The sequence below is a fragment of the Nomascus leucogenys genome, chromosome 1a (assembly GCF_006542625.1).
Source record: "Nomascus leucogenys isolate Asia chromosome 1a, Asia_NLE_v1, whole genome shotgun sequence".
Lineage (NCBI taxonomy): Eukaryota > Metazoa > Chordata > Mammalia > Primates > Hylobatidae > Nomascus > Nomascus leucogenys.
Genome location: NC_044381.1, coordinates 57,258,880 through 57,400,262, shown reverse-complemented (window position 1 = coordinate 57,400,262; position 141,383 = coordinate 57,258,880). Strand labels below are relative to the sequence as shown.

Genomic DNA, 141,383 nt, shown 5'->3' with positions numbered 1-141,383 from the left:
CTCTGTCACCCAGGCTGGAGTGCAGTGGCACCATCTCAGCCAGGTTCAATTCCCCTGCTTTAGCCTCTTGAGTTGCTGGGATTACAGACGCCTGCCACCACACTGGGCTAATTTTTATTTTATTTATTTATTTATTTAATTTATTTATTTTTGAGAGGGAGTCTTGCTCTGTCACCCAGGCTGGAGTGCAGTGGAGCGATCTTGGCTCACTGCAAACTCCTCCTCCTGGGTTCACGCCATTCTCCCTCCTCAGCCTCCTGAGTAGTTGGGACTACAGGTGCCCGCCACCACGCCCAGCTAATTTTTTTTTTAATTTTTTAATTTTTTTTAATTTTTAGTAGAGACTGGGTTTCACCATGTTAGCCAGGATGGTCTCGATCTCTTGACCTCATGATCCACCCACCTCGGCCTCCCAAAATGCTGGGATTACAGGCGTGAGCCACTGCGCCTGGCTAATTTTTGTATTTTTAGTAGAGACAGAGTTTCACCATGTTGGCCAGGCTGGTGTTGAACTCCTGACCTCAAGTGATCCATCCACCTCAGCCTCCCAAAGTGCTAGAATTACAGATGTAAGCCACAGCGCCCAGCCTATACAGAATATTGTTATTTGTACACAAGGATAAAGTTTGATGAATTTTCAAAGTGAGCACACTAGGCAACCATTGCCCCAATCTAGAAATAGGAGAGTAAAACAGAAGCTCCCAGCACCCTTATGATCCTCCTGTCAACCCTGTCCTAAAGAATCAACCTGACCTTTATTGCTGTAGATCAGTGGTCCCCAACCTTTTTGGCAACAGGGACCAGTTTCCCAGAAGACAATTTTTTCATGGATGGGTCATGAGGATGGTTTCCAGATGAAACTCTTCCACTTCATGGGATTATTATAAGGAGTGAGCAACCTAGATCCCTCACATGCATGGTTCACGATACGCTTCGCGCTCTTGGGAATCTAATGCCCTGCTGTTGTGACAGGAGGCGGAGCTCAGGTGGTATATTAATCCGTTCTCACATTGCTATGAAGAACTGCCCGAGACTGGGAAATTTATAAAGGAAAGAGGTTTAATTGACTCAGTTCCACATGGCTGGTGGCTTCCCCCATGATTCAATCACCTCCACCTGGTCTCTTCCTTGACACGTGGGGATTACGGGGATTATAATTCAAGATGAGATTTGGGTGGGGACACAAAGCCTAACCAGATCAGGTAGTAATGCTCACTTGCCAGCGGCTTACCTCCTGCTATATGGCCCAGTTCCTAATGCACTAATCCGTGGCCATGGTACCAATCCACGGTCTGGGGTTGGGAACCCCAACTGTAGATGACTTTTGCCTGTTCTTGAAATTTATACACATGCGTGTTTTTGCGAGGCATCTGGTTTCTTTTACTGTTCTTTTTCTAGCTTTTTGAGATGGAAGCTTAGATCATGACTCATCTTCAATCTTCTTTGTCTAATAGTATTTAAAACTATAAATATTTTAAGTGTTAGCTGCATTCTGCAAATGTTTGTCACATATTATCATTCATTACAAAATAGCTTTACATTGTGACATTTTTATATTTTTATGCCTAATTTCTTTCTCCATTGCGTTGTGTTCAGTATGTTCTTTATAGCAGTCCTTAGACATTTGCTGATACTTTTATACATCATAGACAATAGCTGCAGTTGAAATCATCACTTGATTAGCTGATAAGTCATTCTCCAAGATTTAGCAAATTTCTCTGCAGGTTAAACAGATATAATAGCAGCCTCTATCCTCAAACTTTCAGCTTTTTTTTTTTTTTTTTTTTTTGAGACAGGGTCTCCCTTTGTGTTCCAAACTGGAGTGCAGTGGCTATTCATGGGCATGATTAGAGCATACTGCAGTCTTGAACTCCAGAGCTCAAGCTATTCTCCTACCTCAGTTTACCGAATAGCTGGAACCATAGGCCCACAACACCACACCCAGCTAATCTTTCAGGATTTTTGATGATGACCTCTCCAATTTTCCTGGAGATGTAGCATTGTTGTGGTTTACTATCTTGACTTCTGCTTGGCACTTGTAACGGTCAGGGAAGCTAAGTGGAAATTCTGTCAATAGTCAAGTATGTCTATCTCAAACATACACGTTGGAACAAAAAATAAGCACAGGGTAGGTCCAGGGACTTACTGAGCTGCCTGAGAAATGACAAGCTGGGGTTCAGATTCCATTTATGACCTGACCTAAAAGAAGCCAATTGCCAAAGAAATGTAGAGTCACAGCGACATCAGAGTATCAATGGTGAATTTGGAGCTGACAGCAGGTCACAGACTTAAGTCTCATAGTTCACCAATTCTCTTGTTGTTTAATATGTATTTAACCCATCCATGGAATTCTTAATTTCAATTTTTCTTTATAACTATATATTTTGGACAATTCTCAATTATCTGCCCAATTTTTACTTTACTTTAAATGTTAAGAGACAGGATCTTACTATGGTGCCCAGGCTGGGGTGCAGTGGCTAGTCACAAGTGCCCATAACAGCACACTATACCCTTGAATTTCTGGCCTCAAGTAATCCTCCTGCTTCAGCCTCCCAAATAACTAGGATTACAGGCACATGCCACAGCACCCAGCTGCCCCATTTTTATACAACACCTTGCCATTTTACCATTTTTGTTACTCTTTTACTTCATTACACATATTAAACAGTCATTTCAAATTCTGTATCTGATAACCCTGGATCTGCCATCTCTGTAGAGCTTATTTTACAACTTGTTTCTGCTAACTTTTGTTTATGATGGCATCTTTTTTGGCAGAATAGGTTTGTTTCTTGGCTCCATCTCTGAAGACCAGACTTCCACTTCCATCTCCCAGTCAGAATCATGTTTCATGGTAAGCTCTAACTGCAGGCTTGTAAGCCTCCATAGTTGAGGAAGATGAGAGTTCTGGAGATGAGTGTTCAAAGAGTACCAGCATGCAACAGAGAAAGGCAAACGAGTTCTAAGTTGCTGCTTATGGGGTTGGTGGCAAAAGACAAGAAGGTTACAGAACTCTGTTTTGGGGCAGGAGTTATGCAAGGGAACCCAGACCTATCTATACTCTTCTGGCTCTTCTAACTCCAAAATGTAACAGGAACCCTTACTCTCAGGAAGTGGACTTTAGTAGTGATCCCCTGTGAATGCTCTCCAAATAAACCTCAGTCACTGTGTTGCAGGCATAAAACACAGGGGATCCTGAAGGCAAGTCCCTTTGTTGTAGAACTACAGCTGCCACCTATATCTTGCTCTTCAGGCAACTTAACACACTTAGAGTAGCAATCAGCCAACAAATTCGAAATACATAAAGTAAGATTCAAGCTGACACAGGGAAAGAAAAAATATCACTTAGTCAAAATTTATTTCAAGGCCTGAAAACATTCAGACTAATCAAAATGGTACTACTGTAACTTCTTATAATACATAATATAAAAGTTTTTGAAAAATATAGACACAACCCCTAAACAACACACTATCTGATTCTCAAAAGCAATGGCTATTTAACAAGATGTAAAGGGACAATAACATATCAAAGAACTTTCACACACCTAAAGAGAGCATTTAGCAGCAAGCTAGTCAGACAAAACAAACACAAATATTTTCACATTTCCTATGATTGTTTTTAACTTTACTTCATAAAGCCACTGATAGAGGCTTCTTTCAAGTATAAGAGTTCTAAAAGTAAAAACTGTTTTTGACATATTTTTATAAAGAAATAAAAAGCAAAACACAATCTAACTGTATTTATGAGTACCTCTTCTCCAACAGCTTTAGATGTTTTTCTGAGTACTTTTTATACAAAATATTTTTACTAAGATCAGTTCTAATTCACTTATGCAGATTAGGGGAAAATGATTCATAATAAATTAACTTTAAAATTACCTTCTATCTGCTTCTACCTCTATCCCCCCATCACCACCAAATCTGTTGCTACAGTGAACAATGATGCAATGTACTGTTTGAGGGGGCCCAAAGCAATCTGTAATCTTAATTTCCCACATATTAGTTAGTAGGAGGAAAAATCCACAGTATGAAGGCTATTTAACTAAAACTTCATGCTTTTCCCTCAAGCTGTAAGTACTCTTTAGCATTAAATTACATCGTGCATATACAACTAAACCCGTTTAGATTTGCCTTGGAATATAATTTCAAGGCCTTAAATATTAAAAATGATTTTATAACTATTTCATAGTTTAATTGGCTCTTAAATAGTTTTGCTAGGGGGGAAACATTTTGTGTTCTTTAAGAAATTGATACGTGTAAATGTGTTCACTTAAATCTTGAGAAAACCTAAGGATGAAGTCTGTTGTTTTGTTTTTCCTAAAAAAGGAAAAAAGAACCAAAGAAAAATGTTGAAGAACAAGAATATTTACTGTTAAAATGAAGAAACATTATCCAACAAAAAGGAGACATACAGATTTGAAAACACTTATTTTACTGTCTTCAACAACAACAAAAAACAGGCAGGGGAAGTCCAGAGGACTCAGAATTGAAGCAGCTCTGTACAATAATGAAGGTAGTACAATGATGTGACTGCAAAGAAGATGACTAAAACAAAATTTTACAAACATCTTCATGTTTGTAATGTATTAATGCACAAAGTATCAAAAATAGAAAGTCTGAGTTTCTTCCCCGCAGGTTTATGATAAACTATCAACCTTCTATTTAATGCATTTCCTTTTTTTTTTATTGAGATGGGGTCTCGCTATGTTGCCCAGACTGGTCTTGAACTCATGAGCTCAAGCAATCCTCCCACCTCGGCCTCCCAAAGTGCTGGGATTAGCGGTGTGAGCCACTGCACTTGGCCTTAATGCATTTACTTTTATAAGCCTTCTCTGTTTAGAAGTACACATTACACAAGTACATACATGCTGGCATTTTACCATGAAAATTTTAGTTTTCATCACAAACCAGTGACTTGTCTTTTTACCCACACTTACACACATGTAATACCTTTCTAGTGGTACATTTTAATCAATATATATTTTTTAAATCTTGATTTTTAACTCAATCTTTTTAGTGCTATGACATGATGGGCTTAATTTAACAGTTGAAGCATGATATGATAACAACATTCTATTGTTTAAACTAATTCACAACTGTAGTAAAGTGTTTGATTTTTAGTGTATAACCAAGATGATCTGGACAGTAATAAACACAGAAACACTAGAAAACAGGGAATGAATAAATAATACAATTTTTCATCAGTGGCCATTCATTATTTTGCTTTTGGAAACCTGGAAGAAATTGTCTTCTTTGATTTTCAAATGTTCTGGTAACTCTAGTTGTTTCTTAGCTTCTTCAATATCACCTTGAATTGCTGAAATAAGTGACTCTGCAGAGAGAATATACCAGGTAAAAATGATGAAAAACCATTAACATACTTTTTACTACTCCTCTGTTTAGCCAATCCTAAGAACTCACAGGATGGCAGTATCTCTGCACAGGGTAGATACCCAATAAATGTTTGTTCCATCACTCCTTCCAGGCCTAAGTCAATGGTACACAAAAGATATGTCCCTAGGCCGGGCGTAGTGGCTCGCGCCTGTAATCCCAGCACTTTGGGAGGCTGAGGCGGGCAGATCACCTGAAGGCCGGAGTTCGAGACCAGCCTAGCCAGCACGGTGAAACCTGACTCTACTAAAACTACAAAAATTAGTGGGGTGTGATGGTGGGTGCCTGTAATCCCAGCTACTCGGGAGGCTGAGGCAGGAGAATCGCTTGAACCTGGGAGGGGGAGGTTGCAGTAAGAGGGGGCGTCACTGCACTCCAGCCTGGGTAACAAAGAGCAAAACTCCGTCTCAAACAAACAAACAAAAAAAGGTATGTCCCTAATCTTATAATTTAAGAGAAAGGCATAGGCATAAACGTACACTGCAAATATCAAAGGGAGGAAAAAAGCATTCACTATTCTTTTTGGTTGGTATTTACACTTGTAAAAGAAACTTTATAACAGAGTTAAAACTATCACACTACACTAATACATACCTGATAACATTTGTTTCAAACGTTCTCTGATTTACTATATCTCAAACTTTCACGCATTTTAAAAGATTTCATCAACTTCATACTGCTGGAGAGAAGCAGCCAGCCTGCTAGGTTCAAAGCTAGACTCTGTTATTTACTATGTGACTTTGAGAATGTTACTTAATCTCTCTGTGCCATTTTCTCATCTGAGAAATAGGCAAAATAATCCCTCACAGGTGAAAGAAGATAAATTCACGTAAAGCAATTAAAACGGTGCCTGGCATATATTAAATGCTCAAATATTATCTGTCCTGCCATCATTATTACTGGTAGTAGTGGTAGAGGTACCTGTGGTAGCAGCAGTAATATTTAAGAAGATCAAAATAAGAACTTACCTAAAGAATCAAAGTTCTTTTCTGGTCTCAGGTAGCCAACAATGGCCACATTGAGGATTTCCCCATAGAAGTCCTCTTTGAAGGTATGCATGATATGTGTTTCCTATAGTCAAGAAATGTTACAAAGAGTGCTATCAGACTACAGTGTACTGAAATCTGAAATATATCTTCATGTTTATGGTGAGTTAATTTAAATGAAACAACACTCCTTAAACTTTTAAAGATTTAGGTTAAAATCTAAGTGCAGTTTTTCCTAAATTTTCCCAGCACTCCTGTTTGTGCGCCGATCTTATAAACATAACTGAGTGAGGTGGCAGTGTCTGGCATGATTTGCTGTTACTTAAAAACAAACAAACAATAACAAAAAAACCAACACATATCCAAGGAAGTAAGTATCTTATCAAAGTGAGAAAACAGGACACCAAAGAGAGAATGAGCAAAGTATTAAAAGATGTTACTACTAAACAACTGCTTGTAAGATCAGTCAGCATTTGCACACCTCTGACACACAACGTATATGGAAACTTCAGAGTTTGGCAGAGCTGAGGACTGAAGGGGCAGGAGAGCCATGCAGCTTCCTGATCAGGGAGTGAAGTGGCAAAAGGGTACACGGCACGTTAAAGCAAAATGCTGCATGAGGTAGAAAGTGCCCCAGAATCTAGTTCAGCTAAATCATCTGGGCAGTACTGTGGTTAAGAGCACTGACTTAGAGTCAAAAGTCTGGGTTCCCACACTTGGTTAACTGTATAACTAGCTTCCGCGGGGCTCAGTTTTTTCGTCTGTAATGGGCGGGGGGCGGCTTAAGTTAGAAGATACATTAAGTGCCCCATGGCTTTGGGGCTATGAACCAATATATTCTTTCTTTTCAGTAAACATTTGAATAATAAAAAAGAAACTAAGATATGTAAGACCAGTTGGGTGCAGTAGCTCATGCCTGTAATCCCAGCACTTTGGGAGGCGGAGCCGGGAGGATCACTTGAGGTCAAGAGTTCAATACCAGCTTGGCCAACATGGTGAAACCCCGTTCTTTACTAAAAACACAAAAATTAGCTGGGCATGGTGGCGCATGCCTATAGTCCCAGCTACTCAGGAGGCTGAGGCAGGAGAATTGCTCCAACCCAGGTGGCGGAGGTTGCAGTAAGCCAAGATCACACCACTGCACTCCAGCACTCTAGCCTTGGCGACAGAGCGAGACTCCATCTCAAAAACAAAATTAAAAAATAATTTAAAAAAAATGTAAGACCCTGACACTGACAATTATAAGACATTATTGAGAGAAATGGCAAACTTCCAAAGTAATCTACGAATTCAATGCTGCCCCAATCAAAATCCTAGCGGGTTTTTTAAAATAGGAGAAACTGACAAGTGACTCTAAAATTTATACGGAAAAGCCAAAATTATCCAAGAAAATCTTGAGAACAAAACTAGAAGGCTTCTACAACTAGGTATCAAGACCTATATAAGACAAGCTAACCAAGCATGTATTTGAATTTTTGGACTCACACACATATAAGGTCACTTGATTTATGTCCTTAGGTGACACTGCAGCACTGTTGTGAAAGGATGGTATTTTCAATGAATAGGCTGGGTCAATTCTACATCCATATGGGAAAAAATATTAATTTAAATCCCTACCAGATACCATACTAAAAAAGTCAATTTGAAGATATGTCAGTCAATTACACTTCCAGAAAAAAACCACAGACAAGTATCTTCATGACTTTTGAGTAATCAAAGATTTCTGAAACAGATTATATAAAGCACTAACCATAAAAAAAAATTGAACTAGATTGTATTAAAATTAAGAACCTCTGGGCTGGGTGCCATGCTCATGCCTGTAATCCTGGCACTTTGGGAGGCTGAGGCAGGAAGATTGCTTGAGCCCAAAAGTTTGAGACCAGTCTGGGTAACATGCTGAAACTTCACCTCTATAAAAAAATTTGAAAATAGCCAAGCATGGTGGCACATGCCTGTGGTCCTAGCTACTCGGGAGGCTGTGATGGGAGGATCACTTCAGCCCAGAAAATTGAGGCTGCAGTGAGCTGAGATTGCACCACTTCACTGCAGCCTGGGTGACAGAGGAAGACCCTATCTGAAAAAACAAAACAAAACAAAACTCTTCTTCAACACACCATTGAGTTAAAACACACACACACACACACACACACACACAAATGAAAGAAATTTGTAAGACAATACACAGTTCCAACAAAGGAAGTGGATCTAGATGTGTTACTAAGAACTTACTTAAGGTCAGTAAGATAACACTTTTTTTTTTTTTTTTTTTAAAGGGCAAAGGTCTGGCACAGGCACTTCACAGATGTGTGTTACTGGCAAAGGCAAGCAAAAGTTCAATTTTCCACTGGTAAGATACGCCTATGTTTCAAATTCAATTTTTCCTAACACTCAAAAGGCATTCCTTAACTGGCTATATAATAACATTTTTGTTATCTGAGTAGCTAAAGACAAATTAGTTATGGGCTATTGTCCCCTCCCCTTCTTTTCCTTCCTCATTCAACAGAATGGTATTTTGCGATCTTTCGATTGTTTTCCTTGTCTCCAAAAAATAATTTTCAAATCATTAATACTCAAAAATAACTGAAATACTGAGCAAAATGTTAAGTACTTCTGGGTCATTACTATTGCTTATGCCAGCATTTAGCTCTGTAGTTTTCCAGCAGTGACACACTTAACTTCTATTAACTCCACATAGAACAAAATTTAGCTTAACTGTAATTTGTTTTTGCCACACATTTGAGCTGACAAAAGATTCAGCCAAATCTAACAGATAAACACTGAAGTTGTGGGGTCCTGTAAAAAGAGTAGGGCAGAGAAGTATACCCTCAGGTGGTTTAAAAAGGAAAGAGAAAAGTACCAATGTGGGACTGCGTCAATAAGCACCATCCTCCATCCACCATCCATGTAGTAATCTGTTTTATCTTAAGAGGGTGACCAAGTAATTGATGCATGAAGTAAATGGTGAATGAAGTGCATTAATTGTGGCAAGCTCAATTTTATGAAACAGGCTTTTAAATCATTATCATCTTTGGTCAAGTGAGTCTTTCATAGACAGCAATTATCAAAGTCAGTATTATAATTTTGGTTTGTAACTCCACTCTATTTTCTACATAATTTAAAAAATAAATGCATAAAAAAACAATTATTAATCTTTGTTACTGGGTACCACAATGTATAAGGATGTAATCCGAGCGAGATGCAGGCAGTGGCATGCACCTATAGTCCCAGCTCTCTGGAGGCTGAAGGAGGAGGATTACTTGAGCCTATGAGTTTGAAGCTACAGTGTGCTACAACCTGGCCTGTGAAGAGCCACAGCACTTCAGTCTGGGCAACATAGTGAGTCCCCATCTTTAAAAAAAAAAAAAAAAAAAGATGCAATTTGTGAGTTCTGTATGCTATTGAAATTAAGTTGGTATAAACTCAAATTAAACTTTTAGAATTTCAGGATGTTAAATATAAACCCCATGGTAACCACAAAGACAGTATCTATAGAAATACACAGAAAGCAATGAGAAAGGAATTAAAATGTCACTACAAAACAAAACGCACACTACCACAAAACGCAGTAATAGAGGAAATGAGGGACATAAAAGTTATAAGGCATATAAAAAACAAATAGCAAAACAGTAGATGTCCCTCCTTATCAGAAATTACTTCAAATGTAAATGAATTAAACTCTCCAATTAAAAGGCAGAGATTGCCCAAAATTCCAGTATTTGAACTATATTGTGATTACCATTGATAAGCTATTTCTGCAACGAATACTGTAATTATTATTCTAAGTCATCATACCGTTTTCAGTTACAGAGCAAAATATAATGCTTACCATAGACTTCTTCGTATTCTTGTAATATGGGTTCCATCCTATGCTCACCACCATCTTATGGACATCTCCACTTCCAACACTGGCCCAACCATAGTAAATGCCAGTGGATATATCAGCTGGAAGATTGTCTACCACTTGCTCAGGAAAATTAGCTAAACAACAGAAGAAAATATTTTGAGTCTTACAAATTTCGTATTAAATGTCTGTAGCCGAGTGCAGTGGCTCATGCCTGTAATTCTAGGACTTTGAGAGGCCAAGGCAAGAGGCTCACGTTGAGCTCTGGGGTTTGAGACTGGCCTGGGTAACATAGCGAGATCTTATCTCTATTAAAAAATTAAAAAATTAGCTGAGGATGGTGGCCTGCACCTATAGTCTAAGCTACCAGAGAGGCTGAGGCAGGAGGGTCAGTTGAGCCCAGCAGATGGAGGCTGCAGTAAGCTATGATCGCACTACCACTGCACTCCAGCCTGAGTGGCAGAGCCAGATTCTGTCTCAAAATAATAATAATAAACAAACATTTGTAAAAATCACATGCAAGGCTAATGTAAATCATTACATTCACAAGACTTCTACAACTTTGCCTGTAAGTATCAATCTCATCCTTCCATTTTCCAGCTCAGATATCCCTCTCCTATTCATGTGAATAGGTTATGAATAAAGTACCAGGTAAGTATATAAAGCTCTCCAAAAAAATCTATACTCTTTGAGTAGGAGGCAAAAAACAAGTACCAGAGTAGATGGATTTTTTCCGATCTGTTCTTTCCTAACCAGGTACTGAATCACTTGAAAAGTTTCTTTTTTCTTTTTTTTATTTTTTGAGACGGTGTCTCACTCTGTCGCCCAGGCTGGAGGGCAGTGGCACGATCTCACCTCACTGCAGCCTCCGTCTCCTGGGTTCAAGCGATTCTCCTGCCTCAGGCTCCCGAGTAGCTGGGATGACAGGCACGCGCCACCATGCCCGGCTAATTTTTGTATTTTTAGTAGAGACGGGGTTTTACCATGTTGGCCAGGCTGATCTCGAACTCCTGACCTCAGATGATCCGCCCGCCTCGGCCTCCCAAAGTGCTGGGATTACAGGCGTGAGCCACCACGCCTGGCCAAAGTTTCTTATTTTTGAAATACACAAGTTCAAGGATTACTTAATAAGTCAAGACGCAGCCCTGGCATGTATTTCTAAGGAAGAATTACAGTCAGGTCTCGATTATGGAAATTAATGTAGACAGACTAATAAGGTTAGCTGACTCTCATTCAACTACCTATGTTATCATTTGGACACTACGTAACTACAAATTAAAAACAAAACCACCTTAGAGCCGGTTTACGAGTTCAGCCGACCTGGCCCACGTTACGTCTCTAATGGGCAAGACAAGCGCCATGCCTGACCAACTGTACCTTGGCTGGCCAGGGAGGCGTGAACGGGGGATCCTGCGATTCATCTCGGGCTTCCGGCCCTCACCACCCCTCAACCCCGTTCCCGCGGAGCTCGGAGCCAGAAGCAGGGACCAGCTCCCTCAACCTAGCCAACGGTCCTCCGCCACAGACAAGGGGATGCGGGAGGAAGGGTGTCCCCTCTGCCTGCGGTCCGGAGGCCCCACGGCCCGGTCCCGAGTCCCCGGCTGCCGTTTCTCCCCGCTCCCCACGTGACCCGGCCCGGGGGACTCTGGCCGCCCTGCTCTCACCTGTGGGGATGCCCAGCTGCTTGGAGCCGCGGCCGAAGCCCCGCACCACTTGGCCCCGGCAGAAGTAAGGCAGGTGCCTCATAATACAGTCCGCTCGGGGCATGGGCTGCGGCCCGGTCTGCGCGTCCTCCGGAGCAGCCGTCGACGCGGTGCACCAGACCCCGGACCAACCGGGGGGGAGGAGCGTGAGCTCTGCCTGCCGCGGGGGCGCACCAGGGGCCGCACGACGCCGGCCGCACGACGCCGACCGCACGCCACCGCTGAACGCTGACGCCGCCGACCCAACAAATGCCGCCTAGCGCCTCAGGAGCTGCGTCTCCGCTGAAGGGCAGCGGAGACAGCCGAAGTAAGTGCCGGGTGTGGGCGGGGTGGGGGGGAAGGGGCGGCCCGAAGCCCAAAGCCGGCCTCCGCCCCGCCGGCGTGCGCTCGCTTCTTCAGCCCAATGCCTCGAGCCCGCTCGGATTCCGTAGCCCCGCCCCCATCATAGCCCCGCCCCGCCGCTGCCTCGCCCAGCTTCCGGCGCAAGCTCCCGTCGCAGGCTCCCGCCGCAGGCACCTAATGTCTGGATTGCGGGCTTCGTTTCAGCCCCTGGCGATGGGAACTAATGTGGAAACCCCGTTTTCAACCTGAGAGCCGAGAAAGCACAATTCTCGAACAATTCTGGTTTTTTTTTTTCCTTCCTCCTGTTCGTAATAATCCGGAAGCCAAAGCGAGACGCTCTTTAGCTCATTGGCAACCGCTGGATTGAACGTCAGGCATCGCTCGTTCACGTTCGTTCTTTAAATATTTATTAAAGCTCCTAAATTCAGCCCAAAGATCGCCTCTTCACAGAGGCTTTTCCTGGCCGCCCTACCGGAAGCGGTCGTCCTCCTGCCGGACCACTGACCACGTTCTGGAGTCGAATGTAAGCTCCAGGGAAGCAGTCCCTGTCTGTGACGCTGTTAACCTCAGTGACTAGTGGAAGGTTACCGAGATGGGCGGTGACTGTCCCCTCTAGGCTGTCTTCTTGACAACTTCACAAGCCCGATAACAGGCAGTCCCTCTACTGCAACGCAAATAGAGGCCTTCGTACCCTCGGAACTGTAAACACGCACGCTCCTAGGGAAGTAGCTCTCGGCTCACAGGATATGCAGGGTGCAAGTTTATAAGAAGGTGCATCCTCTTACGTCTGAAAGACAAACAAGTTTTTTTTATTTTTTTATTTTTAATCAATGGAATCCAGAAAAGAAGTTTAATTTTTTCTTTTTTGCTCTATATATTTGTATAAAATTCTGTGCAGACCGTGTAGTCTCTTTCTACCTTACATGTATGCATCTCTGATAATATTTACCTGATACTAAATTTACGTTCTAGGCCAGGCTCAGTAGCTCACGCCTGTATTCCCAGTAGTTTGAGAGGCCGACGCGGGAGGATTGATTGAGCCCAGGAGGTCGAGCCTGCAGTGAGCTATGATCACGCCACTCCACTCCAGACTGGGCGACACAGTGAGACACCCCCACCCCTTAAAAGAACTAGAGAAGAGGAAGGAAGGGAGGAAAGGGGAAGGGAAAGTGAAAGGGAAGGGAAGGGAGAGAAGGACCCAAAGAAGCAATTACGGTCAGTAACTTATCTATACGGAATTAAACAAAGAATAATGAGAATAACCATAATAGTAATACAGGTAGTAAGAGTAGTAATAGCAAATTGTGAAAAGCAATTAAATTATCTGGAGAGGCTTAAGAGTTATTTTAGCAAGGTGTGTACAGGATTCTCTCACTCTTGACTCCCGTCCTTAATAAGAATGCTGCATTCCTTCTAATATAGGGAGGATGTCTCTCATATGGTAATTTCATCTGCTTCTAAGAAACAGAAAAGAGGTCAGAATGATTTTTTGTATCTATTGTTTTTCAAGTGCTTTTAATTCAAAATAGTCAATATGCAAGAATGGTATATTTTTAACTTCATCAGCAGTGATACACCTAATAAGAAAAGCCTGGAGGTGAGAACTTGATAAATCATCCCTGGGTCTTACTCCACTAAGCCCTAGGTTGCAAGAAGGTATGATAATTAAATGAGATAAAATAATTAAATGAATCATAGGAGGTAAAGGAGGAGGGGTGGTTTTAAGAATAGAGAAAATGCTAAGTATTTTTCACACTGTCTCATGTAATGCTGTCATCAGCTTTGTTGGAAAGCATTAACTTAAACGTATAAAAATGGGCGGGGCATGGTGGCTCACGCCTGTAATCCCAGCACTTTGGGAGACAGAGGCAAGCGGATCCCTTGAGCCGAGGAGTTCAAGACCAACCTGGGCAAAATAGGGAGACTTCCGTCTATACAAAAAATTTTAAAATAAACATGAGAAAAAAGAAAGAAAAGAAAAGAAACAAGAAAAAGAAAAGAAAGGGGAAAGAAAAGAGGAGAAAGTAAGAAAAAAAATTTTTTAAATCAGCCAGGGCCTGGCACAGTGGCTCATGCCTGTAATCCCAGCACTTTGGGAGGCTGAGGCCGGTGGATCACTTGAGCTCAGGAGTTGGAGACCAGCCTGGGCAACATGGTGAATCCCCGTCTCTACAAAAAATACAAAAATTAGCTGGGCGTGGTGGCGCTCGCCTGTGGTCCTAGAAACCCCGGAGGGTGAGGCACGAGAGTCGCTTGAACCTGGCGGCAGTTGCAGTGAGCTGGAGATCACGCCACTGCACTCCATCCTGGGCAACAGAGGGAGACTCTGTCTCAGCCAGGTGGTGGTGGCTTGTGCCTTTAGCCCCAGCCACTTGGGAAACTGAGGAGTGAGGATCGCCTGAGCCCCAGAATTTGAGGCAGCAGTGAGCTGTAATTGAACCACTGCACTCCAGCCTAATGACAAAGCGAGACACGGTCACTAAAAAATAAATAGGCCCGGCGCAGTGGCTCTTGCCTGTAATCCCAGCACTTTGGGAGACCGAGGCAGGTGGATCACCTGAGGCCAGGAGTTCAATACCAGCCTGGACAACATGGCAAAACCCCGTCTCTACTAAAAATACAAAAATTAGCCGGGCATGGCAGTGAACGCCTGTAATCCCAGCTGCTCAGGAGGCTGGGGCGGAAGAATCACTTGAACCCAGGAGGCGGAGTTTGCTGTGAGCCAAGATTGCTGTATTGTACTCCAGCCTGAGTGATAGAGCAAGATTCCTTCTCAATAAATAATACATAAATAAATAGATAGATTTTTAAAAAAAAGAGATGTAGGGAAAAGAAAGAGAGATCAGACTGTCACTGTGTCTATGTAGAAAGGGAAGACATAAGAGACTCCATTTTGAAAAAGACCTGTACTTTAAATAATTGCTTTGCTGAGATGTTAATTTGTAGCTTTGCCCTAGCCACTTTGCCCCAGCCACTTTGACCCAACCTGGAGCTCACAAAAGCACGTGTTCTATAAAATCAAGGTTTAAGGGATCTAGGGCAGTGCAGGACATGCCTTGTTAACAAAATGTTTACAAGCAGTATACTTGGTAAAAGTCATTGCCATCCTCTAGTCTCAGTAAACCAGGGGCACAATGCACTGTGGAAAGCCGCAGGGACCTCTGCCCTTGGAAGCGGGGTATTGTCCAAGGTTTCTCCCCATGTGACGGTCTGAAATATGGCCTCGTGGGATGAGAAAGACCTGACGCCCCCCAGCCCGACACCCGTAAAGGGTCTGTGCTGAGGTGGATTAGTGAAAGAGGAAAGCCTCTTGCAGTCGAGATGGAGGAAGGCCACTGTCTCCTGCTTGCCCCTGGGAACTGAATGTCTCGGTGTAAAACCCGATTGTACATTTGTTTAACTCTGAAATAGGAGAAAAGCTGCCCTGTGGAGGAAGGTGAGACATGTTTGCAGTAATGCTGCATTGTTATTCTTTACTCCGCTGAGATGTTTGGGTGGAGAGAAACGTAAATCTGCCTACGTGCACGTCCAGGCATAGTACATTCCCTTGAACTTAATTATGATATAGATTCTTTTGTTCACATGTTTTTTGTTGATCTTCTTATTATCACCCTGCTCTCCTACTACATTCTTTTTTGCTGAAATAGTGAAAATAATAATCAGTAAAAACGGAGGGAACTCAGAGGCCAGTGCCGGTGCAGGTCCTTAGTGTGCTGAGTGCCGGTCCGCTGGGCCCACTGTTGTTTCTCTATACTTTGTCTCTGTGTCTTATTTCTTTTCTCAGTCTCTCGTCCCACCCGACTAGAAATACCCACAGGTGTGGAGGGGCAGGCCACCCCTTCAGGAGAGTCTTGTAGAATGTTTAAGATGGAGCAGTCAGGCCCCAATCTTTAAAACTACCATTTACATGTCAAGTCATATGGGTAATTACTGTGTAATCAGCATAGGATATAGAAGAAAGAATTTTTTTTTTTTGGAACCAGAGTCTCACTCTGTCACCCAGGCTGGAGTGCGGTGGCGCGATCTCGGCTCACTGCAACCTCCACCTCCCGGGCTCAAGTGATTCTCCTGCCTCAGCCTCCCGAGTAGCTGGGACTACAGGTGTATGCCACAACGCCCGGCTAATTTTTGCATTTTTAGTAGAGACAGGGTTTCATCATGTTGGCTAGGCTGTTCTAGAACTCCTGGCTTCAAGTGATCCGCCTTCCTCGGCTTCCCAAGAAGGAAGAATTCTGATCATTGTCCACCACTGCTCAATAGTGTTCAATGGCTCCTCCCCTCTGACTGAAGAATAAACCTTCCAAGAGTTGTACTTCTAAGAACTCCCATCAAGTACTCAATCTGTTGATCAAAGCAGACCCCTCCACCTTGCTTCAGAGGCCAAAGAATATGCTTCAAATAATTCAAATAATTAGTCTGTAGGCTATAGGATTTATCATTTTTCTTACTAATTTGACTCCAAAAATATGCTACCTAGCATTCTCAGTAAATCTAGAGTTGAGAGTCTATGTGTCTTTGCCAAACTTACTGCTTTTAACCAAGGAAGTATTCTAAAACATGCTTTTTATTTCCCCCTCTGAACTGCACTTGCACATCCTTTCATCCGCCTGTAGGGAAAGAGTCCACTTCTGTGGTTTAAGTTGTCTCTGTAGAAAGAAGGATCACAAATAAGACTAAAGAGAAAGTAGAACTGGCAACTTGTGAAGGAAAAGAAGGCCTACTCTAAGTAAGCAATAAAAAATGAATCTGAAGAATTCTTAAAATTCAGCAATAAGAAAATAAGCAACTGAATTAAAAAATGAGCAAAAGATCTGAATAAGCATATGAAAAGATGTTCAACATCATATATCATGAGGGAAATACAAATTAAAACAACAATGAGATACTACTATATATCAACTAGAATGGCCAAAATTCAGAACACTGACAACAACAAATGCTGGCAACAATGTAGAGCAACAGGAACTTTCATTCATTGTTGGTGGGAATACAAAATGGTACAGCCCCTTGGAAGACAATATGGCAGTTTCTTATAAAACTAAACATACTTTTACTATATTGTCCAGAAATTGTGCTCACTTATATTTAATCAAATGAGGTGAAAACTTTTGTCCACACAAAAACCTATCTGTTTTTACCCCAATCCATTTTTACCCCTACTCCCACTGAATGCAAATTGAATGGATGAATGGATGTTTTATTTCTATTTTATTTTACTTTTATTTTGTTTCACATGGATGTTTATAGCAGCTTTATTCAGAATTGCCAAAACGTGGAAGCAACTGTGATGTCCTTCAATAGGTGAATGGATAAACAAGCTGTTGTATATCCATATAATGCCATACTATTCTGTGCTAAAAAGAAATGAGCTATCAAGCCACAAAAAGACCTAGAGGAAACTTAACTGCATATTACTAAATGAAAGAAGCCAGTCCGAAAAGGCTACAGAACGCATGAGTCCAATTATATTACGTTCTGGATAAAACTATGGAGACAGTAAACAGATCAGTGGTTACCAGGGTTTGGGGAAGTTGGAGGTCGGAGGGAGGGATGAATGTGAAGCATGGGATTTTTAGGGCAGTGAAACTATTCTGTATGATACTGTCCTCATGAATATATGACATTATGCATGTATCAAAACCCATAGAACTATACAGCAACAGCAGCTGCCAACCTAAAACTGCTCTAAAAGGTAGAGTCTATTAGTTTTTGAATAATTAATCTAAAAATTTCTGACTTGGAGTCTGACATCAAGGTTCACACCTTCCACACCTAAATAGTTACCAAGTCTCTCCCAATCCATTTTTACCCCTCCTCCCACTGAATGCAAGCCATGACCCCTTACCTGCACAGCTGTAGCCAACTCTCTATTCTCCCAGCCTTAGATTTGACACTAGTCTCTCTCTACCGCTTTTTCGTGCTGCAATAACCTTTCAAATGCCAATCTGATCAAATCACACTAAAAGTCATGTTGTGCTTCCCCCGTCTTAGGATCAGTCTAAACTAAACCATTGTTCACAGATTCTCCCTATCACACTCCTCAGCTCCTGCCTCTACATTCTCTACTCAGAAGCCCTAGGGAACTTTACCAATTCCTCTAACTCACTCTTTGGACTTCGTATAAACAGGCTTCCCAGCATGGACTTCGTATAAACAGGCTTCCCAGCATGAGACAATGCTACCAGTAAGCCAGAGAGCAAGGGAACCCTGTGGGTCAGGTATGCTTGACAATGCCTTCCAGAGAGGTGGGACTTGAGTTAGAGCCTTGGGGCATGTGTGAATTGACTAAACAGAGAAGAGGAAAGAAAAATGTCTAGTTAGGGAGAGTTCCTGTGATCACATTTCCAAGAAAGGGATGTGCAATAAATAAGCCAGAATTACTAAGCTCTACTGAGAGGTGATAGAGCTTAGTAGTAGGTAAGAGGGACTCTGGCTCTTACACCAGTTTCCTGTCTGTGAGAAAGGAATAATCACCATAGCACCTCATAAAGCATTTGAAAGATTTAAGACTTAATGCATGTGAAGTAACTAAATTACTGTATAATATGTAGTAAGCCTTCTGTATTGGCTGTTATGATGATGATTACCTGTTGATCTGTTATAGAAAATTCATTATAATCGGACTACAGTCCAAATAAGCTGGCTGAGCGTAAGTGTCTTCAGAATTCTACCTTGGAAAACAGACATGTAAAATTCTACATAAAAGCCCAATATAGAAAATAAATAATGTTTTATTTATTTATGTATTTACATATTTATTTTAGAGATGGGATCTCACTATGTTGCCCAGGCTACAGTGCAGTGGCTATTCACAGGCAAGCTCATAGCACACTACAGCCTCGAAATCCTGAAATTAAGCCATCTGCCTGCCTCAGCCTCCTGCATAACTGGAACTACAGGTGTACACCACCATACCATAAAAACAAGTGTTATTTTATAACCACAAATGTATTTGTGGTTCAAACTCACAAAATTTACTTCATGTAGTACAAATTTACTCAATAAGAACACATTAACGAAGTTTACAGTGTAAAGAAAGAAAACTAATTTTTTTCCCTCACCCCAATGCGTTCTTAGAAGGGACCCCCTATAACAAAAAAACAGATTATCAAAGCAAGAGCAAACACATGTTTATTATCATGTATATTTTATACGTATATGGGAGATGCCCAGGGAATGAATAATTCTCAAAGAGGTGACTCAGACCTCTAGCTTATATAAACTTCAATAAAGAACATTAAGGACCAGCACAGTGACTCACTGCTATAATCCCAGCACTTTGGGAGGCTGAGGCCAGAGGATCTCTTGAGCCCAGGAGGTCGAGGCTGCAGTGAGCCATGACCATGCCACTGCACTCCAGCCTGGGTGACAGAGCAAGACGCTGTCTCAAACAAACAAACAAAAAACACACTACATTTCTAAGGAAAGGACAAGACAGAGGAAAAGAACTTTAAATCTCTAGAGGTGGCAAATTATGGGAAGGCAAAATAATGGTAGATGAAGTCCACTTAGCAAAGCTTATTAATGTAGATTCCTCTTGTGCCATCTCCAGCCAGATGAGGGCTAAAGTTGTCTTCAGTGGTTAACTTTTGTCCTTCCAGGTAGAGAGAGAAGAAGGGCACCTTTGTCTTTGTAAATCTGTGTCCTGCCACTAGGTAAACAGAGGAAGGGCAGAGAGCTTTCCTGTATCTGCTTCCTCCCACTTGCTCTTAGCTTAAAATTTTTTTTGTCAAAGAGGCATATTTTTTGGTTAACACATCTGGTTTTCCTTCAACACTCTCAACTACGTCCAAATTTGCTTCCTATCACTGTTTGTACGGTTGTATCATATTAAATTCAGAAAACATATTTTAAAATAACATTTTGAAAACTAAATTCATAAAAGACATTTTTAAATGAAATGTGCTTTGAATATTTAGAACCTGTTGAAGCACACAGATTGTAAATTACTCATCTGGTCTAACATTGTTATTTTGCACCAAAAAAAAGCAGACCGAGAGCCTACGACCTACTAAACCCAAAAGAAAACAGAGTCTACAAAATGCTGAGAATTTTCCTGTCCATCTCTTTGATAATGGACCTAAGATCACATTTTCTGGAAGAGTTAAGTGGTCTCCAGGTCTGTCTGCTATATGCAGCTTCCTCATAATAACCCATAATGAAATGTTTATTTGGCTGATTTTTTGTTTGTTTGTTTTTTGAGACAGAGTCTCACTCTGTTGCCCAGGCTGGAGTACAATGGCATGATCTCAGCTCACTACAACCTCCACCTCCTGGGTTCATGTGATTCTCCTGCCTCAGCCTCCTGAGTAGCTGGCATTACAGGCATGCACCACCACGCCCGGCTGATTTTTGTATTTTTAGTAGAGACGGGGTTTCACCCTGTTGGCCAGGTTGGTCTCAAACTCCTGACCTTGTGATCTGCCCGCCTCGGACTCCCAGAGTGCTGGGATTACAGGTATGAGCCACCGTGCCCAGCCCTGATTGTTTAATAAATACACCGCACATATGGAAATGGAAGGTTTTCAATAGTACTAATAAATAATTCTTATACCTGTATGGAATGTAAATAAACTTTTGTCAACTTCTACCCACGTGAGACATTAAAAATATCTCTAGAAAATTAGATTCTAATGTCAGGTCAGGCCTGAAAACCAAGAGCTTACCTACAATATCAAATGTTTTAGAAAAAGTTATTCCTTCCTTCATCCATGCATTCACTGGCTGCTTTAATAGGGTCTACTCCAAATCAAGGGTGTGATGATTACTAATTTTTAAAAATCTGTACTCCACAAATATTTGAGTATCTACTGTTCCTTGTGTATTTCCCGTATGGCTTTTTGATTTTTGTTTTTTGTTTTTGCATTGAGCAAAAATTGCTTGCATTACAGGGGAAAAACTATGCAAATACAATGTTAAATTTTCACCACCAAAACCAAAAGCACTACAAGAATTTCATTCCTCATGCATCCACAAGGTGGCATATTACAATTTTGCTTTTTACTGACATGAACCTAGAACTGCGGTGACACATGAAATAAGAACTGCAAATGGCAAATGAAAGTTAGGGAATGAGGTTCATCAGGCCCTGTGCTAGACACGGGAGGATTCTGTACTCAGAAATGTTTGGCCTGCTCATTGCTTCATGTGCTTGGGTTTGGTTCTTTGGTGAAGCATGGCTACTGCATTCTATCTTCTTCCTCAATCACAAAAGATAAAAAGACTGTCTTAATTTGGAAAGTTAATGCTTTTTGGTGCTTCCTTTGAATATATATTTCACTATAGAAGAAGAAAATGGAAAAAGAGAAAAAGGAGGAGAAGAGCACCTAGAATTATAGGCAGAAGAATTCAGACTTCTTTTCCATTAAAAAATTGTTTTTAATTATACATTTGGTGCTATGATGGTATAGGAGATAAAGATGCTAAAAATTTCTGGAATGAGAAAGAAGAAAAACTTTCTAGGACACTGGACTCTTTTCAGAATAATGAGTAAATACATCTGAGATTCTGGAGATGAACTTTCCCTCTGTTCAGAATAATTCCCCTTCTAAGGCAGGATTTACTGATTATGAAATTAACCATTCTTTAGTGTCCATGACAGCTGTGTTCTCTCAAATTCATGATACCTTTGGCATGTGACCGCGATGGCAAAAATATAGGTGTTACCAACAGTAATTACATATAAAATTATTTCAGTTTGTCTTCAGAATTACTGGTGTTTCCCTCCTTTTTTCTTACAATGATGATATAACATTTTAGGAATTTTTTTTAATTTTAGAATTTTTTTTTCTGTCCAATATATAAAATAATACAGCTACTTAGAAAATTGGTATAATCTGCTGATGTGTCAGTGTGGACTATATATTTAGAAGATGAAAAATAAAAGTGTGTCGTGGGGTGGTGGTATAGATTGGAAAATTATTACCAGCTGAATAAAAAATAGTAGGCCAAATTAAAAATGCTCCCAAATATTTTTCACTCCTTTTATTGAGAGGGGAGGCCCATTTCCTCTCCCCACTAAAACTGACCTGGTTGTGAAATTTGACCAATAAAATTTGGCAGAAGTGGTATGGTGTAACTTCAAAGGTGTGCTTATAGAGAACTGTAGCAACTCTGTGACAGGCTTTGAATGCTCTCTGTTAGAAGCTGGGCATGATATAAGTCCAGCTACCCTTCTAGAGAAAGAGATATATGAAGAGAGGCCTGAAGTATCCTGGACATTTCAGTCTCAAATGAGCTCCCGGAAGAAATACCGCTCAGGTGAGCCCCAAGCAACCCGGAAAATAATTTGAAATAATAGATTATTTTAAGCCATCATTTTTTGTTTGTTTGTTTGTTTTTAAACAGAGTCTTGCTCTGTGGCCCAGGCTGAAGAGCAGTGGCGTGACCTCAGCTCACTGCAATCTGCACCTTCCAGGTTCAAGATTCTCCTGCCTCAGCCTCCCGAGTAGCTGGGATCACAGGCGCACACCACCACGCCTGGCTAATTTTTGTATCTTTTTCTAGAGATGGGGTTTTGCCATGTTGACCAGGCTGGTCTCGAACTCCTGGCCTCAGATGATCTGCCCGCCTCAGCCTCCCAAAGTGCTGGGATTACAGGCATGAGCCACCAGACCCAACCCAAGTCATCAAATTTTGAGGTGGTTTGTTCTACAAAAATAGCCAAACCAGCTAGTGAGCTCTGTTTTGCCAATACTTTTTTCCTTTAAGTAGACTTTTTTTAAAAAGCAGTTTTAGGTTCACAGAAAAATTGAGAAGTACAGAAAGTTCCCATATACTCCCTGACCTTCAACACACATACACACACACACAGCCTCCCTCACTATAGACATCCTGCACTAGGCACTAGAATGTACATGTTACAACTGATAGACATACATTGACGCATTATCACCCCAAGTCTGTAATTTACATGAGAGTTCACTCTTGGAGTTATACATTCTATGGGCTTAGACAAAGGAATACTGACTTGTATCCACCATTATCATATCATACAGAGTATTTTCACTGCCATAAAAATCCTCTGTGCTTTGCTTATTCATCCCTCCCTCACCCCCCCAATCCTTGACAACCACTGATCTTTTAACTGTCTTCATAGTTTTGCCTCTTCCACAGTGACACATAGTTGGAATTATAAAGGATGTAGCATTTTCAGACTGGCTTCTTTCACTTAAAAATATGCAGTTAAGGTTCCTCCACATCTTCATGGCTTGATGGCTCATTTATTTTTAGCATAGAATAATATTCCATTGTCTGTATGTATCATAGTTTATTTTCCTATTCACCTATTGAAGGACTTCTTGATTGCTTCCAAGTTTTGGCAATTCTGAATAAAGCTGCTCTAAACATCAATCTGCAGGTTTCTGTGTGAATATAGGTTTTCAATTAATTTGGATAAATACCAAATAATACAGTTGTTGGATCATATGGTAAGAGTATGTTTAGTTTTATAGGAAACTGCCAAAGTGTGTAACAAAATGACGATACCATTTTGCATTCCCACCAGCAATGAAGGAGAGCTCCTGTTGCTGCACATCCTTGCCAGCATTTGGTGTGGTCAGTGTTCTGGATTTGGGCCCTTCCAATAGGCCTAGAGTGGTAATTTGCATTTCTCTGGTGACATATGATGTGAAACATCTTTTCATATGCTTATTTGCCATCCGTATATTATCTTTGGTGAAGTGTCTGTTCAGGTCTTTTGCTCGTTTAAAAACATCAGACCAGGTGCAGTGGCTCATCTCAGCACTTTGGGAGGCCAAGGTGGGAGGATTGCTTGAGCCCAGGAGTTCAAGACAGCCTGGGCAACATAGTGAGACCCTATATCTACAAAAAATATTTTAAAAATTAGCTGGGCATGGGTGATACGTGCCTGTAGTTCCAGCTACTTGGGAGGCTGAGGTAGAAAGATCACTTGAGCCTAGGAGATCAAGGCTACAGTGAGCCATGATTGTGCCACTGCACTCCAACCTAAGCAACAGAGCAAGACCCTGTCTCAAAAAAAAAAAAAAAAAAGAAAGAAAAGAGAAAAATCGGCCAGGCGTGGTGGCTCACAGCTGTAATCCCAGCACTTTGGAAGGCCAAGGCGGGAGGATCACAAGGTCAGGAGTTCAAGACCAGCCTGGCCAATATGGTGAAACCCCGTCTCTACTAAAAATACAAAAATTAGCCAGGTGTGGTGGTGTGCACCTGTAGTCCCAGATACTCAGGAGGCTGAGGCAGGAGAATTGCTTGAACCCAGGAGGCGAAGGTTGCAGTGAGTCGAGATTGTGCCACTGCACTCCAGCCTGGGCAACAGAGCGAGACTCCATCTCAAAAAAGGAAAAAATTATCAGGTTGTTCACTTTCTTCTTGTTGAGTTTTATGAGTTCTGGCCAGGCACAGTGGCTCATGACTGTAACCCCAGCACTCTGGGAGGATGAGCCAGGTGAATCACTTGAAGCCAGGAGTTAGAGACCAGCCTGACCAACATGGCAAAATCTAGTTTCTATTAAAAATACAATAATTAGCCGGGCATGGTGGCTCATGCCTGTAATTCCAGCTACTCAGAAGGCTGAGGTACCAGAATCATTTGAACCCCAGAGGCAGAGGTTGCAGCGAGCTGAGATTGTGCCATTGCACTTCAGCCTGGGCGGCAGAGCAAGATACCATCTCAAAAAATAAAATAAAAAGTCATCCCCATACACAAGGTCATCTAGATTTTCTCCTATGTTATCTTCTAGGAATTTTATAGTTTTGCATTTTACAAAATGATCCATTTTGAGTTAATTTTTTTTTTTAGCTTCTGGGTCAGTGTTCTCTATTGCCACACTACTGCACTGCATTTACATTTCAAATTTCTAAAATAGGATTTATATATTATAATAGAGTTATTTTTCTCATTTCGAACTAATTTTGGGCATGAGTATAAGGTCTATGTCTAGATTCTTTTTTTTTTTTTCCTGCATGTAGATGTCCGGTTTTTCCAGCAGCATTTCTTGAACACTCTTGTCCGTTTTCTCCTTTGCTCCTTTGTGAAAGATAAATTCACTATATTTATTTGGCTCTACATCTGCCTTTCTGTTCTGTTCTGTGGATCTATTTGTCCTCTTTTTCATCAACACTACTATGTCTTGATTACTTTTAGTAAATCCTGTAGCTTTATAGTAAATCGTGAAGTCAGGTAGTGTCAGTCCTCTGACTAACACTCATGCATGATTATTTTGGCTATTCTGGGTCTTTTGTGTCTCCATATAAACTTTAGAATCAGTTTGTCAATATCACAAAATAACTTGCTGGGAATTTGGTTGGTATTCTGTTGAATCTATAGATCACATTGAGAAGAACGGACATCTTAACAATATTGAATCTGCCAATCCTTGAACATAGAATACTTCTTCATTTATTTAGTTCTTCTTTGGTTTATTTCATCAGAGTTTTGTAGTTTTTCTCATATAGATCTTGTACATATTTTGTTAGATTCATACCTAAGTATTCCATATTTTGGGGTGTTAATATAAATGGTATTAATATTATGTTTCAAGTTTCTAATTCCACTGGTTAATTGCTGATATACCAGAAAGGAATCAAATTTTGTGTATTAATCTTGTATCCTGCAACCTTGCTATACTTATTTATTAGTTCCAGGAATCGTTTGTTGTGGTGGTTTATTCTTATGGATTTTCTATATAAATGTTCAGATCATCTGCAAACAAAGACAGCTTTATTTCTTCCTTCTCAATCTGCATACCTTTTATTTCCATTTCTTTCCTTACTGCATTAGTTACAACTTCAAAGTATGATTTTGAAAGGGAGTGGTAAGAGGGGAATTCTTTGACCTGCTCCTGCTCTGGGAAAGCTTCTAATTTTTCATCATTAGCTGTGGGGTGTTTTTGTAAATGTTCTTTATTCTACTGAAGAAGTTCCCTTTTATTCCTAATTTGCTGAGTTTTTCTCATGAATGGGTATTGGTTTTGTCAAATAATTGTTCTGCATCTATTAATATGATCATGTTTTTTTCTTTTTTAGTCTGTTGAAATGATGAATTATTAATCATTAATTTTCAAACATTGAACCAGGCTTACATACCTGGAATAAATTTCCTTGGTCATGTATATAATTTTTTTTCTTGCAGCCTCAGTTCAAAGGATCTTTTTGCACATTGTTGGATTTAACTTGCTAATATTTTGTTAAGAATTTTTGCATCTATATTCATGAGATACTGGTCTGTAGTTTTCTTGAAATATCTTTAGTTTTGGTATTAGGATAATGCTGGCCTCATAGAATGAGTTAGAAACAATTTCCTCTGCTTCTATTTTCTTTTCTTCTTCTTTTTTTTTTTTTTTTAGATGGAATCTCGCTCTGTCACCCAGGCTATAGTGTAGAGTGGCACAATCTCGGCTCACTACAGCCTCTGCCTCCCAGGTTCAAGCAATTCTCCTGCCTCAGCCTCCCAAGTAGCTGGGATTACAGGAGTGTGCCATGACACCCAGCTAATTTTTGTAATTTTTAGTAGAGATGGGGTTTCACCATGTTGGCCAGGCTGGTCTTAAACTCCTGACCTGAAGTGATCCACGCACCTCAGCCTCCAAAAGTGCTGAGATTACAGGTGTGGGCCACCACGCCTGGCCTCTTTACTTCTATTTTCTTTAAGAGATTGTAGAAAATTAGTACAATTTCTTTCTTAAATATTTAGAAGAATTCACTGGTGAATTTATCTGGGCCTGGTGTTTTTTGTTTTCGAAGGTTATAATTGATTCAATTTCTTTAATAAATACAGACTTATTCAGAATGTATATTTCTTCTGCGTGAGTTTTGGCAAATGTGTCTTTAAGGAATTAGTCTATTTACTTAAATTATAAGATTTGTAGACAGAGAGAGTTTCATATTTCTTTATGATCTTTGTAGTGCTCACAGGATTTGTAGTGATGTCCCCTCTCTCATCTCTGATGTTATTAACTTGTGTGTCTCTCTTTTTTTCTTGGTTAGCCTGTCTAGAGGCTTATTGATTTTATCAAAGAAACTGCATCTGGTTTCATTTATTTTCTCTATTGGTTTTCTGTTTTTATTTTTATTGATTTCTTTTTTGGGACTGTGGGGAGGTGAACAGAGTGTTGCTGTATCACCCAGGCCAGAGTGCGGTGGTGCAATCTCGGCTCACTGCAAACTCTGTCTCCTGGGTTCAGGTGATTCTCGTGCCTCAGCCTCCTGAGTAGCTGGGATTACAGGCAGGCGCCACCATGCCCTGCTAATTTTTGTGTTTTTAGTAGAGACGGAGTTTCACCACGTTGCCCAGGCTGGTCTCAAACTGCTGACCTCAGGTGATCCACCTGCCTTGACCTCCCAAAGTGCTGGGATTGCAGGCATGAGCCACCGCACCTGGCTGATTTTTATTGATTTCCAGTCTAATTTTTATTATTTCTTTTCTTTTGCTTGCTTAGGATTTAATTTGCCCTTTTTTTTTTCTAGTTTCTTTTTTTCTTTTTTTTTTTTTTTTTGAGACGGAGTCTCACTCTGTCACCCAGGCTGGAGTGCAGTGGCGCGATCTCGGCTCACTGCAAGCTTCGCCTCCCGGGTTCACGCCATTCTCCTGCCTCAGCCTCTCCGAGTAGCTGGGACTACAGGCGCCTGCCACCACGCCCGGCTAATTTTTTGTATTTTTAGTAGAGACAGGGTTTCACCGTGGTCTCGATCTCCTGACCTCGTGATCCGCCCACCTCGGCCTCCCAAAGTGCTGGGATTACAAGCGTGAGCCACTGCGCCCAGCCTCTAGTTTCTTAAAGTGGAAGCTTAGATGACTGATTTTAGATATTTTTTCCTATCCAATATATGCATTCAATGCCCTAAATTTCCCTCTAAGTACTATTTTCACTGATCCACAAATTGTGATAAGTTGTGGTTTTATTTTAATTTACTTCAAAATATTTTAAATTTTTTCTTGAGATTTCTTCTTTGACCAATGTGTATGGTTTAATTTCCAAGTATTTTGGGATTTTCTAGCTATCTTTCTGTTACTGGTTTCTAGTTTAATTCCATTGTGACCTGAAATAATATATTGGATGATTTATAATATTTAAAATTTGGGCTGGGTGCAGTGGCTCATGCCTGTAATCTCAGCACTTTGGAAGGCCGAGGTGGGTGGATCATCAGAGGTCAGGAGTTGGAGACCAGCCTGGCTGACATGATGAAACCCTGTCTCTACTAAAAATACTAAAATTAGCTTGTCGTGGTGGCAGGCACCTGTAATCCCAGGTACTCTGGAGGCTGAGGCAGGAGAATCGCTTGAACCCAGGAGGCGGAGGTTGCAGTCAGCTGAGATTGTGCCATTACATTCCAGTCTGGGTGACAAGAACAAAACTCCCTTCAAAAACATTAATTAATTAATTAAAATAAAATTTGTTAAGGCTGGGTGCGATGGCTCATGCCTGTCATCCCAGCACTGTGGGAGGCTGAGGCAGGCAGATTATTTGAGCCCAGGAGTTCAAGACTAGCCTGGGCAACATAGCAAGACCTCGTCTCTGTTTTTAAATAATAAAGTTTTAAAAAATAAACAACTAATAACGTTTTTTAAGGTGTGTTTTAGGACCCAGAATGTTATCTGTCTTGTTCCATTTGAGTCTGAGAAGAATGTGTATTCTGCTGTTGTTGGGTAAAGCAGTCTAGAAATGTCAATTATACCCCATCGGTGGTGCTGTTGAGTTCTGTTAGAGAGATACTGTAGTCTGCAAGTATGACAGTGGATTCATCTGTTTCTCATTGTATTCCTATCAGTTTTTGCCTCACATATTTTAGAACTTTGTTGTTAGGCACATATACACTATGGATTGTTATGTCTTCTTGAAAATCGAGCCCTTTATCCATTATATAATGCCATGCTTTATCCCTGATAATTTTCCTTACTCTGATGTCTGCTCTGTTTGAAATTAATATAGCTGCTCCGACTCCCTTTTGATTAGTGTTAGCATGGAATATCTTTCTCCATCCCTTTACTTTTAATCTATATATGTCTTTACATTTAATGTGGGTTTCTACATAGACAACATATAGTTGAGTCTTGTTTTTTAATCCACTCTGACAATCTCTGTATTTTAATTGGTGTATTTAGACCGTTGATATTAAAGTGATTATTGATATAAATGGATGAATATTTATAATATTTGTTACTCTTTTCTATTCATTGTCTTTATTCCTTGTTCCTGTTTTTGACTTCCACTTTTTCCCTGCCATTTTGGGTTTTTTGTTTGTTTGTTTTTAAAATTTTTTATTATTATTTTTTGAGACAGGGTCACACTCTGTTGGCCAGGCTGGAGTGCAGTGGCATGATCATGGCTCACTGCAGCCTTCTCCTCCTGAGCTCAAGTGATCCTCCTGTCTCAGCCTTCCACATAGCTGAAACTACACATGTATGCCACCATGCCTGACTAATTTTTGTATTTTTTGTAGAGATAGTATCTTGCTATGTTGCCCAGGCTGGTCTTGAAATCCTGGGCTCAAGCCATCCACCTGCCTCAGCCTCCCAAAGTGCTGGGATTATAAGTGTGAGCCAATGCACTCAGCCCATTTGTGATTTTAATTGAGCATTTTATATTATTTCATTTTCTCTCCTTTTTTAACACATCAATTCTACTTTTTTTTTTTTTTTAACAGAGTCTTGCTCTGTGGCCCAGGCTGGAGTGCAGTGGCATGATCTTGGCTCACTGCAACCTCCACCTCCTTGGTTCAAGCGATTCTCCTACCTCAGCTTCCTGAGTAGCTGGGACTACAGGCATATGTCTCCACACCCAGCTAATTTTTGTATTTTTAGTAGAGACAAGGTTTCACCATGTTGGCCAGGCTGTTCTCAAACTCCTGGCCTCCAGTGATCTGCCCGCTTTGACCTCCCGAAGTGCTGGGATTACAGGCATGAGCCACCATGCCTGGCCAATTATGCTGCTTTTAAAAAATAACTTTTTGGTTGCTATACAGTTTGCAATACACATTTACAACTAACCGAAGTCCACTTTCAGTTAACATTGTACTGCTTTATAGGTAATGCAAGTACTTTATAATAACAAAATATTTTTAGTCTTCCTTCCTGTCCCTGGTATTATTGTGTAGTTCATTTCACTTAATGAATGCTTATATTTTCTTAGTGAACAGAAGCATACATAAGCATAAGTGTATGCATATACACCCAATCAAATACATTTTGTCATTATTATTTGAAACAAAATGTTATGTTAGACCAATTAAAATTTTTTAAGTTTTTATTTACCTTAACTTATTCTTCTCTGATACTGTATCTTTCTCTATGTAGATCCACACTTCTGACCTATATTATTTTTCTTCTATGTGAAGAATTTCCTTAATATTTCTTACAAGGCAGATCTACTAGCAACAAATTTCCTTAGTGTTTGTAGGTCTCAGAAAGTCTTTATTTCTATTTCACTTTTGAAGAATAATTTCACAGGATCACAATTCTATTTGGTAGTTTTTTTCTCTCACCACTTTAAATATTTCACTTCACTCTCTTTGTAGTGATTTCTTACAATTTTACGTTGCCTCAGCATCCATTTTGAACATAGGTTTAATTTTCTCATATTGGAAGCAGGGCTTTGTCACCCTTGACACAGGTTCTGGTTCTCTACTTCATCCCAGTTTCTCAGTGGGGTTGATCCAGGTATCTGCTTTATACGACTGCCTCCTGGTGACCACCTCCCTATCAGACAGCTAGATACAACCTACTTGACTCACGTTGCTGAACCCCATACTGCACTGACTGTGCAGATATGCCACAGTGACCACTTCTCAGTCACAGCATGATTTCATGAACTCGTATCTACTTCCTCTAAACCCACTAATTAGAACTTCCCAAGGGAAACCTGCCTGGATAATGCCCTAGACCCCAATAAAGGCTTCAGCCCATGGGTTCCTCATTCTCCCTCTTGCTCCTTGCCTGCTGATTGAGTGTACATGTCCCAGATAGCTCCCTACTTCCTGTTGGCCCCATGGGGCATGCTGCTGTCTTCTCTCTGGGATCTGAAAGTAATATACTGCTTGTGTTATTTCATGTTTTGTTTGAATTACTTTCTTTGTGTCTCAGCTGAATGACACATCTTAACCTAACTTCTTTCCTGGCCAGGGCCCTTCTAAAGAATGGCTATCTTGGTAGAAATAAACTGGACACAGGTCAGACAAGAGCCATAAGGACATCTGCCACTATAAACAAGTTTCCTGTGAGTGGGACACCTGGTCACAGGTCAGACACTTAGACATCCAGCTGTTTGTCAGGCTAAAGAAGTATCTCATGAAAGACATATTGTAAACATTCACAACTAAATCTCCTGGAGCCATGTGAGAGAGGACAGGAGTTTACTGCCATTCTCCAGAAAGAGACCTTAAGATGAAATTACAGAAAAATAGAACACTCTTCTTGCTTGTGTGGTTTCTGAGGAGAAGTTGGTTGTAAATTTTATGTTTCTCCTCTATAGGTGAAGTGTTTTTTCCTGTGGCTTCTTTCAAGATATTTCTTTGTCTTTGATTTTTGGCAATTTGCATATGATATGCCTAGGTGGGTTTTTTTTTTTTTTTGGCATTTATCCTGCCGGATGTTTTCTGAGCTTCCAGCATATGTAGTTTGATGTCTGACATTAATTTGTGGAAAGTCTCAGTCTTTATTGCTTAAAATATTTCTTCTATACTTTTCTGTCTTTCTTCTCCTTCTGGAATTCCCATAACATGTATGCTACACCTTTTGTACTTGTCTCACAGTTCTTGGATATTCTGTTCTTTCTTTGTCCAGTCTTTTTTGTTTCTCTTTGCTTTTCAGTTTTGGAAGGTTCTATTGACACATTCTCAAGATCAGTAATTTTTTTCCTCAGCCATTTGCAATCTACTAATAAGCCCATTAAAGGCATTCTTCAGTCCTGTTACAATGTTTTTGATTTCTAGCATTTGTCTTTGATTCTTACTTAGAATTTCCATCTTTCTACTTATATTGACCATCTGTTCTTGAATTCTGCCTACTTTCTCAGTTAGAGACTTTACTATGTTAATCATAGTTGTTTTAAATTCACAGTGTGGTAATATCAACATCCCTGCCATATCTAGTCTGATTCTGATGCATCCTCAGTCTCTTTAAATTGTGTTTTGGCTTTTAGTGTGCCTTGTCATTTTTTGTTGAATGACACCTTTCAACAAAACAACAAAAAGTACACCTTTAGTGATGTGCTGGTAAGGTTTGCTGGGAGGGGAAGCATTCTATGGTCCTATTGTTACCAGAAAGCAGTCCCAGTCCAGACCCCAAGAGAGGGTTCTTAGATGTCATGCAAGAAAGAATTCAGGGTGAGTCCACAGAGTAAAGTAAAAAGCAAGTTTATAGAGAAGTAATGAAACAAAAGAATGGCTATTCCATAGGCAGAGCAACCAGAGGGCTGCTGGTTGACTATTTTTATGGTTATTTCTTGATTATATGATAAACAAGGGGTAGATTATTCATGAGTTTTCCAGAAAAAGGATGAAGAGTTCCAAAAACTGAGGGTCCCTCCCCTTTTTAGAATATGTAGGGTGATTTCTAGAAGTTGCCATGGCATTTGTAAACTGTCATGGTGCTAGTGGGAGTGTCTTTTAGCGTGCTAATGCATTATAACTAGTGTATAATGAGACGTGAGGACAACCAGAGGTCACTTTCATCTCCATCTTGGTTTCGGTGAGTTTTGGCTGGCTTCTTTACCACATCCTGTTTCATCAGTAGGGTCTTTACAACCTCTGACTTGTGATACCAGTCCTGTTGACCTCCAGTCTTATCCTGTGAATAAGAATGCCTAACCTCCTGGGATGGCAGCCAAGCAGGTCTAAGCTTTATTTTACGTAGCCCCTATTCAAGGTGGAGTTGCTCTCTTTTAAATGCCTCTGGCACTATAATTAGGTCTTAGTCATTTAGTAAGCCCTTTATGGGCCCTTTAGCTGTGAACTTCTTTTTCCCCTGAGACAGAGTCTCATTCTGTTGCCCAGGCTGGAGTGCAGTGGCACGATCATGACTTACTGCAGCCTTGATTTCCTAGGCTCAGGTGATACTTCCACCTCAGCCTCCTGTGTAGCTGGGGCTACAGGCACACACCACATACCTGGCTAATTTTTGTATTTCTTGTGGAGACAGAGTTTCACCATGTCGCTCAGGCTGGTCTTGAATTCCTGGGCTCAAGCAATCCACTTATCTCAGTCTTGCTAAGTATTGGGATTACAGGCATGAGTCACCACACCTGACCTTGAAGGTGAACTTCACAAACTGTCTCTGCCTCTTGGATGTTTTTCCCCCACCTTAGGTGGGACAGGATGGCTAGTGGGAGCTGGAATTAAGTCTCACATATTTGTCAGAGTCCTATGCATACATATGTAATTAAGATGATTTTTCTCTTGTTAATTTATCATCTGCCAATTTAATTCGTGATCTAGCCAAAGAACCTAGAAGGGTAGAGGGAAGCCATTTTCCCTCCCATGAAAAGCAAGAGTAGGGCAGTGTGTACAGTTTTCCATTTACATAACCAGATATAAAATGGGATTCTATCTTTGTTTTAACAAAGCATCAATAAAATAACTATTCAATGCAAAAGCACATGTGAAACAGATCTTCCACATGTAGAATTCACAAAGGAAGTTATTGACAACTAATTACACAACGCTTGAGCCCCCTCTACCCCCAGAAAACACAAGAAAAACCCAAAACTCTGAGACTTCCTGTTTGTCTTTCCATTTCGATTTTGTATAGTGTGCCCACAAATCATTATTCAATGTTTTTTTGTTCCACTGCCAAGATTGAGCTCATGCTTCCTGGTAATCACAGGGGCTGAAGCAGCAGCCAACTATTATTGATATGGACAGGAGGCAGGGAAATACTGAATAGAAGAGGGCAGTTCCCTGGCAAAGGCCCTACCCACAAGCCTGGGCCCACAGCCCTAAATGAGAACTTCACATCCCTGTTTTCCCACTCCAATGTTGCTTTTTCCATAACTGCCCTGGCCCATCATACCGCCCATCCCGTACCCATAAAAACCTCAAATTCCACTTACAGACAAGCAGAGTGGCATGGCAGGGAAGGAAAGAAGAGAAGAAGCATCTGAATGTCGAGATGAGTTTAGCCAGGGACGGCCGAACTCCAGGGGAAGATTATCTTCCCACTCCATCCCCTTTCCAGCTCCCCATCCCACTAAAAGCCACCTCCTTCACTCAATAAAACCTCTGCATTCACCATCCTTCAAGTCCATGTGACCTGATTCTTCCTGGATGCCAGACAAGGACCTGGATACCAAGAGGGCAGGGAGTAAAATGCTGTTATGCTGACTCTCCTCTGAGCCAGTTAACACTTAGCCATCCATGAATGGCAACTGCTAAAAGAGCATTAATTGTAACACACCCCTAGATGCTGCCATAGGGCCAGAGCCCAAAAGCGCTTGCCCCAGCCTTGGCACCTGCTTGCCTGCATGCTCCCCCTCCTGCAAGGGGTTTGAGTGGGGGGGCTGTGTAAGCAAGCCACACCCCTGTTACAAGTCCCATGAAGGGATCCAGGGAACTCTCCAGTCTCACTGTGTATTTAACTAACACTATGGCATAAATTCTTCTTTTAATTTTAAGTTTTGAATAAGATGAAAAAGCTTTTTTGTGATACTTAGGAATTAAGAAGATATGATCTGGCTGGGTGCAGTGGCTCACGCCTGTCATCCCAGCACTTTGAGAGGCTGAGGCGGGTGGATCACTTGAAGTCAGGAGTTCAAGCGCCTGTCATCCCAGCACTTTGAGAGGCTGAGGCGGGTGGATCACTTGAAGTCAGGAGTTCAAGACCAGCCTGGCCAACATGGTGAAACCCTGTCTCTACTAAAAATACAAAAAATTAGCTGGGTGTGGTGGTAGGCACCTGTAATCTCAGCTACTTGGGAGGCTGAGGCAGGAGAATCACTTGAACCTGGGAGATGGAGGTTGCAGTGAGCCAAGATTGTGCCACGCTCCAGCCTGGGTGACAGAGCCAGGCTCTGTCTCAGAAAAAAAGAAGATACAATAAAAAATGTGTCACTTATCTGCCTTAAATCTAAACAATGAGTTAAGAAATGTTTTCTTTGAAATAATTCATAGTTATTTAAGATGCTCATGAAATTATTTGCTTTAATAACTATGGGTGAAATAAATGTAATCCTACCTCAGTGCCTTCTTCAAAATTATAATTCAGAGGTTATGGACATAAAAATGCCATCTCTGCAGTAGATGAAGTATGACAAATATTCAACAAAATGTGCCCTAGTCCTTTTTTACCCACCTGGATATGTATCACAGTGTAATGTTGGAAGGAAAATTTTCCTCTACCCACTAGTTTCAATTGCTTGGGGGCCTGAAGATTAACTGACAATAGATAGATGAACAGAACAAGAATTATTTATACATGCACTCATTACTCAGTAAGGAGTAACCAGATAAGTAGCCAGAGGTAAATGTTTTTATGTCAACTGAACAAAACAGGGAGGGGTTAAAACTTCAAAGGGGAAGAATGAAAGGTACTGTTGGCTTTTCTGATGTTAATAGTTGGCTGAATTCACACTTCAGTATTCTCCCAAACAGGAAACTCCTTTGGGGGGCGGGGGAGCCAAAGGCATCTGTATTTTCAGGAGGCCCTGCTTAAGTTTGGATAATGTTTATTTCTGTAGCTGCTGGTTGTACAGGCATTTTCAGTTTAAAATAATTTTCATATCACTTTTGTAGGCTATTAATTTCTTCAGTAATTTCTCAGCAACTCACAGCACCCCAGTAAGATCATGGCAAAGCTCACACATCACCCACCTATATGATTGTAGACGGGCCAAGGGAAAGCGTCCGTCATCCTGTTAAGGGTTTGTTGAAAATTGTTGATGAAAAGAGTGAAACTTTGTAAAATATTTAAGAGATTTATTCTGAGCCAAATAGAAGTGACCACAGTCCGTAACACAGCCTTCAGGAGCCCCTGAGAACATGTGCCCAAAGTGGTCGGGGTACAGCCTAGTTTTATACATTTTAGGGAGACATGAGACATCAATCAAATACACGTAAGGTATACATTGGTTCAGTCCAGAAAGGTGGGACAACTCCAAGTGGGCAGAGAGGGGAGGAGGGGGTTCTAGGTTATAGGTACATTTAAAATATTTTAGATTGGCAATTGGTTGAAAGAACTACTATCAATAGAAAGGAATATTTGGGTTACAATAAGAGGTTGTGGAAACCAAAGTTTTATCATGCTGAGAAAGCCTCCAGGTAGCAGACTTTGGAGAGAATAGATTGTAAGTGTTTCTTATTGACTTAAAGTCTGTGTTGATTGTACATGCTGGTCAACTTTTGCTGAATTCCAAAAGGGAGGGGGGTATAATGAGGCATGTCCCGATGTCCCACCCTCTCTTCCTGTGACGGTTTTTTGTTTTTTTTTTTTTTTTTGAGACGGAGTCTCGCTCTGTCACCCAGGCTGGAGTGCAGTGGCGCCATCTCGGCTCACTGCAAGCTCTGCCTCCCAGGTTCACGCCATTCTCCTGCCTCAGCCTCCCCTAGTAGCTGGGACTACAGGCACCCGCCATCATGCCCGGCTAATTTTTTGTATTTTTAGTAGAGACGGGGTTTCACCGTGGTCTTGATCTGCTGACCTTGTGATCCGCCCACCTCGGCCTCCCAAAGTGCTGGGATTACAAGCGTGAGCCACCGCGCCTGGCGCTGTCATGGTTTGAACCAGGTTTTCAGGTTAACGTTGGAGTGCCCTGACTGAGAGGAGGAGGTCTATTCAGATGGTTGGTTGGGGGGCCTTAGAATTTTATTTGTGGTTTACAAAATGAACTGACAAAAGGCAGATCAAAAAGCAGAAAAAGGCATACAAAATTTATTTAACATGGATAAACATGAGGGAATTGCAGGGGGTGGATTGCCCCATAACCCAAATGAGGTCCAGTTGCTTACATACTCTTGTTCACAGGGGAAGGGGAGCTGAGGGTGTAACAATTTTGAGGGGCAGTAAATGATTTTTAGGGGAAATGAATGAACCTGGGAGACAGGAATTAATCTGTAAATTATTCTCTTTAGAATTTGAATGAGCCTGAAAGGCAGACGTTGTTTTGCAAAAAAATTCATCCAGGTGTGGTTACATTACTTAGTCTTCTTTTCTGTGATATGTAATGAGATTTCAGAGAGGGGATGGAAGGCAATTGTGTCTTCTTTGTGGGTCCAGTCTTAAAGGTGATAAAGGAATATCAGAGAAGAGCCTCCTCCTGTGCCTTGGGAGAGACAATGTTGGTGGAGGCTGGAGGGGGGTATCAGAGAGACCTTGAAGCTGCTTCTTTTAGTTCAGCATACCAAAACACCATATTTTGGGGTATCATTTTTCTGAGCCCCAACATTGCCTTCTCTACTCCTGCATAATCTGTATAACATCAACAGTCATTCTCTCTTTTGATTCTCCATGCTTAATCCCTTATAGCCCCCATCCCAATGGTCACCATCTTATTTACATGATTATTGGCTGTCACAATCCCCCTTCCAGAATATACACTCCATGACAGCAGACTTTGCCCATCTTCATTACTGTGTCACCACAGCTAATACCATGTCTGGCACAGGGTTGTTACTAAATACATATTGGTTGATAAAATAAATGGAAAATAACTAGTTTAAAGTGTAAGCTGGGCATAGTGGGTCATGTTTGTAATTCCAGCACTTTGGGAGGCCAAGGCGGGAAGATCGCTTGACCCCAGTGGTACGAGACCGCCTGAGCACCATGGCGAGAACCCCGTCTCTACGAAAATTAGCCAGGCATGGGGTGTGGCTGTAGTCCCAGCTACTCAGGAGGTTGAGGTGGGAGGATCCCTTGAGCCCAAGATGTCTAGGCTGTAGTGAGCCAATATCATGCCACTACGCTCCAGCCTGGGGGACAAATTGAGACCCTGTCTCAAAAAAATAAGAAAGAGAAAGGGAAAGGGGAAGATGTTTCCATCTGGAGCAGTGGTACAGATCATTCTGCTACATTGTGACATAACAGAATTGAATCCTGACATAAAATGTACTGTCTAAAAATAACATTTACTAAATAAGTTGAGCAGCCACCACACGGTTGCTACTCTCTAACACCAGCACCTCTATCTTGCTGAGCTCCAGCCAAAGAAGGAAGGTAAGTAAGGAGGTGTCTCCTACTTACCATGGCTCCTACAAAGCTGGCACCCAGAAAACATCTGGCTACAAATGCCTTTCCCAAGAGTGCGCCCTCTACTGGAGAAATGAAGAAACCTTAGCAGTACAGGCTTGATACTGTGGCACTCCATGAAATTAGATGTTATCAAAAGTCCACCAAATTTCTGATTTGCAAACTTTCATTCCAGTACCTGATATTAGAAATTGCTTACGACTTCAAAACAGATTTGTGTTGCCAGAGCACAGCTATTGGAAGCAAGTGAGGTCTATTGTAGGAAGCAAGTATGGTCTATCATGAGGGACTTCCACCCTGGGTGCTCTCTGTATCAAATGTGTAACAGTGTTTTTTTGTTTGTTTTTATATTTCATTTCTATTTATATTTTTAGAGACAAGGTTTTGCTCTGTCACCTAAGCTGGAGTGCAGTGGCATGATCATAGGTCACTGCAGCCTTGAACTCCTGGGCCAAGTAATCCTCCTCCCTTAGCCTCCCGAGAAGCCGGGATTACAGACACACACTACCAGGCCTGGCTAATTAAAATAAATTATTTAGAAAGAGAGGTCTTGCTATGTTGCCCATTCCGGTCTTGAACTCCTGGGCTCAAGCAATTCTCCAGGCTCAGCCTCCCATTTAGCTGGGATTGCAGGCACAAGCCACCACACCCAGCCCAAAGTATAACAGTTATGACTAAAGACATCCAGCTAGCATGCTACATAGATTGAGAATGTGTTTAAGAATCCACTATGGCTGGGTGTGGTGGCTCACACCTGTAATCCCAGCACTTTGGGAGGCTGAGCCAGGAGAATCAATTGAGCTCAGGAGTTTAAGACCAGCCTGAGCAACATAGCAAGACCTCTTCTCTACTAAAAATAATTAAAAAAAAAAAAATAGCCAGGCTTGGTGGCATGGAGCTGTGGTCCCAGGTACTCGGGAGGCTGAGGCAGGAGGATGGCTTGAGGCCAGAAGATCAAGATTGCAGTGAGCTTAAAATCACACCACTGCAGTCCAGCCTGGGTGACAGGGCAAGACCCTATCTCAAAAGGAAGAAAAAAAAAAAAAGAATCCACTATGAAAGGAAACATTTCATTCTCAAAATGAACAAATGAAAAATCCTCTCATCTTCCTGTTAGTAGTGGTTCTAAATGTTTGATATTTTTTCCTCATGGGGTCAAAAAGTACCTAAGTATATAATTGCAAGTGGAAAAATTGGGGATAGAAATCAGATATTGACAGTTTTACCATTTTAACTTGTGTGCGAATTGTTAATATGAATGTGGAAATATAAAGCACTGAGGCAAATCAGAATGTTTTATTAAACAAGTGTCAGCAATTCACCTTTATAACGATTATAAATAAACTTGTGGCCGGGCGTGGTGGCTCACGCCTGTAATCCCAGCACTTTGGGAGGCCGAGGCGGGCGGATCATGAGGTCAGGAGATCGAGACCATCCTGGTTAACACAGTGAAACCCCGTCTCTACTAAAAACACAAAAAATTAGCCGGGCGTGGTGGTGGGCGCCTGTAGTCCCAGCTACTCGGGAGGCTGAGGCAGGAGAATGGCGTGAACCCGGGAGGTGGACCTTGCAGTGAGCCAAGATTGTGCCACTGCACTCCAGCCTAGGCGACAGAGCGAGACTCCATCTCAAAAAAATAAAAATAAATAAATAAATAAACGTGTTAGATTTTCCTGGACAATGCCAGCATTTGGATTTTTACAAATAAGTAAATGTTGGCTGGGCACAGTGGCTCACGCCTGTAATCCTAGCATTTTCGGAGGCCAAGTTGGGCAGATCACATGAGGTCAGGAGTTTAAGACCAGCCTGGCCAACATTGTAAAACCCCATCTCTACTTAAAAAAAATACAAAAATTAGCTGACCATGGTGGTGTGTGCCTGTAGTCCCAGCTACTAGGGAGGCTGAGGCACAATAATTGCTTGAACCCAGGAGGGAGGCTGAGTGAGCCGAGATGGAGCCATTGCACTCCAGCCTGGATGAGAGCAAGAACCTGTCTCAAAAAAAAAAAAAAAAAATACAACAAAAGACAACCCACACAATTTAATATCTTATTGATGGCAACTCAATTTGTTTGTAGTTTTTTTTCTTTTTTTTTGGAAATGGTCTCACTCTGTCATCCAGGGTGGAGTGCAATGGCTCCTGCCTCAGCCTCCCAAGTAGCTGGGACTACACATGCAAGCCACCACACCCGACTAATTTTTGTGTTTTTTGTAGAGCCAGGGTTTTGCCATTATGTTAGTTCGTTCTTACGCTGCTATGAAGAAATACCCAGGACTGGGTAATTTATAAAGAAAAGAGGTTTAATTGACTCACAGTTCTGTATGGCTAGGGAGGCCTCAGGAAACTTACAATCATGGCGGATGACACCTCTTCACAGGGCAGCAGGAAAGCGAATGAGTGCAAGAAGCGGAAACACCAGATGCTTATAAAACCATCAGATTTCATGAGAACTCACTCACTATCATGAGAACAGCATGGGAGAAACTGCCCCCATGATTCAATTATTAATACCTCCCACCGAGTCCCTCTCACGACACATGGAGGTTATGGGAATTAAAATTCAAGATGAAATTTGAGTGGGAACACAGCCAAACCATATCAGCCATGTTGCCCAAGATGGTCTCGAACTCCTGAGCTCAAGAGATCCACCTGCCTCGCCCTCCCAAAGTGCCAGGATTACAGGTGTGAACCACGGCACTCAGCAGTAGCATCTTAATCTACAGTAGCTTTCATCCATTCACTATGCAGATAGATAGTTCTTGATTTATGTTAATTTTATTTATAATTTTTTGGCTTTATTATGGTGGAACAATGATACGCATTCAGTAGAAACCATACTTTGAGTACCCATACAACTATTCTGGTGTTTTTTGTTTTCATTTTGTTTTGGTTTTTTTGAGACAGGGTTTTGCTCTATCACCCAAGTTTGAGTGCAGTGGTGTGATTATGGCTCACTGCACTCACTGCAGCCTTGACCTCCTAGGCTGAAGTGATCCTCCCACCTCAGCCTCCAGAGTAGCTGGAACTACAGGTGCATGCCACCATGCCCAGCTAATTTTTGTATTTTTTGTAGAGACTAGGTTTCTCCGTGTTGCCCAGGCTGGTCTCAAACTCCTGGGCTCAAGCAGTCTGCCTGCCTCAGCCTCCCAGATTGCTGGGATCATAGGCATGAGTCGCTGCCTGGCCCAACCATTTTTTTTTCACTTTCGGTACAATATTCAATAAATTACGTGAGCTATTCAACACTATTATAAAATAACCTTTGTCTTCAATGATTTTGCCCAATTGTAGACTAATGTAATAAGTGTTCTGAGCACATTTAAGTTAGGCTAGGCTAAACTATGATCCTCAGCAGGTTAGGCATATTAAATGTATTTTTGACTTAAGCTATTTTCAATTTATGATGGGTTTAGCAGGACATAACCCCATTGTAAATTGAGAAACATCTATACTTTTCTAACTTAGTTGTCCACGATCACCACCACCATTGCCATCACCCTTGCCATTAGGCATCATGTTTTCCTCCTTGGAGGTTGCTGTGGTTTAAATGTGTCCCCCAAAGTTCATGTGTTGGAAACTTAATCCCTAATGATGCAATGCTGTTGGGAAGTGGGGCCTAATTGGAGGTATTTTGGTCATGAGAGTTCCAACCTCAATGAATGAACTAATGACAATTATAAAAAGGCTGACACTGTGAGCTCATTTTCCTGCTCTCTTGCACCCTCCCTTTGCCCTTCCCCCATGGGATGATGCAGCAAGAAGGCCCTTGCAAGATGCTGGCCCCATGACCTTGAACTTCCTAGTCTTCAAAACTGTAAGCCAATAAATTTCTGTTTATTATAAATTATCTAGTCTCATGGATTCTGTTATAACAGCACAAAACAGACTAAAACAGAGGTCAGTCATCACAGTTACCAGTTTTGGCAAGATTTTAATGAACAAAAGAATCACTTAATTTTTACTGCAAAATGGCATGTTTCCGGCAGATCTGCAATGAGAAAGGACAGATGATGTTACACATTTTTTCTCAAGCTTCCATGAGATGGGAATTCAACAACTCTTCTAGGAATAATATAAGCTATGACATAGTTTGATGAAATCCATAGAAGTGAATTGATTTGATGTCATCATTAAAATTTCCACTGTAGAATGGCAAGGAACTTATTGAGATAGTATCCTTTTTGTTGTTGGTGTTTCTAAATACAATCTGAAATAATTTGTTAAATCAAAGGCTTGCTTTTCCTTGAAACTGACAGAGTTGGTTCACAGTAAAATTTACCACATCAGAACTATTTGTTGACATATTACTTTCTACCTTGCATTCAGCACTAGATGCTAGAGATTACAAAGAATGGTTTGCCTTGGAATCAAAGGTGTAGCAATTGGCTGTGTAAACATTTTCTGAACTGTGATGTTGCTAAGAAGCCAGCAGGAGTGGCAGAAGAATTGAAGAGTGAAATGAATATCCATCCTCACAGACAGGCAAAAATCAGACTGTAATATTTTGTTTAATCTTACAAAAAGTATCTAGTATTTCAACACTTTAAAAGTCCTTGCATTTTTCAAAAGCTAAGCAGAACCTGGAATCAAGGCCTGGGTCCTGGGGAAGCAGTCTGTGCAGCAGGAGCCTGCCTCGGGTACACATTTGAACTAGGGGGAAAAAAGTTGCTTCTACCTGTAGTGCCTTTCCAGCTTCCACGACTGACACAGCTTAACATTATGCCAACAGGCAAAGGAACAATATTTAAAAGACCTAGGTCCATTTTCACAGAGTAGGTAATGAATGAATTTGGAACTGAAAGGCAATACATGGATAATAGCACAACAATTAATGTGGACTGGTGTCGGACTTCAGGTAAGGCTGGATCTTGGAGTAGCCCAAAAAGTTTATAATAAATAAACTCTTTTTTCATCTCAAAAAAAGAAAAAACTAGATAAACAAGACCTGGGCCTTAAAGTCTTTTTGTTTCACAGAGTACTCTGAGTAATATAAAACGGGATGATAGATAACTAAATCTCTTTTTGTGCACTATTCAAAATGGAAAGGTCAAAAGTTGCATATTGGTGTTAAGACAAAGGTGATTCATTCACTGCACCTCAGAAAAGAGTAAAAATGAAATTAGCCATCTTGTAACTAAAATCAACACAAATGTACTTGGTCTAGAACTTTCAATAAAAAAGGACATCGAGGCCGGGAGTGGTGGCTCACACCTGCCTGTAATCCCAGCACTTTGGGAGGCCAAGGTGGGTGGATCACGAGGTCAGGAGAGTGAGAACCCTCTCTTGGGGTGTGGATCAGGACCCCTTTCTGGTAACAAGATCATTTTCATAACAAGGGTCTTACTGGCTTCTTGGAAGGGTGAGGGCAAAGCAGAATATTTATTAGGTTTTGGAATCTGGAGTAAGGTGGCTGTTTTGATACAGAGGTTGATTAGGATTAGACAAGTATGTGACACAATGGTTTAGCATTGGTGGACACAGCAAGGTGAGAGTTCCCAAGCATGTCTTAAAGAGTAAATGATCTTTTGATTATATCTATTTTCCTTGGAAAGTAGTACTTACTTTAATGAGGATAAATTGAGTAGTCTAGTGTTAGGACTAATGGATTTTCAGAAAGTTCCTAGAACAAATAAAATTTTTGTCCATTTGAACCCAAAAGTATCTGAGACAGGTCTCAAGCAACTTAGAGACTTTATTTTGCCAAGTTTGGCAAAACAAGTTTGCCAAGTTTTAAAGTCAAAATAAAGTTTGACTTTATTTTGACAGGTTAAGGACATGCCTGTCACACAGCCTCAGGAGGTCCTGATGACATGTGTCCAAGGTGGCTGGGGTACATCTTGCTTTTATACATTTTAGGGAGACATAATGCATCAATCAATACATGTAATATTTACGTGGGTTTGATCTGGAAAGGCAGGACAACTCAAAGGGAGGTGTTGTGTGTGGCTTCCAGGTCATAGGTAGATTTAAAATTTTTCTGATTGGTAACTGATTGAAAGAGTTATCAGTAGAAAGGAGACACGAATGTCTGGGTTATAATAAGGTGTTGTGGAGACTAAGGCCTTATCAGGCAGTTGAAGCTTCTCAGTAGCAGGCTTTGGAGAGACCAGACTGTAAATGTTTCTTATCAGACTTAAGGTCTGTGTTGATGTTAATGCTGAAGGGGTATAATGAGGCATATGTGAGCCTCTCTTCCGTCATGACTTGAATTAGTTTTTCAGGTTAACTCTGGAATGCCCCTGACTGAGAGGAGGGGTTCATTCAGATGATTAGGGGAGCTTAGAATTTAATTTTTTGTTTACAGCCATTTCATCCTTCTGGGTAAACATTTCCTGAAATAAGAAAGTCAGGTAAATGTACCAGGGGTTTCCAATCTTTTGGCTTCCCTGGGCCACACTGGAAGAAGAATTGTCTTGGGCCACACATAAAATACACTAACATTAATGATAGCCAATGAGAAAAAAAATTTTTTTTTAAATCTCATAATGTTTTAAGAAAGTTTATGAATTTGTGTTGGGCCTCATTGAAAGCCCTCCTGGGCTGCATGCAGACTGCGGGCCTTGGGTTGGACAAGCTTGATAGACAGTAAGCCGTGTATGTGTGGGCAGTAAGTTTTGATTTCTCTAAAGAATCTTAACTTCCCTTACACATTTGACCACAACACTCTTCTTTTCTCGTCAGACTTATTAACATTTCAAAGAACAGACCATGATAAAACATGAAAGTAGGAAATAATTTCTATGAGAGTGTTGTAAGCCAGTGGTTCTGAAAGGGTGGTTCCCAGACCAGTAGCTTCAGTATCACCTAGGAACTTGTTAGAATCCCTCACCTACTAAATCAGAAACTCTGATGTGCAGTCAGCAATCTGTGTTTTCTTTTCTTTTCTTTTTCTTTTTTTTTTTTTTTTTTGAGACAGAGTCTCACTCTGTCTCCCAGGCTGGAGTGCAGTGGTGTGATCCCAGCTCACTGCAACCTCTGCCTCCCAGGTTCAAGTGATCCCCCTACCTCAGCCTCCCTTGTAGCTGGGATTACAGGTGCATGGCACCACGCCAGGCTTATTTTGCTATTTCTAGTAGAGATGGGGCTTTGCCATGTTGGCCAGGCTGCTCTCAAACTCCTGACCTCAGGTGATCCGCCCACCTTGGCCTCCCAAAGTGCTGGGATTACAGGCGTGAGCCACCGTGCCTGGCCTCATTTGTGTTTTTAAAAACGAAAAGAAAAAATGAAAAAAAAATTTTGTCTGCATTTCCTTAGTAAAGATGGAGGTAAATCAGTTGTTGGTAAAAGCTGTGTGCCTCTTTCTTCAGATTGTGACTCATATTCTTATGACTCTCTCCTCTTTGAATTCTTTGAAAACAGTACTCTCCTTGCACTAATATGAATGCATTAGTGAGGAATATAAAATTTATTCAAGATTTTAGAAGGAAGCTAGAAGAGAGAAGTTGTACAGCATGATATCAAGATTGCACTTAAAAATAAACCAAGGCTGGGCACATTGGCTCATGCTTGTAATCCCAGTACTTTGGGAGGCTGAGGTGGGCAGATCACCTGAGGTCAGGAGATCGAGACCATCCTGGCCAACCTGGTGAAACCCTGTCTCTACTAAAAATACAAAAAATTAGCCAGGCTTGGTGGCAGGCACCTGTTATCCCAGCTACTTGGGAGGCTGAGGCAGGAGAATCACTTGAACCCAGGAGGCGGAGGTTGCAGTGAGCCGAGATCCCACCGTTGTACTCCAGCCTGGGCAAGAAGAGTGAAACTCCATCTCAAAAATAAAAAATAAATAAATAAATAAATAAATAACCTTTTGAGGTATCTCATCTCCCAAATCTCTCTTCTTGGCTCAGCCCCTCTTCCTGCTCCTGACCCACATCACCTTCTCTCTGAATTTTCTTCTAAGAGCAGTTCCGTTCAATACCCACACAACTTTCAAAAGTCTTAACCTCACCTACTAGTTAATATAATCTTCAAGGAAATTAAAGGAATTAAATTGAAGACTTTGTTTGCCTTGTGAACAAAAAATTCCCCAGTTCCCAGGTTTCACTAAAGCTGTGATGAATGAAGGTGACATCAATTTACATTTCCCTGATTCATGTTTGCTCTACAGGCGAGGAGGAAACCTGGGTTACAGTGGTACCATGTTTCCAGTGTGTCCACATCAGCTTCCAGTCCTTTTCATTATGATGTTGCAACCTGCATGTCCCCCTGCCCTGCGTGGGGCTGAGGTCCTGCACCCACCTGTCTTGTCTCCTTCCTGGTGGTTGCTAGGATCAAAACCCAGAGGGGAGAATGAGCTGTACTCCCAGGGGATGACTTGGGGACTGCGTCCAGAAAGTGGCACATCCATAAGAGCTTGTTTAGAGCTACCTAAGAGGAGTCTTCCCTGGTCCCAGACTTGGTTGCACATTAGAATCAGCTGGGGAGCTTTTAAAAATGCCTATGCCGGCCAGGTGCAGTGACTCATGCCTGTAATCCCAGCACTTTGGGAGGTCGAGGCGGGTGGATCACAAGGTCAGGCGATCAAGACCAGCCTGACCAGCATGGTGAAACCCCATCTCTACTAAAAATACAAAAATTAGCTGGGCATGGTGGTGCGTGCCTGTAATCCCAGCTACTGAAGAGGCTGAAGCAGGAAAAATTGCTTGAACCCAGGAGGCGGAGGTTGCAGTGAGCCAAGATCACACCACTGCACTCCAGCCTGGGCAACAAAGAGAGACTCCATCTCAAAAAAAAAAAAAAAAAAATGCCTATGCCTAGGCCACATTCCAGAGCAATCACATCAGAATCGTTGGTGCAGGACCTAGGCATCAGGATTTTTGTTGTTGTTTGAGACGAAGTCTTGCTCTGTCACCCAGGCGGGAGTGCAGTGGCGCGATCTCAGCTCACTGCAACCTCCACCTCCTGGGCTCAAGCAATTCTCCTGCCTCAGCCTCCAGAGTAACTGAGACTACAGGTGCCCACGACCATGCCCGGCTAATTTTTTTATTTTTAGTAGAGACAGGGTTTTACCATGTTGGCCAGGCTGGTCTCGAACTCCTGACTTCAGGTGATCTGCCCGCCTCGGCCTCTCAAAGTGCTGGGATTATAGGCATGAGCCACCACTGCGCTCAGCCAGCATCAGGATTTGTTAAGTTTCCATAAGTAATTCCAACGGGCAGCAATGGTGAGAACCATCAGACTAGATGATGTACAAAAAGTCCACATTATGCTAAGACGTTATAATAATTTTGTTCAAAACACTTCACATAATTAAATGGGCTATATTTTCATCATACTATCTGTTTCACATGTGGGAAATTTGAGACACAAAGAAAGTGTGAGTCATACCAGACAGACCACAGGTGAACTGTTAAGGAGGGAGAAGCCCCAGTGTCACCTTCCACAGTCCTGCTCCCATTAAGGCCTATGAAATGGAAAATGCAGTGTTATTCTTTGAGGTTTCCTGGGACCAGAAAAAGGTCAGAGACTCTTAATGGGTAATGCAGACAACTGGAATGCAATCATCAGGTATTCATTTCTCTTTTAAGGTTTTACATCTGAAAAAACTGAAACCTGAAGAAGTAAAGCAATCATGATTTTTTAAAAACTTAATAATATGGTTTTGGATTTAAAAAGAAAGACTGACTCAGAGCTGGGGAAAACACTCACTTGTGATATGGATCAACGTGAAAACAGCTTAACTCTCTTCCATGGCAATTCGCACAGTGTGACTCAGAGACACCTCTCTTCACCAGCTCTGGCTCAGGGGATGTGAAGGTGGAAGCAGAGGTCACAGTGACTTCATCTTAGAAGGACTTAACTGACCATTGCTGGTTTTGAAGATGGAAGAAGGCCCACAGTCAATGAATGAGAGTGGCTTCGAGAAGCTAGAAATGTCAAGGAAATAGATTCTCCTCTAAAGCTCCCAGAAAGACACACGGTTCTGCTGACACCTTGATTTTAGGCCAGTGAGACCTGCTTCAGACTTCTGACCTACAGAACAGTAAGAAAATAAATTTGTGTTGCTTATAGCTATTCTGTGTGTGGTAGTTTGTTACAGCAGCAGTAAGAAACTAACACAGTTGTGACCAGGCACCATGGCTCATGCCTGTAATCCCAGCACTTTGGGAGGCTGAGGTGGGCAGATCACTTGAGGTCAAGAGTTCAAGACCAGCCTGGCCAACATGGCAAAACCCTGTCTCTACTAAAAATACAAAAATTAGCTGGGCTTGGTGGTAGGCGCCCGTAACCCCAGCTACTTGGGAGGCTGAGGCAGGAGAACCGCTTGAACCTGGGAGGCGGGGATTGCAGTGAGCCAAGATCATGCCACTGCACTCCAGCCTGGGCGACAGAGTGAGACTCCATCTCAAAAAAAAAAGAAAGAAACTAACACAGTGGTTTTATCTGATTATCTGATTATCAGAAGTAGTAAGAGAAATGTGAAAATGGTTCTTAAGTTACAAAGTGCCATATGAAGATAAAGTATTCATTCATTTATTCCCTTATTTATTCATCAAATATTATTGAGCTCCTCCTACTTCGAGCCAAGCACTTTTATAGATGTTGGGAATATACTAAAGCCAAAATGGATTTAAAACAAAACAAACACTGGCCAGGCTCAGTGGCTCATGCCTGTAATCCCAGGCTGTATGTGGGGCATGAGAGGAAGCAGGAGACGTCAGGTGAGATACAGCAGTAGCATGGCTGAAGGTGGTAGCAATGGAGGTGGGTAAAAGGGATCCTAATCTGGATATATTTTGAAATAGAGGCTGGGTTCAATGGCTCATGCCTGTAACCCCAGCACTTTGGGGGGCCAAGGCAGGCGGATCACTTGAGCTCAGGAGTTCGAGACCAGCCTGGCCAACATGGTGAAACCCCGTCTGTCAAGACCAGCTCGGTTGGGGAGACCCTAACCCAGTAGTGCTAGAGGAATTAAAGACACACACACAGAAATATAGAGGTATGAAGTGGGAAATCAGGGGTCTCACAGCCTTCAGAGCTGAGAGCCTGAACAGAGATTTACCCACATATTTATTAACAGCAAGCCAGTCATTAGCATTGTTTCTATAGATATTAAATTAACTAAAAGTATCCCTTATGGGAAACGAAGGGATGGGCTGAATTAAAGGAATGGGTTGGGCTAGTTAACTGCAGCAGGAGCATGTCCTTAAGGCACAGATCGCTCATGCTGTTGCTTGTGGCTTACGAATGCCTTTAAGCGGTTTTCCACCCTGGGTGGGCCAGGTGTTCCTTGCCCTAATTCCGGTAAACCCACAACCTTCCAGCGTGGGTGTTATGGCCATCATGAACATGTCACAGTGCTGCAGAGATTTTGTTTATGGCCAGTTTTGGGGCCAGTTTATGGCCAGATTTGGGGGACTTGTTCCCAACATCCGTCTCTACTAAAGATACAAAAACTAGCCAGGTGTGGTGGTGCATGCCTATAGTCCCAGCTACTTGGGAGGCTGAAGCAGGAGAATCGCTTGAACCTGGGAGGCGGAGGTTTCAGTGAGCCACTGCACTCCAGCCTGGGCAACAGAGTGAGACTCTGTCAAGAAAGAGAAAGAGAGAAAGAAAGAGAGAAAGAAAGAGAGAAAGAGAGAAAGAAAGAAAGAAAGAAAGAGAGAAAGAAAGAGAGAAAGAGAGAGAGAAAGAAAGAGAGGAAGGAAGAAAGGAAGGAAGGAAGGAAGGAAGGAAGGAAGGAAGGAAGGAAGGAAGGAAGGAAGGGTCAAAAGCATTTGTTGAATTGGGTGTGTACTGTGTGAGAAAGAGAGGCAAGACAGATGACTCTAGGAGTTTTTGGCCTGAGCAACTAGATGGAGTTGTCAATGATAAGTCTGGGAGAAGAGTGGGAGAAGCAGGCTCCGGGAGAAGAAGATAAGGAGCTGCGTATTGGACATGTTTGTTTGAAATGCCAATTTTACCTCTAAGGGGAGATGTTAACTAAGCAGTTGGAAACATGAGTCTGGAGTTCTGAGGACAGGTCCAGACTAGAGATAGAAATCAGAGCGATGTCAAGGTTAAATCCAGATATACTTAACAGAATGAGGTTGGTTGAGGCCATACAGAAGGGCTGTAGAGAAAAAAGAAGAGATCTGAGGCCAGAGTCGTGAAGCTCTGCAGGGTTAAGAGTCCTGGGGGGAGAGGAGGAAACTGAAGGCTGACAAAGAGTGACGAGAACAAAACCATGAGGATTAAGAGTCCGGGTGAGGAAAAAGGGTTTCAAGGTCAAGGAGTGATGATTTGTCTGAAATGCTGCTGAGAGTACAGGTAAAACAAGTTTAGGTAAGTGCCTGCTGGATTTAGAACCATGGAGCTGAAATGGACAGGGGCAGCTTCCCGAGGCACGGGACTAAGCACCTGATTAGAGAGGGTTTAATATAATTTGGAGACACCAGATACAGGCAATTCTTTTGACACAAAACAATCAGGTTCTTCCAGAAATTCCCTTTGCTGTTTTCACAAGGAGGCTGATGCCCTCTCGGGCCCTCTGTGTTGTTCTGGAGACCTCAGCTGTCAGCCTGCTGAGGGCAAGGAACAGGCGACAACCGACCGCAGCACCTTCTTCCCTGACCACAGCAAGGGGGAATGAAGGTCAGTTTTCTATGAAGCAGGAGTCAGTAAACTGCAGCAAACTATGATCACACCTGTTCATTTACATGCTGTCTGTGGCTGCTGTCACACTAGAGGGACACAGGTAAGCAGTTGTGAGAGAATAAATAGCCCACCATGCTTCAAATATTTACTATCTGGCCCTTTCCAGAAAAGGAAAGCTCTGCTATAAATAGAGAATTAGGGCAGTAGCTAAGGAGGAAGGGGTTCAAGAAAGGGTTGTCAAAAGGAGAAATAACATTTTTGTATGCTGATAGGAACGATTCTGTGGAGACAAAAAAGTTGAAGTTGTAGAAGAAAGAATTGCTGGGATGATATTCTCAAGTATAACATCAGAGGATGTTATACCTGGAATGAGGATCAGGTGCCCCAGTGGAAGGGTTGGCTTTACTAGGAATATAGACACATATGTCTTTCATTATCACTGTATGAAAAGATGTGGTACCTTACACCCTTACACATGAGAGAAATGTAAAGTTTAAACTCTTTGTTTCAGGTTTTCCTTTCCTTTTCCTTTTTTTTTTTTTTTGACAGTCTCACTCTTTCACCCAGGCTGGAGTGCAGTGGCTCAGTCTCGGCTCATTGCAACTTCCACCTCTTGGGCTCAAGCAATTCTTGTCCCTCAGCCTCCCAAGTAGCTGGGATTACAGTTATGTACCACCAAGCCTAGCTAATTTTTGTATTTCTTTTTTAGTAGAGATGGGGTTTCAACATGTTGGCCAGGCTGGTCTAGAACTCCCGAGCTCAAGCGATCCACCCGCCTTGGCCTCCCTCAGTTTTTACTTATTAAAATTGGCAAAGATAAAAACTGTGGCTAGGTGGGGTGGCTCACACCTGTAATCCCAGCAATCTGGGAGGCCAAGGTGGAAGGAATGCTTGGGGTCAGGAGTTCGGGACCAGCCTGGACAACATGGTGAGACTCCTGTCTCTATAAAAAATAGAAAATACAAAAATTAGCCAGACATGGTGGTGTGTGCCTGTTGTTCCAGCTACTCAGGAGGCTGAGGAGGGAGGATCTCTTAAGCCTAGAAGTTTGAGGCTGCAGTGAGCTATGGCCAATGACACCACTGGACTCCAGCCTGGGCAACAGAGTGAGACCCCATTTCATAAATAAATCAATAAATAGTATTTTTAAAACCTGTGATAATTTGTTCTGTTGGTGAGTGTGTGGGGGAAACAGGAAGTCACACATTGCTGGTGAGAATGTAAATTGGTACAATTTCTCTGTGGAAGACATGAAGAGTCATCAGGAAGCTTAACGCCTGGGAGTTCCTAGGGGGATCATCTATCTAGAAAATTTACCCTGGGAAACTGACCTTCAAGTCCCCCTTGCAGAGATTATGCAGGAATGAACTGGAGTGACTCCAGTGCCCTTCTCTGGTCAGGAACATAGCTGGGGTCTCCAGAACATATAGAGGGTATAAGAGAAGGAGAGTTTTTGCAGAAGCTGATGGGAGCCAGCACACAGCACCCAGGGAAGTTTGCCCTTGTGGAAAAGATGGCTGCCAAAACTCCAGCTCCATGCAATCTTCTTAGAGTTTAAATTCTCCTATCCTTTATCAAGGTCTAAGGAACTTGTTTCTTTTGCCTGTGTCTGATGGTATCTATTGCCAATTATCTTCCCCCCCACAGAGGGTAAGACCTATCAACTTTTTAAATGCACATACATTTTGACCAAGCAATACCACTTATGGCAATTAATACTACACATATGTTTTCTATATGTGTGAAGATATTCACTGTAGCATTGTTTATAATAGCAAAAAACTGGAAACAACTGGAATGCCCATTAGGGAACTATTTGAATATCATGGCATAGCCCCTATACTGGATAGACACTGAAAAGAACAAAGAGGCTTTGTATAAACTAATATGGAATGATTTTCCAAATGTGTTAAGTGGGAAGAAGCAAAGTAAAGAACATATATGGGCCAAGCATAGTGGCTTGGTGTTTACATACATTAGGTGTTAGAGATATATGCTAAAGAGGCAGTTTAGGCTGTGCACAGTGGCTCATGCCTGTAATCCCAGCACTTTGGAGGCTGAGACGGGCAGATCACTTGAGTCCAGGAGTTTGAGGCCAACGTGGCCAACATGGTGATACCTCATCTCTACAAAAAATACAAAAATTAACTGGGCATGGTAGCGTCCACCTGTAATCCCAACTACTTGGGAGGCTGAGGTAGGAGGATTGTCTGAGCCCAGGAGATTGAGGCTGCAGTGAGCTGGGAGCGTGCCACTGCACTCCAGCCTGGGCAGAGTGAAACCCTGTGTCGAAAAAAAAAAAAAAAAAAAAAAAAGAACAGATATGGATGGTATGTGGGTATTGCTAAATTGCTTCTTCCTTTTCTTTTTTTCTTTTTCTTCTTTGTCTTTTTTGGAGACAGATCTCACTCTCACCCAGGCTGGAGTGCAGTGGCTTGATCACTGCTCACTGCAGTCTCAACCTCCCAGGCTCATGCAATCCTTCCACTTCAGCCTCCTAAATAGCTGGGACCATAGGTGTCCACCACCACGCCCCAGCTAATTTTTATTTTTATTTTTATTTTTATTTTTTTGTAGAGATAGGTTTCACAGTGTTGCCCAGGCTGGTCTTAAACTCCTGGGCTTAAGCGATCGGCCTTCCTCAGCCTCCCAAAGTGCTGGGATTATAGGCATGAGCCACTGTGCCCAGCCTAAACTGCCTCTTTAGTATATACCTCTAACATCTAAGGTATGTAAACACTAGGGCTGATTTTCACCCCGTTTCTTAATTATTTTATAGTTATGCATGTGATTTTGCACGCTACCACCAGAGGGGGCCTCTGCCACACTTCACGCAATATTTACAAGTCAGTATGCAGGATGTTTATTAAATAATTTTTATATCTAGAACATTCTTGTTCATTTAGCATAGGCATTTTGGTGCTCAGCTTAAAAAACGCTCTGTGAGCCCCCTGGCTCATCCATCTTCTTTAGCATGTCAGTCCACGATCCCTGTGTCCAGTACGCCCTGACCCTGTCATCTTCCTTTGCTGTGCTGGATTCCTGAAACTGTGAAAATGCCTCACAACTTCTATGCACTCTCACCCTCAAAACAGTGCATTTAGTGGCATGGCTGCGCCAGCCGTCTTTGTCCAGATGGCTTCCAGATAGGAATCACTGAGTCCAGGAATACTTTGAGAAGCCTGGAGAGCCTCTACTCTTTGAAAGCTTATCATCACTGCAAACTCAGCGAGTCCAGATTTTGCTCAACACATGCTGTCTGCTTTCTGTTTACCCCTCTAGTCTTTACTAACAGACACTTTAAATATATATATATACACACAGCCAGGCACGGTGGCTCGCGCCTGTAATCCGAGCACTCTGGGAGCCCGAGGCAGGCGGATTACTTAAGCCCAGGAGTTTGAGACCAGCCTGGGCAACATGGTGAAACCCTATCTCTACAAAAAATACAAAAATTAGCCAGGTGTGGTGGCACGTGCCTGTAGTCCCAGGTACTTGGGAGGCTGAGGTGGGAGGATGGCTTGAGCCCAGAAGACTGAGGCTACAGTGAGCTGTGATCATGCCACTGCACTCCAGCCTGGGTTGCAGAGTACGACCCCATCTCAAAACAACAACAACAGCAAAAACAATCTTATTGAGGCATGGTTTAATAAAATATAGCTGTTTAGGTGTATAGTTCCGTGAGTTCTGACCAACCTACTCACCCAGGCAATTATTACCACAATCAAGATAAAGAACATTTCTATCACCCCAAGAAGTGAATGCCCTCCTCTCCCCACACTCAGCCCCAGCAACAACTGCTCTCCTTTCTGTCACTATAGATTAGATTTGCCTCTTCCAGAATTTCAAATACATAAACATGAATCTAACGGTCTGTACTCTTTCGTGTTTGGCATCTTTATCTCCACATAAGGTCTGGAGATTCACCCATGTTGAAGCGTGAATCAATTTTGCTTTCCTAAATGTCATTCCATTGTATTAATATGATACCCTGCAATTTGTTGATCCATTCAGACAGGTACTTCTTTTAACTTGTTTTTTCTGGTAAACACCCTGATGGGCATCTGCTCACTGTACATGTTATTTTCTTTTGGACAGAAATGCTAAATTTACTATTATTTGTTCATTTATTTTGTGTTTTTCCAAAATGGAAACATCTTTCTGAAACAATGGGAAAGTGATCAGACTATGCCACCCCAGGCTGGATGTGGTGGCAGGGTCTGTAATCCCAGCACTTTAGGAGGCTGAAGTGAGAAGATCCCTTGAGGCCAGGAGTTTGAGACCAGCCTGGGCAATAAAGCAAGACCCTGTCTCTACCAAAACCAAAATAAAATAAATTAGCAGGGCGGGGTGGTGTGTACCTGTAGTCCTACCTACCTGGCTCAAGATGACAGTGAGGTATGATCACACTACTACACTCCAGCCTGGGCAACAACAAGCAAGACCCTGTCTCTATAAAAAACAACAAAAAACCAAACAAATAAAATGATAATAGTAAAAGTAAAAAAGAATGTGCCACCTCAAAACATGCCATATTGGCATAAGGATTATTTTGAGCTAAAGGCAAATGAGAAACAGCAGACACAAGCAAAACTCTTTGCCCTCTCTCTTTCTACCTACAAACAGAGCCTAATTTCCCTTTGCAAAGGTGATGCCCTCTCCCATACCAGAATAAGGTGAACAATTCATCTGCATAACACACCTCACTAAACAAGCCTTAATTACCATGCCTTTCCCAATTACCTTCCCACAATTTACCCCCACCAGAGAAGCCCAGCCTCTCCCCATTTCCCTTGTCTAGTAGCTTCCCACACTTTATCACCCTCTGTTAAAATGGTGTATAAGCTTGTGGGTCTAAGCACCTCTTTGGGATTTTCACTTTTTTCTGTGAAGCTTACATATGCAAACAAAATAAACCTTTTTGTTTTTGTTTGTTTGTTTTGTTTTGTTTTTGAGACGGAGTCTCACTCTGTCACCCAGGCTGGAGTGCAATGGTGTGATCTCGGCTCACTGCAACCTCTGCCTCCTGGGCTGAAGTGATTCTCATGCCTCAGCCTCCCAAGTAGCTAGAATTACAGACGCAAACCACCATGCCCAGCTAATTTTTTGTATTTTTTGTACAGACAGGTTTTCACATTTTGGCCAGGCTGGTCTTAAACTCCTGACCTCAAGTGATCCGCCAGCCTCAGCCTCCCAAAGTGCTGGGATTACAGGTGTGAGCCACTGCACCCGGCCCTATTCACCTCTTTTTATAAATTATATGTAACTGATGGTGTGTAAATTCTGTCCTGTCTGGCAATAATTTAATTGGTTCCCACCATCCCTACCCTATGAAAATACCAGTTTTGTTTCCATTTGCAATTCATCTTAACATTCCTTTACTCCGGATAAATCTGTGCTTTTTGACTTTTCCTTTGAAATGGTTATAACATACACCTTATTCCCTCATATCATATGCATAAATTCCTTAACAGATGTGCACTTTTATATTTGTATGAGTCATGATTTTATCTTTTTCTGAAAATTATTTTTTAACAACCCTTACATTGTTTACAATGTTTCGATTCCAAAACCTTTGTGTATTTGTAAAATTTCCTACATAGGATAAATTCCTACATGAATAGTTGTCAATAAGTATCCACGTTGTCCAAATGCCTTCTAGAAAGTTTGTAGAAATCTCTACGACAGAGAGCAGTATAGGAGTCTGTATTCCTACACCTTCATCTATATTGTGTTTATCAATCTTTTTCAACTTTGCCAATCTGATAGGTAAAAAGTGATTTGTAGTTTTAATTTGCATTTCTTCAATTCCTATTGAAATTGAGCATCTTTTTATGTGGATTTCTTCTTTAGTGAAGTATCTTATCATGCCCTTTGCCCATTTTTTGCCTGGTGCATATTTTTATGTAAAATCCCCTTTATTTGAAAAATTAATTTTTGCTTACATACTATTGCATATATTTTCTAGTTTGTTTGACTTTTAACTTTGTTTATGATATATTTTGTTATGCATGCATTTAACACTTTAATGTATTAACTATATCAAACTATTTTGTGTGTGATTTTAGCTTTGTTGCCATTTTGAGAAATGCTGCCTGCTCTTAAAAGAGATCAACCTGTCTCTTTGTAAAAACATTAAAGAACTTACATGTATGGGTTTTAAAAACATATTTCAGGCTTTACTCCACCTGGAATTTGCATGCTCAGGAGCTACACTTTCTTTTTTTCCTGGACAGTACATTTATGATTGAATTTGCTTTCTCCATCTTCATGCTTTGAAGGTAGTACCTTACTCTTTTATGTCTTCCTCGTGTTCCTTTCAATGTAATTTGATTAAATTTCTAAAACAATTCAAAACTAATTTGTAGCATTTGTCAAAATAAACAAATCTGGATTTAGGCAAGGGGAGACTTTATTCAAAATGATTATTGCAAGAACAGGTTGGGTGGCTATCATAAAAGGATGAGGAGAGCTCTTTAGCCAGTGCTATTTTTCAGGAAAACAAGGCTCTGGCAAAGATCAACACTGTTGACCTCCCTTTTGTTGATGATAAATTAATATTATTCACCACTGAGCAATTCAGATGCAATCCTAAGCCTCCTGCATGGGGTGAGTCAGGGACTAAGAAACAGACTCCTGGGGACTCTGGTTGGTGTTCCCACAAACCAGTTGAAGCATCTGTTGAAAGGTGGTGGCAAAGATTAGTTGTTTAAAGGCTAGGTATCTTAAAATGAGGAATGCCTACCGTTAAAAAGAGAAATGTTAATTAAAAGGTTTAATATTAAAGGCCAAAGAAATATTAATCTTGGCATCTACAAGCCAAGGAGAGAGGCCTCAGAAAAAACCCAACTCTGCTGACACTCAATTTTGGACTTCCAGCCTCCAGAATTGTGAGAAAACAAAATTCTGTTGTTTAAAGTACCAGTCGATGGTACTTTGTTGACAGATCTAGCAAAGTAATATATACCTACAGAGAAAACTATGAAGTAGATAATGAGCTGTCTGTCATATACCAGCATATTGTACCAGACTAGTCAAGCTTAAGGTCATATATCTTGTGACTTTTTTATAGCCATACACTTCCTTATAGTACAACTTTTCTTTTTCTCTTTCTTTCTTTCTTTCTTTCTTTCTTTCTTTCTTTCTTTTTCTTTCTTTCTTTCTCTTTCTTTCTGTTGTTGTTGTTGTTTTGAGATGGAGTCTCACTCTGTTGCCCAGGCTGGAGTGCAATGGTGTGATCTCAACTCACTGCAACCTCCACCTCCTGGATTCAAGTGATTCTCCTGCCTCAGCCTCCCAAGTAACTGAGATTACAGGCGCCTGCCACCACATCCAGCTAATTTTTGTATTTTTAGTAGAGATGGGGTTTCACCATGTTGGTCAGGCTGGTCTCAAACTCCTGACCTCAGGTGATCCACCCACCTTGGCCTCCTAAAGTGCTGGGATTACAGGTGTGGGCCACTGTGCCTGTCCTATACAACTTTTCAGTGTGGCAAGAATGAACACATCATTAGCAGACCAAAATATATTTAGCCTCTCTGTACTAAAAAAAAACATATGTAAGCTTTAAATTATGCTCCACTATTCTATCTTACTTAAAAATGATCTAGGTATTTATATTAGACCATTCTTGAATTGCTATAAAGAACTACCTGAGACTGGGTAATTTAAAAGAAAAGAGGTTTAATTGGCTCACAGTTCTGTATGCTGTACAGAAAGCATGGCTTGGAGGGGCCTCAGGAAACTTACAATCATGATGCAAGTTGAAGGGGAAGCCGGTACGTCTTACATGGCCGGAGCAGGGGGAGGAGAGGCAGGGAGGAGGTGCCACATACTTTTAAACAACCAGATCTCATGAGAACTCCATGACAAGACAGCACCAAGGGGATGGTGCTAAACCATTAGAAACTGCCTCCATGATTCAATCACACTCCATCAGGCCCCACTTCCAACACTGGGGACTACAATTTGATATGAGATTTGGGCAGGGACACTGATCGAAACCATATCACCCCCGAAGTGGGAAGGGCTCCCTACCCAGCTAGTTTCCCCTTCAGCCAGACCAGCTGTACCCTACTTAATCTTCAAGCTAAGGAGCTTTACCTCCCTGCCAGCCCACAGAACTATTTGAACAAGTCAATTACATCCTCCCATGGAATAAAAGGTTACCTCACTGTGGTGCCATTACTACAAAGCCTGCCTCACACAGCCCCTGCTGCTTCAGTCTGCTTTCAAATGCAATTCCCATGTGGCTCTGCCTGGCATGCAATAACCCCTTAGGCTGTGAGTATGTAACTGAAAAAACTATAGCCAATCTCATCTGTCCAGTACTGGGTGTCATCTGTTCAGCCATCTCCTGTTTAGTGCAGGAGATCCCTGCTTCATCAGTGGTGTGAAGAGAAGGTGGTCAGAAAAGAAGGGAGGTCTAAATCTTGAGTAACCATGAATTGAGGAGCTGGAGTGGGTAGGAAAAGGTCTGTAGGAATGGGTAGAGGGGTGAAGGAGGTAGACAGATTAAATAATTCAAGGCAACAAAAGAGAAGGTTTAAAGTGGTAAAAAGGAGGGATGAGGATGATGAGAAGGGAGAAGTCTTAGATGAGCTGGTTTAAGGAGAGCTCATGTTTCCCAAAGAGGTCTTTGAGGTTCTAGGTTACCTTTAGTAAATTGTGCCATTTTTGAGGCTATTAAACTGAATTAGTGCCATAATAGCATGTACTCAGTGGGGGAAGAGGAGGGCATCTGATAGAGTGAGAGTTACCCATGGCATTCGTGGATAGTCATCCCAAAGAAAAAAATCTTTAAAGGAGCCAAGAAAAAGTCCCGCTTGATTAATTCCCTTGAACAATCCCCAGGTCGAGGAGCTGAAAAAACACAGAAGTCTCACAGGAGGGCCAAAGCATCTCTTTGCCTAAAACAATCAAAGTAACCTCTTACTGTTCAACAGACAAGATGGGCAGAGCACTGGTTCAAGACTTGAACTCACCGAAGAGTCCTCAAGTCCTGAACATGGCACCTTTACCTGGGTGGGGCTGGTGGAGGTCCCTAGGTGAGTTCCAGTCTTGAGCTGGATCACAGCAAAGAGAACTGTCAAATAAAAACCAAATCCAGATCTAGGTAAGGAGAGACTTTATTTAGAAGGATTATTGCAATAGACAAAGAGAATGTCGCAATAGGGGAGGGACGGCATTCTAATAGAATGCTTCAACCATAAGATCTGCAAGGTTTTGAAAGGTCAGGCAGAAAAGGGCTTTTCTTTTATTGGGAGTAGTAAACAATGTTAAAAAGAACCAGTATTGGCTGGGTGCGGTGGCTCACGCCTGTAATCCCAGCATTCTGAGAGGCGGAGGTGGGAGGATCACCTGAGGTCAGGAGTTTGAGACCAGCCTGACCAACATGGTGAAAACTCGTCTAAAAATACAAAATTAGCTGGGCATGGTTGGCACATGCCTGTAATCCCAGCTACTTGGGAGGCTGAGGCAGAAGAATCACTTGAACCCAGGAGGCAGAGGTTGCAGTGAGCTGAGATTGCACCACCATTGCACTCCAGCCTGGGCAACAAGAGCAAAACTCTGTCTCAGAAAAGAAAAAAAAAAAAAGAACCAGTATCAGGGAGTGGGATGAGCAGGTGGCCCGATCAGGCAATTGATCAGGACAGAGTTTCTTTGTGGTCAGCTGGGAAGGGGCTTCTTGGGAGGGGATGTGATATGGTTTGGCTGTGTTCCCACCCAAACCCCACCCAAATCTCATCTTGAATTGTAATCCCCATAATCCCCACGTGGCGAGGAAGGGGCTCGGTGGAGGTGATTGGATCGTGGGGGCAGTTTCTCCCGTGTTGTTTTTGTGATAGTGAGTGAGTTCTCAGGAGATCTGATGGTCATAAGGCTGTTTTCCCTGCTCTTGCTTGCTCTCTCTCACCTGCCGCCAAGTAAGATGTGCCTCTTCCCCTTCTGTCATGATTATAAGTTTCCTGAGGCCCCCCAGCCATGCAAAACTGTGAGTCAATTAAACCTCTTTTCTTTTTTTTTCTTTTTTTTTTTTTTTTGGTTAGACAGAGTCTCACTCTGTTGCCAGGCTGGAGTGCAGTGGCATGATCTCAGCTCACTGCAACCTCCGCCTCCTGGGTTCAAGCGACTCTCCTGCCTCAGCCTCCTGAGTAGCTGGGATTACAGGCGTGCACCACCACGCCCAGCTAATTTTTGTATTTTTAGTAGAGACAGAGTTTCACCATGTTGGTCAGGCTGGTCTCGAACTCCTAACCTTGTGATCCGCCCGCCTTGGCCTCCCAGAGTGCTGAGATTACAGGCATGAGCCACCGCACCCAGGCTTTAAACCTCTTTTCTTTATAAATTATCCAGTCTCAGAAATGTCTTTATAGCAATGTGAAAGCAGACTAATACAGGATGTTAAGGGGCTTATTCCAAGTTCCAATGCTGGTTTAGGCTGAGACTAGATTAAAGGGCAAAGACCTGATGGAAGGAGAAAAGGCTGACTGAAGTTTGATCAAGTAAGGTATTTGCCCAGATTGATCAGTAGGGGCAAATGGTTCAGCTAACCATTAATGAGAATGGAAATGTGGAGGGCATGTCTATGGCCTTGTCGTAGGTGTGAAAGGATGTTATCCATGATGCTTACCTAAGTCATTTGGGGAAAGGTGGTTCTATGTAGTTAGTGCTTTCTCCGAAAATACAGCCAGGAGAGGATCTTCACTGTTCTCCAGTAACACAAAGTATAGGTCAAGCAACACCATCCCCTTATTTTTTTAAATTTATTCTTATTTATTTATTTTTGAGATGGAATCTTGCTCTGTCACCCAGGCTGGAGTGCACTGGCATGATCTTGGCTCACTGGAACCTCTGCCTCCCGGATTCAACCGATTCTCATGCCTCAGCCTCCCCAGTAGCTAGGATTACAGGCGTGTGCCACCGCACCCAGCTAATTTTTATATTTTTAGTAGAGACGGGGTTTCGCCATGTTGGCCAGGCTGGTCTTGAACTCCTTACCTCAAGTGATCTGCCCACCTCGGCCTCCCTAAGTGCTGGGATTACAGGCATGAGCCACCATGCCCGGCCTCTCTCCCATTATTTGATTGTACTTGTAACTATAGTTTTATTATGACATTTTAAGAATATATTGCTATTGTATTAATCATTACTATGACAGCTGTGTTTATCAGACACTTTCCCACATCTATAATATTAGAAGAGTTGGGTATTTGTGATCATGAGTTTGCTCCTTGTGCTGCTTATTGAAGTATGTCTTAGAGTTCAAACTCAAGCTTCTATTCTCTGCTTTGTGAGCCAGGACTGGGACTTAGCAAATCACATTTCCTATAAGGTTTTGCTTATAAGGGGTGTTTGAGGAGAGGGACTTGCTACTTTATAGCTGCTTACTGTTCCTGTCCATGTTACCAAGCAATGGCTCTTCTCCCTGGCTGCAGCAGCAGCTGGTTCCAGTTTCTTAGATTTGTTTGTTTGTTTTAATCCACCCTCTCCCATCCAGCCTCAGTGTTTACCTTCAGAGATAAAACACCAGCTGGGTACCGCCCCCTCCTTTGAGATCTGACTCCCAGCCAACCAGGGGCCCTCTCCTGGCTCTGAGGTTCTGATAACCCCAACACTTCCCCTCTCCCCAGCTCTGTGCATGGCAGCTGCTTCCTGCAGTTACTCCCTCTCTGTTACTACAATGTTTTTGCCTTGCCATCTTCATGACCTTAAATTCTCTGTAAAAATAATTGCTGTGATTTCTGTTTTCTGACTGGGCCCTGACTGATACACCCTTAAGCATTCCAGAAATACCTTCTAAACTACTTGTATAGATTTATGGGTGTATGTCATTGCAGGCATTAAAAATAAGTGGGCTGGGCAAGGTGGCTCACACCTGTAATCCCAGCATTTTGGGAGAATGAGGTGGGTGGATCGCTTGAGCGTGGGAGTTCGAAACCAGCCTGAGCACCATGGTGAAACCCTGTCTCTACAAAAAATACCAAAAAATTACCGGGCATGGTGGCACACACCTGTAGTCCCAGCTACTTGGGAGGTTGAGGTGGAAGAATCACCTGAGCAGGGGTGGGTTGAGGCTGCAGTGAGCTGTGATTGCGCCACTGTGCTCCAGCCTGAGTAACAGAGTGAGACCCTGTCACACACACACACACAAAATGGATTACACTTATGGTATACAGGCAGTATCCAACTGACAAACAAGATATATTCCAAAAGTTAATTCATAAATCTATTGCTTGGCCACCACCCCTGGCTAATTTATCTATTTTTATTTTGTAGAGGTGAGGTCTGGCTATGCTGCCCAGGCTGATCTCAAACTCCTAGGCTCAAGTGATACTTACACCTCAGCTTCCTAAAGTGTTGGAATTACAAGCGTGAACCATTGCAAACAGCCAGCTATACTTTATTTTTAATTAATTAATTTATTTATTTTTGAGATGGAGCCTTGCTTTGTCACCCAGGCCAGAGTGCAGTGGCACAATCTTGGCTCACTGCAACCTCCACCTCCCGGGTTCAAGCAATTCTCATGCCTCAGCCTCCCGAGTAGCTGGGACTACAGGCACACGCCACCGCAGCTGGCTAATTTTTGTATTTTTAGTAGAGACGGGGTTTTGGTATGTTGGCCAGGCTGGTCTCAAACTCCTGACTTCAGGTGATCCACCCACCTCGGCCTCCCAAAGTGCTGGAATTACAGGCATGAGCCACTGTGCCCGGCCCCAGCTACACTTTAAACTTATGTTTAGCAATTAATATGTCAGTATTTTAACTTACAAATGACTCAGACATTTAATGAATATCTATTACTTAATTTAATATGTTCGAAATTTCAAGTCACCAAAAAAGATTTTTAAAACTATTTTTAAGTAGACAAATTTTATAAAACATATTTTTAAAAGTTTATTTATAAACTTTTATTCCATTTACATTTACCTAATCCACTTGCTCTTCACAATTATGCTTGAATTGCTCATGAAAAATTTCATGAGATATTAAACAAAGCTAGCCATTGAAGGAGTTCAGGAGTTTTTCCCAAAATCATTTCCTCTCCCCTAAATTGTCCCTCCCCAATGAAGAGGGTACACAAGCTCCTAAAATCTCAGTTTTTGTTGGGGGAGGCAGAGGGAATATTAATTTTTCTTTTCTGTGATACCCCTTACACGAAATCTGTGTACTTTTTCTCTTGTTAATCTACCTGCGGTCAATTTATTTCATAGACTTAGTTATCCAAGCCTCAGAGAGTAGAGGGGAAGTCTTTCTTCCCCTACACCATCATCTTATGTTAATTTTTGTTGACAAATCAGGCAAGTATCAAACATATCACAGTCTAATGGCCTCCGAGTTAGAATTTTTTTTTTTTTTTTTTGAGATAGAGTCTCGCCCTGTTGCCCAGGCTGGAGTGCAGTGACGCGATCTCGGCTCACTGCAAGCTCCGCCTCCTGGTTTCACGCCATTCTCCTGCCTCAGTCTCCCGAGTAGCTGGGACTACAGGCGCCCGCCACCAAGCCCGGCTAATTTTTTGTATATTTAGTACAGACGCGGTTTCACCATGTTAGCCAGGATGGTCTCGATCTCCTGAGCTCGTGATCCGTCCGCCTCGGCCTCCCAAAGTGCTGGGATTACAGGCGTGAGCCACTGCGCCCGGCCAGAATTTTTTTTAAACAACATGGAAACAAATAAGACCTCGTTCTGTTTTCTAGGAGCTAAAAATCCAACGAAAGAAGACACAGACACAATATTCCTCTTGTTACAAAGATAACTGTGTCAACTTTTATAACTGACACAAAGATCTGTGCTATAAGGACGGGGAAGGTTTTTTCCTACTTTCCACAGCACTGTGGATTGTTCCACAGTTTAATTTGTTCTTAAGTTTTATGTGGAAATACACATGAATGTAATGAGTTCTTAAATGCTAAATTTAGGAAGCAAGTTTCGTTAGGGGAAAGAAAAAAACACCTACATGGTTATCTCTAAACTTTACATATCAAGAACCTTGGAATTTAATTTTATTGTTGTTCTATAACATATTTTCATGTTTAAAATCAGAAAAGGCAGCAATTCTCGAGTTTCCTGCTTTCGAGGAAGGGAAGCATAAAATGTTTAAAAAGACGCCGCACACACACACCTCTAAGAATCAGGGCACAGTGAGGAAGAGGAGCGAGGAAGCACTAGGATCGCAGCGCTACTCCCAGACCACGTCAGTGCCCAGAGGGCGCCCTCCCCTGTAGGCGGGAACCGCGAGTCTGCAACATGTCTCCAAGCCCCGCGCTCGCGCAGGTGGGCGAGGCGGGGACGTGGTGGGCGGGGCCTAGAAAGGCGGGGCCTAGAAAGGCGGGGCCTAGAAAGGCGGGGCCTCTGGGGGCGGCCCCGGGGCAGGCCCCGCTGGTGCGAGGGCTGCAGGCGCAGCTCTGGAGCGCCTAGAGCGCGGCGCGGGGCCGGAGCTTGGTGGAGCAGGAGCGGCTGGGCATCCTCCTGAGACTCCGGGGCCAGACGCCCACTCCAGGTAACAGGTTCTCCCTCGTGCTCCCCGGCTCGGCCGCCCGGCGGCGGGGGAAGGCTGAGAAGGATGGGTGGGAGGGAGCCGGCTCTCAGCCAGTGCCCCGTGGCCCCGGGCGGGCTGGGCTCCCCCGCGGAGGAGGAAGCAGAACCGGGGTGCACCCGGGACCGGGATGGAGCGGCGCCTCTTCCTTCCACCTTCATTTTCCGTCCGCTCAGTGGGGCTGGGACGCCGGTGCCCCGTGTCTCCTGAAAGTCACTTTCTGGCCTCTTGCCCCTGGTCCGTGTAGCTTAGACGTCGGAGGGGTTGGCTGCGGGCGTGGATAGGCAGGGAACGAACAGACTCGCTGCCATCCCTTGGATGCCAGGGGCTTAACTTCATTTAACTTCATTGAATCCTAACCCCAGCCCGGCTAAGATGCATTTTCACCCCTACTTTACTGATAAAGAGGTAAATGAGTCACCCTGGAGCAAACTATTATTAATAAGAAAAGAGACGTTAGTTTAGGGGCTCCGAAGCCTCTCCTTTCCTGCTCCCTCGCTTTCCTTCTTCTCGCGGCAGTCTAGGAAACTCGCGCGCAGGGTCTATTACGAAAACAAGTGATTCGTCGTAAAAGCATTTTACCCCCTCCTAGGTTTCTCTTTCCTCTTTTTTTTAAGTATCTCAGGCAGATTCCTCCAAGTTTTGGTTATTAGGTTTTTGAAATGGAAGAAGCCCTTTCTCACTGCTTCTTTTCTCCTGGCAGCGCTTTCTGCGCAGCACAGGCACCCTCGCCTGTCACGCCTCCCTCTCCTCTTCCCGTCTCCCAACGTGGATGAGGGCGCCTGCAGATCCCGGCTAGGGCACGGGCCGCCTAGGCCGAGGTAGGTTCTGTAGGCACCTGGCATGCTGTAGATGCATGTAAACGTTGCCCTGTACACCCTTTGCCTTGTTACTTCTTTCTGCAGAAAAGAGAGTCGTTTTTTACACATAATGGGGCAAGAGGCCAATTGGGAAGATATATGGTGTTCAAAGAAAGCCATGGTGCCTTGAGATGAGAATGCGGCCACAGCTTTTTGTGGGCTGAATTTGATGGGTGGGAGGTGAGAGACGTGGTCTGAAAGTTGTCTCTTCGTCTGGCATTCTGCCCCCCTTCCAGAGCTGTTCTGAAAGGCCGGTTTGTTTTACAGAGGGGAGGAGGAGGGGTTAATAGTTTTTAAAGATCAGTGTAAATTACCTGCTAGGAGCTTAGGCAATTCCAGGCAGGCCCCCCTGCTGGAGGCTTTGGTAACAGATTTCAGCTCTAGCAGGGAGTAAAACTCAGACTGTGTAGATACCTGCTTTTTCTTAAAGGAATTTTTTTCAGGCCCTTAAAATGGTAGTTTTGGGAAACTGATTTCTTAGAAATGGCAAACTCCTTTATTTTTAAATACAATATACCAAACTATGAATTTACTTTTAAAAAGTTTTATTGCCCGAGAGGTTGATATTTTTTCCATTTCATGAGGGTTTGACGGCCACTGCCACCTCCTCTGCCCGTCCTTCAACTTGGCCCTGTAAAGGACCTCCTTAGCCTTGGCCCCAAGTTTGTACTAGATTCTGTCCTTCATTAATTATAGTTCATTCTTGATTAATGATAGCAATGCTTCCACTCACTTTTTAAGGAGTTACTCCTTTTCCATTTGTAATTGAATTGCTTAACAGTAAGAAAAACGTTTTTCCCTAAAACTGGGATCACAAAATCCACTTTATCCACATGGACTAAACAGGTAATGCACGAGAGTGCTTGGTTGGGCCCAGGTGACTGCAGAGGAACCTGCTAAGTCTGGGTGGATATTGGCCGTTTCCACCCAGTATCCATGCAGGAATTCCCATGCAGCCATACAGTGTAGGCAGCTTTTTTTTTTTTTTTTTTTTTCCACGAATAGCTGAGAACTTTTACTTAAAAATAAAAAATGTAAAGCCTGATTTTAAATATTGGCTCATATTTTTTCCTTTTTCGAACACAAAGAGGGCCGGGCGCAGTGGCTCACACCTGTAATCCCGGCACTTTGGGAGGCCGAGGCGGGTGGATCACCAGATCAGGAGTTCAAGACCAGCCTGGCCAAGATGGTGTCTCTACTAAAAATTCAAAAATTAGCTGGGCGTGGTGGCCGGGTGCCTCTAATCCCAGCTACTTGGGAGGCTGAGACAGAGAATTGCTTGAACCCGGGAGGCAGAGGTTGCAGTGAGCCAAGATTGACCACTGCACTCCAGCCTGGGTGACAGAGCAAAGAGTCTGTCTCAAAAAAAAAAAAAAAAACAAAAAAAACAAAGAGGCTGGGCATGGTGGCTCACACCTATAATCCCAACATTTTGAGAGGCCGAGGCAGGTGGATCACTTATGTCAGGAGTTCAGGACCAGCCTGACCAACATGGCAAAACCCCATCTCTACAAAAATATTCAAAAATTAGCCAGGTGTGGTGGTGGGCACCTGTAATCCTAGCTACTCAGGAGGCTGAGGCAGGATAATTGCTTGAACCCGGGAGGCGGAGGTTGGGATGAGCAGGGATCATGCCACTGCACTCAAGCCTGGACGACAGAGTGAAGCTCTATCTCAAAACAGAAATCCCACAAAGAATAAAATCAAATTTGTTTCGTGCATCATCTGTTTGCAAAGCTCTGCCTTAAAAACTGCTAATGTACACAGTGATTATATTCTCTGATGAATGGAAAATTCTGAACTGTGATGTAGATATTGTACATTTTTCATGAAGTGAAGTGGTAGAAAACAGAAATTACCACTGGAAATGATCTCTTTTGACTGTCAAATTCTGTTTTCTATGAAGTGTGTGGTATTTCAGCTATACTGTATTTTTTTTTTAATAGAGCCAACCAAGGACTCTTGTCACTATCTTTATTTATTCTAATGAGAAATGTATTCATGGTTCCAGGTCAGTATGTCAAATGTCTAACTCCCTGTCTTAAAAAGGGAGTTCCCAAATGACTGTTCATATAACCGTATGTGTTTCTTGCGGAGACTGTCTGTATTCTTGGCTTTGTCACTGGATTTGTGGCTTAGTGCTATCACGTTTCCTATTTGAGGCAAATGCCATGTATGTTTAGACCAGCCTTTCTCAATTGTGGCACTTTTGACATTTTTGGCCGGTTAAATTTTGTTGTGGGGGCTGTCCTGTGCATTGCAGGATGTTTAGCAGCATCTCTGGCCTCTACCTACTAAATGCTAGTGCACCCTCCCTGCAGTTAAACGACCCCAAATGTCTCCAGACATAGGCAAATGTTCCCCAGAGAACAAAGTCATCTTTGGTTGAGGAACAAAATGAACCTATATTTAAGATGGTCTAAACATTTCTGAGATGGCCTAAACATTTATAAGCTTAACAATTAACTTCAAACTCTTCACAACTAGAGAAGCTATTTGTAAATTTAAACATCTGACGCTTTGAAACACCTTTATCATAAAGATAACTAAACCAGTGTTCTTTGTGAATGGCCAATGTGTCTTGCCAGTTTCTTTTCTTTTTTTTTCTTTTTCCTATTCTGAGAAGCATGTCCTGCCAGTTTCTATCTCCAAAGAAATTTCAAGTGTTCAGTGCATTTGTTAAATTTCATAAAGTTTAAAAAGTTGGAAATGAAAAAGGAATTCTACGGTAGTTTTAAGTAGAATTTAGTTTTAAGAAAAATTAACCTCTTTTTAGCTAACAGCAATAAAACAAAGACTGCTGTGTATTTCTGTAATCTGAAAAATCTCAACTTTCTCAAAGGGAGCGCTACGTAATGTATGATATAATTTATATCAGAAGAAAACATGTCCTAGAAATGTAGCCCTCTTTATTAGGACTTACATGTGCTCAGGGAGGTTGAAAACAGCCTTGATTATGGAGGATGGCTCCTTAGCTGGGGATTAGCTATCCACTGTTCCCTTCCAGAAATCAAACTAATTTGTAAAACTCAGGACTGGCTACATAATTTGTGGGGCCCCTTGTTAAAAAAATTAAGAATTTGAGCATGGTGACCACAGAACATTAAGCCAAGCACAGGGCCCAGTGTGACTGCGTTGGTTGCCCACCCATGAGCTGGCCCTGGTGAAACTCTTTATTCATAGCTAAGAGTAAGGTTGTGGTCACAAATGCAAATCTAAACCGTGAAATGTTACTGCTGCCACTAGGCACCTGGAGTTTCTGCTTCCTTGATTGTTCTTCTGTTTCCAGTGAGGAGTCTGCATGTATTTGGTCATCAATGCAATAATGTTACTAAGAAATCCTCCCATGATTGATTTTTCCTTTGGTAAAGAGGTAGCCAAATTTTTGTTCATTAGAGTCATGGGTACTGGAGCAACCTATTTATTCAGGCATTCATTGAACAACTATTTACTGAGCATCTGTTAGATGCCTGGCATTGCTCGCTCCAGGGCCACAGCTGTGAACAAGATGGAGGGTCCCTGCCTTTATGAGCTTATGAGCTTATGAGCCAAACGCATAGTCACACTGGCTCAGGCTATCACAATCCTAAGTGGTACTTAGGAAAGCACAGGGTGTTAGGGGAGCATGTGACCTTGAGACCTAACCTGGTTTAGGGGAGAGGGACTGTTCAGGGAAGGCCTGCTTAAAAAATGATATTTAAAATAAGGCCTGGGGGCAGGTACAGTGGCTCACACCTGTAATCCTAGCACTTTGGGAGGCTAAGATGGGAGAATCGCTTGAGGCCAGGACTTTGATACCAGCCAGGTCAACACAGCGAGACTCCCATCTCTTTTTTTTTTTTTTTTTTGTAAAAATAATAATTAAAAAAAAGGCCAAAAGATTAGTAGGAGTTAGTGCAGTACATTAGGGGATAAACTTAGAGGCTGAAAGAGCTGAGATCAAGAGTAAAATATGTCTTGGGTCATTTTTAGGATTTTGGACTTTAATGTCAGCATAGTGGAAACCCACTTTTTGTTTGTTTGTTCCAGACAGGGTCTCACTCTGTTGCCCAGGTTGGAATGCAGTGGCACCATCTTGGCTCACTGCAACCTCCACCTCCCAGACTCCGGTGATCCTCCCACCTCAGCCTCCTGAGTAGCTGGGACTACAGGCACATGCCACCATGCCTGGGTAATTTTTGTATTTTTAGTGGAGATAGGGTTTTGCCATGTTGCCCAGGCTAGTCTCAAACTCCTGGGTTCAAGCGATCTGCCCACATTGGCCTCCCAGAGTGCTGGGAATTACAGGTGTAAGCCACCACCTCTGACCACTAAAGGGTTTTTGATTTGAGGTTGTTTTGTTTGTTGAAGACAGTGTCTCACTTTGTTGTCCAGGCTGGAGTGCAGTGGCTATTCGCAGGTGAGATCATAGCACACTTCAGTTGAACTCCTGGGCTCAAGTGATCCTCCCACCTCAAGTAGTTGAGACTATAGGCATGGGCTACCATATCTGACTAGAAGTAGTTTTATTTTGAACCCAGCAAGTCCCGAGTCCTTTATGTTTTCTCTAAATTCTACTTAAAAATTGAATATACTTCTTTAGTTCATCTCTCTCACATTTTCTCAAAGGCAGATACTGGGCCAGGTAGCAATTCCTACATTCTTCTCAGAAATGTTCTTAGGAAGATCCCTGATATGGTGAAATATCCTCTCAATTTTCCTTGTTAGGGCAGGCAGTAGTGTTGCCCACATTCCTCCGGTTCATTTTCTCCAGTTTCCAATGAGATTTTTTTGTTTTTGAGATAGTCTTGCTATGTTGCTCAGGCTGGAGTGCAGTGGCTATTCACAGGAGCAATCATAGCACACTGCCATCAAACTCCTGGGCTCAAGTGATCCTCCTGCCTCAGCCTCCCTTGTAGCTGCGACTGCATAGGCACTGCTGTGCCTGACTCTGATTTGAGTTTTTTTTTTTTTGGACGGAGTCTTGCTCTGTCACCCAGACTGGAGTGCAATGGTGCAATCTTGGCTCACTGCAACCTCTGCCCCAAGTAGCTGGAATTAGATGCGCGTCACCACACCCAGATAATTTTTGTATTTTTAGTAGAGACAGGGTTTCAGCATATTGGCCAGGCTGGTCTTGAACTCCTGACCTCAAGTGATCCTCTCACCTTGGCCTCCCAAAGTCCTAGGATTACAGGTGTGAGCCACTGCGCCTAGCCTAATTTGAGTTTGTAAAATGATCGCTGTTGCTGTATAGAGAATAGTTTAGAGAGGTAGGTCCTGCTGGCATGTACGGTGTCTTTGTGCAAACCCAAAAAAGGCTTCTATTCTGTGTGGACCAATTAGAAAAAATGCACCACTGTGTCCCAGCTAGGCCAGGTCAAAAGGCTTCAGCCCCCTGAGCCAGACTTGTTGCGCAGGCACAGCCTGTGCAATCATGTGGCCACCCTGGGGAGGAGGAGGCTGGATGTGAACAAACAGTGCTTTTGCAGTCACCCAGGGGTGGTGTAGCAGCACTGGATAAAGCTTAATGACAGGTAAGGATTGAGATTGAGTGAGATTGGGTTTGTAGTTAAAATCAGCAAGAAGGTGGTGATTATTTGGATATGGTTGATGGAGAGGGAGGTAGCAAGGATGTTTCAAAAGTTTCTGGCATGAACAACTGAGTAGGGTGGGATGGTGGAACCATTATGGTAATTGAGAACACAGGAGGAGGAGCGGGTTGGCACGAGGTGTGGGAGGGAAGATAGTTTGGATGTGTGTTTTGTTTGTGAGACATCCAAGTAAAGATGAGGAGTAGACAGTTGCTACTCCTGGAAGAGATCTGGGGTGGAGATACATGTTTGGGAGCTGTTGCATATAAGTATTACTGCATAAAAAGCACTCATCCAAAGAGGGTGTAGAATGAGAAAAGAAAAGGGCTGGACCCATAGAGTTTGATCACTGTATTTGGTAGAGGAAGAGAGGCCTGTTAAGGGTACTGAGAAGTGTGATATTCATGCAGGGCAGGGAGGAAATGAGGGGTCTATGATGTTTTGTTTTGTTTCAGATTGAGATGGGAGAAATTTAAACATGCTCTAATGCTACTGGGATTTTGTTTGTTTGTTTTGTTTTTGACAGGATCTCTCTCCATTGCCCAGGCTGGAGTGCAGTGGCACAATCTTAGCTCACTGCAACCTCCACCCCCTGGGGCTCATGCCATCCTCCCACCTCAGCCTTCAAGTAGCACCAAGGGTGTACAGCACTACGCCTGGCTAATTTTTGTATTCTTTTTCTAGAGACGGGTCTCACCATCTCTGTTGTCCAGGCTGGTCTCAAATTCCTGAGCTGAAGCAATCTGCCTACCTTGGCTTCCCAAAGTGTGGGATTATAGGCATGAGACACTGTGTCTGGCCGCTACTGGGAATTTTCTGGTAGAGAGGAAGAGCCTAAAGATGCAGGAGGGTGAAATAAATGATAGGACCAGTTTTCAGAGAGAGTGAGAACATAGTGCAGAAATTGGTCTTTGATGGAAGGAGGGAGGCAGAAGATGGATAAAGATGCTTTAGATTTTGGGACCGGAATCGTGAGGACTTTTTCTGAAGGAAGTGGCAAAACCATTGGCTGAGTTTGGGGTATGTCTGTGTGTGCAGTCAGATATTTCTTCAACCAGCATTTAGTAAGCATTTTCTAGTGCCAAGCTTTGTGTTTGGCTCCCTGGAAAGTATTATGAATGATGATTGCCTTGAAGCTTGGCCCTGTACACCTGAAATAGCCTCGCACCACTTTTTCTACAAATTGCTTCCTACCTTTGGCCTTACACGCTTGTTAATTAAAGGCAGTAAATGCTCAGCTGATCTTTTTTTTTTTCTTTGAGATGGAGTCTTGCTCTGTTGCCCAGGCTGGAGTGCAGTGGCACGATCTCTGCTCACTGCAACCTCTGCCTCCCAGGTTCAAGCGATTCTCCTGCCTCAGCCTCCCAAGTAGCTGGGACTACAGGCACCCGCCACTGCGCCCAGCTAATTTTTTGTATTTTTAGTAGAGATGGCATTTTCACCGTGTTAGCCAGGATGGTCTCGATTTCCTGACCTCGTGATCCGCCCGCCTTGGCCTCCCAAAGTGCTGGGATTACAGGCGTGAGCCACCGCGCCGAGCCTCAGCTGATCTTTTGATGGGCATCAAAGCCACTAGGGGTGACAGTCCTGGAGAGGAAGGACCTTTTCAAGCCCCTTCCACATCATGCAGGTTCATGTCCCACGTCATGGTTCTCAGTGTTGGCTATGCATTAGTAACACCTGTGGAGCTTTAAAAAAAAATCTGACACCCAGGTCAAACTCTATACCAATTCCATCAAATCTCTGGTAGGGGGACTCAGTTATTGGTCCTTTTTGAAAGCTCCCTGGTGCTTCCAGTGTACAAACCAGATTGAGAGCTGCTTGCCTGTTGAGTGGCCCTGAGTCCAGTTAAAGCCACTCTTCTGTGTTGAGCTCCAGCCCCTGCTGCCTGGAGTTTACTGCATTTGTCAGTTGTGTGGGACAGAAAATAAGGCTGAGACCAATTGTGTAGGACAGAAAATGAGGTTGAGATCATATTGTTATCCAAAGCAGGAAGCAAAGGACAGTCCTTTGGGGGTGTTGAAAGGAAGTGTAAGAACTTCTATTTATAGTTTTATAAGCATTTAAGGTCAAGAGTGCCAGTGGTCCCTCCTTCAGTCTTGTGCGTTTTTTTTGTTTTTTGTTTGTTTGTTTGTTTTAGGCAGTCTTGCTCTGTCGCCCAGGCTGGAGTGCAGTGGCACAATCTGAGGTCACTGCAACCTCCACCTCCCAGGTTCAAGTGATTGTCCTGCCTCAGCCTCCTGAGTAGCTGGGATTACAGGCGCATGCCACCATGCCTGGCTAATTAGTAGAGACAGGGTCTCACCATGTTGACCAGGCTGGTCTCGAACTCCTTACCTCAGGTGATCCGCCTGCCTGGGCCTCCCGAAGTGCTGGGATTACGGGCGTGAGTCACCGTGCATGGACCCTCCTTCAGTCCTGTGTCTTGTACGGTGAATGTGGTTTCTAAGGTGGATGAGGAGGCAGGGATTCCTTGCCTAGCTGGAGCCCTGCTCACCTGGCCATCAAGCATACTGTGAGATGTTGCAAGTTAGGAGCTATAGGGTGTCATTGAGTTGTTTAACTTTAGAAACACAAAGGCTTTAAATTAGAGCATCTCTCAACCTAGACTTGTCCGTGAGCAGGTGATAGGTGTACTAAGATACTGCATTTCTCTCAGCCCTCTCCCTTAAGCCAAGAGAGCTGAAGCTGATGTTCAATGGTTACCTTTTGGTATATGTGTCATGGCATGAGAAAGAATCACTGCTTTAGTCTGTAGAAGCCTTGTCATCCTTTGCCATGCCCTGGGGAGGGAGCAGGACCGTCCTTTGCATCCATCAGAGCATTCCTAGTTCTTTTGTTGCCAGATACGTAAGAGTGGTTCAGTTTACAGGTGTCTGCATCTCTCTTTAGCAGAAAGATGGGGTTTCAAATGTGTTGCCTCTTTACAATTTTGCTATGCCTATCAGTAGTCAGATATTTTGGGGAGAAGGGAAAAATCCAAGGTAAATGTGAGGTTCTTACAGTGAATTACTTTTCAAAAGAAATTTCTGCTACCAAGGGGCATTTGGGAAGTGGCTCTGTGGAGATGTTTTCATTGTAATGTGAACATATTGCCAAAAAATATTGTACATTTGTGAGTTATCAAAGCTCTCAAAGGAAAAAAAAATTAAAAACTAGGAAACAGAATTGTCTAACTACTTTAATTGAAAAATATCAATGAGTTTTTAATCCATTTGTTAACTTTATGGGGCACCTGCAGACTATTTTGATTAGTCTTTACAATTGATTGAAACCCACCGGGCGAATTTCGCCAAAAAACTATGTGACTGGTGGATAGAGGAAACTAAGTGTCAAGATTTAGGTAGCAGAGCCAAGAGTGCACTACAATTGAAGTAATAGGTTTTATTGCATCCTCCAAGTTTTTGTATTATGATACATGTAATTTATTAGTACAGTAGTGAGAGACAGGACTAGCTGGATTTCCTAGGCCCACTAAGAATCCCTAAGCCTAGCTGGGAAGGTGACCGCGTCCACCTTTAAACATGGGGCTTGCAACTTAGCTCACACCCGACCAATCAGGTAGTACAGAGAGCTCACTAAAATGCTAATTAGGCAAAAACAGGAGGTAAAGACATAGCCAATCATCTATCGCCTGAGAGCACAGCGGGAGGGACAGTGATCGGGATATAAACCCAGGCATCCAGCCAGCAACGGCTACCCTCTTCGGGTCCCCTCCCTTTGTATGGGAGCTCTGTTTCCACTCTATTAAATCTTGCAACTGCACTCTCTTCTGGTCCGTGTTTGTTACGGCTTGAGCTGAGCTTTCACTCATTGTCCACCATTGTTGTTTGCCACTGTCGCAGACCCGCCACTGACTTCCATCCCTCCGGATCTGGCAGGGTGTCTGCTGTGCTCCTGATCCAGTGAGGTGCCCGTTGCCACTCCCGATCGGGCTAAAGGCTTGCCATTGTTCCTGCACGGCTATGTGCCCGGGTTCATCCTAATCAAGCTGAACATTAGTCACTGGGTTCCACAGTTCTCTTCCGTGACCCATGGCTTCTAATAGAGAATAACACTCACCGCATGGCCCAAGATTCCACTCCTTGGAATCCGTGAGGCCAAGAACCCCAGGTCAGAGAACACGAGGCTTGCCACCATTTTGGAAGTGGCCCACCACCATCTTGGGAGCTCTGGGAGCAAGGACCCCCTGGTAAGAGTAGTATATACATACAATTTTTAAATAAACATACTTACATTAAGGGTACTCTTAGGGTCCTCACTAAGAAATTTTGCGTGCTTGTCATTAAAAACTTTGAGTCAAAGTCCTGCGTGTGTGTATATGACTTTGACTCTAAGTCAAGTGTAAACATAACTGTATAGATATGCCATGTATATAATGTAAATAAAATATATAATATATTTATTTATAAATAAGGCAGTCTGAGAACTTGCTTGCTGGTGAACTTTAAAACAGCCTCTTTCTCATGATACACCCCTCCAGTTTATCCAGTGGAAAAGAAAATTACTGCTGGATTAAAAATAAGTGCTTAGGCTGGGTGTGGTAGCTCATGCCTGTAATTTCAGCACTTTGGGAGGCCGAGGCAGGCAGATCGCTTGAGCCCAGGAGTTTGAGACCAGCCTAGGCAATATGGTAAAACACCATCTCTACATAAAAATACAGACATTAGCTGGGTGTGGTGTTGTGCATCTGTAGTCCCAGCTACTCAGGAGGCTGAGGTGGAAGGATTGCTTGAGCCCAGGAGTTGAGGCTGTGGTGAACCGTGACTGGGCCACTACATTCAAGCCTGGGTGACAGAGCGAGACCCTGTCTCAAAAAAAAAAAAAAGTGGTCAAACCAAAGAGTGATAAATACATTGTATACATATCTTGTTTCTCTTGAAATGTGTACATTTTATCATTCCATAATGTGCACATATATCAAAACATCACATTATACCCCATAAATATACACAATTATTATTTGTCAATTAAGAATTAAATTTTTTTTTTTTTTTTTTAAGAAGCCACTTAATGTGCAGTTTGCAGAAGTCTTCTGGTTAGTGCAAGATTCAGCAGGGGTCAGGTGATCAAGAATTTCCTGAAATCAGCAGCTGGATCCAGAAATGCGCTTAGGACACCATCCCAGACTTTGGGGCCGGCCAGGCTTGTTTGTCCTCTTCATGTAAATGCAGAAGTTGCATCTGAAATATCCCTAATCCTTTCATATAGGTGGAGCCCCCAATCTCATCCATTGTCTCTACACATTTCTCATATCTGTTATGCTAACCAACACAGTCCTTGCATTCACCTAGGAGGATCTGGTTCTCACTCTACTTATGCTAATTAACAAAACCTCTGGTTTGCAATTAAAAATCCTGAAGCACATGCTATATCTGCTGCTGGAGTGTGGCCATCCCAGGAATGTGCTCCTGCCTGGGGCGCTTAACTTCCACAAACCCCAGGGTATAGATAAAAACCCGTACATGTATGTCTCACTGCTATGCGGAAGTGTTTTTCAAGTCAGAAATAGCTCACCAATTTTGTTGTTGATTACTTGTGTCAGAAAACTTATGAGTTCCCTGAAAATAAGAGGCATGGCTATAAAAATATGGGATTTAAAAAAACATGTATAAGTGGAAATTAGTACCTTTAACATAAGTGTTTTCCAAAGACATTTCTGACCATTTTGAGGCATGACCTCTGTGCTGTATTCTCCCATTAGGAAAGACACCAGTTTTTGATGGTAGATGTGATTTTGCAGCATGTCAGAAGTCAGCATTATGAGGTAGATTGGTCATGCTCAGTAATATTATTTTGGGTCAAAATAGGATGTAAATTTTTTTTTTTTGAGACCAGTCTCGCTTTGCTGCCCAGGCTGGAGTGCAGTGGCACGATCACGGCTCACTGCTGTCTCTCCCCAGTCAGCTCAACTGGTTCTCCCACATCAACCTCCTGTAAATATTTTTAAAAAATGGACTAGGGGCTGGGCACGGTGGCTCAGCCTGTAATGCCAGCACTTTGGCAGGCTGAGGCTGGCGGATCACTTGAGGTCAGGAGTTCGAGACCAGCCTGGCCAACATGATGAAACCTCGTCCCTGCTAAAAATAAATAAAAAAAAAATAGCCGGGTGTGGTGGCGTTCACCTATAATCCCAGCTACTCAGGAGGCTGAGGTGGGAGAATCACTTGAACTCAAACCCGGGAGACAGAGGATGCGGTGAGTCAAGATCGCACCTCTGTACTTCAGCCTGGGCAACAGAGCAAGACTTTGTCTCAAAGAAAAAAAGGAAATGAGAAAAGAGAATGTGTGACTGACACCACAAAGAAATGTCAGATGTCTCTTTTGGGGTTCTGTGGGTGGCCCTCCCTCCCTAAAAAGGAGAATTGAGTGAAGGGAATGCAGTAGAGTGTGAAAGAACACATACCCACAAGGGTGAAGCTGCATGCTCTGGTTAAAGGCAGCTTTCCACTAGATCTTGATCCTTATGCCCCAGGACTTCAGCTTTTTCTTGAGTTACAGAGGAGGGTGCAACCTGGGGCTAGATGGACTTTTTTGTTATGAACTTGCAATATGCTCTTCTTATAAGTTTTCTTTGTCATGTAAGTTTGAGAAATGCTGAATACCATGTCTCTGTCTTTAAATATTTACAGTAGACATGACTGTCTTAAGGGCTAAGAAATAAGGAGCCAAACCAGCAACAGAGAATCTTGTCTTTCTTTTCTTTTCTCTTCTTTTTTCTTTTCCTTTCTTTTCTTTTCTTTTTTTTTTTGAGATGGAATCTCGCTCTGTCGCCCAGGCTGGAGTGCAATGGCGTGATCTCAGCTCGCTGCAACTTCCACCTCCCGGATTCAAGTAATTCCCCTGCTTCCTTCCGGAGTAGCTAGGATTACAGGCGCCTGCCACCATGGCTGGCTAATTTTTGTGTTTTTAGTAGAGACGGGGTTTCACCACGTTGGCCAGGGTGGTATAGAATTCCTGACCTCAGATGATTTGCCCACCTCGGCCTCCTAAAGTGCTGGGATTACAGGTGTGAGCCACTGTGCCCTGCCACACTTGTCTGTCTTTATGCCTTTGTTTCTTGTAATTTATGGGACCACGGACTCCATCCCTGTCCTGAAGACCTAGTAATTGCTCCCAGAGCTGCTGTTTCCAGCAACACTAGATGCTTCCTAAAGTTTCTTTCAGCTCTACAATGGATGCGTTGTTCTAAAAATAGTTTCTAACTATATTGACCAAGCCTATAATTTCCCCCAGAAACCTCAGCAAATAACCACTATGTGAATTCCTGGAGAGCAGGGAGTATGTATTATTTATGTTTGTATTTTTCTCCCCAGAGCCTAGGAATCTATTTTGTATAATAGATTCTCAGTATGGAATTGAGTTGAGTATATTGAAGTATTTGTTAGTAAACTTGAAATATGGATTTTTATTTTTGAAGTCTGAAAAAGTTACCCTTAGACATGAGCTCAGGGAAAAAATGGAAAATAATAATAATACATTAAGGGCTCATTATTTGTCAAATACAGTATAAACATGTTACAAGTTAGCTCACTTACTCTTTATAAAAACTCTAAGGTATATATGATCATTTCCCCAATGAAATTGTTTAAAGTTAATTAGTTTTTTTAAAAAACAATGAAAACGCTGAAGCTAGGAGAGGCTAAGAATTTGCTGAAGTTTGGGTTGGGGAATGATGACTCCCAGGTCTCCTGCTGGGGCAGTCTGGCTGGAGAGTTGAAATCATTGCCACTGTACTCTTCTGTGTCTCAGATGTAAACAAACCCAAGAGAAAATATTCAGGACTGGGCACAGTGGCTCACACCTATCATCCCAGCACTTTAGGAGGCCTAGGTGGATCACTTGAGCCCAAGAGTTCAAGACCAGCCTGGGCAACAGTGCAAGAGCTTGCCTCTACAAAAAATATAAAAATTAGCCAGGCATGGTGGCATGTGCCTGTACTCCCAGCTACCCAGGAGGCTGAGGTAGAAGGATCACTTTGAACCTGGGAAGTAGAGGCTGTAGTAAGCTTTGGTTACACCACTGCACTCTAGCCTGGGTAACAGAGCGATACCCTGTCTCAGAAAAAGAAAGAAAAGAAAAGATTCAGCCACTAGTAATCAAAGAAATCACAAAATGAAACCTTGATGATGTACCATTTTACAGTTGCAATATCGGCAAAAATAATTATACAGTATATTCACATACAGTCATTTAACATTATATATAATTAAAATGTATAGTAAATGTAGAGCAAATGATATCCAGATGTTACTGGGGACAGTATAAGTATCGTTTATTTGGAAGGCAGACAAGAGGCATAGAAACTTACAAGTAGTGACCTAAAATCCTTACTCCTGGGAATTCCAAGGAAATCCTTTAAAAGCAAAGTGAAAACAAAAGCTATGATATACAAAGCTATTCATAGTTCATATTTATAACAGTTTAATTTGGAAATACCCTTAATATCCAACCATAAGATGAACTAATTGTGACAAAAACAAATGAAGATACTTTGATAGCCAGTAAATCAAAAAAGAATAGAAAATGAAATCCCTGCTGCTTTTACATCTGAGCAAAAATATAAGTGTATTGTGCAAACTTAAGTACCAGAAGAGAACATGGAACGTGAACACAGAGGATGTGTAAGTGAAGTGAGATTGTCAATGGATTTTTGTTTTTGGGAAAATATATGCTTTGCAAACAGATTTAATTGGAGCTTATTTTGGAGAACTGTCACCATTTTATCCCAGTGGGCAATTTTTAAAGAAAATTACTGAAGATACAGAAGATAGGGAGCATGTGAAGATGGCCAAATAGGAACAGCTCCGGTCTACAGCTCCTAGCCTGAGTGACACAGAAGACGGGTGATTTCTGCATTTCTGTTTGAGGTACCGGTTTTCATCTCACTAGGGAGTGCCAAACAGTGGGTGCAGGACAGTCGGTGAAGCGCACTGTGCATGAGCCAAAGCAGGGCGAGGCATTGCCTCACTCTCACTCGGGAAGCGCAAGGGGTCAGGGAGTTCCCTTTCCTAGTCAAAGAAAGGGGTAACAGACGGCACCTGGAAAATCGGGTCAGTCCCACCCTACTACTGCGTTTTTCCAACGGGCCTGGAAAACGGCACACTAGGAGATTGTGTCCCACACCTGGCTGGGAGGGTCCTATGCCCACAGAGTCTCACTGATTGCTAGCACAGCAGTCTGAGATCAAACTGCAAGGCCGCAGTGAGGCTGGGGGAGGGGCGCCCGCCATTGCCCAGGCTCGCTTAGGTAAAGCAGCCAGGAAGCTTGAACTGGGTGGAGCCCACCACAGCTCAAGGAGGCCTGCCTGCCCCTGTAGGCTCCACCTCTGGGGGCAGGGCACAGACAAACAAAAATTCAGCAGGAATCTCTGCAGACTTAAATGTCCCTGTCTGACTGACAGCTTTGAAGAGAGTAGTGGTTGTCCCAGCACGCAGCTGGAGATCTGAGAACGGACAGACTGCCTCCTAAAGTGGGTCCCTCACCCCTGAGCAGCCTAACTGGGAGGCACCCCCCAGTAGGGACAGACTGACACCTCACTCAGCCAGGTACTCCTCTGAGACAAAACTTCCAGAGGAATTATCAGACAGCTGAATTTGTGGTCTCACGAAAATCCGCTGTTCTGCAGCCACCGCTGCTGACACCCAGCCAAACAGAGTCTGGAGTGGACCTCTAGTAAACTCCAACAGACTTGCAGCTGAGGGTCCTGTCTGGTAGAAGGAAAACTAACAAACAGAAAGGACATCCACACCAAAAACCCATCTGTACATCACCATCATCAAAGACAAAAAGTAGATAAAACCACAAAGATGGGGGAAAAAACAGATCAGAAAAACTGGAAACTCTAAAAAGCAGAGCACCTCTCCTCCTCCAAAGGAACACAGTTCCTCACCAGCAATGGAACAAAGCTGGATGGAGGATGACTTTGACGAGTTGAGAGAAGAAGGCTTCAGATGATCAAACTACTCCGAGCTACGGGAGGAAATTCAAAACAATAGCAAAGAAGTTAAAAACTTTGAAAAAAAATTAGACGAATGGATAACTAGAATAACCAATGGAGAGAAGGGCGTAAAGGAGCTGATGGAGCTGAAAGCCAAGTATCGAGAACCACGCGAAGATTGCAGAAGCCTCAGTAGCAGATGCGATCAACTGGAAGAAAGGGTGTCACTGATGGAAGATGAAATGAATGAAATGAAGCGAGAAGGGAAGTTTAGAGAAAAAAGAATAAAAAGAAATGAACAAAGCCTCCAAGAAATTTGGGACTATGTGAAAAGACCAAACCTACGTCTGATTAGTGTACCTGAAAATGATGGGGAGAATGGAACCAAGTTGGAAAACACTCTGCAAGATATTATCCAGGAGAACTTCACCAATCTAGTAAGGCAGGCCAACCTTCAGATTCAGGAAATACAGAGAACGCCACAAAGATACTCCTCAGGAAGAGCAACTCCAAGACACATAATTGTCAGATTCACCAAAGTTGAAATGAAGGAAAAAATGTTAAGGGCAGCCAGAGAGAAAGGTTGGGTTACCCACAAAGGGAAGCCCATCAGACTAACAGCTGATCTCTCGGCAGAAACTCTACAAGCCAGAAGAGAGTGGGGGCCGATATTCAACATTCTTAAAGAAAAGAACCTTCAACCCAGAATTTCCTATCCACCCAAACTAAGCTTCATAAGTGAAGGAGAAATAAAATACTTTACAGACAAGCAAACGCTGAGTGATTTTGTCACCACCAGGCCTGCCCTAAAAGAGCTCCTGAAGGAAGCACTAAACATGGAAAGGAAAAACTGGTATTAGCCCCTGCAAAAGCATGCCCAATTGTAAAGACCATCGAAGCTAGGAAGAAACTGCATCAACTAACGAGCAAAATAACCAACTAACATCATAATGACAGGATCAGATCCACACATAACAATATTAACTTTAAATGTAAATGGGCTAAATGCTCCAATTAAAAGACACAGACTGGCAAACTGGATAAGGAGTCAGGACCTGTCAGTGTGCTGTATTCAGAAAACCCACCTCACATGCAGAGACACACATAGACTCAAAATAAAGGGATGGAGGAAGATCTATCAAGCAAATGGAAAACAAAAAAAGGCAGGGGTTGCAATCCTAGTCTCTGATAAAATAGACTTTAAACCAACAAAGATCAAAAGAGACAAAGAAGGCCATTACATAATGGTAAAGGGATCAATTCAACAAGAAGAGCTAACTATCCTAAATATATATGCACCCAACACAGGAACACCCAGATTCATAAAGCAAGTCCTCAGTGACCTACAAAGGGACTGAAACTCCCACACAATAATAATGGGAGATTTTAACACCCCACTGTCAGCATTAGACAGATCAACGAGTCAGAAAGTTAACAAGGATATCCAGGAATTGAACTCAGCTCTGCACAAAGTGGACCTAATAGACATATAGAGAACTCTCCACCCCAAATCAACAGAATATACATTTTTTTCAGCACCACACCACACCTATTCCAAAATTGACCACATAGTTGGAAGTAAAGCGCTCCTCAGCAAATGTAAAAGAACAGAAATTATAACAAACTGTCTCTCAGACCACAGTGCAATCAAACTAGAACTCAGGATTAAGAAACTCACTCAAAACCGCTCAACTACGTGGAAACTGAACAACCTGCTCGTGAATGACTATTGGGTACATAATGAAATGAAGGCAGAAATAAAGATGTTCTTTGAAACCAATGACAACAAAGACACAACATACCAGAATCTCTGGGACACATTCAAAGCAGTGTGTAGAGGGAAATTTATAGCACTAACTGCCCACAAGAGAAAGCAGGAAAGATCCAAAATTGACACCCTAACATCACAATTAAAAGAACTAGAAAAGCAAGAGCAAACACATTCAAAAGCTAGCAGAAGGCTAGAAATAACTAAAATCAGAGCAGAACTGAAGGAAATAGAGACACAAAAAACGCTTCAAAAAATTAATCCAGGAGCTGGTTTTTTGAAAAGATCAACAAAATTGATAGACCGCTAGCAAGACTAATAAAGAAGAAAAGAGAGAAGAATCAAATAGATGCAATAAAAAATGAAAAAGGGGATATCACCACCGATCCCATAGAAATACAATCTACCATCAGAGAATACTACAAACACCTCTATGCAAATAAACTAGAAAATCTAGAAGAAATGGATAAATTCCTCAACAAATACACCCTCCCAAGACTAAACCAGGAAGAAGTTGAATCTCTGAATAGACCAATAACAGGTTCTGAAATTGTGGCAATAATCAATAGCTTACCAACCAAAAAGAGTCCAGGACCTGATGGATTCACAGCCGAATTCTACCAGAGGTACAAGGAGGAACTGGTACCATTCCTTCTGAAACTATTCCAATCGATAGAAAAAGAGGGAATCCTCTCTAACACATTTTATGAAGCCAGCATCGTCCTGATACCAAAGCCTGGCAGAGACATAACCAAAAAAGAGAATTTCAGACCAATATCCTTTATGAACATTGATGCAAAAATCCTCAATAAAATACTGGCAAACTGAATCCAGCAGCACATCAAAAAGCTTATACACCATGATCAAGTGGGCTTCATCCCTGGGATGCAAGGCTGGTTCAACATACGCAAATCAATAAATGTAATCCAGCATATAAACAGAACCAATGACAAAAACCACATGATTATCTCAATAGATGCAGAAAAGGCCTTTGACAAAATTCAACAACCCTTCATGCCACAAACTCTCAATAAATTAGGTATTGATGGGACGTATCTCAAAATAATAAGAGCTATCTATGACAAACCCACAGCCAATATCATACTGAATGGGCAAAAACTGGAAGCATTCCCTTTGAAAACTGGCACAAGACAGGGATGCCCTCTCTCACCACTCCTATTCAACATAGTGCTGGAAGTTCTGGCCAGAGCAATCAGGGAGGAGAAGGAAATAAAGGGTATTCAATTAGGAAAAGAGGAAGTCAAATTGTCCCTGTTTGCAGATGACATGATTGTATATCTAGAAAACCCCATCGTCTCAGCCCAAAATCTCCTTAAGCTGATTAGCAACTTCAGCAAAGTCTCAGGATACAAAATCAATGTACAGATATCACAAGCATTCTTGTACACCTATCACAGACAGACAGCCAAATCCTGAGTGAACTCCCATTCACAATTGCTTCAAAGAGAGTAAAATACCTAGGAATCCAACTTATGAGGGATGTGAAGGACCTCTTCAAGGAGAACTACAAACCACTGCTCAATGAAATAAAAGAGGATACAAACAAATGGAAGAACATTCCATGCTCATGGGTTGGAAGAATCAATATCGTGAAAATGGCCATACTGCCCAAGGTAATTTATAGATTCAATGCCATCCCCATCAAGCTACCAATGACTTTCTTCACAGACTTGGAAAAAACTACTTTAAAGTTCATATGGAACCAAAAAAGAGCCCACATCACCAAGTCAATCCTAAGCCAAAAGAACAAAGCTGGAGGCATCACGCTACCTGACTTCAAACTATACTACAAGGCTACAGTAACCAAAACAGCATGGTACTGGTACCACAACAGAGACATAGATCAATGGAACAGAACAGAGTCCTCAGAAATGATGCTGCATATCTACAACTATCTGATCTTTGACAAACCTGACAAAAACAAGAAACGGGGAAAGGATTCCCTATTTAATAAATGGTGCTGGGAAACCTGGCTAGCCACATGTAGAAAGGTGAAACTGGATCCCTTCCTTACACCTTATACAAAAATTAATTCAAGATGGATTAAAGACTTAAATGTTAGACCTAAGACCACTAAAATCCTACAAGAAAACCTAGGCAATACCATTCAGGACATAGGTGTGGGCAAGGACTTCATGTCTAAAACACCAAAAGCAATGGCAACAAAAGCCAAAATTGACAAATGGGATCTCATTAAGCTAAAGAGCTTCTGCACAGCAAAAGAAGCTACCATCAGAGTGAACAGGCAACCTACAGAATGGGAGAAAATTTTTGCAACCTACTCATCTGACAAAGGGCTAATATCCAGAATCTACAAAGAACTCAAACAAAATTACAAGAAAAAAAACAACCCCATCAAAAAGTGGGCGAAGGACATGAACAGACACTTCTCAAAAGAAGACATTTATGCAGCCAAAAAACACATGAAAAAATGCTCATCATCACTGGCCATCAGAGAAATGCAAATCAAAACCACAGTGAGATACCATCTCACACCAGTTAGAATGGCCATCATTAAAAAATCAGGAAACAACAGGTGCTGGAGAGGATGTGGAGAAATAGGAACACTTTTACACTGTTGGTGGAACTGTAAACTAGTTCAACCATTGTGGAAGTCATTGTGGCGATTCCTCAGGGATCTAGAACTAGAAATACCATTTGACCCAGCCATCCCATTACTGGGTATATACCCAAAGGACTATAAATCATGCTGCTATAAAGACACATGCACACATATGTTTATTGCGGCAATATTCACAATAGCAAAGAATTGGAACCAACCCAAATGTCCAACAAGGATAGACTGGATTAAGAAAATGTGGCACATATACACCATGGAATACTATGCAGCCATAAAAAATGATGAGTTCGTGTCCTTTGTAGGGACATGGATGAAACTGGAAAACATCATTCTCAGTAAGCTATCACAAGGACAAAAAACCAAACACCGCATGTTCTCACTCATAGGTGGGAGTTGAACAATGAGAACTCATGGACACAGGAAGGGGAACATCACACTCCGGGGACTGTTGTGGGGTGGGGGGAGGAGGAGGGACAGCATTAGGAGATATACCTAATGCTAAATGAGGAGTTAATGGGTGCAGCAAAGCAACATGGCACATGGATACATATGTAACAAACCTGCACATTGTGCACATGTACTCTAAAACCTAAAGTATAATAATAAAAAATAATAAATAAATAAACAAAACAAAAAAACAGTTTATACAGAAGATAAAATTGTATAGACTATTATAACTATTTAAATATATATTTGCTTGCATAAAAAGAAAATATTGGATGGGAATATAATTTGTTATATGGGAATTTTTAAAATTTCTTCATTATATTTATCTTTCTTTTCCACAAAAAAAAAAAAAAGAAAATTACTGAAGTGAACATAAAAAATGCAAACATTTCAGACGTGTTTGAATAAACATCCCCTCTTCAAAAAACAAGATCCTCACTGAATAATTTTGGGTGTGTGCTTCTCACAGTTTTTCCAGTGCGTGTTTATAATATATTTACCTGGAGGCTGGTTTTTTTTGTTTGTTTTGAGACGGAGTCTGGCTCTGTTGCCTAGGCTGGAGTGCAGTGGCACGATCTCGGTTCAAGCGATTCTCCTGCCTGAGCCTCTTGAGTAGCTGGGATTACAGGTGCCCGCCACCATGCCTGGCTTTCTCTGAACATACTGAGGTGCAGCTCATCTTTGAATACCACATCATCTCACATACCTCTTTTCATGTCATTACAATGAGAATTACTTCGTTCTTGGCTTTAGTGCTAATTTCAAATTCAATAACTATACCAAAATATAATTTAGATGATGTGGAAATGGAGAATAAAGATTGCCGCTTAGGTTTATGAAGCTATTTAAAGGGCACATTCACAGCTTAGATCACAAATCAGTCCCTGAGGGTTGAAGAGGTTGCTCTGATGTGTCTTAGCACTGAAGCCTTCAAAAAGAGAATTTGTAACATTCATATCCGCAGGAAGATTTGGGAGATTCCAGAGCTCCTTGAAAGGTTAGGAGGCAGGGCAAGGTATAATTAGAAGCTGTTAATAACTGGATCCAGTGTTGTTCTTGGCCAGAAAGATTATGCTTTGTTCTCTTTGTTCCCCGGGGAGTCAGCCCTGGGCTGAGCCCTTGTCTCACCTCTTAATCCTGGTAAACTGGAGTAAATGACCATATTCAGAGCAGTGAAAGCCTGGGTTTCTTTACCTGGTAAGTGAGAATAAAAATAGCTACTTACAGGGTGGTTGTGAGAATTAAGTAAGAAAAGGTATGTAAAATGCTTGGCAAAGTATTTGCTTATTATTAATATTAACAGTTTCCTAAATTCTGAGATAACTTTGTAAAAGCACCATCCATTCGATAATCATCTCTAAAGGAAGTTTAAAAAAAAAAAAGCCACCACCACCACAGTAATGAACATACTTTGTGTCAGTGGGTATCAATTTCAAAAAATGTCAGTGTAAGGGAAAAAATGTTCTCAGACTCGGGGAAATACAGTACATATTAGTATTTTGCCTTACAGTGCCCCCCTCCCCCACATCACACATCTGCTAAGGAACAGCAAAGTGCGTTATCACTTAGGAATTGGGGACCCCCTAAATGAATCCAGTTGCTCCTTTGTGCAGGTAAGGAGACCAATGTCCGGAAAGGTTAAGGTCAATCCCCAAGACGGGATGGAAGTACCAACCAGTACAGTTTGAGACAGGTTGTTTTCTGGGTTTTTTTTTTTATGGTTTTGTTTGTTTGTTTTGAGACAGAGTCTTGCTCTGCCTCCCAGGCTGGAGCGCAATGGCGTGATCTCTGCTCACTGCAACCTCTGTCTCTCAGGTTCAAGCGATTCTTCTGCCTCAGCCTCCCATGTAGCTAGGACTACAGGTGCGAGCCACCATGCCTGGCTAATTTTTGTCTTTTTAGTAGAGACGAGGTTTCGCCATGTTGGCCAGGCTAGTCTCGAGCTCCTGACCTCAGGTGATGCTTCCGCCTCAGCCTCACAAAGTGCTGGGATTACAGGCCTGAGCCACTGCGCCGGGCCTGGGTTTCTTTTTCGATACACATTCTAGAGTATCTAAAATCATGTTAGGCTCCCAGACAATAATTTAGAACCTGTAAGTACTGCACTTTCATTTCCTTCTCTGGAAAAGACTATGAGCTATAAGGCACACTTAACACAAAGCATTCAAGATGCTGCCCTACATTTTTTAGGAGAAAGGAAGTGGATTTTGTAATATTTGGACATTTGATGTTTTTTATTTTTATTTTTTGAGTTCGTGCTAATTGAATAGACCTAGGGAGTAAGTAGTGTGGGTAAAGGGGTGGGAGACAAGCCTAAGACTCGACCGAGGCCACTAAGAGCTCTCCAAAGCACCCACACGGATAGCTTCACAGAGACAGAGTGATGTGGGATTCAGCGCTGAAGTGAGAGATGACGATAATTTCTGTTTATTGAGCATCTGCTGTGTGTACCAGTCACTGCGCTTGGTACTTTACAGTAGTTACTTAATCATCACTGAACAAATGAGAGGAGTCATTACGATATATCCATTTTTCAGATGAGGAAACTAAGGCTCAGAGAGGTTAAGCAACTTGTGGAAACCATGCATTTAGGAAGTAACACAGGCTACGTCTTCACTTCTGTTTGACTTCACACTTCTGTTTTACTTATACTTTAAGCAAATTGGGTAACAGCAAAGGTGCACAGGCCGTTGGAAACACACTGGCCTTTTGGAGAAAGTTGGACAACCTTTGTTCTTTTATCTCTAAACTTTCATGACACTAAACTCAAAAAGGTTATTTATTTTTCAGACAACCTGAGGTCGTACCTACTTATATTCTAATATATTTTTCTTCACTGTCTTCTCTTAAATTAATTTTTATTTATTTATTTACTTATTTATTTATTTATTGAGACAGAGTCTTACTCTGTCACCAGGCTGCAGTGTAGTGGTGTAATCTTGGCTCACTGAAACCTCTGCCTCCCAGGCTCAAGCGAGTCTCATGCCTCAGCGTCCTGAGTAGCTAAGATTGCAGGTGTGCACCACCACGCCTGGCTAATTTTTGTATTTTTAGTAGAGACGGGGTTTCACCACGTTGGCTGGGCTGGTCTCGAAATCCTTGCCTCATGTGATCTGCCTGCCTTGGCCTTCCAAAGTGCTGGGATTACAGGCATGAGCCACTGCGCCCAGCCTCTTAAATTAATTTTTAAAAGCCTCTTCTAGGGCCGGGCAGGGTGGCTCACGCCTGTAATCCCAGCACTTTGGGAGGCTGAGGCGGGCGGATCATGAGGTCAGGAGATTGAGACCATCCTGGCTAACACGGTGAAACCCCGTCTCTACTAAAAATACAAAAAATTAGTTGGGCGCAGTGGCGGGTGCCTGTAGTCCCAGCTACTCGGTAGGCCAAGGCAGGAGAATGGCGTGAACCCAGGAGGCGGAGCTTGCAATGAGCCGAGATCACGCCACTGCACTCTGGCCTGGGCGAAAGAGCAAGACTCCGTCTCAAAAAAAAAAAAAAAGCCTCTTCTGGGGCCGGGAGCGGTGGCTCACGCCTGTAATCCCAGCACTTTGGGAGGCCAAGGCAGGCGGATCACGAGGTCAGGAGTTTGAGACCAGCCTGGCCAACATGGTGAAACCCCGTCTCTATTAAAAATACAAAAACTAGCTAGGCATGGTGGTGCGTGCCTGTAGTCCCAGCTACTCAGGAGGCTGAGGCAAGAGAATTGCTTGAACCTGGGAGGCGGAGGTTGCAGTGAGCCTAGATAATGCCACTGCACTTTAGCCTGGGCGACAGAGTGAGACTCTGTCTCCAAAAAAAAAAAAAAAAAAAGGCTTTTCCATGTAACATTCTTCATCTCACTCACTTACCTGCTCTGAAGGTGCATCTAGTCACGTAGTAAGCCAGCTGCATCCTTTAAAATCATAACAAAGAGGCTGAAAACTCCCGAGGTTAAATCTGAGGAAATTCAGTGCATTATGCATATTCGCACCATTGTGCAACCATCTCACACTATCCATTCCTAGAACTTTTCATTATCCCAAACAGAAACTCTACTCATGAAAACAGTAGCTCCCTGTTCTTCCCTCTCCCCAGCCCTGGAAACCACCATGCTACTTTCTACCTTTGCGCATTTGACTACTCTGGGTACCTCTGTAAGTGGAATCATAGTGAGAGGTGAAGCCAGCTGGGCTTCTGGGTTGGGTGGGGACTTGAAGAACTTTTGTGTCTAGTTAAAGGGTTGTAAATGCACCAATCAGTGCTCTGTGTCTAGCTCAAAGATTGTAAACACACCAATCAACACTCTGTAAAAATGCACCAATCAGCACTTTGTAAAATGGACCAATCAGCACTCTAAAATGGACCAATCAGCACTCTGTAAAATGGACCAATCAATGCTCTGTAAAATGGACCAATCAGTACTCTGTAAAATGGACCAATCAGCAGGATGTGGGTGGGGACAAATAAAGGAATAAAAGCTGGCCCTCCCAGCCAGTAGCGGCAACCCGCTCAGGTACCCTTCCACACAGGGGAAGCTTGGTTCTTTTGCTCTTCACAATAAATCTTGCTGTTGGTTCACTCTTTGGGTCCGCACTACCTTTATGCACTGAGAGGGTCTGCGGCTTCATTTGTGAAGTCAGCAAGACGACGAGGCCACTGAGAGGAACAAAGAACTCCTGCCATGCCATCTTTAAGAGCTGTAACACTCAATGTGAAGGTCTGCAGCTTCATTCCTGAGGTCAGGGAGACCACGAACCCACCAGAAGGAAGAAACTCAGGACACGTATGAACGTCTGAAGGAACAAACTCCAGACACACCATCTTTAAGAGCTGTAACACTCATCGTGAGGGTCCATGGCTTCATTCTTGGTCAGTGAGACCCAGAACCCACCAGAAGGAATAAATTTCGGGCACAATAGCATATCTGTTCTATTGTGTCTGACTTATTTGAGTTAGCATAATGCCTCCAGGATTCATTCATGTTGTACCCTAAGCCAGAATTTATTTACTTTTTAAGACCAAATACTGATCCGTTTTATGGATATACCTCATCTTATCACATGCTTTTCTTAACCATTAGGATAGTCTTCATTTAGATACAATGCAATCATGGACATTCTTTTGGCTCTCAAGGGAATTAATGAAATTTGTATGGGTAAAACCATATATGTATTTCTAGCAATACATTTTATTTTTTTATTTTTATTGTACTTTAAGTTCTAGGGTACATGTGCACAACGTGCAGGTTTGTTACATATATATACATGTGCCATGTTGGTGTGCTGCACCCATTAACACGTCATTTACATTAGGTATATCTCCTAATGCTATCCATCCCCCTTCCCCCCACCCCACAACAGGCCATGGTGTGTGATGTCACCATTCCTGGGTCCAAGTGTTTTCATTGTTCAGTTCCCACCTATGAGTGAGAACATGCAATGTTTGGTTTTTTTGTCCTTGCGATAGTTTGCTGAGAATGATGGTTTCCAGTTTCATCCAAGTCCCTACAAAGGACATGAACTCATCCTTTTTTATGGCTACATAGTATTCCATGGTGTATTTGTGCCACATTTCTTAATCCAGTCTATCATTGTTGAACATTTGTATTGGTTCCAAGTCTTTGCTATTGTGAATAGTGCCACAATAAACATACATGTGCATGTGTCTTTATAGGAGCATGATTTATAATCCTTTGGGTATATACCCAGTAATGGGATGGCTGGGTCAAATGGTATTTCTAGTTCTAGATCCCTGAGGAATTGCCACACTGTCTTCCACAGTGGTTGAACCAGTTTATAGTCCCACCAACAGTGTAAAAGTGTTCCTATTTCTCCACATCCTCTCCAGCACCTGTTGTTTCCTGACTTTTTAATGATGGCCATTGTAACTGGTGTGAGATGGTATCTCATTGTGGTTTTGATTTGCATTTCTCTTGATGGCCAGTGATGATGAGCATTTTTTCATGTGTCTGTTGGCTGCATAAATGTCTTCTTTTGAGAAGTGTCTGTTCATATCCTTTGCCCATTTGTTGATGGGGTTGTTTGTTTTTTTCTTGTAAATTTGTTTGAGTTAGATTCTGGATATTAGCCCTTTGTCAGATGAGTAGGTTGCAAAAATTTTCTCCCATTCTGTAGGTTGCCTGTTCACTCTGATGGTAGTTTCTTTTGCTGTGCAGAAGCTCTTGAGTTTAATTAGATCCCATTTGTCAATTTTGGCTTTTGTTGCCATTGCTTTTGGTGTTTTAGACATGAAGTCCTTGCCCATGCCTATGTCCTGAATGATATTGCCTAGGTTTTCTTCTAGGGTTTTTATGGTTTTAGGTCTAAAATTTAAGTCTTTAATCCATCTTGAATTAATTTTTGTATAGGGTGTAAGGAAGGGATCCAGTTTCAGCTTTCTACATATGGCTAGCCAGTTTTCCCAGCACCATTTGTTAAATAGGGAATCCTTTCCCCATTTCTTGTTTTTGTCAGGTTTGTCAAAGACAAGATAGTTGTAGATGTGTAGTATTATTTCTGAGGGCTCTGTTCTGTTCCATTGGTCTATATCTCTGTTTTGGTACCAGTACCATGCTGTTTTGGTTACTGTAGCCTTGTAGTATAGTTTGAATTCACGTAGCGTGATGCCTCCAGCTTTGTTCTTTTGGCTTAGGATTAACTTGGCAATGCAGGCTCTTTTTTGGTTCCATATGAACTTTAAAGTAGTTTTTTCCAATTCTGTGAAAAAAAAGTCATTGGTAGCTTGATGGGGATGGCATTGAATCTATAAATTACCTTGGGCAGTATGGCCATTTTCACGAAATTGATTCTTCCTATCCATGAGCATGGAATGTTCTTCCATTTGTTTGTATCCTCTTTTATTTCATTGAGCAGTGGTTTGTAGTTCTCCTTGAAGAGGCCCTTCACATCCCTTGTAAGTTGGATTCCTAGGTATTTTATTCTCTTTGAAGCAATTGTGAATGGGAGTTCACTCATGATTTGCCTGTCTGTCTGTTATTGGTATATAGGAATGCTTATGATTTTTGCACTTGATTTTGTATCCTGAGACTTTGCTGAAGTTGCTTATCAGCTTAAGGAGATTTTGGGCTGAGACGATGGGGTTTTCTAGATATACAATCATGTCATCTGCAAACAGGGACAATTTGACTTCCTCTTTTCCTAATTGAATACCCTTTATTTCTTTCTCCTGCCTGATTGCCCTGGCCAGAACTTCCAACACTATGTTGAATAAGAGTGGTAAGAGAGGGCATCCCTGTCTTGTGCCCGTTTTCAAAGGGAATGCTTCCAGTTTTTGCCCATTCAGTATGATATTGGCTGTGTGTTTGTCATAAATAGCTCTTATTATTTTGAGATACGTCTCATTAATACCTAATTTATTGAGAGTTTTTTAGCATGAAGGGCTGTTGAATTTTGTCAAAGGCTTTTTCTGCATCTATTGAGATAATCATGTGGTTTTTGTCATTGGTTCTGTTTATATGCTGGATTACTCTAGCAATACATTTTAAATTTAAAGAGAAGTTGGAAGGATATTGGTATTGAGAAAGCACTGCAACTAACAGCAGAGGTATTAGTGTGACTTTTTTGCTGTTGAAAACACAAATATTAACGTCTTGAGAGCGCATGATTGTAGAATCCTTTTTGAATCGCTACATTTTCTTATTTTCATTCTTGCTTTGGTACTGAACTGCAGCTAGAATCTGCAAGCCCTGCTGATTTGCCATGAGCCCCGCTATGGTGGCCAAACATGATGGAGAAAAGAGATGGGCCTGGGAAGGAGGAGCCCGCAGCAGGATCATTCTTGTGTATCAGGTCTGCCCTGCTGGTGCCCTCATTTCATCCTTACCCTTCTTTTCTTTTTTGTTTCCATTAATGTATCATCTCCAGGTTCTTGGGAAAAGGATTAGCCCAGGCCAGTTATTGGGTTTTCTTTCATCCTTTCAAGATATCATTTTGTGTTTATTTTTATTTTTTTGAGACAGCCTCTCGCTCTGTCACCCATCCTGGGGTGCAGTGGTGCAATCACAGCTCACTGCAGCCTCGACTTCCCAGGCTCCAGTGATCCTTCCACCTCAGACTCCCAAGTAGCTGGGACCACAGGTGTGCACCACGCCTGGCTAATTTTTGTATTTTTGGTAGAGATGGGGTTCCACCATGTTGCCTAGTCTGGTCTCAAACTCCTGAGCTGAAGTGATCTGCAGCACCTCGGCCTCCCAAAACGTTAGGATTACAAGTGTGAGCCATTTTGCCCAGCGCATTTTGTGTTTAAAGAGAGATCAGATGAGAACAGTTTTGGCCTTTAGTCTCGTGTGTGTGTGTGTGTGTGTGTGTGTGTGTGTGTGTGTGTGTGTCTATGTGTACTTACTGTTCACAAAAAAAATTTACAGAATGTCTTGGTTCTTCCCCATTTCCTTACTTTTGGGGGACAGTTTTAGCCTTTCCACAATTACCATGCAAACCTCATTATACACAAGAGGGATTGTCCCAGGGGAGGGTAGAGCTGGCCCTGGAGCCACTGCTGTGGCTTCTCCTTTGCAGAACTTTTCTGCAGCCTACTTCTCAGGTGGGCTCATTTCTGTGAGGTCATTTAAATCATTTTGTTTGCGTGTATGACTGAAAGTGACCCTGTTTATCATTATTCTTTTCATTTCTTTACTGAAACTTGCCCTTGTTTGCACAGACGTGCTTACAAATTTACTCATCGTGGCTCATCGTATTGAGAAACAGATTTCGTGTCATAATAGAGTGGGGAAGGACGTCCTTATGGTTTCGGAACCTAAGTGGCAAACAGCTGTTATCTCTTACTCACCTTCCTCTTGTTTTTAAAACTGCTTTTCATTGCATATCACAATCTCCTCTTCCTCGCAGGCTTCCTTTGCTTCAGGTTTCCCCTAACTGAGCAAGCCAAAGAAGTCAGAAATGCATTTCTCTCCTATTTTCTAATATCTAAATCTTACCCATTTTCAAGATTCAGGTCAATTGTAATTGAGGAAGCCTTTTTGGATCCTTTCTTTTCCTCTTGACGAATTTACAGTTTTCCACTTTGTGGCATAGATTGAGGGTGTATTTCATCTTTCCTGCAAAGTCAATAGGCAGAAAGGGTAGGTGTCAGTTCTTCCCCCAGGCTGTCAGCTGGTGTGTCCCTGGTGTACTATTTTCATTAATGAGTGAAATGCAAGGGTTATTTAAATGACATTTTGTCTCAAAGTAGTATAATGATTACAAGAAAAGAATTCTATAGAACTTTTCATGTCATTAATTCAGGCATGAAGAACTGATACTTTTTCTTCTGTATGTAAACTACACAGATGAAACCTAATTTTATTTAATTTCATCTAACTTAAAATTAGAAAGAAGGCATCAAATTTCATTATGTATTTTAAAATTTTTATATAATTATAAAATATGTTTTAATATAGGATTACTCAGAAAAAAAAAAAAAAAAAAAAGGCTGGGCGTGGTGTCTCACACTTGTAATCCCAGCACTTTGGGAGGCCAAAGTGGGAGGATTGCTTGAGGCCAGGAGTTCGAAACCAGCCTGGCCAACATGGTGAAACCCCGTCTCTACTAAAAATACAAAACTTAGCCAGATTGGTGGTGTGTGCCTGTAATCCCAGCTACTCAGGAGGCTGAGGTTGCAGTAAGCCGAGATTGTGTGACTGCACTCCAGCCTGGGCGACAGAGCAAGACTCCATCTCAAAAATAAATAAATACATATATATGTATGGGATTAAATGGTGAGTGGAATTGTAAAAAGAAAATAGGAATGGAGAAAAGGAAATTCCTGTACCCATTCTGCTTAGTCAAGACTTTAGGATAAGCTTGTCCAACTCACAGCCCGGGATGGCTTTGAATTCTGCCTGATACACATTTGTAAACTTTCTTAAAACATGAGATTTTTTTTGTGATTTTTTTTTTAAGCTAATCAGCTATTGTTAGTGAATTTTATATGTGGCCAAAAACACTTCTTCTTTTTCCAGGGAATAAGGCCCAGGGAATCCAAAAGATTGGACACCCCTGCTTTAGAATATTGATTTGTATCAGTTATATATAAAAACTGATTAGCCATCTCTATAGGTCTTAATTTTATCACTACCTGTAGGGCTTTTTAAAAATGTAGTTCTTATTTTAATCAGTTATAAATGCACGTGATTTAAAAAAGAAGATATTTCCACAAGTGTGTCAAGAACTATGAAGGGTCTGAGATTTTACCCTACTTGAAAGTTAACAAGCCTGTTAGCAATTTTCATGGATCCTGGCAAAAGACACAGACTCCTGGACCAGAGGTGAAGTGCCATTTATGACTTATATTAAGCAGTAGCAGAAGATCAGCATTTTTCTTATAGGTTGCTAGAGCCTTAATTCCCATAGGGCAGTATGAAGAGGGCCAAGCGATAACTACAAACAGTGGGTTGCATTATGGGAAAGAAACCCTGAGCTTAGAGAAGCCAAATCTTTTATAGTGGGCAGTAAGCATGCTGTGCTTTGCCCCAGGTAACATTGTCTTTATTATATTATCAGTAAGAAGGTTTGCCCTTTGCTAGGGAGGGAAACACCATCTGTCTTTCTAGGCTGTTTGCTATAAAAATAGCCTTGAAAAAATTATCTGGAACAAAAAGACAGTGCCTCACTTGCAAGATGTATAGAAATGCAAGGCACCCATGGCGAATTGCCTCCCAACAAAGAGTTGTACTTACGAAAAACAGCATGCTTCTCCCAATGGCCCCCCAAATTTCCTACTCCCTAAAACTCTGTTGTCCATTAGAAATATAATGTGAGAAATAAAATTTTCTAATAGCAGCATTAAAAAAAAAGAATCAGGGCTGGGCGTGGTGGCTCATGCCTGTAATCCCAGCACTTTGGGAGGCCAAGGCAGGCGGTTCACGAGGTCAGGAGATTGAGACCATCCTGGCTAACACGGTGAAACCTCCTCTCTACTAAAAATACAAAAAAATTAGCCAGGTGTGGTGGTGGGCACCTGTAGTCCCAGCTACTTGGGAGGCTGAGGCAAGAGAATGGCGTGAACCTGGGAGGCGGAGCTTGCAGTGAGCCGAGATTGCGCCACTGCACTCTAGCCTGGGCGACAGAGGGAGACTCCATCTCAAAAACAAAAAAAAGTACCAGTAAAAAAATTTTTTTTTCCTTTTGAGACAGTGTCTTGCTCTCTTACCCAGGCTGGAGTGCAGTGGTGTGATCGTGGCTCCTTGTAGCCTTGATCTCCTGGGTTCAGGTGATCCTCCTGCCTCAGCCTCCTGGGTAGCTGAAACTAGGCATGTGCCACCACACCGGGCTAATTTTTTTTTTTTTTTTGGTAGAGATGGGAGTCTCACTGTGTTGCCCAGGCTGGTCTCGAACTCCTGGACTCAAGTGATCCTCCTGCCTCAGCTTCCCAAGGTGCTGGGATTATAGGTGTGAGCCACTGCATCCAGCCAAATTAACAGTTTATTATCTTTAGTATATCAAAATTTTATAATGTTAATATGTAAACAATATAAAAAAGTTATTAGTGAAATATTGAAATGATACATGTGTCTAATATTTGTATCACAGTGTAATAATAGTATCTTACATGATGTGGTCATTAAAGTGAAATATAGTCCTACCAAAACAGTAATGTGTTTAAGGGAAAGATATTTTATACTGCTTCAAGTTTTAAAATGTAAATAATTAAAATTAAAAAAAATTATTTGCTGAGACTAGCCTCATTTCAAGTGCTCAGTAGTTGCATGTGACTACTGGCTAACATTCTCTACTGCATGGCCCTGAAGTTAACCATTTTCAACTTTTTACAGATTTCTTTAGGTGTATATTTTTATATCTCTAAATAATAATGCTTATATGGTTTCTAAATTATTCAGCTTTAAGTTCTTTCTGCTATTAAGGAGGGGTTTTTTTGTTTTTGTTTTTTTTTAATAGAGACAGGGTCTTTCTCTGTCACCCAGTCTAGAGTGCAGTGGTGCAATCATAGCTCACCGCAGCCTCGAACTCCTGGGCTCAAGTGATCCTCCCATCTCAGCCTCCTGAGTGGCTGGGTCTACAGGCATGCACCACCACACCCAGCTAATTTTTAAATTTTTCTTGTTTTTGTGGAGATGGTATCTCACCATTTTACTTAGGCTAGTCTCAAACTCTTGGGCTCAAGCGATCCTCCAACCTCGGCCTCCCAAAGTGCTAGTACAACAGGCACAAGCCACCACACCTGACCATTAAGGAGGGTTTAATTCTCTTTCAACCAAAACCCTCCACCACACTTGCACTTATTTCCTGGCTGTCTCTCATCCCCAAAGTCAACGATTCTGAAAAACTTTTTGTCATGTGTGTGTATTTTTAAATATGAGTTGGGGTCTTGCTATGTTGATTCAGGTTGTTCCGGGCTGATCTGGAACTCCTGGGCTCAAGTGTTCTTCCCGCCTCAACCTTCCGAGTAGCTGGGATCATAAGTGTGTGCTACCATGCCTGGCCTGAAAACGTTTTTATTTCAGCACTATTTATACTCTAAAAAAATCACTGAGGATCACAAACAGCTTTGTTTATGTGGGTTATATCTATTGGTATATATTCTATCAGAAAGTAAAACTGAGGCTGGACATGGTGGCTCATGACTATAATCCTAGCACTTTGGGACACCAAGGCAGGAGGATTTCTTGAGGCCAGGAATTTAAGACCAAGTTTGAGTCCAGCTTGGGCATCACAGTGTGACCCTATCTCTACAAAAAAAAAAAAACAGCTGGGTGCACCTGTGTTTGCAGCTACTTGAGAGGCTAAGGTGGAAGGATCACCTGAACCCAGGAGTTTGAGGCTGCAGTGGGCCAAGATCATGACATTGTACTACAGACTGGGTGACGGAGTGAGACCCTGTCTTAAAAAAAAAAAAAAAAAAAAAAGAGAAAGCAAAAAACTTCAGTATTATTTCTGTGAAAATAACAATGATAAGCCCTTTATTTTAACATAAGTAATTTCTTGTGAAAATCTTTTCAGAAAAATTGGAAGAATAACAGTGTTTTTCTATTTTTGCAAATCTCTTTCACTGTTTGACTTAATAGAAAATACCTGAATTCTGATACTTCTGCACTTATTCTGTTGAAAACAAACACATCATGTAGACCCTGGAAAACTGCGCTGTATATAACACAGAGGGAATGAAAAGGGTGCAGAATGGCCTAGTATTGTTATGAAAATAGTTTTGAGACCCTCTGTATATTGTCATGCTTTTTGTTTGACCACAACTCAATGTTTATATTGCTATAACTATGTATAAACTGAGCATAGCATACCATGATTGCTTTTTTTTTTTTTTTTGTGAGATGGAGTCTCACTCTGTTACCCAGGCTGGAGTGCAGTGGCACCATTTTGGCTCACTGCAACCTCCGCCTCCCAGATTTAAGTGATTCTCCTGCCTCAGCCTCCTGAGTAGCTGGGACTGCAGGCGCGAGCCACCATGCCTGGCTAATTTTTGTCTTTTTAGTAGAGACGAGGTTTCGCCATTTTGGCCAGGCTAGTCTCAAACTCCTGACCTCATGATCCGCCCACCTTGGCCTCCCAAAGTGCTGGGATTACTGGCGTGAGCCACTGCGCCCAACCATGATTTCTTTTATTGTACGTACTTGTTGGCATATTTTACTCACTTGTACTCACTTAATGGCATTTTTTCATATTGTTTGTTTATTATATGTACTTTTATGTTTTTTGGAGATGGAGTCTCACTCCATCACCCAGGCTGGAGTGCAGTGGTGCTATCTTGGCTCACTGCAACCTCCACCTCCCAGGTTCAAGTGATTATCCTGCCTTAGCCTCCCAAGCACCTGGGATTATAGGCACGTGCCACCACACCCGGCTAATTTTTTGTGTTTTTAGTAGAGACAGAGTTTTGCCGTGTTGGCCAGCCTGGTCTTGAACTCCTGACCTCAAGTGATCAGCTTGCCTTGGCCTCCCAAAGTGCTGGGATTACAGGTGTGAGCTATTGCACCTGGCCTGCATTTTACTTATTTAATTCTGAACTCTACCTTAGTTATAAAAATCTCTTCTAAATGTATTAATTTACAGCAGGCGTTCTCTGTTTCATCTCAAGTATTTTCCGGAGCTGTTTACTTGCTTTAATTAAGGACTGGTTTCTTCCTAGTACTCCCACACAATCATCATCTTGGGATCTCTCTTTGTAATCCTAGGATTTCTGTTGCCTCTCATTTATATTGGGTCCCTTGATTACTGGATCCTGTCTCTTCCTTTTTTTTTTGAGACAAAGTCTCACTCTGCTGTCACCCAGGCTGAAGTGCAGAGGCTCAATCTCGCTCACTGCAACCTCTGCCTCCCAGGTTCAAGCGATTCTCCTGCCTCAGCCTCCCAAGTAGCTGGGATTACAGGTGCGCGTCACCACATCCGGTTAATTTTTGTATTTTCAGTAGAGATGAGGTTTCTTCATGTTGGCCAGGCTGGCCTGAACTCCAGACTTCAAGTGATCTGCCTGCCTCGGCCTCCCAAAGTGCTGGGATTATAGGTGTGAGCCACTGTGCCCGGCCAGATCTTTTCTTTTTCTTAATGGGTAGTAGAGCACAAACTTGGGGGCCAGATTATGTGGGTTTGAAGCCTAGCTCTTCTGCTTACTAGCCATGTGACGTTGGAAGAGCTATTTAACCTCTTTATGCCTCAGTTTCCTCATCTGGAAAATAATACTTTCTATGTAGCATTCTCCTGAAGATTCTGTGTTAATACGGGTAAGCCATTTAGAAGAGTTCCAGAGCATATTAAGCACTCCAGGTTAGTGATGTTGTTAATGCTCTTACAGTTGCTGGTGAATTTCATCTTTTAGTGGCATACTTCTCATAGTAACCTGCTGAGAAAGGTGCATGTGACTTTGCTGGTATAAAAATGCCTTTCTGTTACATCACATTTGACCAATAGATTGGCTGGTTATTTAGAAATCCAAGTTGAAAATAGTTTTCCTGCAGAATTTGGAAAGCATTGCTCTATTTTAGTCTACCTTTCAGCAGAAGGTGGACTGTAAATTGCACGGTCTCAGCTTTCCCCATAGCCTGCTTTAGGATTCAGCTTTCTGAGATCTCCAAGTCAGTTATCAATCACTACCTCTAACTTTCAAATTTTTGATGCTACTACTTCAGTTATATTCTTTGTGTTTGAGGGACTTAGCATTTTTTGAAAAATTGCTTATTATCATTTTGTCTTAAACAGAGTATGCTTTTAGATATCTTCAGTCCCTGCAAGTGTGGGGAACTAGAAACAGAACTCTTCTCTGGCAGTCAAAAGAGAAGAAAGAATAGGGCTGGGTGCAGTGGCTCATGCCTACAATCCTAGCACTTTGGGAGGCAGAGGTGGGTGGATCACTTGAGGTCAGGAGTTCGAGACCAGCCTGGCCACAGTGGTGAGACCCTCATCTCTACTAAAAATAAAATTAAAATTAAAAAAAAAACTAGATCTAAATTTTTAGCAGAAGAACTTGGCTGGTTCCTCATGGCCAGCCACAGTTAGGGTCTCAGCAGTTTGTTCAGTGTGAGACCACAGAGGAGCTAAGCAGCTCACTGCAGGCAGTCACAGACAGGTATCAGAGACTACCCTCCAAGCAGGGCAAGGTTGTGGTGGAGACAGAGACCAAATACCCTGAGATGAGATGAGGCTATGAAAGTACAACTGGTCAGAAAGAACTCCACCCTGAATGGCAAGGTCTTTGCCTTGTGATCTTACCTGTTTCTTGCTCCTTCCCTTGACCTACCTTGGGTGGCGTTTGGGCTCCCTCACTTGGGTCACAGTCCTCCAAGATACTGGCATGGCTTTGACATCAAACACAGTAGTTGGTATTTTGCTCCAGTCACAGCAGCCTCTGGGACACAGAACAGTAGTCCTTGGAGAGTCAGTGAAATTGATAAGTATTCACTGGGACTAGAAGCCAACTGAACTTAGACTATGCTTCCTGCTGCCGAAGGGCCATAGGTTGGAGACCCAGGTTTATCTGTCAGCGGTTTGTTTATGCATAGATGTGTGCATATGCTTACATGCATATGTAGGCATGAGCCACCATGCCCAGCCAGTTTTGTCTTCTTGAAGATGTCTCTCCCAGGGCCTTCTGACCGGTTTCAGTCTGCTGTGGTTTTCTGTAGGCTTGTTATATGGCCTAGATGCTTTTAGATATCTTCCCTTTTCTTTCTTCTTCGGTTGGATCTCCTTTCTGATTCTTATGTCCTCCCCTTTCTTCGTTAATAATACATACATATATTTGAGACAGGGTCTCACTCCTGTTGCCTAGGCTGGAGTGCAGTGGTGGGATCATGGCTTACTGCAGCCTTGACCTCCTGGGCTCAGGTGATTCTCCCACCTCAGCCCCCTGAGTAGCTGGGACTACAGGTGCACACCACCACACGCAGATAATTTCATATTTTTTGTAGAGACAGGGTCTCTCCGTGTTGCCTAGGCTGGTCTTGAATTCCTGGGCTCAGGCGATCCACCTGCCTCCACCTCCCAAAGTGCTAGGATCAGAGGCATGAGCCATGGCACCTGGCTAATAATTATTGAATATAACTCATTCTCCAGTAGCTTTCTAAGGAAAAGGTACATAAAAGTTACTATTTTGATACCTTGCCTGTCTTAATATGTCTTTATTTACCCTTACTTTTTTTTTTTTTTTTTTTGAGATGGAGTCTCCCTGTGTCCCTCAGGCTGGAGTGCAGTGGCACAATCTTGGCTCCTTGCAACCTCTGCCTCCCAGGTTCAAGTGATTCTCCTGCCTCAGCTTCCCAAGTATTGGGATTACAGGTGTGTGCCATCATGCCTGGCTGATTCTTTTTGTGTTTTTAGTAGAAATGGGGTTTCATCATCTTGGCCAGGCTGGTCTTGAACTCCTGACTTCAAGTAATCCACCTGCCTCGGCCTCCCAAAATGCTGGGATTTACAGGCGTTAGCCACCGCACCCAGCCTTACCCTTGCTTTGATTAGTTCATCTGATTATAAGAACTCTCAGCTGGGATTGTTTTCTTTAGCACTTTTAAGGCATTGCTCCATTGTCTCCTGGTTTCTGTGGGTGGTTTTTGTGAAGGGTGAAGATACTTTGCTTCTGAATCCATTTTATGTGGCTTAGTTTCCCCACTCCCCTGAAAGTATATGCAGTATTCTTCCTCCCATTGTTCTGACATTGCATGATTAATGAATACATCTTGTTGTGGGTCTATTGTCATCCACTGTGCTGATACCCTAGGAGATTTTGCAATCTAGAAAACATTCTTTCATTTTGGAAATACTCTTGAATTATTTAGTTGACGACTTCCTTCCTCTTTTCTTTTTCCGGAGCTCTTGTTACTCATATGGTAGGTCTCCTGATCTGGTTCTCTAAATTACTGTATGTTTTGTCTTATTTTCTCATCCCTCAGTTTGTCTATTTGCTTAACTCCCTGAGAGTGTTTCTCACTTTATCTTCCAACCCTTCTATTGAGTTTCTCTATTTTTTGAGCTGGAGTCTTGTTCTGTTGCTCAGGGTGGAGTGCAATGGCACAATCTTGGCTCACTACAACCTCCTCCTCCTGGGTTCAAGCGATTGTCCTGTCTCAGCCTCCCAAGTAGCTGGGATTACAGGTACACACTACCATACCCAGCTAATTTTTGTACTTTTAGTAGAAACAGAGTTTCATCGTGTTGGCCACGCTGGTCCCAAACTCCTGCCTTAGGTGATCTGTCTGCCTCGTCCTCCCAGAGTTCTGGGATTACAGGCTTGAGCCACTGTGCCCAGCTTGAGCCACCACACCTGGCTGAGTTTTTCATTTTTGCTATCATGTTAATAATTTGCAAGGGCTCTTTTTATTTGCTAGTTGTTCTATTTATGTGGTTTCCTGTTTGTTCTAGTCATCTATTGCTGTGAGGCAAACCACTTCAAATGTAGTAGGATACAACAATATCATTGTATTTTTTTGCTCACACATTCTGTTGGTCAAGAATTCAGTGAAGACTGGAGTGACTAGGGGCTGTAGTCATCTGATGGCTTCTTCACTCACATGTCTTACATCTGGGCTGGGATGACTTGAAAACAGGGCTCAGCTGGAACAGTTGACTAGGGTACCTATATCTGGTCTCTCCATGTGGCTTCTTACAGTATGGAAGCTGGTTCTAAAAGGGAGCTTCTCTCTAGAGAGCACATTTTTCAAGACAACTGGGTGGAAGCCGCATGGTTTTACATGACCTTGCCTTGATGGTGACATAGTATTTCTTCTGCTAAACTCTATTGGTCAAACCATAATCATAATGTGTCTGGAGTTGGTTCCTTCTGGAGGGTTCTTGGTCTTGCTGACTTCAAGAATGAAGCTGCAGACCTTTGCAGTGAATGTTAACAGCTCTTAAAGGTGGTGCGGACCCAAAGAGTGAGCAGCAGCAAGATTTATTGTGAAGAGCAAAAGAACAAAGTTTCCACAGCATGGAAGGAGACCTGAGCGGGTTGCCACTGGTGGCTCAGGTGTCCAGCTTTTATTCCTTTATTTGGACCCACCCATGTCCTGCTGATTGGTCCATTTTACAGAATGCTGATTGGTCCATTTTACACAGTGCCGATTGGTCCATTTTTACAGAATGTTGATTGGTACATTTACAATACTCTAGCTAGACAGAGCGCTGATTGGTGTTTTTACAATCCTCTAGCTAGACAGAAAAGTTCTCCAAGTCTCCACTTGACCCAGGAAGTCCAGCTGGCTTCACCTCTCAATCCCCCCTCTAAACAGGACACCCCAACTGTTGTTGGGAATTGGGTGATGACCGCTCTAGCTAATTCCTGCTGGATAGGCGTGAAGAAGGGGCCCTGCAGTTGTAGTGTCCTCCAGAGGGGAACTCTTTAGGCCAGTCAAAGGGCCAGCGTGTCAGTCCAGGGGTCCTCAGTAGAAGTTGTTAGTTGAGCTCATTTGGGGTTCCATTTGTAAGACCATCTGTAGCTTGATGGCCTCAATCCTAGAGGAAACAAATTTGACAAGGAGGTTAAAAATACAAGGCCCGAAGGCGAGTAATAGCAAGATGGCTGTCATGGGACCTAGAAAGAGGAGAAGTCATGTTCCCCAACTCCAGAGGTTGATATAAGAGTTTGAAAGGCATTGTCTGATTTCAAAAGCCTTTTCCTGTAAATGCCGGGAAGCATCTCATACTATCCCTGACTGGTTAGTGTAAAAGCAACACTCTTTCCCTAAGAAGGTGCAAAGTCCTCCTTTCTCAGCAGTGAGGAGGTCTAGGCCTCAGCGGTTTTGGAGAGTCACTGCTGCCAAAGAGTCTATTTGGAATTGTAGTTACTGTCCTTACTGGATAGATTTTTTATTTCTTGCAAACTGTCTGAGAAATCCTTTGAGAGTGTGTAGTAGTAATGAAGTAGATAAACCTGATATTGTGGTTCCTGTAGCAGTGGCCATTTCTAACCCTGAAAGTAGGGGTATTGTATGGCCCTGCGCTGACAGACTTGAGCTTTGAGGGGTACTGACAAGGTCTGATTTCCATAAGATTAGAAGTTAGGATAATACATGTTACACTGTTAACGTCTAGCAAACTTTACTTTTGTTGAAAATCTTGTAAGTTTGGGATTTTAATTTTTCTTTGCTATTAATAAAACCTTGTTCAGTCCATATTAACTTAGAATTTGTATAGATGGCTCCTTTCTGATTCTGTAAGTACTTTAAGGTTTGGCTGAGTGAAAAGAACTCACTCATTTGAACAGACCAATTATTAGGCAATTTTCCTAACTCTGCTTCTGCAAGAGTTTCCTTATCACTTACTGAATACCAATTGTGTCTTTTTTCCTTAATCACCTGGGAGGAACCATCTATCCTCCTGTCCTGAAGGGAGTTCCTCCTAGGTCTGGTCAGACCTTTGTATGATAATTAGTTAAGATTTAGATCCCCTGTAAGGAAACCTGCTGGGTTAAGGATTTTTGACTGGAAGGCTGTGAGTTGTCAGTGTCCTCAGTGCTTTTGGGCTACACCCTTGTTTATACTAACAACAAGATGGTATTGGAGTGTTATAGGGTTACAGAGAAGATCTTCAATTATCAATTATAGGTTTTTAATTTACCCTGGCTTTTAAAGGAATAGATTACACTGTTTTTTCTTTACTACTTCCATCTCTCTTTCTTTCTCTTTGACTTCTTTTTGTCTCTTTCTCTCTTTCCGACTCCCTCTTTGTCTGTCTCTTCCTCTCTCTTTGACTTGCTGTCTCTCTCTTTCTCTCTCTGACTCCCTCTTTGTCTCTGTTTCTTCCTATCTCTCTCTCTGACTTTCTCTTTCTCTCTTTCCTTACTGCTGGTCTTTCCCTGCCTCTGCCAGCTGCTTATGCTGCTGTTCTCCTCTCCTTCCCCTTTTTGATGGCTTCGGCAGTGTAAGACTGCCACCTCTTTGGGTTTTTGCACTGCGTGCAATAACTCCATGATTTCCTTGTGGTAGTTAATGGGTGTTCCCCCAGAGGTTAGCAACTCCCTTTCTTTCCATATTGCAGCATGGGCATGTAGGATTAGATAAGCATACTTGCTATCTGTATACACATTTGTTGTTTTTCCCTTTCCCAGTTCTAAGGCTCGGGCAAGTGCCACTGGTTCTGCTAACTGGGTGCTGGTCCCTGGGGGAAGAGGCTTACTTTCAAATACTGTTACATCACTAACTGTGGCATAACCTGCCCTTCATATCCCATTCTCCACAAATGAACATCCATCAGTATATAGGTTAAGGTCAGGATTAGCTAAGGGGACTTCTAAGAGATCATCTCAGGCAGCGTAAGTCTGGGCTGTAATTCGTTGGCAGTCATGCTCGACTGGTTCCCCATCCTCTGGGAGAAAAGTGGCAGGGTTGAGGGCTGCACACGTGCGTATTTGAAGCACCGGTCCCTCAAGGAGTAGTGCCTGGTATCTAAGCAGGCAGTTGTCTGATAGCCATAAACTTCCTTTGGCACCTAGTTTGCCATTTACATCATGAGTAGTCCAGACAGTGAGATCCTTTCCTTGTATTATTTTGATAGCCTCTGACACTAAGACGGCTGCTGCCGCAACTATCCGTAAACAGTGAGGCCAGCCTTTTGCTACTATATCAATTTCCCTACTTAGGTATGCCACTGGTTGTGGGGTTCTCCCATGAGTCTGAGTAAGGACCCCAAGAGCTATTCCTGCTCTCTCTGTGATGTATAAAAAGAAATTTTGTCCTGTGGGAAGGCTTAAGGCTGGAGCTTGAGTTTGTTCCTTCCAATACCCAGACTTCAGGGTTGATTCCCTCCTCAAGCAGGGGACAACAAATGGGTAACTTGTTCCCCATATTCATGTAGATAATAGCTCCAGCTATGGATAATATGTCCCTCCCTAATAAAGGTATGGGACTTTCAGGCATAACAAGAAAGGCATGTGGAAAGAGCAAAGTCTCCCAATTACAACTGAGGAGGTGGGAGAAATACCTGGTTACAGGCTGTCCCAGGATTCCTCAGATGGTAATGGACCTTGAGGACAGCTGTCCGGGACAGGAGATTAACACTGAGAAAGCCACACCAGTGTCCAGGAGGAAGTCAATTTCCTGGCCCTCAGTGGTTAAATGTACCCGGGGCTCAGTGAGGGTGATGACGTGAGCTGATGCTTGCCCCGGGCACCCTCAGTCGTTTTGTTGGATTATCCGGTTGGGGGCTTCTGGCTCAGAGAAGCTTTGCACCTTCCAGTGATTTCCTCGGCATAGTGGACATGGGCCAGGGGGCAGCTTGTTTCTCATTGGACCATCTTTTTTAAAGTATCCTTGCAAACCACACTCATAACAAGCCCTACCGGGTGACTGGCCTGTTCCATTTTCTGTCCTCTCTGAACCACCAAGGTTTGTTTGTCTGAAGGCCATGACTAAGGCTGCAGCCTTTCTCGGATCTCACTTTTCCTTTTGGTCTGTTCCTCTTGGTCCCTATTATAGAACACTGAGGTTGCCAGGTTTAATAATGCCTCAGGTTTTGTTCAGGGCCCACGACTCGCTTTTGGAGCTTTCTCCTGATGTCTGCAGCTGATTGGGTAATAAACTTAGCTTTTAGGATCAATTGATCCTCGAGGGAGTTGGGTGACAGGGAAATATATTTTCTTAAGGCCTCCCATAGCTGCTTGAGGAAGGCAGAAGGATTTTCTTCCTTTCCCTGAGTTATGATGGACATCATTGAATAATTCATGGGTTTTTTCCTAATTCTCCTTAATCCATCTAGAACACAGGTCAGCAGTCCCCATGATCTGAGTTGAGGTCCCAGTGGGGATCCATATTGGGGACATCTTGCTGACCGGTAGGGAATTTGTCCCTTTCTTCATCTGTCATTCTATCATTTACTTGACTAAGATACCAGGTATCTCCAAACTCTCAGACTGCAGCTAAAGCTTCATTCTTTTCATTAATGGCCAGGGTTTGATCTAACAATAGCATGACATCTCTCCAAGTGAGATCAAAGGTTTGCCCTGGACCCTGTAGGACATCTATATACCTGTCAGGATCATCTGAAAACTTCCCCAGGTCTGCCTGCCTTGATCTGGTTTAAATCAGAGAGGGAGAAGGGGACATGTACCCGAGTTGGGCCAAATTCCCCTCCCTTTACAGCTTGAAGGGGGCATAACCGATAGCCCGGGGGTTTTTGTGGTCCTTTGAAGATTTCTTTGCTTGTTTCCTTCTGGGCAGGGGAGATTAGAGGAGGCTCATCATTAATAGGAAGGGAGGCTATAGGGAGGCTAGGATATGGAGATAAGCTGAGAGGTCATCCTGTGGGATGTAAATTGCAAGCTTTGCATAGTTGTGGATTCTCCTTCAATGAAAAGAAAGCTCGGACATAAGGTATTTCACTCCATTTGCCTTCCCTCTTACAGAAAAGGTCAAGCTGCAGGATAGTATTGTAATTTATACTTCCCTCAGGTGGCCATTTTTCCCCATCAGAGAGAGAATATTGGGGTCAGGCCATGGTGTAGAAAAAAATAAGCCACTTCTTTTTCATGGTTTGCAGGTCAGATTGTCCCAGTGGCTTAGGATGCATTTCAAGGGTGAGCCTGTTGATGCCTGAGTGTTTCCCGTCTGAAAGAAAAAAACACCTGCGGTTTTGGTTTGTTCCCGCCCCCCGCCAAGAACCCACAACAGTCCGTGGACCCTGCTGATTGGAATAGTTGCGCTCACTGACGCAGCAGCAGAAACACTAGTTTTCCTGCTAGACTGCAAGGAGGACCAAGGAAGGTCGGATTTAGTGGCCCTTACGAACACATTCTCGAAAACCTGCACCCTTGCCTGTTCTCCTAGATCACAAAGAGGACCAAGAAAAATTGGATTTAGTGACGCTTACCAACACATTCTCGGAAACCTGTTAGAGTCCTAAGCATTCTCCTGTTAGTATTGGGACCTTACCCCTGTCCCATAAAGATGTTATGCCCCCAAAATGAAGTGGAGGGCCATACCCTGAGGGAAGGAAGGGATCTCCAGGGTTGGAAGAGTGACACCTTTTGTTCTCACTTCTCATCATATGAATAGGAAGGATATAATTTCTGAGGCTCCCCATATCCTAGCTTCAGGAGTAGCTTTTGTTAGGCCTGCTAGTCTGAGGAGGGATCCTAAAATTCCAGATAGTCTCCCCTCCCCACCCCCCACATGGGGCTTTTGGCAAAAATTATTTCTTTCTGATTGGTGAGCCCGGGTGCCTAAAGAAGGGAACAGAGTCCTGAAGTTTATACTAGAAATCATTCTTATAGGAGAAACTAGAAAAGCACTAGAGACAGGGAGTGGTTTTTATAAGAGGGACTAGCCTCGGAAAAGAGAGGCGAGAAGTTTGTCTGACAGGCGTTAGGACCCAGGAGGCAAGGGTCAGGATAGATGGGCGAGTCTCACTTGGGTGATGCGACTTGGAGAGTTCCGCTCATGGCTACAGGGTCAACCAACTTTCTGTCGGGATCCCGGAGCTGAATGGCTTTCCTCTCTGTCGACCCTGGGCTCAGCCTGGAAGTACAGGAAAAGCAGAAGCTGTTTCCAGGCAAACCAACGCTCCCAACTCTGAAGAGTCGGGAGTTGTTAGGTAGCCCTTTCCCAGAAAACTTGACACCCGTATCTTTAGTCCAGCAACTGCACTAGTCGCTTTTAACTGGCCAACAGGTGCCTGGTATTTAGCCCCCGAATTCTAAGGAAAAATAGGACAGAATAGCAAGCGAAAGGGGTCTGATGGTACTCACTGCTTGGTGATGGTCCCTTCAGGGTCAGCAAGATGTGTCCAGTGTTGGTTCCTTCTGGTGGGTTCTTGGTCTCGCTGACCAAGAATAAAGCCACAGACCTTCGCAGTGAGTGTTACAGCTCTTAAAGATGGTGTGTCCAGAGTTTGTTCCTTCAGATGTGTCTGGAGTTTCTTCTTTCCAGTGAGTTTGTGGTCTCACTGACTTCATGAATGAAGCCACGGACCTTCGTGGTGAGTGTTACAGCTCTTAAAGGTGGTGCAGACCCAAAGAGTGAGCAACAGCAAGATTTATTGTGAAGAGCAAAAGAACAAAGCTTCCACAGCGTGGAAGGGGACCAGAGCAGGTTGCCACTGCTAGCTTGGGTGGCCAGCTTTTGTTCCCTTATTTGGCCCTGCCTATGTCCTGCTAATCGGTCCATTTTACAGAATGCTGATTGGTCCATTTTACACAGTGCTGATTGGTCCATTTTTACAGAATGCTGATTGGTGCATTTACAATCCTCTAGCTTGACACGGAGCACTGATTGGTGCATTTACAATCCTCGACCCAGGAAGTCCTGCTGGCTTCACCTCTCAATAAGGCCGCTCAAATTCAAGAGGGAGGGAATTTGACTATTTCTTGGTTGGGGAGTGGCAAGGTCATATACCAGAAGAAAATGTTGGGTGAAAATGTTGGCCTGGCTGTCTTCAGAAAATATATTGTGCCTCATTAATATTTTTTTAACATATTTTTAACTTTATATCCTGAGGGTGTTAGTGGTAGTTTTCTATATCCTGAGAATGTTAGTAGTAGTTTTCCTCTCCCTGTACAGTCTGTTTCATTTGACTGTTTGGGAAACTCCCAGTTTAAGCAAGATATTTAAGCCTTATTTCTCTTGGCATGGTTGGATACCCCAGTAAAAAAACTCCTGCCCTGGGCTGCCAATCAAAGTTCTGGGAACTAATAGGGATAAGCAAGCTGGAAATGGAGAAGGCTGTTCACTGTGCCTGGGTCTCACTGTTTTCTGGATGGGAACTGCTTTCCATTAGGCCTGGTGTGCCCTGGAAGGGAGAGCCTCTGCAGAGACTACATCTTGGGTGAGTCTTTGCCAAGTTTGAGGTAGAAATCCAGCTGCTTTGTAAACAGCTACTAGTGGATACTTTAAACAAAACAAAAAACAAAGCAACACCACTCCTCCATCATTCTCTGCAGACCCCCTTCAGAGGGATCTGTGCAACCAGCACCAGTTCCTGCACCCTTTGAAGATCCTGCAGTATAAATAGAGCTGGTCTTTCCCGCCTGTCAGTCCGGGATTTGTGTGTCTGCTTTTTCAGTTTCCTCTTGTCCATCTGCTTTTCCAGTTTGATTGCTGCCTCCTGTCTCCCTTTCCCTGAGGTCATTTTGTCCGTCTTCCCACTCCATTAAGCACTCAGCGGTACCCTCTCTATCTGGCGGTGCTGACTCTCTTTATGTTGGAACACTTCTAGTGACCATATCGTCACCTTAGGGGCACCCGATACCTATCTTCTTGTTCCCTTCCTTGACTAGCTTTCCTTCTTACTGACTGTATAAAAGATAAGTATTTATTTTCAGTATTCTTAGAATTTAGTGTTCTTGTATTTCTTGGTCTTAAAAGTCACGTACCAAGAACCATTGCTTTCAGGTACTGGCTTTCCTCTGTTCCAGCTCAGGGTGGAATTATTTCATTTCTCGTTTCTTCTTAGGTTATGTGTTCTACTTAAAATTATATAGAGTGGTGTCCACAAGGAAGTCTCTTCCAGGAAAGGACCAGTGTCCAGTGAGGGACCTTCTTCAGGACATGCCCCAGGTCAGTTGTTGGATTATGTAGGCCTTGGGCGAGTGAGGCTTAGTGTGGTTTGGGACTTGCATTTTTCTTGCTTTCTCAGAATTCATGAGCTTTTGTCATTTAGAATGTTTCTTAATCTTCTGTAGTTGTCCTCACTGGCAAATCCCACAGATATTCTTCAGTGAGTATACTTCCTGAGTGAAATACAAAGGTGAAGGAACATTGAGCTGAGCAGTATTAACTACCCATGGCCACATTTTTGTTATTTAATTATTTTGTTATTTATTCCTTGTGTGGGTGTGCTTAAACTAAGTAATTTTTGGTAAAGTTGCATTAAAATAGTATAGCATGTGCACATTTTTACTTCCCTTTACACTTCTCTTCTTCTTGGAAATCTCTTTGGCTATGAAATCTCATTTTCCTTTCACCCTTCTGATTCTTAGCCAAGTTTTACTTAAGAAAACGTTCCATGTTTTGAAATTAGGTTGGTTAATTACAATTCCTTCTAATGATTTTACTTCTGATTCACCCTGATGATAAACAGACAAAATCAAAAGCATTATTGACAAAATAATGCTTTCTCACATATTTACCTCCTTTATAGACACTTACTGTTTTCTCACATATTTACCTCCTTTATAGACACTTACCCATCTTGTTAAAACCCAAAACTAGTGATTTTACGTTGTAGAACGCATTTTTCAAAGCATGTTGGCCGTTTAGGATGTAGACGACAGTGGTAAAGACCTATGCCTTTTTTGAGGTGAGATCCAAGTGTTTGGTTTTGAACTTTGTATTTTCTATTTGGATTTTGAGGTGACCCTTTCATGTACCCACATTCCATAAAATCCTGTTTAAGATAATTCTACTTCTCCTGTTTAAAACAAACAAAAAAAACCCCGAGACTCAGTGGTGTCACAATTTGTAACTTAAAATCTGTTTACTTTGGTGAACTTTACTGTTATTATTCTAATAATAGCTTTATTGAATATTCACATACCATAATGTTTACCCTTTTAAAGTAAACAATATGTTCACAAAGTTCTACATCAATCTCCACTATCTACTTAGAGAACTTTCAAAGGAAACCTTTGTACCTACCAGCAGTCATTGCCATTCCCCCATGTCCCCAGTCCCTGGCAGACACTCATCTACTTTTTGTCTATATGGATTTGCTTTTTCTGGACATTTAATATAAACAGAATTATATAATAAATGACTGTTAGACTAATGTTTTCTAGGTTCTTTATCTACATTGTATGGAACTTGTGTGAGACCTTCATATCTTATTATACCCATATCATATCCCATTTTATGGATATACCACATTTTGTTTATCTATTCTTCAGTTCTCGGTCATTTGGCTTGCTTCCAGTATTTTAGCTATTAATAATGCCATTATGAACATTTGTGTACAAGTTTTTGCATGAATATGTGTTTTCATTTCTCTTGGGTATATACCTAATAGTGGAACAGCTGGGTCATATGGTAACTCTAGTTTTAATTTTCTGTGGACCTACCAAACATTCTAAAGCAGCTTCACCAAGCATTTACATTTCTACCAGCAATTTATGATGGTTCCAATTTATCCATTCAATGAGATAAAAAATACATTAGGGCCAGGCGCAGTGGCTCACCCCTGTAATCCCAGCACTTTAGGAGGCCAAGGCAGGCAGATCACCTGAGGTCAGGAGTTCCAGACCGGCCTGGCCGGCATCATGAAACCCCGTCTCTACTAAAAATACAGAAATTAGCCAGGTGTGGTGGCGGGTGCCTGTAATCCCAGCTACTCGGGAGGCTGAAGCAGGAGAATTGCTTGAACCCGGGAGCCAGAGGTTGCGGTGAGCCAAGATCGCACCACTGCACTCCAGCGTGGGCAATAAGGGCAAAATTTCATCTCAAAAAAAAAAAAAAGAAAAAGAAAAAAAGTATATCTATCTATATATATACACACACACACATTATCAGCCTGTCAACACAGTTTTATCATCATAAATTAATGTAGCTGTCTTTTAAATTAGATGGGAAGAGAGTTACAAAGAAAATTACATTCATACTATAAATTTGTGTATATATATATATACCTTTACTGCTGCTTTCTATTTTTTCATGTGGATTTGAGTTGCTGTCCAGAATCTTTTCATTTCTGCCTGAATATCTTCATTTAGTATTTCTTGTAGGGTAAGGCTGCTAGTGATAATTTTTTTTTTTATTTATCTGGGAGTATCCTAGTTTCTCATTGTTTTTGAATGATTTTGCTCATTATAGAATTTTTGGTTGACAATCCTTTTTTTTTGAGACGGAGTCTTGCTCTATTGCCCGGGCTGAAGTGCAGTGGCGTGATCCTGGCTCACTGCAATTTCCACCACCCAAGTTCAAGCGATTCTCCTGCCTCTGCCTCTCGAGTAGCTGGGATTACAGGCATGCACCACTACGCCCGGCTAAATTTTGTATTTTTAGTAGAGACGGGGTTTCACAATGTTGGCCAGGCTGATCTCAAACTCCTGACCTCAAGTGATCCACCCGCCTCAGCTTCCCAAAGTGCTGGGATTACAGGCATGAGCCACCACACCTAGCCAACAATCTTTATTTCTGCACATTGAACATGTCACTCACTGCCTTCTGGTCTCCATTGTTGTTTATTTGAAGTTGTTAATCATTTTCAGGATTTGTTGTATAATCACTTTTCTTTACCATTTTCAAAATCCTTTGTCCTCGTCTTTCAATAGTTTGATTATGAAATGTCTAGGTAAGGATATCTGAGTTTATCCTCTTTGGAGCTCATTGAACTTCTTGGATGTGCAGATTAATTTTTGTTTCATTATTAATAGACTATTTTTAGAGCAGTTTTATGTTTACAGAAAAATTACACAGAAAGTACAGAGAGTTTCCATTTACTCCCTCACTGTTTCTGCTGTTATTAATATCTTATATTAGTGTGGTACATTTTTTACAATTAAGCCAGTATTTATACATTATTATTAATTATTGATAGATTTTTTTCAACTAATTTTCTACCTCCCCAAACTTGTTATATACATTATTATTAAGGGTTCACTCTTTGTGTTGTACATTCTGTTTCTTTATTAAAATTTTCTCAATTTGGTTAGATACCACTCTCATGCTTTCTTTCAGTTATTTAGTTCTTTGAACATATTTATAAGAGCTGATTTCAAGTATTTATTAAATCCAATGCCTGGGCTTCCTTGGGGACATTTTTACTGACTGCTTTTTTTGTTCCACCCCCTGTATGTGGACCAGACTTTTGTGTTTCTTTGCATGCCTTGTAATTTTTTTGTTGTTGAAACTGGATAGTTTATAATGTGTCAACCATGGAAATCAGACCTCTACCCCCACCCTGACCAGGGTTTGTTGTTTTTGTTATTTGTTTAGTGGCTTTCCTGGACCAGTTGTCCAAAGTTTATATTCTTTGTTATTTGAGACCCACTCAAGTCTCTCTCAGTTAGTTAGTGGTCTGCTAATGATTCCATAGAGATTTCCTTATGTGCCTTGAACCAGTAAGGGGCAGGAATTACTTAAAGGCATATTTTTTGTAGTGTTTTGATATTTTAGTGGTTGAAATTTTTATGTTTTGTTACAGAAGCTCCCCGTGGTCACTTTCTAATAGAGGTGTGGAGTGGGGTGGTGATCAAGATTGTTAGAAGAAAATGAGATAAGCAACAAATTCAGCTTTAGGATTGTCATTAATTTGCCAGTGAGCATTGGGAATCTTCACAGTGGGGGAAAGGATATGTTGGATTTTCTAATCATACTGGACCGTTAAACTGTTCCTTGGTATACATTAAGGGAAATGCTGCTAGAGTTTTCCTTCAAAGAACTTAACCTAAATTTCAGGATGTTTTCAAATCTTTAGCAATCCACAAACATAGAATTAGAAAAATAAGTAAGACTAGAGAGAAGGAAATTTTAAAAGAGAAAAGTTAACCACCCATATGTAGGATTAGTTCACCAACATATTTTCTGAGTGTGTGAATACTGTGTGTCCGTATATCCCTTCTCACATTGTTTTGTTTTTTTTTTTAAAGAAGGAAAATAATTTATTTAGAGGCCACAAAAATTTAAATGCATTTTTCCATTTTTCAGTGAGAAAAAAGTATTCCCATGATCACTTTACCTTGATTTTTATTTATTTATTTATTTATTTATTTATTTATTTTTTATTATTATACTTTAGGTTTTAGGGTACATGTGCACAATGTGCAGGTTTGTTACATATGTATCCATGTGCCATGTTGATTTCCTGCACCCATTAACTCGTCATTTAGCATTAGGTATATCTCCTAATGCTGTCCCTCCCCCTCCCCCCACCCCACAACAGTCCCCGGAGTGTGATGTTCCCCTTCCTGTGTCCATGAGTTCTCATTGTTCAATTCCAACCTATGAGTGAGAACATGCGGTGTTTGGTTTTTTGTCCTTGCGATAGTTTACTGAGAATGATGTTTTCCAGTTTCATCCATGTCCCTACAAAGGATATGAACTCATCATTTTTTATGGCTGCATAGTATTCCATGGTGTATATGTGCCACATTTTCTTAATCCAGTTTATCGTTGTTGGACATTTGGGTTGGTTCCAATTCTTTGCTATTGTGAATAGTGCCGCAATAAACATACGTGTGCATGTGTCTTTATAGCAGCATGATTTATAGTCCTTTGGGTATATACCCAGTAATGGGATGGCTGGGTCAAATGGTATTTCTAGTTCTAGATCCCTGAGGAATCGCCACACTGACTTCCACAATGGTTGAACTAGTTTACAGTCCCACCAACAGTGTAAAAGTATTCCTATTTCTCCACATCCTCTCCAGCACCTGTTGTTTCCTGACTTTTTAATGATGGCCATTCTAACTGGTGTGAGATGGTATCTCACTGTGGTTTTGATTTGCATTTCTCTGATGGCCAGTGATGATGAGCATTTTTTCATGTGTTTTTTGGCTACATAAATGTCTTCTTTTGAGAAGTGTCTGTTCATGTCCTTTGCCCACTTTTTGATGGGGTTGTTTTTTTCTTGTAATTTTGTTTGAGTTCATTGTAGATTCTGGATATTAGTCCTTTGTCAGATGAGTAGGTTGCAAAAATTTTCTCCCATTCTGTAGGTTGCCTGTTCACTCTGATGGTAGTTTCTTTTGCTGTGCAGAAGCTCTTTAGTTTAATGAGATCCCATTTGTCAATTTTGGGTTTTGTTGCCATTGCTTTTGGTGTTTTAGACATGAAGTCCTTGCCCATGCCTATGTCCTGAGTGGTATTGCCTAGGTTTTCTTGTAGGATTTTAATGGTTTTAGGTCTAACATTTAAGTCTTTAATCCATCTTGAATTAATTTTTGTATAAGATGTAAGGAAGGGATCCAGTTTCAGCTTTCTACATATGGCTAGCCAGTTTTCCCAGCACCATTTATTAAATAGGGAATCCTTTCTCCATTTCTTGTTTTTGTCAGGTTTGTCAAAGATCAAATAGTTGTAGATATGTGGCATCATTTCTGAGGGCTCTGTTCTGTTCCATTGATCTATGTCTCTGTTGTGGTACCAGTACCATGCTGTTTTGGTTACTGTAGCCTTGTAGTATAGTTTGAAGTCAGGTAGCGTGATGCCTCCAGCTTTGTTCTTTTGGCTTAGGATTGACTTGGCGATGCGGGCTCTTTTTTGGTTCCATATGAACTTTAAAGTAGTTTTTTCCAGTTCTGTGAAGAAAGTCATTGGTAGCTTGATGGGGATGGCATTGAATCTATAAATTACCTTGGGCAGTATGGCCATTTTCACGATATTGATTCTTCCAACCCATGAGCATGGAATGTTCTTCCATTTGTTTTTATCCTCTTTTATTTCATTGAGCAGTGGTTTGTAGTTCTCCTTGAAGAGGTCCTTCACATCCCTTGTAAGTTGGTTTTTTAATTTCACAGATTTCTTTAAAGCCTCATGCAACACATCATTATCGCTGGATGCCCAGACATTTAATACACCTGACAGCATGTGAAGTGTTCAGAATGGGGCAGGATGTCACCTGGAATCAGTGCTAAGTGATTCAGACTTTCCTTACTCTTAAATGGTAAAAAGTCTAAATACTTTTCTTAATATTATTTTATATTAATGATGGTCAGTTATTCATTTTTATTTGTATTATTACTATTCACAACTCATTTCCTAATAGTTAAGTTTCTGGCATTAAAAACTAGTGTCAAATCTCTAGAAATCTTGTTATGAACAGATTTATAACAGTCAAATTGGTAGTATTTGACTTTCTTTTTTTAGAACAGCAGTGCTTATCAGCTGTAGAACAAATTGCCAAGTTATAAAATTGATTTTTAAAAACAAAGCTATTTAATGTTTGTAAGCATTTTATATAGTAAAAGTGGGTTGTGTTCCTGGAATTTGAATATAGATGAAGGTCTGTCATAAATTACAATTTGTATACACTATTGTTTTCTGCAAGACTTAGTTATTACTGTCTGTTATAACTAATGTAGAAAATGCAAGCTGTATCTCTCTTTTGGATTATGAATATTTTGTTTTCTTGTAGTGTCTGGCATGGAACTAAACTCATTGTGGGACCAACCCAACTCAGTCCCAAACTGGGCTTTGTTTCATCTGAGGCTTTTCAATCCAATTTGAAGTCACAACCATTTCCAAACTTCTCCCTAAGAATGCCCCAAATCCTAAATCAGCAAAAAGCAGAATGGGTCTGATCTCTTTTAGGGCTGCTGACACCAGCTAATGGACATTAAAAGATGTCAGGAGGAACTTAAATTACTAACGATTTCAAGACAAGGGGTGCTAATTCTGGCACAGTGTCAGAAACTCATCAACTATAGACTGTTCAATCATTATTGCCTAGGCCTCCAACTATGGTTTTGCACCTCAACATACCAAAGAGGTAAAATGCTTGTTGTTAGATATTCTAGTGCATCCGTGTATTGGGATTTGGGGTTTGTTTTTTCTTTTGTTTTCTTTTTCAATCTGTGGTATAAATACTAGAGACTGTGGGCTTCCTGTACTACTACCACTTATCCTCTGATTCAGTCACTTTGTTTTTTGTTTTAAACCTAACCTCATAGCAAAGAGGACAGTTTTTGAGCCTGAGAAGATTTATTGTGAAAGACTATCTCTCTCTCTCTCTCTTTCTCTCTCTCTCTCTATATATATATAATTTATATATATTTATATTTATAATTGCTTCTTTTATTTCAGTGCTGCTCTTCATTTCAAGATGCTGTTGCAGCTCTGATAAATGCAAACTGACAACCTTCAAGGCCACAACGGAGGGAAAATCATTGGTGCTTGGAGCATAGAAGACTGCCCTTCACAAAGGAAATCCCTGATTATTGTTTGAAATGCTGAGGACGTTGCTGCGAAGGAGACTTTTTTCTTATCCCACTAAATACTACTTTGTGGTTCTTGTTTTATCCCTAATCACCTTCTCCGTTTTAAGGATTCATCAAAAGCCCGAATTTGTAAGTGTCAGACACTTGGAGCTTGCTGGGGAGAATCCTAGTAGTGATATTAATTGCACCAAAGTTTTACAGGGTGATGTAAATGAAATCCAAAAGGTAAAGCTTGAGATCCTAACAGTGAAATTTAAAAAGCGCCTTCGGTGGACACCTGATGACTATATAAACATGACCAGTGACTGTACTTCTTTCATCAAGAGACGCAAATATATTGTAGAACCCCTTAGTAAAGAAGAGGCGGAGTTTCCAATAGCATATTCTATAGTGGTTCATCACAAGATTGAAATGCTTGACAGGCTGCTGAGGGCCATCTATATGCCTCAGAATTTCTATTGCATTCACGTGGACACAAAATCCGAGGATTCCTATTTAGCTGCAGTGATGGGCATCGCTTCCTGTTTTAGTAATGTCTTTGTGGCCAGCCGATTGGAGAGTGTGGTTTATGCATCGTGGAGCCGCGTTCAGGCTGACCTCAACTGCATGAAGGACCTCTATGCAATGAATGCAAACTGGAAGTACTTGATAAATCTTTGTGGTATGGATTTTCCTATTAAAACCAACCTAGAAATTGTCAGGAAGCTCAAGTTGTTAATGGGAGAAAACAACCTGGAAACGGAGAGGATGCCATCCCATAAAGAAGAAAGGTGGAAAAAGCGGTATGAGGTCGTTAATGGAAAGCTGACAAACACAGGGACTGTCAAAATGCTTCCTCCGCTTGAAACACCTCTTTTTTCTGGCAGTGCCTACTTCGTGGTCAGTAGGGAGTATGTGGGGTACGTACTACAGAATGAAAAAATCCAAAAGTTTGTGGAGTGGGCGCAAGACACATACAGCCCTGATGAGTATCTCTGGGCCACCATCCAAAGGATTCCTGAAGTCCCGGGCTCACTCTCTGCCAGCCATAAGTATGATTTGTCTGACATGCAAGCAGTTGCCAGGTTTGTCAAGTGGCAGTACTTTGAGGGTGATGTTTCCAAGGGTGCTCCCTACCCACCCTGCGATGGAGTCCATGTGCGCTCAGTGTGCATTTTCGGAGCTGGTGACTTGAACTGGATGCTGCGCCAACACCACTTGTTTGCCAATAAGTTTGACGTGGATGTTGACCTCTTTGCCATCCAGTGTTTGGATGAGCATTTGAGACACAAAGCTTTGGAGACATTAAAACACTGACCATTACAGGCAATTTTATGAATAAGAAGAAGGATACACAAAACGTACCCTTATCTGTTTCCCCTTCCTTGTCAGTAAGCGTCGGAAAGATGGTATGAGGTCCTCTTTGGGGCAGGGACTCTAGATCTTCTTGTCAGAGAAGCTGCATGGTTTCTGCAGAGCACAGTTAGCTAGAAAGGTGATAGCATTAAATGTTCATCTAGAGTTAATAGTGGGAGGAGTAAAGGTAACCTTGAGGCCAGGGCAGGTAGCAAGGCATTGTGGAAAGGGGACCAGGGTGGCTGGGGAAGAAGCCGATGCATAAAGTCAGCCTGTTCAAAGTGCTCAGGGACTTAGCAAAATGAGAAGATGTGACCTGTGCCAAAACTATTTTGAGAATTTTAAATGTGACCATTTTTCTGGTATGAATAAACTTACAGCAACAAATAATCAAAGATACAATTAATCTGATATTATATTTGTTGAAATAGAAATTTGATTTTACTCTAAATGATTTTTGTAAATAATTTATATTCTGCTCTAATACTGTACTGTGTAGTGTGTCTCTGTATGTCATCTCAGGGAGCTTAAAATGGGCTTGATTTAACATTGTTTTTGTGTTATTTTTGCTTGAAACAATGCACACATTTTCAAAAACCAAAAAATGACAATTTCTAGTTTAGTTAATTTCTACAAATCATCTTAGGTTATTAGCAAGGTTAAGACATCTCCTTTTTTAAAAAAATTATAGCTTCTACCAAGAGAAACACTCAATTTTTCTAGAGATTTGCCTCTATCTTCCTTTCGTTAGTCTCCCCAGACTGCTATCAAGCTGTGTAAAAATTTACTTTCACTGGACCCTAAATTATTGTCTCTGCGATCTGACTGCCAGTAATTAGTGCAGAAAACTAAGACAGAAAGGATGATATAGGTTTGAGGGGCTGGGGAGTGGGACGGGGGAGAAAAGGAATGTATTTAAACAATTTCTGATGCCTATGATGAGTTTACAAACCAGCATTGACACCGTCCCCAAAATTAAGGCTGTTGCTCATTGAATCCACTTGTGTCCAACCTCCCAGGATTGTTTTATCCTAATGTCACCTGTATATTCATTTGAAAGGACTTGGCCCTGTTCTTGGGTCTTCCCGTTACCTGCCCCTGGGTTGTAAGTTTCCTCCTTTCTCATCCTTACATGAGGAGGAAAGAAGTGTGCAGTCATTCCACATGGCCTGTTGGAAGGCCTGGGAAGGGAACTTTAGGTTTGGGACAGATTTTTTTTTTGTTTTTGGTACCATTCACAGCATACCATTTTTACTCTCTCCATTTTCACCATAAGACAGATAATTTGGGGTTGCTATAATGCTGTCTCACATCTCAAAGTACATTCAAATCTTAAAAAGAAATTCTTGTAATTTTGCCGTGTTGATACTGTTTCAGCAAACAAGCTACCAGGAACTGTGAGGTTTTGTCATTTAGCATTAGACTTTAAACAAGAATTAAAATCATGTGCTGTATTTTTAAAACATAGCCAAATTAAATAGTACATGAGAAATTCAGAGTATTAGACAGTTTTAAGGCATTCAACTGAGAAAACCTTTTTTATTCGTCAAAGTCAGAAAACATTTTCATCTTATTGAGAGATATGTTTTTAAACTTTTATCATCATTTGTAAATGTGAAGTTGGTGGATTGCTGTGTTTTTGCATGATTAGCATGGGAGTCTGTTGGAGCAAGAGGAAAATGTTTGTTTTGAAAACTCAAGAGATGATGAGGGCGGTACATGCAGTGTGTTCTCTCTTTATTGGCTTCTAAACCAGTTTTTTCCTTTAATGCATGTCAAATATTTCTCCCATGCTTCTCTTAGCAGAAGTTTTTACCTATAAGACAGGGCACCTTTTAACTCTAAAACTAGTGATACTCAGTGACATAGACTTTGTCTTATAAACATTTTTTCATTTTTTAGTTTGAAAAATTGCAAATCAACAGCAAAAGTAAAACAGTACTAGAGTGAACACCATGTAACCCTCACCTGGTGTTAACATTGTGCCCTATTTGCTTTAAGTTTTATGTATTTTTGAACTTGGCAAAATTGGAAATTCAAATTTTTAAAACTTACAAATATACAAAGTTATTTATCTTAGCACATTTATTATGTGTGACTGCATCTGATTTATATTTAAATTGGCAGGTTTTGAGGGATTTTTTTCTTCATCATAAATGTAAAAATAGGATTTTAGAGTCTATTTCCCCAAGCTCCACATTAAAACTGTAAACCTACCATCTTCTATGTAGCTGTGATATCTCATCTTTCTAAAATGGCACTTGTTAAAAAGTGTTCAAACACTATCCCTAATGCCTGCGGCATAGATTATATATGATCCATTCATTGGGGCTCAAAGTATCTTTTTGACTTTTAAGGACAATTTACAGCAAATGAAATTTATGATGCTGTGACAAGAAATTTAAAGAATCAAAACGATGGTTTGAAAAGGAAACCTATGATACATGCAGGAGAAGCAAAACCCAAGTGATTTGTGAGAAATATAGAAATTATTTAAATTACTTTATAGTAATTATTAAACACTAATTTTTGTACTGTCAATGAAGGTGTTTTATAGAGAAATCTGAGAAATCGCATTCACAAATTAGAAGTCAAACATGGCCAGGCGCAGTGGCTCAGACCTGTAATCTTCAGGATTTCAAGACCAGCCTAGCCAACATGATGAAACCCCATCTCTACTGAAAATAGAAAAAAAAATTAGCCAGGCTTGCACCTGTAATCCCAGTTACCTGGGAGGCTGAGGCAGGAGAATCTCTTGAGCCCAGGAGGCAGAGGTTGCAGTGAGCTGAGATCCCACCTGGGTGGCAGAGTGAAACTTTTATCTCCAAAAAAACAAACAAAAAGTCCTTAAACATATGTGAACAAAAATTTTGTGATGGAAGGATTCTAGTTAATGAGTATTGCATCAAGATTTACATCTTTCTTACTAAGGACAAGAGTTAATAAAAATTGTTCTTTATTTTACAGGCAGTTACTGAGGCTCTTCCCAGATCTCAGTAAACAGCCACTCAGCCTTGAAAATGGAGTGTTGTTGTTTCTAAACATATATTTATGTCATTTATTAAGTACAGTTCACTTAAATAACATAAGTAGATTTTCTCTTGTCGTGATTTGGGTAGGAAGAGGCCATGTTTCAGTTCATTTCGTCTGTAGGGTCGATTGAATCGGACCTTTTCAGTTGTTGAGAAAAAAATAATTTCTCATATTAAATACAGATGCTCCTCAACTTATGATGTGGGTAGGTCCCAGTAAACCCATTATAATTTGAAAATATCATATTGAAAATGCATTTAATATCTCTTACCTGAAATCATAACTTAGCCTATCCTACCTTAAATGTTCTCAGAACATTTAGCCTGCAGTTGGGCAAAACCATTTAACACAAAGCCTATTTTATAATGAAGTGTTGAATAGCTCATGTTATATACTGAATACTGTTCTGAAAGTGAAAAACAATGATTGTATGGGTACTCAAAGTATAATTTCTACTGAATGCATATCACTTGTGCACTGTTGTAAAGTTGAAAAACCGTTAAGCCTCTTACGATTTTTAAGTAAGTTGGGGACCGTCAGTTTAAAATAAATGCAATACTGTTTCATGATAAACATGGTCATTGTAAGTTTTACTCTTTTGAATGAGGGTGCGACGGAATGCAGTTAGAATCAGTTCATATCACCATTAAAATCATCCATTCAGAAACCAAGGCCTTGTCTGCACAAATTTTTTATTCCTTTTTCTGTTAGCAACCAGCACTCGAACATTAAAATTTGGTAGTTGATGTACTTTGTAACAAATGAGTGTGTGCAAGTAGTGATTAAAAATAAGATTCATCCTCAAGGCACAAATGTCAGAGGGGGAAAGAGTATGTCAAAAACAAACTAACACAGAGTATGCAAAAAGATTACTGGGAGGCTTTAGAAGTATGCAATTGAATGGCCAGTATTGCATTCTAGGACATTAGACACTTCAACTGTGTCTACTGAAGAAAGAACAGTTTTCCAGTTAGTAGCAAATGTTAATAGGAGATATCACCTGCTGTTGGTTTGAATGTGATGGGCACAGCTGAGGGAAAAGGGACCCCATGCCCCCAATATTGAGTGCCTTCTCCAGATATTGTCACACCTTATCTATTAAACACTTCGGGGTGCTCTTTAGCCCTAAATTTGATGAAACATTCTAGAAAGTGGCAAAATTCATGAATTTCAGATTTTTCTCTAAAGCTTGAGAGCTTTACATATCCTTTATATGCCTGCTTGTGAAAGATACTGTTTTTAATACATGCTTTAATGTTTTCAGGGCTTGTCATCAGAATATTGATACATTTTTTTTAATGCAGTAAGACCCAAACTAGAAATGAATTACAACTATTGGGAAAGAAAAAACTATTATTATTATTGCAGATGATATAATAGTCCAAGTAGAAAGCCCGGGAATCTCATCTTAGAATTAATATGAAATTAGCAAAAACATCCAGATATCCAAAAGTTAATAGACAAAGATAGCTTTAAGATATAATTGTAGTATATCACCATTTGTTGTGGCAACAAGCTTTGTCACATTTATAGACAAACTGAGCATGTGTGCAGGAACTATATGAAGATAACAGAAGTCCTGTATAGATGGAAAAATACACTGCTTCTAGCTGATAAAATGAATTTTTTTTTTTTTTTTTTTGAGACAGAGTTTCAATCTTTTTGCCCAGGCTGAAGTGCAATGGCGTGATCTCAGCTCAGCACAACTTCTGCCTCCTGGGTTCAAGCAATTCTCCTGCCTCAGCCTCCGGAGTAGCTGGGATTACAGACATGTGCCACCATGCCTGGTTAATTTTGTATTTTTAGTAGAAACGGGGTTTCTCCATGTTGGTCAGGCTGGTCTCAACCTCCCGATCTCAGGTGATCTGCCCGCCTCGGCCTCCCAAAGTGCTGGGATTACAGGCGTGAGCCACCATTCCCAGCCCTAAAATGAAATATTTTAAACATTTCTTCTATTTATGAATTAACTGAATGCAAGTCTATTAATGTTCTTAATGGCTTGAGAGTATTCTAAATTTCATCTGAAAGATGTGCAAGAATGGGAATATTTTGGAAGGAAAGTAATGAAGTCTTAAGATACTAGATATAAAACCATATTTCACAGCTAAAAAATAGTGAAAATGTACTAATAGTTTACATTTGAACCCTTAGACCAATGCAGTAGTAGCCCCGAAATAGATGTGAGTATAAATAAAATGTTCCAAAAATCCTAGGAACATAAGGAAGGTAAACTTTTGGAGAATACTAGATTATGACTTTATAATGTACACCAAAATCCAAATGAAAAATGAAAATAAGCTAGAAGAACATATTAGTGACTATCTTTGGATGGGTGACTGAATTTTCCAAATAAAAGCAATAAGATTCATTAAGGAGCAGATTATATATTTAAAAATATATATCTTCTGAATATGAGAAAGTAAAAGGCAAATGAGATTAGAACATTTGCCTACAGATTTCGGAAGAGGGAGGCTTAATACCTTAATATGGAAATGATTTATGCTAATATTTAAAACCAGTTTTATTGAGATAATTCACCTATACAGTTTACTCATTTAAAGTGTATATCTAAGTGGTTTTTATTATAACCATTACCACAATCCATTTTATTTTTATTTGTATTTTAAATATAGAGACAAATTCTCACTATGTAGCCCAGGCTGGTCTCAAACTCCTGAGCTCAAGCGATTCTTCCACCTCAGCCTCCCAAACTGTTGGGATCATGTGGCAAGCATGAGCCACCAGGCCTGGCCCATAATCAATTTTAGAACCTCTTCATCACCCCAAAAAGAAACCTTGTACCCTTTATAGTCACTCCCCGCAACTCCCTTGTACTAACATGTTTTTTAAACATGAAGACTCCAAGAGAAAAATGAACAAAGGATATAACAATTCATAGAAGTACAATAAGAAATAGAAATGGCTAATATGAAAAATTATAATTCAATAAAGACGATTAAAAGAAAATTTTTCTGTATCAAATTACCAGTTTTGGTGTTTGGTTTTTTAAAATATCCTTGATACTTGAGAGACCATATTGAGAAATAAGACTACATATAATGTGATCTCAATTATGAAAAGTATTGAACAGAAAGGAGCATTCACAATTTCCTGAAGTCACATCTTCATATTTTGAGAATGACTCCTTCCAGCTCCATAAAATTGTTGCCAAATATGTATTTGGAGCTTTTTCCACATATGGTTTGCCTTAGGGAGTCTTATGCTCCCCAGCCCCGGCCTTTATTTAGGGAAGGAAGGAGCCATGCTTTCTCTCCTCTCACCTACTCACATGAATGTTTTAGATGTAACCATTAGTGCTTAGCTGTGTCAAGGCCCTATACTCTGCTTAACCTTGTAAGATAGCCCCATTGTATACCCACAGTGAAGAGAACCTTTTGCAGCAGTAGCCTGAATAACCAATCCTATGGGCCACCGTCACTGTCCATCTGACTACAAGAGCTGAGGATGATTAGACTGGCAGCGGTTTTGCCTCTAGCTCCTTGGAATGTATCTATGGAATTTCATTTTCTGATACCCAATACATGTTGATTTAATTGCTTGTTAGGTGAGGGTGGCCTGTTTCCTTGAGCTGCATGCCAGTGGGAAACATATGTTCCCCTTCAGCAGGAGGACTCCAGAAGATTCATACTCTCCAGCAGCCTCCATCCGAACATATGACAGTGGGAGTAACTTGGATGAGCAGTATTGGTGCAGGAGGAGGATCTTGTTTAACTAGATAATTTTGTGCATTTCATATGAAGGTTTATTGACCTTTAAGATATAGAAACCGGTGTTTTTCATTTTGTTTTAATTTCTGCAAAACATGGATACCATTATCACTGGCTTAAACATTATTGGGTATTTATAATTTACTTCCTTTGCCATTAGACTCATTAGTAAACGCTTCCTGGCCCAGTTAGAATTCCCTTAATTGACTTGATGCAAAGATGTGTTTTCTCTTCAGGAAAGCTTTTCGTGCCCCTCCACTCAAAGGAGAATGCCCCTTTAAGTATGTTCCTCAAATCCCACTGTGCTAATCATGGCAACAGCTGGCATTTGTTGAGCATTTACTTATTGCATGTTCAAAGCACTTTGCATGTATTACCTCCTTTCACTCCATAACAACCTTGGGAATGGGCACTACTTATAAAAAACTGGCCCAATTTACAAAAGAACAAAGAAAGGCATGAATCCATAATAAACGGCTTGAAAAAATGTTTTTCTCTGATCCATTCATCTCTATTTTACCATTTTAACCATCCACCTTCTTCCCCAGACCCTGGCCTGCTGTGAGTGCAGCACATCTTCTCTTTATTTTTGAGACGGGGTCTCACTCCATTGCCCAGGCTGGAGTGCAGTGGCACGATCACGGCTCACCGCAGCCTCGACTTTCTGGGCTCCAGCAATCCTCCCACGTCAGCCTCCAGAGTAGCTCAGACCATAGGCACGTGCCACCATGCTTGGCTAATTTTTGTATTTTTTTTATAGAAATGGGGTTTTGCCATGCTGCCCAGGCTGGTCTCAAAGTCACGAGCTCAAGCGATCCACCCGCTTCAGCCTCCCAAAATGCTGGGATTACAGGCATGAGCCACCACGCCTTGCCTGTATTTCTTGTTTAAAGCAAGATGTGCTGGCCGGGCGCGGTGGCTCACGCCTGTAATCCCAGCACTTTTAGAGGCCAAGGCGGGCAGATCACCAGGTCAAGAAATCGAGACCATCCTGGCCAACATGGTAAAACTCTGTCTGTACTAAAATTACAAAAATCAGCTGGGCATGGTGGCGTGCGCACCTGTAGTCCCAGCTACTCAGGAGGCTGAGGCAGGAGAATCGCTTGAACCCGGGAGGCAGAGGTTGCAGTGAGCCAAGATTCCATAATGTATTGAGAAATAAAAGGGGTAGAAACAGAATTAATCCACTAGTCTTACTGAAACCACCCCAAAGGGTGTGTGGAGAGAGAGAGGAGAGAAAGGAGGGAGAGCAGTAAGCACCAAGTGGATGAGGGCAGGTGGAAGGCAGGCTCAGGGAAAGGGGAGAAGCAGGAGAAGAGCAGGGCTTAGAAGCTATCAGAGGGAGTTTCAAAAATCCCTGTCTGCCCAGGCATGGTGGCTGATGCCTGTAATCCCAAGACTTTGGGAGGCTGAGGCAGGCAGATTTCCTGAGGTCAGGAGTGGGAGACCAGCCTGGCCAACATGGTGTAACCCCGTCTCTACTAAAAATACAAAAATTAGCTGGGTGTGGTGGCACAAGCCCGTAATCCCAGCTACTTGGGAGGCTGAGGCAGGAGGATTGCTTGAACCCAGGAGATGGAGGTTGCAGTGAGCCGAGATCACACCACTGTACTTCAGCCTGGATGACAGGGTGAGACTCGGTCTCAAAAAAAAAAACCAAACTTCTGTCTGTCTTAACACTTGTTCAAAGCATAAGAGATTTGAGAGGGGAGCATTTTGACTTAAAGCATATGACGATGTCAACCCCCAAATTCCAGGGACAGTCTCTGTACTAGTTTGTCCTCATGCTGCTAATAAAGATGTATCCCAGACTGAGTAATTTATAAAGGAATGAGGTTTAATGGACTCACAGTTCCACATGACTAGGGAGGCCTGACAGTCATGGTGGAAGGCAAATGAGGAACAAAGTCACGTCTTACATGGCGGCAGGCAAGAAAGAGTGTGTAGGGGAACTCCCACTTATAAAACAATCAGATCTTGTGAGACTTATTCACTATCACAAGAACAGCACTGGAAAGACCCACCCCCATGATTTAATTACCTCCCACTTGGTCCCTCCCATGACACGTGGAGATTATGGGAGCTACGGTTCAAGATGAGATTTGGGTGAGGACACAGCCAAACCAAATCAGTCTCTGTTTAGTATTTTCCAGTAGACTGTTGTTTCTCTAATGCAGTAACTACACATGTGCTCATGCATGTGTGCATGCACACATACATACATACAAAGTGAGGGGATTTTGCAAAGGAATGTAAGAGGAGCAGGTACCACTGGAAAGACAGAAAGGACTCTGCTGAAGGCAGGGAAGTGAGTGAGCCTGCAGTCTATGGAGAGAAGCTTGAGGAAAAGAGGGGAGATTTCCTCTTCAGATTTATTGTGGTATAATTGACAAATAAAAGTGGTATATATTAAGATGTACTTGATGTTTTGATATACATTGTGATGTGATTACCACCATCAATTAACATAGCCATCACTTCATATAGGTAACTTTTTTGTGGTGAGAGCACTTAAGATCCTTAGCAAATATGAATATACAATAAAGTATTATTATTATTATTGTCACCATGCTGTACATTAAATCCCCAGAACTTATTCCCTCATAACTGAAAGTTTGTACCGATTGACCCAAATCCCCCATTTTCCCCATCCCCCCCACCCAGCCCCTGGCAACCAACTTTCTACCTTTGTTTCTATGAGTTTGACTTCTTTAGATTCCACATGTAAGTGGGGTCGTGCAATATTTGTCTGTGTCTGGCTTATTTCACTTGACATAAAGACTTTTAGGTTCGTCCATGTTGTCATAAACAGCAGGATTTTCTTATTTTTCGTGGCCAAATAATATTCCATTGTGTACATGCATGTGTATGTTTGTGTGTCACATTTTCTTTATCCATTTAGCCATCAACACACACTTAGGTTGTTTCCATGTCTTGGTTATTGTGAATAACGCATCAATGAACACGGGAGTGGAGAGTAGATACCGTTTTGACATACTGATTCATTTTCTTTGGATATATGCCTAGAAGTGGGATTGCTGGATTATGCGGTAGTTCTATTTTTAGTTATTTGAGGAAGCTCCATACTGTTTTCCATAATGGCTGTACCAATTTACAATCCCACCAACAGTGTTCCCAGTCCCACCACATTCTTGCCAATGGTTGTTACTACTTGACTAATACTAGCTATCCTAACAAGTGTGAGATGATTTCTCATTGTGGTTTTAAGCTGCATTTTCTTGATACTGAGTTTTTTGTTTGTTTGTTTGTTTTTTTAAGAAAACGGTTCTCACTCTGTCACTCAGGCTGGGGCGCAGTGGTGGCATGATCATAGCTCACTGCAGTCTCCACCTCCTAGGCTCAAGTGAGCCATCCCCCTTGGCCTCCCAAAGTCCTGCAATTACAGGCATGCGTCACTGTGCCTGACAAGCAGTTTTTAAATATATCTTTTAGCCATTTGTATGTCTTATTTGAAGAGTGTTTATTCAGGTCCTTTGTCCATTTTTTATTGGATTATTTGGGGGTTTTTGCTATTGAGTTGTATGAGTTCCTTGTATATTTTGGATATTAGCCCTCTATTGGATATATGGTTTGCAAATATTTTCTCCCATTCTGCAGATTACATTTTACTTTTGTTGACTGTTTCCCTTGCTGTGCAGAAAGTTTTTAGTTTGATGGAGTCCCCCATGTTTATTTTTGCTTTTGTTGCCTGGGCTTTTGGGGTCATAATCATAAAATCTTTGCCAAGACCACTATCAAGAAAATTTTCCCCTATGTTTTCTTCTAGAATTTATTGGGTTTCAGGTTTGATGTTTAAGTCTTTCACCTTTTTTTTTTTTTTTTTTTTTTTTTGAGATAGAGTCTCACTCTGTTGCTCAGGCTGGAGTGCAGTGGTGCCATCCTGGTTCATTGCAACCTCCCTCCCAGGTTCAAGTGATTCTCCTGCCTTAGCTTCCCAAATAGCTGAGATTACAGGTGCCTGCCACCACGCCTGGCTACTTTTTGTATTTTTAGTAGAGACAGAGTTTCACCATGTTGGCAAGGCCGGTCTTGAACTCCTGACTCAAGTGATCTGCCCATCTTGGCCTCCCAAAATGCTGAGATTACAGGCGTGAGCCACCACACCTGGCCCTTTTACCCATTTTGAGTTGACTTTTGTGTATGGCATAAGATGAGGGTCCAGTCTAATCTTCTGCATTTGTATACCCAGTTTTCCCAGTACTACTTATTGAAGATATTGACCTTTCCCTGTTGTGTGTTCTTCATACCTTGGTTGAAAGTGAGTTGGCCTTAAATGCATGGATTTGTTTTTGGGTTCTCTATTCTGTTCCATTGGTCTATGCATCTGTTTTCACACCAGTACTGTGCTGTTTTGATAACTATAGCTTTATAATAAACCTTGAAATCAGGTAGTAGGATGCCTACAGCTTTGTTTGTCCTCAAGATTAATTTGGCTATTCAGAATCTTTTGTGGTTGCATATGAATTTTAGGATTGCTTTTTCTTTTTCTATAAAAAATGTCATTGGAATTTTGATAGGAATTGCATTGAATCTATGAATTGCTTTGGGTAGTATGGACATTTTAATAATATTTGTATCCTGCAACTTTACTAAATTTGTTTACTAGTTCTAACAGCGTTTTGGTGGAGTCATTAGGGTTTTCTATATACAGGATCATGTCATCTGCAAACTGAAACAATGTTACTTCTTTCTTTTTGATTTGGATGCATTTTATTTCTTTTTCTTGCCTAATTGCTCTGGCCGGGTCTTCCAGTAGTATGTTGAATAGAAGTGGTGAGATTGGAAATTCTTGTCTTGTTCCTAATCTTGGAAGAAAAACTTTCGGCTTTGCACCATTGAGTGTGATGTTAGCTGTGGGCTTGCCATATATGGTCTTTATTATTTTGAGGTACATTCCCTCTATACCTAATTCATTGAGAGTTTTTTTAATCACAAAACAATATTTAACTTTTTCAAATGTTCCTTCTGCATCTATTGAGATCATCATTTTCATTCTTCATTCTGTTAATATGGTATATCACATTTATTGATTTGGGTACACTGAACCATCCTCACATCCTCATGATAAATCCCTCTTGATCATGATGTCTGATCCTTTTAATGTGTTGTTGAATTTGGTTTACTAGTATTTTGTTGAGGATTTTTACATTTATGTTCATCAGTAATGTTGACCTATAGTTTTCTTGTTTTGTAGTGTCCTTGTCTGGCTTCAGTATCTGGGCAATGCTATTCTCATAAAATGAGTTTTAGAAGTGTTACCTTTTCAATTTTTTTTGAAAGAGTTTGGGACAAATAGATATTAATCCTTCTTTAAATATTTGTGAAGCTCTCTGGTCCTTGGCTTTTCTTTCTTGGGAGATTTTTGATTACTGATTCAATCTCCTTTTACATTATTGGTCTGTTGAGATTTTCTATTCTTCATAATTTAATTTTGGTAGGTTGTATGTTTCTAGTAATTTGTTCATTTCTCATAAGTTATCTAATTTATTGGCATATAATTATTCATAGTTGTCTCTTATGATCCTTTGAATTTCCGTGGTATGAGTTGTAATGTCTCTTCTTTAGTTTAAAATTTTCCTTGAATTCTCTTTTTTCCTAAATTAGTCTAGCCAAGGGTTTGTCAACTTTGTTTCTCTTTTCAGAAAACCAACTCTTAGTCTCATTTATCTTTTCTACTGTTTATCTATAATAGTCTCTATTTTCTCTTTATTTTTTCCTGCTCTAATCTTTGTTATTTTCTTCCTTTGCTAACTTGAGGCTTAGCCTATTATTCTCTTACCTCCTTGAGGTATAAAGTTAGGTTGTTTAGTTGAGATATTTCATTTTGCTTAACGTAAGTTTTTTGATTTTTTGTTTGTTTGTTTTTAAGACAGGGTCTTGCTCTGTTGCCCAGGTAGAAGCACAGTGGTGTGATCATGGCTCACTGCAGCCTCGACCTCTTGAGCTCAAGTGATCCTTCCATCTCAGCCTCCGAAGTAACTGGGACCACAGGCACATGCCACCATGCCCAGCTAATTTCTTAATTTTTATAGAGACGAGGTCTCACTATGTTGCCCAGGTTTGTCTCAAACTCCTGGGCTCAAGCAATCCTCCCATCTCAGCCTCTCAAAGTGCTGCGATTACAGGCATGAGCCACCATGCTTGGCCTCAATATTTGTTGCTTGTTCAGTATTTACTGCTATAAACTTCCCAATGAAAGGAGATTTGAAGGGTGGTTTTAACCTTCTCCTTTATCTTAGGTGATCAATCACCTCAATTTACCCTGGACTGTGGAGGTTTCTGGGATACTGGATTTGGGATACTAAAATCAGAATAAGTTAGTCATCCCATCTTTATCTTCCCCCTAAATATCCAGTATAATATACATCAGTGCTTTAAAATGGAATTTATATTTTATGGGCATTAGTAATTCAGAAATGTGCCTGTACACAGGCAAAGGGAAAGAACAGGGGAGCCACAAATAGGCTTAGCCACACACAGGGGATACACTCACACTTAGAGTATTGTGCACCAATAGGCGAAGTTTCTGATTAAGAAGGGAATCATAACTGAGCAGGGCATTGGAGGACATCCTCTTATGGAACCTGAGAAGCCTAACCCAAACTATTCGCAGCCAGTCACCTACCTCTGAAGAGGTCTTGGTGGATGGTTAGAAATCAGCATAAGTTTAATAAAGCTGGTTCCCGTTATCACACGTCAACACATATCCTGAATTATACCTAACAAACTTTGCAGCTTCTACTTTGGAAAATCCTTCCACAGTCTATCCAGGTACTGAAGCTGCCAAACTGAACAGTGTCCTTGAACATTCCTGTCTCCTCATACCCAGGTACTAAGGCCTCTCTCCTTCACAGTGACTCCATTCACATGCTCCTGTCTTGTCATCACGCCCTGTTCATCTCTCACCATCTCTCACCTGGACCATTGCCAGTTTCTGAGCTGCCTGCTCTTTAATGCCGGCTTCCTGAAAATACCACCAAAACGATCTGGTCATAAGACAAAGCAGAGTCTATTGCTCACTGCAGTAACAGAGAGCTCCGTCTTCAGAGTCTTGGTAACATTTCGGTGAGAGGACGACCCAATCACACTGTTCAGGAGGTTTTGGATTCTGACTAAGGTGAGTCTGACAATGTGGGGTCTTGGCAAATAATCATGATTAAATAGTTTAAGATTAGAAGACATAGCAAAGTGAGGATTTTGAGGCAAAGGGTTCAAACAATCTTGGAGTATAAACTGCTTTTTATTGATGTAACTCTGAAGATGTTCCTAGAGTAAAAAAGGAAGTTATTTGCAAATTTTACCTCCAGGGTGAGAGCTTCTGGAATAAGAAAGTTCTGCTTATGAAGATAGTAAACTGTGCGGTGTAGATGGTTTTGCCTGTCACCTCCATGCCTCCTATCTCAAACTCTTCCACTCTGATAGCAACAGCAACAATAATAACAATAGTTACAATATTAGTAGCAGCAAATATTTAGCTCTCATTAAATGCCAAGCACTGTCCTAAGCATTTTACAAATACTGTCTCATTAAAGTTCGCCATAATCCTATGGTGTTGGCACTATTATTGTCCACATTATACAAATGTAGACACTGAAGCAGCTTAGAAAGGACAAGTTATTTGGCCAAGTCACACAGTATCTTCCCACTGTCAGAGTTCTATCAGAAATGAAAATTTGATAATTGCACACTCTTGCATAAACTTTTTCAAAGATTCCCTGTTGCCTAAAAAAAACATAAAAATCTTGATTTCTTCAAATGGTGCACAGAAGACTCCATGATCTGGCCTCAGTACCACCTCTCCAGTCTTCCTTATTGTATAGGATGCTCTACCCATTCCTGGACCACACATGATGCTGTTTCACGTCTTCATGAATCGTGCTCATTTGGAGTTTTTACTCCTGGTATCTACTCATCATCCACCTAATAAAACAGTAGCCTGGGGAAACAGTCTCTTCCCTCACTTTCAGCCTGTTTGCATTCTCCCCACTTAATGTGAACTGAGAGTAAGAAGGTGCTGGGATTGTTGCACTCTCTTACAGGAAGCAGGAGAATTAACCAACACTGAGGAGAAATGGGGAGATACAAACTATGTCATGGGGCTGTCCTGCAAGCCCTGGAGCAAGCTGAGCCCAAGCCTGTTCATTTATATCATCCAATACATTTTATTGTTTAAGAGAGAGTGACTTTTTTTTTAAGCACTTCCATCAGAAAAGGTCTTAATTCACACTGCAGTCTGCTAGAACGTATTTCTTCAGGCTTTCAGACTAGAACACCCTCACCTTTCAACATTCAGCTCAGATATCACCACCTCCATGAGGTTTTTTTGGTGTTTTTCTGTTTGTTTTTTTGTTTTTGTTTTTTTTTGAGACAGTCTCGCTCCATCACCTAGGCTGGAGTGCAGTGGTGCAATCTTGGCTCACTGGAAATTCTGCCTCCCGAGTTCAAGAGATTCTCCTGCCTCAGCCTCCTGAGTAGCTGGGATTACAGGCGCCCACCAGCACGCCTGTATAATTTTTGTATTTTCAGTAGAGAGAGGGTTTCACCATGCTGGGCAGGCTCGTCTCGAACTGCTGACCTCAAGTGATCCACCTGCCTCGGCCTCTCAAAGTGCTGGGATTACAGGTGTGAGCCACTGCGCCTGGCCTATGAGCTCTTTTCTGACCTTCTGTGTCCCCCACGGCCTTGCATAAATGTCCACTCTTTTCTCTGGCTTCCGCAGTATCCTAGACAGAATTAATCACCATCATCTAAAATAGGACATTGAACTTACTTGTGCACATATGTGTGATTTTTTTTTTAAAAAATCAACTTTATTTTTTAGAGCAGTTTTAAGTTCACAGCAAAATTAAGTGAAAAGTACAGAGAATTTCCATATTGTCATATACCCTCTACCCTTCCTGTCCCCAATATTACCTCCCCACTTTTATTTATTTATTGAGATGGAGTCTTGCTCTGTCACCCAGGCTGGAGTGCAGTGGCACCATCTCAGCTCACTGCAACCCCTGTCTCCTGGGTTCAAGTGGTTCTCCTGCCTCAGCCTCCCTAGTAGCTGGGACTACAGGCATGCACCACAACGCCTGGGTAATTTTTGTGTCTTTAGTAGAGATGGGGTTTCAACGTGTTGGCGAGGCTGGTCTTGAACTCCTTACCTCAGGTGATCTGCCCACCTCAGCTTCTCAATGTGCTGGGATTACAGGTGTGCGCCACCGCGCCCAGCTGTTGCTGCCACTTTTAATGGCAAAACCCACAATTACTTTGGCAGCAACCTAATAAATCGATAAAGTCAATTAATTTGCTTAATTTTGAGTAACCACTCTTAAGGGAAAAAAATAATTTTAGATATTTTTTCCTCAAATAGAAATCATAACAATCGAGGGGGAAAATATAGACTTACTGATAACCTTTTATAATTTGGCTGAATTCAGCTTGTCTTTATTCTCCCTGTGAAATAAAACCTTACTGAAAACTAAACACCGCACCTGAATTAAAGTGTCCTGTCAGGTTTTTTTCCTGCCCACAAATATTTCTGTTCAGGAAATTTGATCTTTAGGAATCTAATGTCCTTTCCTCACTGCCTAAGCATGTGACAGAAATAACAGGGTGGGTGGACTAATCCCTCATGTGTGGTTACAGAGCTGCGGGCTCAGGCAGGTCGAAGTTCCTTCTGTTCACCAGGAGAAGAGAAGAAAGAACGAGGAGCCAGAGACAGTGCACTTTTGTGGGTCTCCAGCTGCATTCTTTCCCAAGCCATTTCTAGAAACTGCATGAGGGAGGTCAGGGTACACCTGTTTCCTAGGAAGCTGGACTCCACTTTGCATGAAGTGCAAACAAGGAAATAGGGATGGAGAGTGAAAATAGGGAAGAGAATGAGTGCAAAAACTTGAAAAAAAAAATAGTATGCATTTTTGACTTAGGAGGGCAACAACAAACCAGTGGGACAGGAGAGAGGAAAGCCTTCCCCAGGAATCTGTCCTCATAACTTTGCGTGGTAGGTGGGCTGTGGGGAGAGACATGATTCAGTACTGCTCTGTCACTTAACAGTTGAATCTGCCTGGAGTGTGATGTCAGAGGATGAGAAATTGCCTACTCTAATTGTTACAGCCATTTAAGAACATTTCCCTCCACCTGGGCACTATTGACATTTTGGGCTAGATAATTCTTTGTTGTGGGGGTGGAGGCTGTCCTGTGCATTATGAATGTTTGGCAGCATCCCTAGCCTCTACCCGTTAGATGCCAGTGGCAACCCCAACCCCACCCCAATGCACCATCTTGTGATAAAGATGCCTCCAGACATTGTGAAATGTCTCTTGGAGGGTAAAATCATCCCTGCTTGAGAACCCTTGATTTATAGGAATAATTTCGTTTCCATCGCAGTGCCTGTCTTATATTGGGCAGAGTGTTTACTATGTGAAAATTATTGACTAGGTACAGGTTTACCTTGGTGAACCAAATATTCATGATTGCTGCTCGTATGGGACTTAAATCTGATGAGTGAAAAGATGGATGGGTGAATGTAGGATGTCTCAAAAAGCAGATGTGATTTCTCTTAGGAATCAACCAGTGTTAAAAAGAGAAAATGTCACCCAGCCTACTTCCTTTCTAGTCAATCACAGGAGGTTAAAAACAATCCTTGTGTGAGGCAGGCCAAGGAGTCCCCCATCAGATAACTCAGGAAAAAAAAATATTATTGGATGGGTATGGTGGCTCACACCTGTAATACCAGCACTTTGGGAGGCCAAGGCAGGCAGATCATGAGGTCAGGAGTTCGATACCAGCCTGACCAACATGGTGAAACCCCATCTCTACTAAAATTACAAAAATTAGCCTGGTGTGGTGATGCGTGCCTGTAATCCCAGCTACTCAGGAGGCCGAGGCAGGAGAATCGCTTGAGCTTGGGAGGCGGAGGTTGCAGTGAGCTGAGATCATGCCACTGCACTCCAGCCTGGGTGACAGAGTGAGACTCCGTCTCAAAAAAAAAAAAAAAAAAAAAAAAAAAGGACAGTGATACCTATGGACAATATTACAGGCTTTTGGAAATATAAGGAAACTAGATACAGTATATTACAAATAATTTTCAAATACTAGACTGCTTCAAAATCAAATAAAAGTGTTGGTACAAACAGACGTCTGGGCTTTATCTTATGTTTTAAAATCTATGAGGGTGAACCAGGTATGATTAATTCTTTTTTAAAAAAGAAATATACATGTACACATATATTTAATTGAGACAGGTTCTCACTATGTTGTCCAGACTGGTCTTGAACTCCTGGGCTCAAGCAGTCCTCCCACCTCGGCCTCCCAAAGTGCTGAGATTACAGGCATGAGCCACCACGCAGCCAGCCAGGTATGATCACTTCTTATTATTCATGGTAGTTATGTTCTATAAACTCATAGCAAACACTAACTTAGTGAATATTGAACTACTGTTATAAGGGGAAATATAAGATTAGGCTCCTGAGAACCTCTGGTCACTACATTTTTGTCAATTGAAATGCCATTTGCTTTCTATAGGTTCATTTTCCAACTTCCTTGTAAAACAAGCCACTCTCACCAGGGTTGAAAATCGTCTCTTCCAGTAACCCTTTTCCCATAGAACACTTAGCAAACATTTAAAAAATTGTTCCACAGCATTCTGATCTGCAGAACCTACCCCTCCCACAGGTTTAACATTTTTCCATGCCTCATCGCCTTTTGAAATGTGTGGGCCAGTCAGCACTAGCCACAAAGGGTTTAACACTTTTCCATAAAATTCTTTGGCTTTCAGCCTCGCAGCAATGCTGTCCATTATGCTTTTTTTTTTTAATCTGTCATCATCTCATGAATACACCCATTTAGCCACTCTTCCATCTTATTCGTAGATCTAAGATGCACTATAGATGTTACTTTAGCGCTTTCTGGAGCAGTGTCACACCGGATTGGGAAATGTCCCCTTCCTTTTTAGATGTACAAGATTGTCGACCCATTCACATTGAACTGTAAGTCATGCCTGAACAAAGCTTATCTAGCACACATTTTCTCTCTGTAAGGCACGTCACAGCCTTCCTGCACTTACGAACACTAGGCAGCGCTTTCAGTGCTATGCCTGGGGCCCATTTACTTATTATTTATTGAATATCTAATTTTAGTCCCAAAACATTTTATTCAGTCCTCAAATTGTTACCATGAAATAAATGATAAATTGCAATTTTATTATTACCCTATCACTGTGTATCAAGCCCTTGTTACAAAATCTCCATTTACTGTCTCCAAAAAACCAATAGACAACCCACAAATTATATTGCCTAATGATCTATTAATAGATGACTCAAGCTTCTCCAAGTGTGCCCCCCCGACCAGTAGCAACAACATTACCTTGTTTGGCTGGTGGTGATGGCTCACTCACACCTATAATCCTAGCACTTTGGTAGGCCAAGGGGGGACGATGGCTTGAGTTCAAGAGTTCAAGACAAGCCTAAGCAACATAATAAGACCTTGTCTCTACAAAAAATAAACAAAATTAGCCAGGCGTGGTGGCACACACCTGCAGTCCCAGCTACTCAGAAGGCTGAAGCGAGAGGGTCACTTGAGCCCAGGAGGTCAAGTCTGCAGTGAGTCATGATCACACCACTGCACTCCAGCCTGGGTGACAGAACAAGACCTTGTCTCGAGAAACAACAACAAAAAAGAAGAAAAAAATCACCTTGTCTGAAATGCAATTTTCAGACCCTAACTTAGAACTACTAGAGACTTGGTGGGTGGAAACCAGCAACCTGTGCTTTATCAAGCGCTTTTTTTTTCTTTCTTTTTTTGAAACAGAGTCTCATTCTGTGTTCCAGGCTGGACTGCAGTGGTGTGATCTGAGCTTACTGCAGCCTCCACCTCCAGGGTTCAAAGGATTCTCAAGCCTCAGCCTCCCGAGTAGCTGGGATTACAGGTGCACGCCACCACACCCAGCTAATTTTTGTATTTTTAGTAAAGATGGAGTTTTGCTATGTTGGCCAGGCAGGTCTCCAACTCCTGGCCTCAAGCGATCTACCCACCTCAGCCTCCCAAGGTGCTGGGATTACAGGCATGAGCCACTGCGCTGGGCCTTTATCGAGCTTTTTAAGTGATTCTGATGCATCCTCAAGTTTGAGAACCACTGGAATAGACAAATGTTTATTGACATGAAAAGTCCACAATACAACGAGTTAAATAAGAACACATTGCAAAAGAATACATACAGTGTGATCCTAGTTTTGAAATATTTACACATATGTGAATGTAGAAAAACAGATCTGTAAAGTTGTACTTTAAAATGGTAATGTGTCCGGAATTGGTGGG

At 41.8% G+C, this 141,383-nt stretch overlaps 2 protein-coding genes across 7 annotated transcripts; one reads left to right on the top strand and one right to left on the bottom strand.

Moving 5' to 3' along the window:
• Positions 1-3,327: 3,327 nt before the first annotated feature.
• On the bottom strand, positions 3,328-12,334 carry RFK (riboflavin kinase). Its single transcript, XM_003267430.2, has 4 exons — positions 11,880-12,334; positions 10,201-10,352; positions 6,357-6,459; positions 3,328-5,329 (listed from the first exon to the last, which is right to left on the bottom strand). The coding sequence occupies exons 1-4, from the start codon at positions 11,980-11,982 to the stop codon at positions 5,199-5,201; spliced, it is 489 nt and encodes a 162-aa protein (XP_003267478.1). The 5' UTR covers positions 11,983-12,334; the 3' UTR covers positions 3,328-5,198.
• A 25,990-nt stretch (positions 12,335-38,324) lies between these two features.
• GCNT1 (glucosaminyl (N-acetyl) transferase 1) lies at positions 38,325-125,003 on the top strand. Of its 6 annotated transcripts, XM_003267432.3 has the most exons (4): positions 65,364-65,486; positions 66,226-66,343; positions 118,546-118,691; positions 119,831-124,905. In XM_003267432.3, the coding sequence occupies exon 4, from the start codon at positions 119,974-119,976 to the stop codon at positions 121,258-121,260; it is 1,287 nt and encodes a 428-aa protein (XP_003267480.1). In that variant the 5' UTR covers positions 65,364-65,486; positions 66,226-66,343; positions 118,546-118,691; positions 119,831-119,973; the 3' UTR covers positions 121,261-124,905. The 6 variants fall into 6 exon arrangements, with proteins under 6 accessions (XP_003267483.1, XP_003267481.1, XP_003267479.1 ...); XM_003267435.4 differs by lacking the exons at positions 65,364-65,486; positions 66,226-66,343 and adding an exon at positions 38,325-38,376 and having other exon boundaries at positions 119,831-121,701; XM_003267433.3 differs by lacking the exons at positions 65,364-65,486; positions 66,226-66,343 and adding an exon at positions 47,741-48,392 and having other exon boundaries at positions 119,831-125,003.
• Positions 125,004-141,383: the final 16,380 nt, after the last annotated feature.

What these genes read in the sequence shown, in the direction of transcription:
- RFK (XM_003267430.2), bottom strand. Translation starts at nt 11,982, where the DNA reads ATGCCCCGAGCGGACTGTATTATGAGGCACCTGCCTTACTTCTGCCGG. An exon ending in GCAGCTGGGCATCCCCACAG is followed by an intron (nt 10,353 to 11,879) that starts GTGAGAGCAGGG and finishes TCTGTTGTTTAG; the next exon opens with CTAATTTTCCTGAGCAAGTG. An exon ending in AAAGAACTTTGATTCTTTAG is followed by an intron (nt 5,330 to 6,356) that starts GTAAGTTCTTAT and finishes TTCTCTCTGCAG; the next exon opens with AGTCACTTATTTCAGCAATT.
- GCNT1 (XM_003267433.3), top strand. Translation starts at nt 119,974, where the DNA reads ATGCTGAGGACGTTGCTGCGAAGGAGACTTTTTTCTTATCCCACTAAA.